The sequence below is a fragment of the Camelus dromedarius genome, chromosome 14, assembly GCF_036321535.1.
Source record: "Camelus dromedarius isolate mCamDro1 chromosome 14, mCamDro1.pat, whole genome shotgun sequence".
Lineage (NCBI taxonomy): Eukaryota > Metazoa > Chordata > Mammalia > Artiodactyla > Camelidae > Camelus > Camelus dromedarius.
Genome location: NC_087449.1, coordinates 32,782,893 through 32,890,155, shown reverse-complemented (window position 1 = coordinate 32,890,155; position 107,263 = coordinate 32,782,893). Strand labels below are relative to the sequence as shown.

General features: G+C 49.1%; 2 protein-coding genes across 8 annotated transcripts; one reads left to right on the top strand and one right to left on the bottom strand.

Annotated features, from left to right (window-relative positions):
• The first annotated feature begins 5,099 nt into the window (after positions 1 to 5,099).
• On the top strand, positions 5,100 to 26,494 carry PODN (podocan). Of its 6 annotated transcripts, XM_064493582.1 has the most exons (12): positions 5,100 to 5,208; positions 5,658 to 5,710; positions 11,552 to 11,868; positions 12,362 to 12,455; positions 13,786 to 13,850; positions 15,497 to 15,606; positions 16,764 to 16,920; positions 17,232 to 17,347; positions 17,899 to 18,556; positions 21,590 to 21,738; positions 22,853 to 23,063; positions 25,600 to 26,159. In XM_064493582.1, the coding sequence occupies exons 3-11, from the start codon at positions 11,557 to 11,559 to the stop codon at positions 23,025 to 23,027; spliced, it is 1,836 nt and encodes a 611-aa protein (XP_064349652.1). In that variant the 5' UTR covers positions 5,100 to 5,208; positions 5,658 to 5,710; positions 11,552 to 11,556; the 3' UTR covers positions 23,028 to 23,063; positions 25,600 to 26,159. The 6 variants fall into 6 exon arrangements, with proteins under 6 accessions (XP_064349652.1, XP_031321017.1, XP_031321012.1 ...); XM_031465157.2 differs by lacking the exons at positions 5,658 to 5,710; positions 25,600 to 26,159 and adding an exon at positions 26,166 to 26,494; XM_031465152.2 differs by lacking the exon at positions 5,658 to 5,710.
• Positions 26,495 to 28,913: 2,419 nt separating this feature from the next.
• SLC1A7 (solute carrier family 1 member 7) lies at positions 28,914 to 72,696 on the bottom strand. Of its 2 annotated transcripts, XM_010982122.3 has the most exons (11): positions 72,547 to 72,696; positions 65,940 to 66,019; positions 47,379 to 47,594; positions 38,777 to 38,819; positions 36,446 to 36,668; positions 33,969 to 34,068; positions 33,043 to 33,276; positions 30,926 to 31,120; positions 30,317 to 30,451; positions 29,767 to 29,869; positions 28,914 to 29,132 (listed from the first exon to the last, which is right to left on the bottom strand). In XM_010982122.3, the coding sequence occupies exons 1-11, from the start codon at positions 72,679 to 72,681 to the stop codon at positions 28,914 to 28,916; spliced, it is 1,683 nt and encodes a 560-aa protein (XP_010980424.3). In that variant the 5' UTR covers positions 72,682 to 72,696. The 2 variants fall into 2 exon arrangements, with proteins under 2 accessions (XP_010980424.3, XP_064349407.1); XM_064493337.1 differs by lacking the exon at positions 47,379 to 47,594.
• Between the last annotated feature and the right edge of the window lie 34,567 nt (positions 72,697 to 107,263).

The following is a 107,263-nucleotide window of genomic DNA, read 5'->3' as shown; positions in this document are numbered from 1 at the left end:
GTTATTGACTTGGAAGAAAAAAGGTAATTAGCCAGATTGTACCTCTGGGTAAACTACTCCATGGAACTGAGTTTGTTTAAAGACCACACTGATACGAAGTAGGACCTTTGGGTCTACTACTGAACAGCTAATGAGGGTCCAGAAAGATTTATGTGCTATCAGGAACCATAGCCACGTCTAGCCAAATTTGAGGGTTTTTCTCAATAGAGAGTTACAAAATCCATTGGAAATTTCCAGTATTAATGTCTATCTGGAGACTGCTGCAAACAAACAGCTCTTTAGTTCTTGGTAAGAACAGAGAATATTGGGCCAGATTTCTGGCCCTTAAGAAATGTGGTGTCTGATTTCATTTGGCAGGAAGTTTAATCTGGTATAGAACTTTAGCCAAACTTCTTGGAGAAATATTTTTTTTTAATGTAACATATCCAAAACTTACTGCAAAAAGTGATGTCCATTTAGTCTATCTATTCTATTAACAGTCACTTAAATATTTCGTAGCAAAATGCTTGACCTTTTAGTTCCCGAATTTGTGGCCGTAAACTTTTATGTAAAACTGGGGGAAATTCATTGTAGTCTGCTGTTTATTTAAATTGCAGGCAGAGAAGCAGTAAGTGCAACAGTTTTCTAACCAGGTATCAAACAGTTGTAAGTTTTCTTTTTCCTTTGCAAGTTATTGTACAATTCACCTTTTAGAATATGGCACCTTCTGTAGTGTACAGAACACCTGGGTCAAGATTAAGCACCTCATTTAAAACATGAAAATGTGGAAAAGAATTTCAGATGTGAAGGCACAGCAGTATAAGAGAAAGGTTGACTCAGGCAGGCTGAAAGGAGCCTTGCACTTGGCAAAATGATACCCAAGGGCAGGTTGTGATAACGGTTCACAAATATTTGAGAGATGGAAAGACCAAACCAAGGGTGAGGAGTGTTACTTTGCTTAGTTATTAGAAGTAATGGGAAGAAATATACAAAGGGAAATTTCAGACTGAAAATCAGCTTAATTTCTGACAAAAAATTGGTCAGGAGTGGACTAAAAGCTCCTACCACGGAGATGTTCCTAAACCGAGCTGGCAAAGAAGGGCATTCTTTTGAGAAAGATGTACCTTAAAGGGGCTGGAAGAGCACCTGAGTGGGAGAAAATATTTTTCACGGATAGCCACTCTTTGGAGGATTTCTCCTTTTGCCATTTATCAAAACCTTTTTTTTTTTCTTCTGTGTGTCAGAAAGAAGACTTGATGTTTTTATATTTACTTGTTTATACTCTGACCTGTGCCCTGATGTACTGAGATATCTTCAGGAGAAACAGAAAGAAGTGAGTATTTAGAAGCGTTTAAGTTTTCATAGTGTGAAAGCAGCCGGAGTTTTTGTCCTTTTTTTTAGTTCGTTGTTTAGCTTAAGGTAGTACAATCTGAAAGCCACCAAATGGTAGCTGCAGTGTCAGAGACAATTCTCACTGGAGTTAGAACCCGAAGGCCTGAGTTTGAATTCTGGCTCAAATATATACTGGTTAGCCAGTCACCTGAGCAAGTCACTTATCTTCCCTGAGCATCAGTTTCCTAAAATAAGGTGGCAATAACACCATCATGCTTGTGAAGATTAAGTGAAATGATGTGTGTGGGTAAATGTACCATGCTCCAGTTTTAGTTATTAATGTTTGTGTTAGTTTTTTATTGCTACTGTAACACATTACCACAAACTTAGTGGCTTAATGCGACTCAAATTTATCATCTCATTTCTGTAGCTCAGAAATCTGGGTGGGTTCAGCTGGTTCCTCTGTTCCAGGTCTCAGAAGGCCAAAGTCAAGGTGTTGGCGGCCCTGGGCTCTTATCTGGAGGTTCTGGGAGAGAACCTGCTTCCGTGCTCATTCAGGATGCTGGCAGAATTCAGTTCCATGCTGCTGTTGGGCTGTAGTCCCATATCCTTGCTGGCAACCTGGGCTTGTTCTCAGCATCTAGAGGCGGCCTGCGTTCCCTTCATCTTTAAGGCTAGTCAAGTCCTCACATGTCAGATCTCTCTGATCTGCCCTTCTGCCTCATCTCTCCTACCTCCAGCCAGAGAAAGTTCTCTGTTTTTAAGAGCCCCTGTGATTGGGTTAGAACCACCTGGTTAATCCAGGATAGTCTCCCTATTTGAAGGTCCATAACCTTAATTACACCTGCAAAGTCCCTTTTGTCATATCATGTGACTATCCACAGGCTCTAGGGATTAGGCTCTGGACATCTTTGGGGGTCTGTTCTGCCTACAACAGTGATGGTATTTTAGAGTTAGAAAGAGACCTTACGGTACATGAGATGAGGTTCCTACCCTGAACGGTTTACAATCCAGTAGGGGAGAGAGCTGAGAAACATAATATACAGCAAGAAAAGTCCAATAATAAAGGGTCTGTATGGCATGTTATAGGAGCCCAGAAGACTTTTTCTGTACCTGACTTGGCCTGTGGTTTTTCCATCATGCCCTGCCTGTTCTTCAATGTCTCATCTTTGATAAAGATCCTTCAGGTGGAATCCATAGGCACAAAACACCACCATGCGATTTAATTTCTCAATGTCCAGAAAATTAAGCTGCTGCCATAGCTCAGTATTGGGGGCCCTGTAACTTAATAAGGAAAGGTCTTGGGCCCTCAGCTCAAAGTAAGAGGAATTATTTTCTTCTCTGATGATGAAGTATAACACCACCTTATCTCGCCTCATCTTGTTCCTTATCTCCTCTTTCTCCTCATCAAACCCCAGCTGAGAGCCTTCTTGGCCTATACGCCTAGCTCTCTCTGTCCATGTATCTGTCTTTACTTCTCTTTTTTGAGTTTTCTTGTTTCTTATTGTTTTGAATTAGAAGGCACTTACCCAGGGGCAATGCAGAGGTTTCTGTTTAATTCTTGCCACTGGTCATTTCTTCTTTAATAATGCTTCCTGGATGTTTAGTCAGATCTTGGCTATAGTTTTGTAATAATAGCAGCTGTCATTTACTGAGCACTTGCCACATGCTGGGTGCTTTGCAGAGTCCTGTACCTCCATTTGCTCATTTAATTTAGACATTCTGTGAGGTATACGTCCCATTTCTCTTCATTTGAATTCAGCTGGGACTCGAACCCAAATCTAACTCCATAGCCTGTTCTAGACACCATGCACTACAGTAATTAAACAGGAGCTGAAACCTAGGGGCAGCATGAGGGAGCCAAAGCAGCACAAGCAGATTTAGGAAACCTAAATGTCCAACTCCACTGTCTCTACAGCCCATGTGAGAGTTAGATTATCTGCTTCTAGAGTACCAGGATTGCCTCCATTTTCCACCAGAGACACTCAGAGTGATTCCTGCACATTAGACTTCAGACAGGTGCCTTTAGTTTGTACCTACAGCCCTGGACAGCCACAGAGCATGTGTGGGCACTGGCTTGGCATTCCACAGAAGACCCTATTGCTCTGAGGGGTGGGCAGGGGTAGGGGGATGTGGTGTGGCTGGAGAATACCTTCCCCACAGGGTTGGGATGATTAATATCTTCAAGGATTGAACATGGTGCCTGGCACTTAGTGGGCCTTCAGTATATGCTGGTTCTCATTGTCCTTCTAGAAGAGTTTCTTTAGTTCATGGGTATTCAAGCCAGTAGAATCTTACTCTTTTAGCTGCACTTGAATCTAGGTTCAATGTTGAGAAGACACGAGACACATCTTTGTGTTGGCTCCTGTCCAGTCCTGTGAATCATACCAACTCTCATAAGTTCAAGCTCAGAGAGAACTGGAATCTGAGGCCAAAGAAGGCAAAATATTTCCCCTTTTCCATTCTTGAGTTCTTGAGTTCTTGATGTAATGGAAATAGACAGTCTTGGGTTCAAATCCAGACTCTGCACTTGGCTGCTCAGGTTACTTTCCTGTCTCCATCATGGAAAAAACTTGGGCTGTGGGAAGAGTAAACCTGGCCATTTTACTCACTCAGTCATTTATCCTTTTCAAGGCTGTCTCCTTACTTATAATGGAGGCAACAGCAATTCTTCTCTTGCAGGGTTGTGATGCTTAGGGAGAGTAATGCATGTGGTACAAGCAGGATGCGGCAGCAGAAGCGAGTGAAAAAGTCTGGAGCCTTTACATAAGCCTTTCATTCATTCATTCGTTCCTTTGTTCATTGATTCATTCGTTCCTTTGTTCATTCATTCATTCCTGGCCTTGGCAATTAAGTTGAGCAAGTAGTGCCAAGTTTGAATTATTTATCCTTTTCCTCTCCAGCAGGAGGGCAGCCAGGTAAGGTAGCTGTGGGTGCTCTGCCCACAGGCCAGAGCAGGTATAGGGGAGAGCCTTGTTTGGCAGTGGAGGTGCCAAGTACCACCTAAACTCAGCCGAACCGCGTTCTACCGCCAAAGACGTTGGCGCCAAACGGTGTTGCTTCAGCTGCTAGTAGTTAATGCTCCTTTACTTGGAAACGTTTCCCGCTCCCGGGAGCAATATGGTGCCATGAGGGCTCATGGCTCACCCTCCCCCTGTCTCCCTTAGACTGGGATCCGCATGCACCTACTCCCAGCCCAATTTATCGTCCTTCAAGGCTCACCAGGGCCAACGTTGGGGTGGGGCGGAGAACTTTTCCGGGAAGGGGCCCAGTAGGGTCTCTTGGCTGGCTGCCCCTATTAGCCACGGCTCAGGACCCCAGGGTGGGAGAGTGAACGGAAAGGTACTCATGATTGGAGCCGTGGCAAAATCCTCTGCCGTGAGGAAGAAACTGAGCTCAGAGGCCATTGGTAGAAGGGGCCTCGCTCACCGGCCCTCCTTTCAGGTGCTGGGGCCTAGAAGGGGTCCAGTTCCACTTCGGAAGGCTACGAACTAGGAAGCGTTGCGGGCTAGACACCCCGCCTCCCGAGTCTCCTGCGGAGGGGGGGCGTGGTACGGCGGCCCCGCCGGGGCGGAGAGGGGGTGAGGGGTCGTGCGGCGGCTCTGCCTTCCCGGAAAGTGGAACTCGGCCCAGTCCGACGCGGGGAGAGGCAGGCCCTCCCCGGCCCGCGCCTGCCGGGACCCTACGCCTGTGTCCGGAGGAGGCCGGCGTCCAGCAGATGCACGCGGGGGGGCAGGGGCGGGGGAGAGGCGGGGAGGAGAAAACCCACAACAAAACTTGCGTCGCCGAGCGCACGGCTCGACTTGAATGGAAGGAGCCCGCGCCCGCGGAGTGCAGCCGAGACTCGGGAGAGCGCGGTCGGCCGGCAGGGCGCGGCGCGGCGCCGGGGCGCAGCAGGTACCGGGCGCGGGCGACCGGGTGAGCCGAGGACCGGGGCCGAGCTGGGCAGCCGACTCGAACTTTCCGCCCTGCCCGGACGGCTCCAGCAGCTGGCCCGGGCGGGGTCGCGCATCTCGCCCCCCGTCTGAGCCTTACACGGAGAGTACGGCCGGAGAGCTCTCCCTCGTGGGGCGCGACCTTCTGCGATCCAGACCCGGCAGGGGCCTGTTCTCTCTGGCCAGAGGCTGGTCCCAGCCCCGGGCCCCTCCCGCTGCGCACATCTGGAAAGAATCTGAGGGCGGATGGGAGAGGGGAGTGGAAGGACGCGGGCGGGCAGCTGGGAATGTGGGGGGCAGGTGGAATTGGGGAGGGCGAAGCCCCCTGTATTTAGAGCCTGGGCGTAAACTATCCCGGTGTCTTAACACGTTAGCTCATCCCAGCTAGCCCACCCTTCGACCTCTTTACAGAGATACCGAGGCCTAGAGAGGGCCAGAGATCTGCCCCCAGGACGCGCGGACAGGTGAGGCGGAGCCCGCGCTGTGTCCATCTCCGACCCGCTCGGGGCTCGGCTCCCCAGCCCCGCGCCGCGCACTGGCTGAGCCAGAGCTTTCAACCGGTGGCCTGGTGTCTGTCTGTCTATACGGCTGCCCTCCCTGCTGGGACAGCAAGACTGAGGAGGAGGCAGACAGGTGGCCGCGGAGCGCGAGCAGCGAGGCCGGCGCGCTCCAGCGAATGCGGCCGAAGCCCCCAGGCTGTAGGTCCCTGAAGCCCCAGGCTGGCCTGGACGGGGGACGAGATCGTGGCGTTAGAATACCTGGTGCGCCGTCAGGTGGAAGTGGTGGCGGCGGCGAGCCCCTGGCGGCCGCTGGGGCTGGGGGCGGGAAGCTGCTGCAGCCTGAACTTCAGGAGAGGAGTGGGCGCAAGCATGCGTGCGGCGCTGACCATTCGCGTCCGGAGGCGCAGAGGGATGCGCCCCCCGGCGCTTGCAGGGCATCACTGTGGAGGCCCACACAACCTGAGCATCTGCCTTTCGATTCTCGCCGGCCCGGGAAAGTGAAGCTGTGGCTGACCCGGCTGCAGGAGGCACCACAGGAGACCCGGGGCGGTTATGCCCCCTTTTAGGGCCCAAAACCCAGCCTATTCTAAACTAGAGTGCAAGTTAAGAAATGTCAGATTCACATGAATGTTTTCATGAAATCTTGTTGGAGCATACTTTGTCCCTTCTATCTGAATTTGGGAGAGGGTGACTAATGGTGGCACCCGGGCCTGGTAGAGTCCTATATAAGAGCTTGGACAATGATCTGCTTGGAACACTTGATAGTTCCCTGTCATCAACCCCTTAGCATAGTGGCTGATGCCGTAGGAGACTTGGACCGCCATTCTCTGTTGACCCTTCCTTAAACACACCTCCCTCTTTCGCCCTCCGCACACTTTGGCTCACCTTTTTTCGTGCCCTGCCCTCTGCCCTGAGTGCCTTTCCTCCCCTTTGTCTACCTGAAGAACTCTTATTCAGTCTTCAAGACCAACTCGAGGCTCTCGGCAGGAGTCAGAAATCACAAATTCTAATTCTGGCCTTGCCTTTAGAATATTTATCTATAAACTGAGAGAGCCAGACCAGATAATAGTGTTGCAGATCTTTTCCAACTCTGCTTTTCATAAGTACATACCTTCATTCAGCAAACACTGCCTGAGCACCTGCTACTTGCTGAGAATCAGGGAAGACTCAGCTGAGCCTTGAAGGATGCAGAGGGCCAGGGGTGCTTTGGGAGCATCAAGGAACTGCCTAAACCAGCCAAGTAGGCAGGAGCAGCTTCCCAGGGCAGATTCTGAGTAGGAGCTTACTGGGGATGGGCAGCAATGTGAGCCTCTTTGTGCTTGAGTTTCCTCATCTGCAAAATAAGAACACTAACTCTTAGTCTTGGGAATTCTGTTGGAGTCAGTAAGATGCAGCTGTTCGGGGCCCAGCACAGAACAGGTGATCAGCGAATCTTCACTGAATTTGAGTGGAAGAGGAAGGTGGTTCTGGAGGCTGAGAATCTGCCTCCTGATTTGGATTTCCTTTTCCCTAGTCCCGCCTTAATCACCCCCTTAAACCGTTCAGGACCATGAGGTTTGGTTCCCTGGGGTGGGAGACAGGAGGTCCCAGGTACTTCCTCAGTGTCCCTGGCAGTGTTGCACTTGCTGGGTGCCAGCATCAGCTGGGCATGTCATTTCATTTAATCCTTATGAGGAGCTCCCATCTCCATTGCCTAGACTAGTAAAGAGGCTCAGAGCAGTGAAGTGACTCGTCCAAGCCCACGCAGCATTCAAGATTGGAACAACTCACCGCAGACTGAGCTGCCCCTCTCACCCAGCATTTGCTGTCCCAACAGTGTGAGCTGTTCCTCACCAGGAGGACTCCTCACTCTGGGGACTTCTAGAAACTAGGAAGTCTCTCTGCCCTTAATCCCACACACAGCTCCAACATGGCTAGGCACAAAGAAGGGACCTTGGGGGCTTATCTTGCTCAGCATTCTTAAGGAAACAAAAAAAAATTGAGACTCCGATGGGCAATGATGTTGCAAAGTCACACAGCAAACCAGACGGTGGAGCTGGAGCTGCCCAGGATCCCAAAGTCCTGAGGGTGGCTGGCCAAGCCAGGAGGAGGGGGAGGTGGCACTGGGGTCACCACTCTCTAAGTCCTGTCTGTTCTCCCTTCCCTCTCCCTTGAATCCGCTTTCCTCCTCTCCATCCCTGCAGCCCAGCACCTCCCTTTGCCCAGATCAGGCCTCTTATCTCTTGCCTGCATCACTGCACAGCCTCTGAGAGGTCCCTGCTGGTCCATCCATAAACCTGCCTGTGCCACACTCTGGCTCTCCAATGGCTCCTCAGTTCTTCTAAGATAAGGGTCACTCTTCCTAACCTGGCTTCTGAATCTTTTCTTGGCCTGGACTAAGGCCACTGCCCACTGGCATCACTCCCAGTCCTCAACCACCACCAGGCACTCTAGTGAGGTTTGTAGAGGTCATAGCATGGGCTCTTTTGCCCCCTGGCCTTTGCACATGCTGACACCCCCCCCACCCCCGCTTGTATCACCCTTTCCTTTTTGCTTGATATTCATCCTTCATGGCTAGATAAGGTATCACTTTTTCTGGGATATCTTCTTGACCACAATTAGGCCTCCTCTGGGACCCTACAGTCTCTGATGACACTGGGATTATAATACTCAGTTTACACATAATGTCTAGACCAGCGTTGTCCAATAGAAATACAGTGTGAGTCACAACTGCAAGCCACTCATGTAATGTAAAATTTTTAGAAGCCTTGTTAAACAAAACAAAACAGGTAAAGTTTTAATAATTTATTTAACTCAATATAGCCAAAATATTATCATGTGATCACTACAAAAATAAAAGGTATTTTAAGAGATATCATTAATATTAATGAGATAGCTAATTTATATTCTTTTTTTGTACTAAATATTTGAAATCCAGTGGACACTACATTTTATACTTACAGCACCTCTCAGTTTACAGTAGCCACATTTAGTGCTCAGTAGCCACATGTGGCCACCACATTGGACAGTGCAGGTGTGAGCTTTTTAAGGGCAGCAACTGTACCTGAGTCATCTGGGTCCTCAGTGCCCAACTGTGCTTGGCCCAGGGAAGGGCCCAGTAGCTTTGTGGTTAAGACTTAGGCTGGGAGCTGGGCATTGCCACTTAACTGCTGGGTTACACTGGCCAATCCCATTGGACCTCAGCTCCTTAACATATAAAAGTGGTGGTGATAACATTTTCAATATGGTTCATAATATAAATATTTTTACAGGTGCAGTTTACAGATCTTTACAGATACAGAACTGAAGGTGAGGGAGGGAAAATAAGCTGATCCAGTGAGTGCACAGGATATGTGGGGAGGATCTTTCTCCTTTGCCTCCTGCCCTGATTGAATTTGGGGCCTGGGCCTATGCCCGCACTCCACCTCCCAGAGTCTGGATCTGCAGTGGGTCAGACAGATGGCAGGCAGGCAGGCAAAGCAGGGAGACTCTGGTCTAATGCTGGTTGGTGTCTTCAAGGGCTGAAGGCTGTTGAGCTAGGTGGGGGGTTATAACTTGCCGTGGGAATAATGGTTTGTAGACTGGCCAAGGATTTATTGCCTTTTTGATCAGGAAATGGAGCAACAGGGACATGGTAGGGTGGGCATAGGGCCAGGCTGCAGAATGCATCACTCACTGCTGCCGATGGAGCCTGGGAGCCTGGGAGCTGTGTGTGCTGGGCTCCCTGGTTCTCTGCTGGGCAATGGCTGGGGCCCAGGTCAGTTAGGCCTTGTGGACCTTCCTATAAGGTCAAGTAAGCCCGGCTGCCGGCCCTCTTCTCTCTCCTCCCAGCTTTCTTTCTGGGGCCTTGTGCATCTTGGGACCCCTTTTACAGGGCCCACCCAGTCTGGTACTGGGGTCTACTGCCTCTTGCAGACTGAGGGCAGGGTCCTTACCTACTTTACCTGTATCCCCCATGCTCAACACATGGCTGGGGGCAGATAGAGCCTTACCTTAGAGAGCTGGCCAAGCCAAGAGTAAGGCAAAGCAGTATCTGAAATATCAAAGCAGCCACAGGCCAGCAGGGTTCATGGGTGGCTAGAATCTGCACGTCTTCTGGGAGGAGGTGGGCCTAGGACTGGAGGGAAAGCACAATCAAGAGTGACAAGGGACAGGGAAAAAGTAGGGGGTTCTAAGGTGGGTGTGGTGTGGTGTGGCTGGCATGTGAACAGTGCCCATGGATCAGAGTAGATAACATTATTGGTCACTTACTGTGTGCAGAACGTGCATCGCACACACTCTCACAGTCTCCCCAGTAGGACAGTTCTGTGACCACCCAGTGGATAGGTGAGAAGCTGAGGTTCAGAGGGTGACAAAATTGCCCAAAGTCACACAGCTGATAAGAGCCAGAGCCCAGCTCGCCACCCCCGCTCTCTGGCTCTACCCTTCTACCCACTCTGGGTTCTGATCCTTGATCTAATAATGATGGAGAGAGAGGCTTGGACGCTTGTCATGCACCTGTGCTCATAATTGCTGCAGCAGTAACAGGTGCTTTGCATCTGCTATCTTGCTGGGTCCTCACAGAAGCTCTGAGTTTAGACGTATTATCTACATTGTAAGACGAAGAAACTGAGGCTCAGCAGTCAGAGCCACTAAGTCATAGAGGGAGGCTTGAACGGGGTCTGTATGACTCCAGAGTCAGTGCAGCTGAGCTACCACCTGTCACAACTTACCACACCGCAGAGGTGTTCTCTGAGTCCCTACAAAGAGAACTCCAGGGATCAGCCCAGGCCCTTGCCTGCTGGGACGATGGAACCCCAGCATCTTCCTCAATGGCCTGAAGTCGATCCTGTATCCTCCCCTGCTGCCCCAGGGGACCATGCTGGGGAGTGGTCTCCTGCAGATGGCAGTGGTCGTGCGAGCATTGCAGGCCCTGGTAAGGGCAGCTGAGGGCAGGAACAGGACTTGGGAGGTCCTGGGGGCAGCAGCAGCTCCATTGCTAATGACTTTTCTGTGCAAACAGAGATAAAGGGTGGCACACAGAGGCAGAGGGTGGCTCACAGCCCTGTGTGGGAGAAAGACACCATCACACAGTCATAACCCAACTCATGCCAAGCCCTGGCTGAACAAAGTGATGGAGAGCCCTAGGACATCTCAGAGTTAGTTATCCCAGGGGATGTGATGCTGGAGTTGGTTCTTGGAGAAGTTGCTGATTATACAAGAGAGGAGGAGGGCATTCCAAGCAGATGGAACAGCATGTGCAAAGGCCTGGAGGGAGGAACTACTCAATTGACCTGTATAACTGGGGCAGGTGAATGGGGGAGTTGGAAGAGAGGCAGAGCTACATCCTCAAGAGCCCTAGAATGGCAAGCTGAAGAGCTGGGACACACACTGCTGGTGCTGGCCCACACAGGCCTGTGGCTGCTGGAGGAGGGACAGGGCCTCCCAGTACTGTCTGTACCAGGGCAGTGAGAGCTCAGCAAGGTCCAGGGCAAGCCCTGCAAGTCACAGTTCTTTCTGAGCCTTAGCTTTCCCCTCTGTAAAATGGGGGTACAGATTCCTCAGGACCAGTCCTGGTGAGGATTATGGGAGGCTTTGCAGACCTGCCTAAGGAAAGGGCTTCACCGCCCCTCCACCAGTCCAGAGGGCAGCCCTGATGGGGCAGGTGGGGAGAGGAGGGCGGCAGCTAGCAGATCAGATGTACGCTGAGGACAGGGACAGATAGGCTCTGCCCTGTGCGTGGGAGGGCCCCATTACAGCTTTCGTGGGCCGCAGCCCTCTGCCTGCTGTGCCTAGCAGGTTTGACACCCCGAGGACCCAGGTGGTCTGACCGGACCCCTCCCGCAGGCACCATGGCCCGAAGCAGGGTGCTGCTGCTCCTGCTGCTCTTGCCCCCGCAGCTGCAGCTAGGACTGGTGCTTGCGGTGAGAGCCCCGGTGTTTGGCCGAAGTGGTGCCCACAGCCTGAGCCCTGAAGAGAATGAATTCGTGGAGGAGGAGCCGGTACTGGTCCTGAGCCCCGAGGAGCCAGGGCGCGGCCCGGCCACCATCGACTGCCCCCGAGACTGTGCCTGCTCCCAGGAGGGTGTCGTGGACTGTGGTGGCATCGACCTGCGCGAGTTCCCAGGGGACCTGCCCGAGCACACCAACCACCTGTCTCTGCAGGTGAGGCCGGTGCCGCGCCAGCGGTCACCAGAGGCTGCTTCCCACAATGTGTTTCCTATCCCAGAACCGCCAGCCATAGCTCCCTGCTTGCCCATGGCTGCCCACCTCCTGACACAGGGTGCGAGGCAGACAGAGTGGGCTGGCTGCACCTCGGGGCGTCCCCGCTCTGATGTCCTGGGGACAGAGCACCATGATGTAACCAGCCTTCTCTCATGGGGAGGAGTCTGGGCTGAGGCCTGCCAGTAGAGTCAGGCCCTGTGTGTGTGTGTGTGTGTGTGTACGCCCCCTCATAGAGTGGGGGACCTACACTTCTGTTGTGGTCACTGCTGTGCCTCCAATGCCCACATGTGGGGCTGTCCACTACGGGGGAGAATCCCAGGGGACACAGAAGAACTGGCTCCTGGGACTCGGGCTGAGGGTGGATGCAGGCCTCCCGTCGGACAGCAGTTCTGGAGATGCTGCCTCCTCACCGCCTCCACCTCCCATCCCCCAGAACAACCAGCTGGAGAAGATCTACCCCAGGGAGCTCTCCCGGCTGCATCGGCTGGAGACTCTGAACCTCCAGAACAACCGCCTGACTTCCCGAGGTGAGGGATCACCCCAAGATGGGGACAAGCCCCCAGGCAGGGAACTGGATGCCGCTGGGGAGAGCCCCGCCCTGCAGACCCTGGCATGTGGGAAAGAGCAGGCCTGGCTGGGCTGGTGTCAGGCCCCACGGCAGGGGGCTGGCTCCTTGTGGGTGTCTGACAGGCACCCCCGGAGCTCTCTGAGACTTGGGAGTGGCGTGAGGAGGCTTCAGAGCAGCTTAGACTGTAGGGCCTGACAAGTCCCAGACCCTTCAGTTCACAGAAGGCTGTTAGAATCAAAAAGTGTGGAGGCCTCAGATTCTAAAAAGTTATTTTCTCTGATGTTGAGAAGTTTCTGATTGTAGAAAATTTGGAAATGTAGGGAATAAAATGGAATAGAAAAAAAAGCCACTCATAACTCTGCCACTTGGAGTTAATCACTATGGCTATTTTAGTATATTTCTTTCCATTTTTTAAACAAGCACAATTTATAAACAATGAGGTTTACCCAATTTAAAGGTACAATTGATGAGTTTTAGTAAGTTTATGTTATACAACCATCACCACAATCCAATCCAGTCCTTCTTCTTTGCGTTTTTAAAATTCATAGCTGGACTTACAGCATTGATGTCATTAACTATTAAAGCTGCTTTGTTTCACTTAGCAATTAGTTCAGGAGCATTTCTCACGTTGCTGAAAACTCTCGCACATTGGCAACAGGGTATTCCATGGAGGGATGCTGAACAGTTTATGTAACTGTTCCCTCTTGTTAGATACTTGGGTGAGTCCCAGCATCTGAGGGTCTGGGAACCCGGAACCAAGAGTCAGAGGCCGGCCTTAGGACTGGAGAAGAGCCAGCCTGGCTGGGCTCCAAGTGACAGCCCAGTTCTAACACTATATCTGCCAGATGGGGCAGGGGTGGGCCAGGTGGCGGGGAAGTTCAGAGGTCACCCCACCCTGCCCTGCCCTGGGGCAGGTATGAAGAGGGTCTCTGACCCTCTGGGGCTGCCCCCAGGGGAGCACTCCTTCCTGGCAGGTCTGCTGCCCCATGCCTGACCTTACAGGGACCCATTTCCATCCAGGCTGCCCTGAGTTGGTCAAGGATCAGTCATCTATCAGTGGATGCTTTCCACCTGCTCCTCTGAACTTGGGCCCCTGCAAGCCAGGGGGAAAGGAGGATGTGCTGGACAGGCATTTTGGGACTGGCTGGGAAGGGATCAGAGCCTCACCTGCCCCGGGGAGTGCCCTCCCTGTCCTGACAGGTGGGGTGGGTGGGGGGCCGTAAGTACTCACGTGCTGCCCTGTAGCGTCTCCTTCATCCAGGGCTCTGACCGATGCCTGTCCTTTGAAGGGCTCCCGGAAGAGGCATTTGAGCATCTGACCAACCTCAATTACCTGTACCTGGCCAATAATAAGGTGAGGGGCCTGTAGCAGGGTTGGGTGTCGGGGGCTGAGCTCAGGGAACTTTGAACAGGGCCTCTTCTGGGCTGGTTGCTGGGTCCCCATTGCTGTTCAGACACAGCCCAGACCCCACACCTTAACCCAGGGCATCAGAGTGGTCAGATGATGAGAACAGAGGCCAAGGCCTACAAGGGTGTAGTGGGGGTGAGAGCTCATTCCTATGGGGAGGGGGCACTTGGAGGGCTTCCTGGAGGGAAGGGCATTTGAAGGGCCATGAAGGGTAACAGGATTTCAGCCAGAGGCCTCAAGGGGGAGGGACCGCATAAGTGAAGGCACAAAGGCACTCAACCTCAAAATGATATCTGGCCTGCCCCAGGACTCTGTCCTGGCCCATTCTCTCTGAACTCTCAAGGTGACTGGTCTCCTCCCCGGTCTTTAATGCCCATCTACCATCTTCATCATGGCCACGTCCAGGGGCAGTCTCCAGCCTTTCCCCACACCCACTTGAGACGCAAAGATCCACCTGCCTTCTTAACCACTCCCCTCGATGTCTAATGGAAGTAGAACCCCTACTTCCTACCACAGGCCCCAAACCCCAATCCTCCTGTCATCACCCCATGTCTGTAAAGAGCATCTCCGACCACCTACAGCACCACCAGTCAGAGCCACAGATCTGGGAGTGCTTCGCTCATGCACATCTGGTCCCACTGCAGGCCCTCAGCTCCCCCCACCCATCGGCACAGGACCACCACTCCTCAGGGGACCCCCCTGCCTCCTCATTTGCTGCCCCTTTGCCTCAGAGGAGCCAGAGCGGCTATTCAAAATCATGTCCGCTTCTACCTCTGCATCTCCTCTCCCCACTTGAAACCCTCCCATGGCTTCACCCTCCGCCCAGGGAGAAACCCACATTCTCCCTGAGGCCTGCCTGCCTCTCTTAACTCATCTCCCCACTGGCTCCCTCTCACTCCACTCCACCCTAAGCCAAGAAGACCCCAAACACAGGGCCTCCACCTGCTGCCCCTGCTGCGTGGTGCTCTCCCCGCAAATGGCATCCAGGGTGCTGTCATGCCTGAAGTGTCACCTGTTCCCTGAGCACCCACGCCAGTCACTCTGTCATCAGGCTGTTTGAATTCCCTGCAGAGCTGTGGTCACTCTCAGATACTTTTATTCCTTGTTTATTGTCCTCTCCACTAGGATGAAAGCTTTTGGTGGTGGGGGAGGAGGGGACAGATACCTCTGTGTCTTGTTCCCCAGGACATGTCCAGTGCCTGGAACCGTGTCTGGAATGTTGCAGACTCAGGGACTACTGTTGAATGAATGAAGGAAGGGGGGACACCACGGGCTGGGTCTGGGGATGTGTGTGTGCTCACTGTAGCTGCACAGAGGGCTGGTGTCTGGGGCAATGAGGGGAGAGGCCAGGGGATCAGGCAGGGCAGGGGACAGGCCCAGAGGGCCTTGAATGCCAAGCTCGGGACTGTGGGAAGCTGGAGAGGTTCTGATCTTGTGTAATCGGGGGTGGGACAGGTTTCCATTCTAGAAAGATGTCTCTGGTTGCAGGGAGGAGACCAACTGAAAGGGCTCAGATGAGCAGCAGGCAGTGTGACTCAGAGCTGGCCTCTGACCCTCCACTGCTTTTTCTACCCCAACTCTTCCCTTTCCAGCTGACCTTGGCACCCCGGTTCCTGCCAAATGCCCTGATCAGTGTGGACTTCGCTGCCAACTATCTCACCAAGATCTATGGGCTCACCTTTGGCCAGAAGCCAAACTTGAGGTCAGAGGTCGGGGAGGGGACCCTTGACTTAGGCTGGAGAAAAGGGAGGAGCTGAGGCAGAAGCTGCAGGCCCTGAGTGGGGCACAGGGGACCCAGATAGGCCCTGGAGGAGGGGCTGTGCAGTGCAGGCATGACTCCCCATGCTCAAGGCTGTGGTCACGGTCACCCAGGGCTGCAGGGGCACAGGATCTGGAAGGCTGACACGTAAAGGATGAGGAGGAATCAGTCCAGGAGGCAAGAACAGAGGGTGATTTCCAGAGAATTGTGGGGAGCTGGGTGAGGGTGTTTTCCTCCTTCCCCAGCCCCTGGGAGAAGGAAGCATCTTCCAACAGGCAGAGTCATCCTCTATGAGAGCTGCTTTGGGACAAGAGAGGCCCCACAGCACAGGTGTGTGAGCAGAACAGGGTGGGGCTGGGGAGGGGAAAGTACTGACAACCTCTGGTGCCACTTCTGTCCCTGAGTCTGTCATCCTGATTCTCTCCAACCCCTGGAAGAGCCAGAGTTGCTGTGCATGGCCCCATCCCACAGATGGAAAGGCTGAGGCCCAGGAGAGACCAGACAGCAAGAATGAACAATATCTCCTGTGAATTTCTCTTGCTCCTTGTCTTCTCTCCTTCTAGTGTGTTAGCCATGAGGGAAAGGTCTTTTTGATTGTGTCTACTGCTATATCTCCAGGGCCTAGAACAGTCCTGGTATGTATGAGCACTCACTGTATATTTGCTGAATGGATGAAGGGTCGCCTCCTCTGAGCCAGGATCCTGTGCTGGGCACTGGGGACAAAGAGGTGATAGGGACAGGCCCTGTCTTCAGGAAATCCTACAGAACTCAGAGCCAGCTGTGTGGAGTTGACAGGTAGGGACTTCAGGGTTGCAACAGTCAGGGAACAATTGAGAACCTTGAAGGATATGCAGGAGCAGGGACTCGGGGTGGAGAAATCCTGTTTCTTCCACTAACTTGTGTGGCATGTCCTTAGTCCCCTAGGCTATGTAGTCTGGACTGGATTTGGTGGGGTCAGAGGTTCTTCAGGTCCTTCAGAGGGAGGAAGGTTTCCTGGGCCCCAGGCCCAATCTGAGCAAGGTCTGTCTGGAGGTTCACCAGGTGAGCTGGTGCTGGGGCCGGGGGCCCGGGTGGGTGAGTACCTGTGCCTCGTCCCCCAGGTCCGTGTACCTGCACAACAACAAGCTAGCAGACGCCGGGCTGCCGGACAACATGTTCAATGGCTCTAGCAACGTTGAGATCCTCATCTTGTCCAGCAACTTCCTGCGCCACGTGCCTAAGCACCTGCCACCTGCCCTCTACAAGCTGCACCTCAAGGTGGGAGGGAGAGGGCAGGGAGGAGCACAGCTGGAGCAGGGGCCCGCATCAGGGGAGGAGCCCAGGCCCACTTGGGCACAGCAGTCAGGCTGCGGGGCCTCAGGCACGTGATGGTAGGCAAAGAATCCATTGCAGAGAAGCAGGCGGAAGCCTGGGCTGCTGACTCAGCCCCACACCAAGTACTTTAGGCCTAGGCCCCCTCCCTATGGCTCCCCCAGACCCCTCTCCACACTTGATCCCAAGGCCCTGTCTGTCCTTGCCTTTTGGCTGACCCCCATGCTCCCCTCCCAACCGTCCCCACGCCCCCATAGAATAACAAGCTGGAGAAGATCCCGCCAGGCGCCTTCAGCGAGCTGAGCAACCTGCGTGAGCTGTACCTGCAGAACAACTACCTGACTGATGAGGGCCTGGACAATGAGACCTTCTGGTGAGTCCCCACCTGGGCCCTTGGTGTGAGTACAGCACCTGGGAAGCCCCTCCCAGGGCTCACCGGCCAGGCCCTTGCTCACCTGCCCCTGCAGTTTCCCCAGAGAAGGAACTTTGAGGCTTGTGCCTTTGATGACATTTCTGTCCCCATGAATAGTGATAGGTGTAGGTAAGGCCTGACAAAATTCCCGTGTGGCAAGGAAGTGTTTGCACAGGCTGGATTCTTGGTACAAAATAGAAACTCAAGCATTCTTGTTGAAGGTGAATCTATTTTCAGTTTTTAGGGCCCAGGGTAACCACAAAAGGCATTAAACAGTCAGTCTTCAAATAACTCCTATGTGTCAGAAACCAATGCTAGATCCTTCCTACACCAATATATCATTGAATCAATCCAATGAGAGGTTTGCAGAGGACTGACACCCCCAGTCAGCTAATGGCAGAAGCTGGGATGAATTAGAGACAGATCCCCTGCCACCTCCCTTGGGAATAATATTGGAAACACGTGCGCCACTTGCTCCTGCCAACCAGCCTAATCCCCTCCACTGCCCCCAGGAAGCTCTCCAGCCTGGAGTACCTGGATCTGTCCAGCAACAACCTGTCGCGGGTCCCAGCGGGGCTACCCCGCAGCCTGGTGCTGCTGCACCTGGAAAAGAACGTCATTCGGAGCGTGGACGCGGACGTGCTGACCCCCATCCGCAGCCTCGAGTACCTGCTACTGCACAGCAACCAGCTGCGCGCGCAGGGCATCCACCCGCGGGCCTTCCAGGGCCTCAAGCGGCTGCACACAGTGCACCTGTACAACAACGCGCTGGAGCGCGTGCCCAGCGGCCTGCCCCGCCGCGTGCGCACCCTCATGATCCTGCACAACCAGATCACGGGCATCGGCCGCGATGACTTCGCCACCACCTACTTCCTGGAGGAGCTCAACCTCAGCTACAACCGCATCACCAGCCCGCAGGTGCACCGCGACGCCTTCCGCAAGCTGCGCCTGCTGCGCTCGCTGGACCTGTCGGGCAACCGGCTGCACACGCTGCCGCCCGGGCTGCCGCGCAACGTGCACGTGCTGAAGATTAAGCGCAACGAGCTGGTCGCCCTGGCTCGCGGGGCGCTGGCCGGCATGGCCCAGCTGCGGGAGCTCTACCTCACCGGCAACCGGCTGCGCAGCCGGGCCCTGGGCCCTCGCGCCTGGGCCGACCTGGCTCATCTGCAGGTGAGGGGGTGGGGGGTCCATGCAGTCCTACTGGTCTGGCTGCCCTGAGCCCACCCATTGCGGTGGCCGGCGAGCAGTGGGCGGGAGGGCTGGGCGGGAGGGAAGAACCCACCTGTCAGGCAGGCTAGGCCTTGGGGTAGGGGGCTGGACCATGCCCGAGGGTGCAGGAGTGCAGGGCAGAGTTCAGGGGAATGGCTAGGCCCCTTTCACACCTGCAGGGACAGGCTTGAGGAGCGCCGTGGGGATAAGAGGAAGTCATGGCTGCAGGTGGGGGAAATGGGGGACAAGGACAGTTCAGGTGGCATGGGAGAGTGGACTCACCCACCTGTGGGCACAGGAATAGTTGCCTGGAGCAGGCTGGGCTTGGGAGTGGGGAGAACGGCACGTTGGTGACGGGGCTGACCTCACCAGTCTTCAGAGTCTAGGGGCATCTACTTGAGGCTTCTGGGCTGGGCAGTGGGTATGGCTCTTGCGGCCACAGAGACAGGAGGGATATCAGGCCAAGTGAACTGAGCCTCTTTGGTTACAAGCAAAACCTCCTGACTCAATGAGGGGCCAAAAAGGAACTTCATTAGAGAAATCTGGGAGGCAGGGCTGGGTTCTCCGCTCTGCTACCTTACCAGGCCCTTCTCTCCCAGGGGTCCTGAGGCCTTACCCTTCCTTTTTTCTCAGGGCTCTGCTCAAATGTCACCTCCTAGGGAGGTCTTCCTTCGCTGCTTGTCCTCCGCTTTGTTTTTCTTCATAGCCCTCATCCTTTCCGACAGTAGGTCATCTGTTGCTTGTTTGTTGCCCGCTCTTCCTGCTAGAATAAGGGGCAGGCATTTTAGTCTGTGGTGTTCCCTGCTGGATGCAGGGCCCTCGTCATATAGGCGCACAGTACATGATTGTGCAGGGAGCTGTCAGGACGGAGGTGTCTGAGCGGAGTGCAGGGGAGAGGCCCTGGGGTGGGGGCAGGGAGGTGGAGCAGAGCTCTGACAGTGGAGCAGGGTGGGAGCTGGCGGGGAGGCAACTGGCCCTGCAGGAGCAACAGGGTCTCTCCTCACCCAGATAGCCCTGCTGAGTGCCAGACCCCAGGATCCAACCCCTGTGCCAGCTCTCTTTGGTATTCTTAAGGGGCCCAAACCCCATTATCCTGTCCTCCACACCTGCTCCTTCTGCTGCATTTTCTAACTCGTTGGAGGAGGCGACACCCACCAGGTGTCCACAGGAAACCTGAAAGCTGCCCATGACATCCTCTTCTCACGGCATCTGCCCCCCAGTACCCATTGTTACCAAACCCTGCCAACTCCACCATCGCATCTCCCAGTCTCTCCAGTTCTCTCCATCCCTACTGCTCATACCACCAACTCAAGCCACCCCCATTTCTTGCCTGGACTCGACCTTCCTAGGAGCTTTCCAGTCCTGTATTCCACATGCAGAGGGTATCTTGAAAAACACATGCTCACCTTACACCCCGTCCCAGAACTCTTCTGTGGCTTCCCATTGCTTTTAGAACCCAGATCAGAATACCTGCCACAGCCTTCAAGGCCTGGTCTGCTCCTGTTCCTAGACAAGCTTCTTAGTTTCCCAGGCACACTGGGCTTTGCTTATACTGGCCTCTCTGCTGGAAGCTCCTTTTCCACCCTAGTGACACCTACTCACTCGTTCATTCCTTAAGTCTGTACTGAGCACTCACCATGTGCAGACACAGCTCTAGAACTGAGGACTCAGAGGGGAATAAGATAGATCAGGGTCAACCTCCTAGAGCTTATAATATACATGAGACTCAGCTCAAGTGTCACCTCCTGCAGAAAGTCTCCAGTGATGTGCAGTTTAGATGCCTGCCTGGGCCTGGGTGAGATCAGTCAGGGATGGGGTGTCTGGTGTGGGGGATTCTTCCTCACCCTGTTGGATCTTTCTATAAGCAGCTGCTCTTGCTGCTTCAGAGCCCCTGGCTGCACTGGCTCCATCAACCCACCCCATCTGAGGCTGGATCAGGCCCCTTCCCTGGGCTCCCTGATCACAGCCCAGTTCTGCTGCTGTCATTGTCAGACTGCAGCGTCGATATCCCCTGCCAGCCTGGCTTTCTGAGAGCGGAGGCAGATCTCAGTGGATTCCATGTCCCCAACACCCAGGGGCAGTGAGGATGTTTGGGATGAATGAGGAAGTGCTGGAATCATGTGGAAGGAACACAGTGGAGAGCAGGGGTCCCTGCTGGGTAGGGGCAGTGACTGGGAGGCTCCCTAAGGTACCTGAAGTGTGTGCGCCCCTTGAATCTTGAATCTGGATTCATGGCCTCCAGTTACCTGTCCCTGAGCCCCAGCCTGTTAGGTGAGGAGGGAGATTAGACATGACGAAAGCCCACCCGTGGCTGCACAGATGTGTGTCCGGGCAAGGGCGTGCTGACAGCCCGAGGGCCAGGCCGTGATCTGCACCCGGTTGCGTCTGAGTCTGCTGTCTGCTGCAGGTGCATCTTGCCCCCTGGGAAAGCTACCCCATTTCCCTGGCCACCTGCTTCCTGGGCTCTAGGCTTGTGATGACTCTGAGACTGACCAGCCTAGGACCTGGCTGCCATACCAGGGTCACTGTGGGCCTCAAACCTTTACCCCTGCCCTGTCCACATGGCCTGAGGTCCACAAATGAGTAGCCACCCCCTACCCTTCATCTGACACCAGTGGGGTGAGATTTAAAGACTTGAGTACCCCTAGCCCCTGCCCTTTTGAGGTCTTTAGTGTGATGAGGTGACAGATGTGTTAAGGAGGGAGGACTCTGATACCAGACGCCTTGGCCGTGAATTCACGTGGGAAGGCAGGGACTGGGGAGGCTATACATCAATTAGATAAGGGTTCAGAGTCAGGTGCACCAGCTTCCAGCCTGTACAGGCTGTGTGTGTGGTCTTGAATAGATCTTTTAACCTCTCTGTTTCCCCATCTGGAAAGTGAGGGTAGTCTGTAACACACCTCACAGGGTTATGAGATTTAGATAGGCAGGGGGTGGGGAACTGGTAGGAGCTTTGCAAGCTAAGTGCTTTGGCTCCCCTGGTCACCCCTGCAGCTGCTAGACATTGCCGGGAATCAGCTCACAGACATCCCCGAGGGGCTCCCCAAGTCGCTCGAGTACCTGTACCTGCAGAACAACAAGATTAGCACCGTGCCTGCCAATGCCTTCGACTCCACACCCAACCTCAAAGGGATCTTTCTCAGGTAGGCCTGAGCCCCTCTGGGGTCTGCTCCGGCTCTAGTGTGATAGTCCAGGCAGATGGGAACAGCTTGCAGGGAGAGGTCAGTGTTTGAAGCCTGGCTTTACTGCTGACCAGCTGTGTGACTCTGGGTACGTCACAGAACCCCACTGAGCCCCTGTTTCCTCATCTCTCAATGGTGGGGACAGTGCTGGCCATGCCTGGGGACATTCATAGGTTTGTGAAAGGATTTCAGAAACTTTAAAAAGCGGTGCATGTGGGCATTATTGATGTTCCTATGATAGGAAGGGACCACAGAGAACATCTTCCCAATTTACAGCTGGGAAAGCTGAGGCCCAGAGAGCACAGGTGGCTGCTGTTTCCACAGCCACCCAGGCTAGGCCTGGGCCTCAGACCCAGGACAGCAGATGTTCAAGTCCTCGCTGGGTTCTGGGGGTTTAGAATGACTCAGGGGACCCAGCTCCCCAAGGAGATGAGGAGCTTCTGAACAGCAGAGCCTGTTTCTTCCGAACATCCCTCCCCTACCCCTTGAGCCAGAGAGAAGGAGACAGATCAGAGAAAGGCAGTATGTGCCCTCCCAGCGGCTTGGTGGCCAAAAAGGCCCAGGTTGGGTGTCGCTGGAGTGGAGTATGACCTGTCCCAGCTCCTGCAGAGGAATGAGGCACAGAGAGTTGAGGGAGCCTGAGATCAGAGCTCAGCCTCTGCCTTCCCAAATCTGAGTATGTTCCTGGTGCAGCTTGGCCCTGTCCTGGCCTGCATGTCCCTCCACACTAGGTACCTTGGTGACCCCAGGCTGGCAGCCCAGGAGCCTCAAGCCTCAGGGTCAATGCCAGAGGGAAGACAGAGAGGAGGTGCCCATGTCTGCCACCCCCAAATCATAGCGAGAGCATAGATGGGAGGAGGCCTTCCCCTCCCTGTATAGACCAGTGGCCCAGGGCCGGCCCTGCCCCCAGCAGTAGCCACACCAATCAGCCTGAGCTCCCTGTGACACACTGTACTTCTAAGCCCCTTCTGTGCTTGCTGCGCATCTTCCTGGAGGGCTCATTCCCTCCCCTTCCCTTCTGAGAGTGGGGACAAGGTCCCGCCCATGGCGCTGACCCCGTGGGTGGCCCGCACAGGTTTAACAAGCTGGCTGTGGGCTCCGTGGTGGAGAGTGCCTTCCGGAGGCTGAAGCACCTGCAGGTCTTGGACATAGAAGGCAACTTTGAGTTTGGTGACGTTTCCAAGGACCGGAGCCGGTTGGAGGAGGAAGAGGAGGAGGAGGAGGAAGAGGAGGAAGAGGAAAAGCGATAGTGACAGAGTGAACGGATCTGACCAAGCTGATCTGACGTAGGTAGGGGGTCTGTGTGGGGGCGCACTCACCTGCTCACCAGTTTCCTGCCCCTGACCCCAGTCTAGGGTCTCTCTGTTCACTTTTCACCCTCTGTCCCCTGCTTCGTCGTTCATTATGCAAGCCTGTTAGAGTACTTCGTGTGCGCCAGGCCCTGGGTGAGAGGTTGAGAATGGTGGTGAGCCTGAGGGAGGCCGGCGGCACGTGCTGGGAGACTGTGTCGAGGGTGATGTGTGCCCTGATGGGACATGCGCAGGGGCTGCTATGATGGAAGCAGGGAATGGATGTGGGGACCCAGGGGTAGGCCACTGCTGTAATCCAAGCCAGAGATGATGGTGACAGGCAGTGAGGATGCAGATGGGCCTGAAAGGAGTCTAGGGGTGCAGGCTTAAAGGGCTCAAGCAGTCCTGCTGGGTGGAGAAGACCAGATCCTGGTTCTAGCCTGGAATTCTGGGTGGATGATAGTACTAGGAGGAGCAGGTTTGATGTCTGGGATATTGAGTTTGGAGGGTACTGGGGGAACTGCCCAGGATGGGCTGGCTATGTGGGTCTGAGGCTCAGGAAAGAGGTCTGAGCTGGAGATGGGGATCCAGGCATCAAATGCTTAGAAATGGTCATGGAGGCCACAGGAAGCTGGAGGAGCTGGCCTGGGGAGAGTGAGTGGGAGGGCATGGCGAGCCAGAGGGGAGTGACAGAAGGAGCTGGGACAAAGCACCTAGGGAACGAGGCAGGTAAACTGCAGACAGCTAAGGACAGAGGGGGATTATACATACATGCAGCACAAGCACCCCCACATGCACAGGGGGCACCAACACACATGTCCATGCATGTGAGTATATGCACCCATGCCTCCCCAGGAACACATGCCCTTGTGCACATGCCCAAAGCACACACTTGAACACACATGCATATACTCCATTGCATGTTTACAAATGCAGGACGGGTGCACCATTGCACACATGTGTGCATGCATGTGAGTACATGCACACATGCCTCCCCAGGAACACGTGCCCTTGTGTGCACATGTGCACACACACAAAAATGAGCATGCCCGTTACACATCCATGCACAGGCTTCTCTGGAAGTGGGGGGAATCAGCCGTGTCAGTGCTGCTGAGTAATTGATGGAGCTGAGCACTGCCGAGGACCCACCAGATTTATCCACAAGAAGGTCACCGTGACCTGGGGTCACTTCTCTATCAAGAAGTTTGCTATGAAGAGATGAGAGAAGGCGGTAGTCAGAAAGGGGGCATGAAACTCAGGCAGGGCTCTGTTCACGTTATGCCTTTTTTAAGGAATAGAGCAGGTTTGAATGCTGGTGGGGAGTGGCCAGTGTGGAGGGAGGAGTTAAAGATTTAAGGGAGGAGAGCTGGGTATAGTGATCCCTGTGTAAACTGGAGGAAGGACCAGCTTGGGCAGCAGGGTCAGTGCTCCCTCCACGGTGGCAGGAAGATGGAGGACTGAGTGGCTGCAGTCACATGCAGGCTAGTGGCTTGGTGGCTGGACATGAAGTCACATCTGCTTGATGCCTTCAGCCTTCTGTTTTCTCAGTGCAGCAGGAGGTGCTCAGCAGACTCCGGCAGGTGTTGGAGACCATAGACAGTTGGATCTATCCATGGCTTTTGGCCGGATGTGTGGGACAGGAGGGCAAGTAACAAACAAATTGAGAGTATTGACTATAGAACGGCTGCATCATGAATCCCAGGGTTCAGGCTGGGAAGGGAAGTGGGTGCAGACAGAAGGGCTGGTGGGCGAGGAGAATGTTGGAGAGTCGGCAGGTGGTGTTGAGTAGCCAGGGGGAGAGGTGTGGTCAGGAAGGAGTATCAGAGTGAGCTAAATGGGGGGTCCCAGGGCCAGGGTGTGGCCATGGGAGGGAGCCACTGGGCCACTGTTAGGATATTGGATTGAAGTAGGACCTGGGTCAGAGAGAAGCCTGAGGAGGGTTGAGGACCCCATGGGTGGATGAAAGAGGGAGATGGGGAAAGGGGTCCAGCTGATGACAGAGAGAGGAGTGTGCTGGGCGGGGGTTCTTGGAGCGTAGAGGCCAGGCCCAGAGGCAGTGCTTGGAAATCACCTTCTTCGACTCCTGGGGCCCTGGGGCGTGAAGGTGGGGCCCCTTCTCTTCAAGCACTGTCCTCAGGCAGAGCCAGGGGTCAGCGACAGGTGTGACTGACCATTCAGTGAGGATGCTGTGACCCTCAGGAAGGGTGCTGGGGGTCCTGGGGTGGAGAGAATCTGCCCCCTCTGGAGGACATTGGCCAAAGTCAGGTCTGCTGAGTAGGGCCCTGGGAGATGCCCCAGGGAGAGTCCAGAGGCACCCAAAGGCCCTCCAGCCCATACCAGACCCTCCACGAGCACCTCCCAGTGGGTGGCCTGCTGGCTTTGGGCTCCCAGGGGCAACTCCCCCTCATGCCTGCAGTTGTCTGGCTCTCCCAGAGCCCCTCTGGTGGGCCCCCAGGTCTAATCTACTTCCCCCAGGCTGGTTGTGGTTGGAGGGTTCGCCTTGGCCTCCCCTGACTCTCCACGTGTTCTGCAGGACCATGGACCGCTGGAGACTTTCTGCAGTACGTGCCTGAGCCCCAGGAGCCCCACTCTGCCATCCTCACAGACACACTCAGTGCAGCACCTGCCGGGCCCCCCTCCACACACAGGCTGGACCCAGTCTCCCATCCCTGCCCTTCCTGCAGTGCATCCATAACCGAACACGCTTAGACACCACACCACACGCTCACACAGCCAGCTGCACATTGTCCTCTAAATGTCCCACTCTCCACCCCAGACCCACCACGAGTCCTGCAGACTCGGGAAGGGTCTGACCAGCCCTGGCACTCACGGGTGCCTGCTCTCTGCCCTGTGGACTCATATGTGTACACACACACACACACACACACACAAGTCACATGCAAACAGCCTCCCTCAGCCTACGCCACCAACAGCTCTTGTCCCAGCCAGAAACGGTCAGAACGGCTTGCTGTCTGCCCACCCATCTGTCTGTCTGTCCCCTGGAGAAGACACAGAGTTGTCTCTGTACTCTCTGCAGCCAGGTGCCTGAGCCCCCTGGAACTCACAAAAGCTGGCTTTTGTTCCTTTCCCTCCTTTTAGGGACAGGAACTTTTGGGACTGCTGCCCTGGCCCGCCTGCCCCGCTCCCACTACACCCTGACCGGCCCCAGGCATGTCTGATGGGCAGGCCCCCCTGAGGCCAGAGGGAAGGTCTCCTGGGGCTGCTGGGGGCCTTGGGCCCGAGCAAGAGTGAAGGGCACAGCTGCACCAATGAGAGACCTTTTTTTATTCTTTGGGCCTGCAGGAGTTCTGGATGCCTTTGGTTTTTTATTCTTTTTTTTTTAAAGAAAAAAAATGTTAAAAACTTCAAAGCCGATTTTTCCTGTTACAGAAAAACTAATATAAAAGCATTACCCCTGTCTGGCTGCCCATGGCCGTGTCTGTGTGTGCTTCCTGCCAGGTGCTGGCTGCTGCCTGGCTGGGGTGGGCAGGATCCAAGCACCTCAGCGCCTTCTGGACCAGCAGCAGTCAGGGCCAAGTTCAGTTCTCGGGGCCCACAAAGTAATCACTCAGGCAGACATCCAGGGATGCAGGGTTTAGTTGAAGGTAAGGTGGCCTGGAGGCATGTGCAGCCCCTCAGCTTGGTAGGGGTCAGCAGGTTGGGATGGGAGCACCACACTGGGCCTGTGAGCTCCCTCTGCACCCCCAGAAGCTGGGCATCCAAGCAAAGGACCTGCCAGCTTTGGGCTACTCAGGGCTCCTGTGCACTGAGTGGGCATTACTGATGGGAACTGTCCCATAGGGACACTGGAATGGGAAGGGGGCCGGAGGCAGGCCTGGGAGCTGGGGCAGAGCCCACCTGGGGGCCCCCGTCTCTGCAGGTCTGCCCAAGAAAAGGTGGCAAACGTGTTCAGTGTGCCCACCACCCCCAACTGGGCCAGAGCTGGACCAGAAGGCAGCACCTGGCTTAGAGCAAAGAAGAACCTATGATGGGCACAGCTGCCCCACAGTGGACGAGGTGCCCAGGAAGCAGTGGTGCTTTGCTACTGGAGGTGTGTGAGCATGCTCTGTCGAGCCTAGTAAAGAGCAGGTTCCTGCCTTGTGTGGGGCAGACTCCATTGCTCAAAGGGCCTCAGAGATGTGACACAGGGAAGGGGCCACTCAGCCAGGCCACACAATGATGGGAGCTACAATGGCTTGCAATCTGACCCTCCTAGTGATTAGGCCTTAAGGAATGAAGGCTGCTCCCATGGTGGAGTCTATAGCCCCCAGCCCTGCAGTGTGAGGGGGAGCCTGGGGCCCTTCGTGGACTCCTTAGACTATGGCCCTGGGAGGAGGATGGAGGTGGTTCAGGACTGGGGGCTGGGAGGCAGGTACCCTCCTGATGCTCTGAGAGACCCTGGGAGCTTCAGTGTCTTCATGGACTCCACAGCACAAGACTCCAAAGCACATCCAGAGCAGGCTGCGTGGCCAAGGATCTTGTGTGTCCCCTGCAAGCCTCCTCAAGGCACCTTAGGGCTGAGGAGATCGAGGGATGAAACAGCTTCAAATGTCCATGGGCGTATCCCCTCCTTAAAGCAGAGCATTCACTAATGGGAGCCAGGCTGGCTTTTGTGGGGACTGACCTCAGGGCCCTGCCTGCAGAGCAGAGCCCAGGCAGAGTGGCCTGTCCACACTGTGGCTGTACACAGGCCCTGGGCAGTCCAGTCTGCACTCGGCCCCTTGCACATGACAGCTCAGACAGGCCTGTCCTCACTCTGGCCACCTGGACAGGCTCATTTGCTCTCTGGCTGCCCAGGCCGGCCTCTCCACACACTGACGGCTTAGGCTGATCTGTCTACACTCTAGCTACACGGACAAGGCTGTTTACATTCTGGTTTCCTGGACAGGCCTGTCTGAACTCTGGCTGCTCAGACAGACCAGTCTGCACTTTGACAGCCTCTATTAGTCCAATAAAGAGATGCTGGCTGGAGTATGGTTGCTGAGCCCACAAGACTTGAAAAAAAAAAAAACCTTTATTTAGCTATCACTGAATTTGCAAACACAGAAAGGAATAGAAAATCTACCTCCACTCTATCACGCAGGCTTTTGGGGAGTGCTGACCTCAGGGCCACGTGGGCAGCTTGACTATAGCACCCCAGTGAGCCTGCCTCCCCAGTCCCAGCTGGCCCACCTGTCCAGGGACAGGCTAGCCCAGACTGACGACATCCCTGTCTCCATGTTGGAGGTGATCTGTGAGAGGTAACAGGACAGGCGATGGGACGGGCTGTGGCATGTGGAAGGCAGCAGGTCTTGGCCTTGGACTGGGCCCATCCTTGGGGAGAGCTGTTTGTCTGAGGCCACGTGTTATGGGGCAGGGTGGGGGCTGGCCTGGGCTGGGACACAGCTGGGGCAGAACCAGGACATTGTTACATCTTCATAAATTGAAAACAGCGGGGCTCCTGGAGAGGGGCAGAGCCTCTCTATCTGGGCATCTGGCCCTGTAGGCATCCCTGTCCTCCAAGTGAAAGCCTTGAACTAGAGCTTGAACTTGAACTAGCTTTGTCCTGGCCCTGACATTACTTGTTCTGAGACCTGGGGCAGGTGTTTTCAGCCCTCAGAGCCTCAACTCTGTATCTGGAAAGTAAGGACCATAATCTCTGTCTGCTGAAATGTCACAGCCAGGCTTGGGTGATGTCTGCCCGTCACTGTCTGGCTGGGTTTCCCACATACACTCTTGCCCCTCTCTGAGACTCCATGTTCTGTTGAGTGGAGCCCGTCTCTCAATTGTGTGCGCCTGGCCTCCATGCTCAGGAAAGTAGCGAGTTGAGATCCTGTCCCTGGCCCCTAACCCTGGATCTCTGCAGGCTCAGACATTGGTCTCAAGCTCACTGATCTCAATGGTACAGTGGTCCAGACTGGAGGTGGTTGGTTCCTCATCCTGTTCCACCTGGACAGGGACATGGTGGGGACAGGTGGGGCCCAGGGTCAGCTCTGAGGCCTCAGCCACACTCTTCACACAGCCATTCTGCTGGGTCGCCACAATCTCCTGGAGGCTCACAGGCTTGGTCTCGCAGGGTGGCAGTTTCTGGGGAAGGGAAACAGTCTTGGCAGCAGCAGGAGAGACTGAGGTTAGATACTAGGGAGGACTGAACCAGCATAGGGCTGGGAACAACATGATTGGTTTTCCTACAGACATGCTGTGGAAACTTGATAGGTCACAGGGCCTCTCTGGGCTCTAGTTCCAAGCTGTCCTGCCACCTCCTGGGACTGTCCTTGTAGAGGAGGACCCCTGACCCACGGGGTCCAGTGAGGGAACGGGTGGCTCCCTGGCCTGGGCCTCAGCATCCTCCCCATGGAGTGGGGCAGCTTGGCCCACCTGGTTACTGAAGGAGCCCTGAGGACCACGAAGCCCTGAGCAGACGTACAAATGCTGGCATTGTGGTTGGCAGGACACTAGGGCACAGGCTCCCTGAAGGAGTGGACTCTGTTCACCACTGCTCTTCCTGTGTCTGGATCAGCACTGTGGGTGCTCAACTACTAGGTGTTAGGGAAATCTGTCACCCCTGGTGCCCATGAGGAGACCAAAGCCTGGAGGCATGGAGGGATCGGCTGAGGGCTGCCCAGCTGGTGGGTGGCTGATGTGGTGCCCTGCCTACCCAACCCCGGCTCCACCCCCAGGCCCTTGGGCAGCTGCGCTGGGAGGGAGGCACTGTTCTCACCTCGGTGCCCATGTCCTGAGCAAAGTCCTTCCGGCAGATATGGGCCATGATCCCGGCAGCCAGTGCATCACCCAGCACGTTAATCATGGTGCGGAAACGGTCCCTAGTGGGACAGGGTGGGCGGTGAGCGGCGAGCAGGAGGCACTTTGCTGTAAGGGGAGCTGGAAGAGGGCAGTGCTCACCCCGGCAGCACCCACGGGATGGCTGCCAGGGCGAGCCGCAGCCAGGCGCTTTCCTGGTCCTCCCCGCCCACCACCCCTTTGGTGGTGCTGAAGCGGGGGATGTGGGGCGGGCTTCTCGGGCACATGACTGTGCAGTGGCTCAGGGCCTGTGCTAAGAAGGCCTGGGCTCGGTCTGATGCTCAGCTCCCACTCTTGAAATTCTTTAAAATTTTTGAACAAAGGATCCTGCTTTTTCATTTTTGAAAGCTGGGCCCCACAAATTATATAGCTGGGCCTGTGTCAATAGTACTGTACCTGCACTGTGCCAAAGCACGGTAGTTCCTCAGCCCACCCCGCGGGCCTGCTGCCCAAGAAGCACCCCCACTCACAGAGCCCAGTCGACAGCGATGATGAGGGTGATGTCGTCTGTGGGAAGTCCCACAGAGGTAAGCACGATGACCATGGTGACGAGCCCGGCCTGGGGGATGCCAGCTGCCCCGATGCTGGCCGCGGTGGCAGTGATGCTGTAGGGGGGGCAGGGAGCGTTTTTGGGCCCTGGCCCCAAGGAAGGAGCCAGAATGCCAGGGCCTCTGGGGATGGCATCGTGGGGCAGGAGTTGTTAGGACTGTCACATCAAGAAGTTGTTAGGGCAGGGGGCATGTGTCCCCTCAAGGACCTATGGTCCCAGAGGCCCCATCCTTGGCCTCAGCAGAACCTCCTGAGCAGTTAGTGGAAATCCCTGTGTCTGGAGCCACTGCCTCTGTAAGTTTCTGGGAAGCTTCACAGAGACTTTGACTGTCCATTGGCAGAGATCTGCCCAGCCTCCCTTGGGGGCCTGGTCCCCAGGGTCAGACTTGTACCTCACGCTGGCATGTGAGGCCTTCCCCTTGGCCTGCTCCCCTCACTCCAGCCCCCTTCCCTCAGCTCAAGAATCCTGAAGGCATTTCCAGTGCACCCTACCCCCAATACACACTGGGTGTGAGGTGTCAGGAGTGTACCTGATGGTGATGATCTGGCCGAAATCCAGTTCATAGTTGTTGACCTGGGCAATGAAGATGGCGGCCACAGCCTCGTAGAGCGCGGTGCCATCCATGTTGATGGTGGCGCCCACGGGCAGCACAAAGCGGGCAATGCGCCGGTCAATGTGGTTGTTCTCCAGCAGGCACTTGAAGGTGATGGGCAGAGTGGCTGAGCTGTGGGCAGAGGGGCCAGTTTCTGCCGACCACCCTCCTTAGGATGGTCAGGGCCTCCAGGGTGCCCGCCAGCCAGGGATGGACGCTCTCCCCACCCCCCAACCCCAGGCAGCTGGCCCATCTGGGGTAGGGGGAGAACAGGCTGAAGGGGCTTTGAAAATGGTCACATGGCCAGACTCGCCCAGGCCCAGGGCCTCAGAGACACCCCCCCACCTCACCGATACAAACACAGGCCAGGAAGGCCGTTACCACTAGCAGAGCACCTACTATGTGCCAGGCACCACACTTTACAAACTCTCATCTGATCCTCACAGCTTCCTGCGAGGGCAGGGCTTTGATCCATTTACAAATGTAGATACTGAGGGAAGGAGGGGCTGACCCAGCATCTCAGGACCGTGCTGAGCTAGCAAGCAAGTGGAGGTGGAGAGGTCAACACAGGGCTCTGGGCCAGACGCCTTGGGGCCAGATTCCAGCCTCCCACTAGCCGAGTGGCCCTGGCACCTCCTTAGTATCCTTGTCCCAAACAGCATGTCCATTGCAGAGCCAGTAGGAGGAGTCAACGGGCGACACTTAGAACAGCGTCTGGCACGTCACAGGCGCTTGTCAGTGGTGCTCTTACTGTTACTGTGTTTGTCACCAGAGCTCCCAGTGGCAGTGTCGGGACTGAAACCCAGGTTAGTGTGGCCCCAGAGCCCTTCCTCTCCCACAGGCCCTTGCCTGGGAAGCCCACTTCCACTTGCCAGAGGCCCTCCTGGGCCCCGGGCGTGCTGCGCCCAGGGCTGTGGTTCTGCCAAGCGGGGAATGGTGAGGGCGGGCGGCTCCAGCAGGGCTTGGCCAGCAGCACGGGGCCTGGCAGGTGCCTGGGGCTTTGTCTTTCCCTCTCTCCACCTCCCTCTGCCCTGGGTGGGGGTTCCCAGACAAGGCTTCTAGAGCTCTTCCTCGCTGGGGTTCTGCTCCTCCTGAGTCCTGCACGAAGGGCTTCTGCTGCCAAGGGTGGGTCATGTGGCTGCTGGGGAAGGGGGTCTGTGGTGGCCCTCATCCCATTTTACAGATTAGTGAGCCGAGGCCCAGGGAAGAGAGGGCAGTAAGGGATGGAGAGAAGAGCCAGGCCTTTGGTGCTAAAGTCTTGGGCTCAAGTTTGGGCCACTTCCCCCACGTGGCACTTGGACACTCTCTGTGGGGAGAACCACTCTTTCTTCACAGGGTTAGATGCCCAGTAAGTGACCACCTCCTTCCTCCCCCTTGCTCAACAGCTGGGTTTGCATGACTCTGGGTCTTCTGCATTCAGCTGCAGTCTGGGATCCTTGGGCAGGTGTTCCTTCATTGAGCCCAGACTGGCCTTAGTGGGTTATCTCAGTTCATCCCCACAGCGACCCTTTGTGGCGGAGGCTACATTGATCCCCAATCCGTATATGAGGAAACTGATGCCCAGGGAGGTCAAGTGACTTGCCCACAGTCACACAGCTAGTGGGTAACAGAACCGTGATTCAAATTCCCACTGTCTGGAGACACTGCCATGGTTGTGATGGGGAAACCTGCCAGTGTCCCAGTGACAGAAGACAGGCAAGGTCCCTAAACAGTACAGGGCCTGACTCCAGCAGAAGCACTGCATGGCAGCGACAGGTGACAGTGATTGCAGACTCATCACTCTTCAGCTCTCTCTGCCACTGGTGCCTGGAAGCTGACCCCATGCAGATTGAGTGAACCCTGGGGAGGTGGGCAAGTTGGGGAGGGCTTTCTGCCATTCGGGCAGGTGGGGGCTCAAGCATTGCATTTGCAAGAATAGGTCTTGTTACCATAGCTACCCCCAAGTTTGTGAAGCAGGTCACGCTGACACATTTTGTGGTTCTGTGGGTATGGGCAAATGATGGCTGGACAGAAGGACGGCCTCCTCCCCCATCCTGCCTGCTGCCCAGGGCTACCTGGAGGAGGTGGCCAGCGCAATGAGCAGCGCCTGGAGGATGCCTCGGATGAAGACAATGGGGTTCTTTTTGGTGATGAAGAAGTAGAGCAGGGGCAGGATAAAGAGGCCATGGACCACCAGTCCGCACACCACCGTGACTGCGTAGAAGCCCAGCTTCTTTCCAACCGTTGTGGGATTGTCCATCTCCAGGATCTTGCCAGCGATGAGGAACACGATGCCAAAGGGGAAGTACCTGGAATTGGCCGGGCAGCCAACTCAGTGCTGGGCAGCCAAAGATTCCAGGCGATCCTGGCACCACATCACTGCCTGGCCTGACCCCCCCGAGCCTCCTAGGGCTCCTATGAGGACAGAATAAGACTGTGTATCAAGGTGCCCAGCACATGGTGTGACTAACACCACCTCAGCCAGCCCAGCCCAGCACAACCTCTCACGCCTCTGCCTTCTCCACTTTCAGGCCCGCATTTCAGCCCAGCAATGCCACAGGCCCATGGGTGACCTTGGCAGGCCTCTGCATTTCCCCTTCTGACTGTGCAAGGTTGGACTAGAAGATTCCTAAGGTCTGAAATCTGAACCCAGGAGCAGCAGCTGGTTGTCACTTCCAGTGTTTCCTTTCTCCGAAAGCTGAGCTGATGAAGCCCCATGTGATGGGGAAACTGAGGATGGGAGAGCAGGCCCAGGCTTATTAGCTCTTAGCTCTCCTCCAGTGGGCCTGATGGGGCCAGAAGTGGCCGGCCCAGAGCTGGAACCGGGGCTGGTCAGGGCTGGGACATCCAGGGGCATGCAGCCTCCCATGCAGGTTTCTGCTCACTCCTGTGAGAGCAGAGGATGGGCCCATGGTGTCCCTCTGACTGCCCAGGGCAGATCTGGCAGGGGGTGGGGTGGGTAGACGAGGACCCTGCCCCGGCCCCCCATGACCAGACTTACCACACAGCCACCGCCACGATCTTCATGACAGACTCATTGAGGCACTGGCAGAAGCTAACCAGGGGGGCCCCGCTATCACCCATGCGGCCCAGCATGATGCCTGCAGGTGGGGGGAGAGGGACACAGCACATCACAGACGCCGCAGACCAGGATGCAGACATGCCCACGCTCATGCACGCTGGTGGCCCAGCAGGGACGAGCTGCGGCATGCACAGATCTCAGCGCTTGGTGGGCTTCCCAGCAGCTTTTGATGCACCGGCACCTCCCCTCCACTTCTCCTCTCCTCCTCAGCCTCCAGGCTGGAGCGAGGGCAGTGACGTCCCCACAGGGCTCTCATCTAACCTGCTCTAACCCTGCTCCAACCAGAGCAAGTGCCATCTTCTTAAGATAAAAATGCTCCCTGCAGACACCCTACACTGGCTTCCCTGAGCTTGTAGACCATAACCAAGCTCCCTGCGCTTCAGGTCCCACTGATCTGACCCCATCTATGACTCCCACCTCCATCCTTCTTTCCCTTCCGCACTAGGCTCAGGCAGCGCTGGCCTTTTTACATTTCTAGAGTTGGGCACACATGGGTGCGACACGTGCTGACTCGGACACACGAACATACACACACACACACACACAAATATACAACTAACATGTGGACAGTTACACGTGCTCAGTAGACAGTGAACTGAGTCAAAGGGTCTCAAAGGTTTCTTTCACTCTGCCAATTGCTAAGAGAGGGCAATGGCTGGGGAGGAGGAAGAAAGTCCAGGATTGGGAACAGATTTACAGATGGGCTGAAGGCGCTTCCAAACACCTCCCTCTCACACACTGAAGTCTCTGAGGTCCTGGCCCCTCTGTGTGCCTGGCCTTTTGACCAAGATGATAAGAAATTCAGTATCCATCACCGTCCATCCATTCATCCATGAGTCTACCCATCTCTCCTGCAGACTTTACTGAGCACCTGTACAAGCCAGTCACGTGGTGGCTGTGGGGATAAATGGAGAACAAGGTCTGTCTGCCTGCAGGGAGTGGACACAGCTTCCGTGCAGGCATTAAACAGCCACACAATTGCGTAACTGCCTCAGGCCAGACGTTTAAGGAGTGACACAGAGGACTTGACCAGTCTAGGGGGTCAGGGAGACTTTCCCGAGGACGTGCTGCTCATCTAGAGCCCCTCAAGGATGAGGAAGGTGCAGGGGAGAGGAAGGGGCAGGAGCAGCCCAGCTGGGGGAGGTGGGGAGGGACCTGACAGGCCGCGTGAGCGGCGGAGGCGGGAAGTGAGCGGGACCAGAGAAGCAGGACGAGCTGGCCCAGCGCGGGGCTCTGCAGGCTGTTTGGACCCATCTCTGAGTGCAGTGGAGCCAGGGGAGGCTTTATGTGGGACTTTGTGACCTCATGGGGAGGACACACCAGGACAGGGGACTCTTCAGGCAGCTTCTGCGGAAACCAGGTGAGAGATGACGACGGCCTTGGACCAGGCTCGGGCGGCGGGCAGAAGGAAGCGCACAGATTGGAGAGAGATTTCAGAGGTGGGCGTGCTGGGATTTGGAAGTGGGCTGAGGCAGAGGGCGAGGTAGAAACTGACCCCGGGTTCTGTGCCTGAGCAACCAGGAGGATGGGGAGGCTTTGCACTTGAGAAGAAAACCCTGCAAGCAGCCAGGGAAGCCAGAGAGGCCCCCTGAGGCCCAGGCTGGTGCGGTGGGGAAGCTGATGCCAATTTTATACTAAGAGTCATGATGACCCCTGGCCCGGCCCAGAAGGACAAGGTGGGGACTGACAAGCTAGATTGTCGTGGAGAGGTTAGGAATTCCTAGACTCCAAAGAATAAAAAAATATGTGTGGATGTCGGTGGTGGTGGTGGCAGGCAGTGAAGGCAGGGGCATATCCACAGGTTTTGTGGATTTTCTGAAGCTCACACAGTTTGGGGCCCTCTTGAAGAAAAAGGATACAAAATTTAAAAAAGGAAAAATGATACAGGCTTCCGCAGGGGCTGGTACAAGTTAAGCTTCACCAGTTTCTTGGTATGTAGCCTGTGGTGGGACTTGGGGACCCAGAGAAGAGTAGCAAAGGGAAAGGTGTGGTCAGGGGGCCCCGAGAAGTGGTCTGCGGAGAGAGGTGGCCAGTGAGAAGGCCTGCAGTTGAGGCTGGAGGGGAGGAGTGAGGGCTTTAAATTAACAGCAGCTGGGAGGGGGCCAGAGGCGTGGTCTTCTTTGAGGGAGGGCTGACGCCCCTGGAGGCAAACAGAACACAAGGATGGGGAATTCTGATTAAGAAACATTACCTCCAACGAGGAAGAGGGCAGGAGGCACCCCCTCCCCCAATCGAATGGAGGCTTGAGCCATTGGAAAGGAAAGGGAGGAACCATCTGGAAGATGGGGAGACTCCAGGCTATTCAGGTTACTGGACACGGGGATGTGGGGAGGGGTAAACGCAAGGAGGCCAGGCTCCAGGGCACTGCCGGAGGGTGGGTGGCAGGTGGCACGTACCCATGGTGGCAGAGAAGATGACGATTCCCAGCACATTCATGCCGTCGCTGGTGCCAGGCTCTGACTTGTAAACGACCTCGGGTGGTGGGGTCAGGTCCAGGGCGAAGTTCTGCACACGAGAGCCATTCTCCTCCTGGACCCCGTAGATGAGGATCCGCCGGGGAGGGGCTTCCTCTGATGCCAGTTTGGGGGACTTGACGATGGGGGTGGTCTTGGTGCGGTACTGGTGGGTGACACCACAATTAGGAATGAGTCAGAGCCAAGTGTTGTTATTAATATCAACAACAACAACAGTAATAACATCCTGGAAGCACATTTGCATCTGCTCATGAACTATTTGACAATAACTCTGTGAAGCAGGCAGGACAGGGATTATTATCACTATTTCAGAAAAACAAAACTGCAATTGCTTCATCTATCTACACACTACCCAGCTACACCTCCCTCCATCCCTCCTTCCCTCTTCTTCTGTCTGTGTACCATTATACTCACCGAGGCCGCTCTCTAACCATCCATCCATTTCCTACCTGTATAATCTACCTAGATAACCCTTCATTCACCTGTTCATCCCCTTCCAACCATCCATTATCCATCCACCTAGCAGCCAGCCAGGCCTGCCTTCCTCTGATGGAAATTTGGACTTTCAGTTTGAAAAGCTCAGCTCGCCCTGAGCTCTCTTGATGAGATGAGGCCCCAGCTGGGAAGAACTGACTAGCTGAGTTGCCTACCTTTCCTCCCCAGCTCCTTGGGTCTTTTCCTGTCATTCCTCAGGTACTAGGAGCCCAAGCAAGGGGGTCTCCTATCCTCCCTACACCATAGCATCAATAAGGCAAGGCTTCTGTGCAATGGAAAAACCCAGAAAACTCATGGGACCTAAAGTTTCCCTGCTCAGTTCCCTTGTCTGTAAAATGGGGTCATAATGGTTATCTACCTTGTCAGGTTAAATAAGACAGTGCATGTAAAGTGCTGACAACAGTGCCCAGCACATGATAAGCTTTATGTAACCACTACTGCTAGTATTGCCATCACCACCATCATTGTCATCAGCATCAGCATCATTCCTGTATTGAACACTCTGTGCTAGGTGCTGGGTCTTGAAGGATGGGTAGGAGTTTGCCAAAAGATAAAGGGTATTCCAGGCAAGGATGAAGTAAAGCAGTGTTCTCTCTTTCTCTCTCACATCTTCAATAATTCCCCATCACTGTTGGAATAACATCCAAACTCCCTAGCCTAGTATTCAGGGCCCTTCATGACTTGGACGTTTCATAGATGAAGACCTAGGAGGTTAGGAAAGATTCAGTGATTAGCTCAAGTTTTCACAGCTCCTTACTTCAGAGACTCTTCAACCCTCAGCCACCTCCTCTGTGTCTCCAGGCCCAATACAGGGCCCAGCACAGGGAAGAGGATCGGGAAATGCCTGTTGGATGGAGTCAGCAAACTGGCTGACATTTTAGAAGAAGAAAAGAATCGGAAATTTTTAAAAGTGCAGACAAAGATTGGTGTACATGGTTGTTTACCATAATTTCTAAAAGGGGAAAACTTGGAAACCAACCAAAAGTGGAAATGGGGAAATAAATTGCAGCCCAGCCTTATAACATGCTATTACACCATCAGAAAATACTGTATTCTTAAGAAACATTTAATAACCATGGAAAGTGCTCATGATATAATGGGAGTGGGGAAAAAAGCAAGATGCACACTGTATATATACTATGATCCCAATTTTATTTTTTAAAAACATTTCGCAGAGGGGAAAAGAAAGAGACTAGAAACATACCTTCTACCACTACTATCAGCAGGTGCAGGAACTAGAGGTGATTTTTATTCTCTGCGTTATGTTTCTTAGTATTTTCCTAACATTTTACAGTGAGCATTATTACTATTTTTATTAGAGGGAAAGGATTACTTTAAAAAGATGGAGAAAGCAGGCTTAGAAGCAGACAGGTCTGGGATCCCTTGTTCCCTCCAGCTACTAGGCAAATCCTTTAATCCTTGTGAGCCTCAGTTTCCTCCTCCAGGACAGGGGCTGGCCCTACCTCGGGGCAGGGTGAATGTGAGGACTGAGAGAGATGGAGTTTGTGTGAGCACAGGTGTAAACAGAGCAGAGCGGGTACCCAGCTGGGGCTTCTCATAATTCTTCACAAAAAGTTGGAACCCAGGGCAGGGGTGTGGCCACAAGAGGCATTCAGGATCTAGGTCTTCCCACCTCCCCTCCCCTGGAGCATCCTGCTCCCCAGGAGGCTGGGAGACTGGTTGGGCAAACCTGCTATTTCCTGGCAAGGCCCGCTGGCTGAGCCTGCCCACCCCTCCACTGCCCAGGGACCCACTCACCTGTTTGAATGTGGCTTCCACCAGGTTGGCTGGGAACATGTTCCTGGAAAGAGAGTCAGCAACTGAAGAATTCCAGGGAACCAAAGCGGGAGCGCCCTTGGGGTTATCTGAACACCTCCCTGGCAGTGGCAGCTTTCCATGACCCAGCCCCACCTCCCTCTGCAGTCAGACCTCTTTCCACCACCCCCACCCCGACCCCCAGCCCTTAAAGCTCCAACACTAACTGCATACAATTCCCATGATGTGCTGCATACTTTTTCAGCTCCAGGCCTTTGTCCACATTGTTCCTTCAGCCTGAAATGCCCTTCCCACTTCTCTGACTAACTCCTGCTCCAATCAAGCAGAGGCCAAGCTTTTCTGACTGCTCCAGGTCGACCCTGTGGCCTTTCCCCTGTGGGGCGCCTGCACTCCAACGCGATGCCCGGTGGCACTGGCTCACGTGTCTGCCTCCCCCACAGACCAGCTTTCCTGAAGGCGGGACTTGGTCATCCATATCTTATTTGTGGCTCTCAACACAGAACCTGGCACATAAATGGGATCATTATTCTTATTCATATTGTTTTCATGAAGCTAAAGGAGGAGGAGGTCTTGTCCTATCAGAAATGAAAATACACTATAAAGATGTAACTGTCAAAACAGTGAGCTACTGACACAGCCGTCAACAGAAGGATCAATGCAATGGAGCCTGTAGCGTGGAGACAGAACCTGGGACATCTAAGTATTTCGTATTTGATAGACGTTGCTGCACAAATCGGTAAATAAAGAAAGACTCATTCTAGAGAACTGCACAGCTGACCAACTATTCAGAATGCTAAAAGCTAGAGCCTTATGTACACTTTGTTCCAAAATAAATCCCAGATGGGTTAAAGGAACAAATAATTTTTAAAATGAAGCCTTAAAAAGCTAGAAGAAAATATAGGTTAATATTTCATCAGCTCTTAGAATATGGAAGGACTCTCTAAGAACAAAATGAGTGATTTTAAAAAATCAATAGATTTTACTTCATTAAAAATAAGAATTTCCTAAGTGCAACTTGGTATCCTGGAATTAGATTCTGGGACAGAAAAGGATACTAGTGGAAAACCTGGTGAAATCCAATGAAGCAATTTAGTTATTAGCCTTGTACTGATTTAATATCTTAAATTTGACAAATGTGCTTGATATAAGTTACTAACATCAGGCGAAGCTGGGGACTCTATGCAACTTTTCTGTAAACCTAAAATTACACCAAAATAAAAAGGTAAAAAAAATTAAGATACTCGCTAAGACAGATTATAATACAAATAAAATAATAAAGCAAACAACGACGTATATGACCAAATGTCATCGTTGTAAACGTTCAAAGAATTTTTACAAATCTTGGCCTCGTGGTGTTCACTGTTTTCCTCGCTGGGACATTAGCTGTCTGGAGGACAGCGATCTCTGTTTTGTTCTCCGCTGTGTCCCCAGCACCTGGAAGAGTGCCCGGCACCTAACAGGCACTTACTATTTGCTGCATAAATAAATGGACTGTAAAAACATTAACACCTCAATAGAAAAATGATGGAACATTATGACCGGGTAATTCACTTCTCAGAAGGAAAAACATAAGTAGCCAAAAAAACTTTTTGAAAATATTCGGCTTCACTGATAAATTTTCACCTATCATACTAGTAAAGAATTTTTCAAATGACGATACACACCGCCCGGGAGGCTTGGTGATGTGGGCACCCTCACGTGGTTCTGGCAGCAAACTCTGTGTAAAGCAATTTGCAGTTCCTATTGAGGTCTTTGCCTTTACACTCTGCTTTAGGAATCCATCCTGCATCTGAGATGCTAACAAGAATTTTTGTTCCCATGTTTGAACAGGCCACGTGCCTCGTGCTCACACTGCCTCCTCTGCCTGCATCCTCCTTTCCACTCAACTTGCCGCTTGTTCTTGGCAAGTCTCTCTTTCAAGACTCAGCCCGCACATACGCTGAGTTATATCCATGAATATGAGTGTGCATTCTTTCTCAGCTTTACACCCCAGCAGCCACTGTTGGAAAGTTTTCACTGCTGCTAAAATGCAGGTTCAGTGTAAGCATAAGGCAGGAGGACGAGGGCTTAGAATGAGCTACCAAGGCAGAAAACTGGTAGAGAATGCTCACAGCTTCTACCCCGATTTCAGCTTCGTCCAAGGGGAGAGAAGAAGCAGGGTCAGGAGCTGAGATTGCAGAAGCTCACATGAGGCTCTTTTTCAGTGAGTTACGAGCAGATTTCTGCCACCAGAATAATAGCTGCCTGCAAGGGCTTTGGACATCAACGAGCAGACCCGAGGCTCATGCCAGGCCCACAGCCTGCCAGAGTGCGTGGCCCCCGGCCCGGGGCGCTCGTGGCTGGAGTGGAGGAGGCCCACACTGCACCAAGTGGCAACGGTTTGAAGATGTCTCCTGGTTACAGTTTAGGCAGGTTCGAGTGACAAAGTGGTTTTTCTAATGAAACTTAGAGGGAAGGCTGCTTTAGCCTGAGCAGAAACCGAGAGCCATCAAAAGGTCAAATGTAAGAAACTGAATGAAACTTATACCTGGTATGTACATCTCTTTACAACATCCTTTAAAATGAGAATAATTTAAAATATGTGCTATGGCTGGGATGGTTAGCTCTCTATCCAGTCTCCATTCTCTCTCCTTCCTCACTAACAGAAACCCAGGGATGTTATGGGGACCAAGAGGGCCTTGTTGTCAAGCTGTTTGCCAACTTCTCTTGCCAAAGGGTGGCCAATGTGAAGTAAGTGGGAGTCACTGGGTTGTGTTTCCTGGAAAAATCTTGAAAAGATGCACATGCAGTCAGGTCCCTTTGGTCCTTTCCTCCAGCTCTTTTCTTCCTGCCTGGAACCTGGACATAATAGCTGGAGCTTCAGCAACCTTATTGAACCATGTGACACACTGATGATAAAAGCCAAGTGCTAAATAAGTACAGCGAAGCAGGGAGGGGGAGGGAACATGGGATCCTGAAGACCATGAGCTGCTCACCTCTGGGCTGCTTCTTTGGGAGAAAATGCAGGCCTTTGCCTTAACTTATGCCTGTGCCACTTCAAGTTTCTCTTAATTAGTAGCTGAAAGCAATTCCTGACTAATACATGTGCTTGGCTAATTATCAATGAACTTATCCTCAGATTTTAGTAAGGAATTATATTTTTGATTATGAAATGGGAAAATATACGACATTTTCTTTTGGCTTTGAAGACCCATGGGAAGCCTTCTTGTTTGCCCTATGAGGCCTGTGCTCCTGGTGGCAGTTACACAAAATGCAGACCAAATGTGCCTAGGAGATAGGAATAGCCCAGCCCATCGGGTACACACACACTCTGCCCTGGGCCTCCCCGCACATCTCTTGGGACAAGGCCACAGTCCACCTCACTATTTGTCAGTTCCCACTGTGATGGTTCCAAACTCACCCCAATCCTGTGTCCCCAACCCAAGCTCCAAAGGTGGGAATTGTTCCTTCCCACACACAGCTCCCGAGAGCGTCGTCCAATCCCTGAGGGGGTAACTGGGAGCTACAAGTAGAGCCAAGTCATTACTTCATCTCTCTGGTGTTTTCGAAAGATTGGGAAAAAATGAAGGGGCCCAGCTCTTGTTAGTGTTCCGCTTGGGATTTTTCCTGGGAGGCTGCGCTGTGAGCAGACGTCAGCTTTCTGGAGCCCCTGCTCAGAGCCCTGGGAAATGAACTCATGTCTTGGAGAGTCATCCAGGGACAGGGCCCATTGTGTTCCTCTGGAATCATCTTTGAGAGTTGGATGTAAATCTTCCCGCCCTGAGGGGTGCTGTGGGCCTTATTTCCCTGCTCAGTGGGACCCCTCATCTTTCTGACTTTTCATTAGTCACACCTGCCTCCAGTCGCCAGTTTCCAGTGTTCCTCTTCCGTGTTCTTGTTCAGTTTTCAACATTTGGTAGGCAGCTGCTCTGGGCCAGAGCAAGGGTGAGGGGGCTGCTCGTACTCTCACTGCTGGGGTCCTCATTTTCTGCACAGCCTCTCAGAACGTCAGAGCTAGAAAAGGTCTCAGAGAGTGGCTGTCCAGGGCACCTGTCTCGTCTGTCTGTCCTAAGTTGGTGGACAGTAAGATGCAGGGAACTGTATGTTTCCCCTATCCCTCCACCACCCCCGACCCCACCCCCAGCTCTTGGCACAGTATCTTTGCTCAGAGCAGTTACTGAATAAAGGTGGGCTGAGTGGAACAGAAGTGACTGTGCCTCCTCCCAGGGCATCCCCTTGCCTCTGGGCACATCCTGTCCACTCCACTCTACCCTGCTCCAATCCATCCTTCCCCAGTTCACTGGCCTCCCCTTTCTCAAGTGTAACAGCCTGTAATCAAGGTCTTCAAGGTTGAGCTCTGCACTGTCCTCACAACCTCATCTCCCAGAACCCGCCTCCAGAACCCTCTGCTCCTGCCCAGCGGCCTCCTCACTGGCCTCTAGGACTTTGTATTTCAGAACTACAGAGCTAGAAGGGATCTTGAAAACCTCAAGGGAAACAGGCCCAGAGAGGCAGCTGCCTGCCCGGAGCCACACAGCAGCCTATGGGCAGAGCTGAGCCCAACTCGCTCATCTCCAAGGTCTGGGTTCCCTGCAGGAGCACGTGATCTCCCCTGCAGCCCCACTCTCTGACTAAGAAACGGTGACAGTGATGTCCAATCACCCAGCTTTGCAAAACAACTTGCCTTGGGGTTGAGAACAACTGAGGGGAAAAACTTCAAACCAGAAGGATCAATTTTCACCACGTGAAAAGCAGCTGAGAGCAGGAACTCCTCCTGGAACATTTGACTCTGACACGTGTGTCAGATCCAGAGCCCTCAGCCCCCGAGCAGGGGAGGCCATGTGCGGAGGGCGGGAGCTCCCCAGCACCAACCCTCCTTCCACCACAACGAAAGGCTGTTTCAAATCATAGGCTCCAAGAAATGATGAGTCAGAGTCACCAAATCTTAGACATAGTGGATCTTAAAAATGAAAGCTTTTCGAAATTCCTCTCCCCTTGACTTCCAGGACGTCTGTTTTCCTGGTTCTGCTCCTGCTCCATCAGCTCTGCCCAGAGCTCCAGGGTGGCTGTGGGCCGAGGTTTACCCCCAGCCTCCGCACCGCACGCTCAGCTGTGCCAGTGTCTCTTCTCTGGGGGCTTCAAGCCCCAGCACCGCCAATGGCCTGCACCCCACTGGTGTACTCAGCAAACACTCCACACCTCCTCTGTGTCAGGGGCTGTTCTAGGCTCTGGGATATGGTGGGGTGATTTCTAAAGCTCTGGCCTGGAGCATATTTTATTCCAGTCGGGGAGACAGAAAAAGAAACAGAGAAATACACAGACAGGATGTCAGGTAGCCATACAAGCATGAGGAGAGAGAGTGATGGAGGCTGGGAGGCCCCTCGGGAGAGAGGAGGAGCCACACATGCTCCACAGGATGGGCTCTCCCTGCAGAGGCAGCCATGAGGATAAGACACCGAGGTGGGACCCTCTGATGACATTTGGGGAGATGCATGGAGGCCCGCGTGGCTGGAGCCAGGGGAGGAAGAGGTAGAGCAGAGGTCAGAGACAGATACGTGTGTGGCTGGGGCATCAGGAAGAGTCTGTAGGTCATGGTGAACACTGCGGATGGGTTGTGCAGGTTTTTTTTTTAAAGGATCCCTCTGGCTGTTGTGCTGAGACCAGTCTGAAGGGAAGCAGAGAGATAACAGGTGAACATGTTGGACCCTCGAGTGAGAGGTGATTGTGGTCTGAGCAATGGTTGAAGTGAGGGGGAAAGAAGGGGCAAGGTTTGGAATACAGTTTTGAAGGTAGAGCTGACAAATTGGATGCAGGATATGAGAGAATGAGAAACATCAGACTAAGATGGGCAGGACTGAAGAAAGGGCAGATTTATGGAGAAAATCAAAAGTTTACCTTTGGATGAGTTAATTTTGAGATGCCTTTGGACAAGTGTATGTAACAATCTGGAGCGCATGGAGGAGGTTTCCACCGGAAACAAAATTCGGAAGTGTCAGTGTACAGAAAGTATTCAATGCCATGGTGTGGATGAAATCACCAGCAGGTAACTGTAGCTACAACAGAGTCTGCCTGGGTCTCTCAGGCTCTATAACCCACGGGCAAGAACCGTACAATAGGAATAAAACTGCAAGTATTTTTGTGATCCTTATTTTATCACACATCTTAAAGGATAAAAAGAACTGGGAGAATGGAGAAAATGGAGGGAGTGGTAGCTTGTTTGCCTTGATTGTGGACTAATGTGTGCATTTGCTTTGTAACATTGCAGTCCCCTCCCACCCTGAGTCTGGGCATGGCCACATGACTTGCTTTGGCCAATAGGATGTTAGCGGACTTGACAAAAGCAGGAACTTGGTAAAACACTAGCAGGCTTCTATTTCCTCTCTTGTTCCTCTACCGTCATCGTAAGAATATGCCCAGGCTAGCTGTCTCTTGGAATCCTGTCACCATCATAAAATAAATCCAGGCTGGCCTGCTGAAAGATGAGAGACCGCAAGAACAGCTGGGTTATCTCTGCTAAGATCATCCTAGATCGGCTGTTCCCTACCTGCCTGCAGACACATGAGCTGAGCCCAGTCCAAATCAGCAGAACCTTCCAGCTGACCTGTAGATTTACGGTTGTTGTTGTAAGTCACTAGAGATTTGGCTGGTTTGTTACACAGCAACAGCTAATAGCTACAGAGGGTGAGAGTTTCTTGAGAGAGAGACAGAGAGAAACAGAAAGAGAGAGAGATTGTATGCTGAGCATCTATCCCCATAAAGGAGTAAAGGAGTTCTTCTCCCTGACTTTATGCCAAGAGGACCACTCAAAGACTGGCTGTGTCCCCTAAGATTTGAGGCATGTAGGGGCTAGTGCCTGACTCATGTCCAAAGGCCCTGGGAAAGGCCTGCACTGTGTGCTTCCCATGGGCCAATGTGGCCCTTGCAGGAGGGACCCTGCCTAAGAGGATCACCTGTGGGGTGGGAGTGGGGTGAGGTGACCCCAGCAGAGGAGTTGACCAGAGGTCAGGCCTAAGGAGGGCATTGCAAGCAGCCAGCTGCAGCAGGGAGTGCCTGATCAAGGTGAGAGACACCAGCAATAGGGTGAGCTCCAAAGAACCCACAAAAGCACCCCTGAAGAAATACAGCCAGGCAGCACCTACCCCAGTGCACTCCACTACCAGCAAAGGAAGATCTTTTGAGCTCACTCCCGCTCCTCTTTCTGCTGCGCCAACCCCAGGGCTAGCAATAGGGGATTAGGTGGAGTAAGAAAGAGAGAAATCTGTGACCTTCTTCCTGCTCCAAGTTTCCAAGTTTGCATCAGATGCAAAAGGCTAGGATAGGATTCATTTGGGGTGGGGGGCAGGTAATTAGGTTTTTTTATGTATGCTTTAATTAATTTTTTACTTTATTTTATTTTTTAGTGGAGGCACTGGAGATTGAGCCCAGGACCTTGTGCATGCTAAGCACACACTCTACCGCTGAGTTATACCCTCCCCCAGGACTCATTTTAAGTTGGAAGAGTCTGGAGTTTTAATGTTAGACTGGACTGGATTACTTACAGCTGAAATTGGTGAGGAAATGAAAGGGACTAAAAGGAGTCTAGGGAGCAAGTTTAATGGGGGCTGTTGAGCCCAATAAACCGTTTCCAGTGTGGTGCTTCCCGGGACTCTGTCCCAGCCCTGCTCTCCTCACCCACACGGTGCTGGGAGACCCCTCCGTCATCAGCTAGCTATTTGCTGATCTCTCTACCTCTGTCTTCAGCTCAGACTCCCCCACAGGACTCAAATCCACTAGCCAACCATCAGCTGACATCTCCCCAGGGATGTCTGCACCTGCTCCAGCACTGTCTTCTGGATTGGTGACCACACTGCTGTACACTCTGGTGCTCAGGCCAGAGACCTTCATGTCCTTGCAATCAGCACCACCACCTCCTCCACCCCTCCCTCATCTCACCATCTCCTGCTGATTTTTACCTCCTGAGCAGCCTTCAGTCTTTCTACTTCCCCCAGGTCCCTGGCCAGCACCCTGGCCCAGTCCTTGCCTCTGTCTTCTCCTCGGACCATGCATCGCACTCTGATCCACCAGCACTCTGGCAGACAGAGTGAGCCTCCTGAGTTGGACCTTGCCACTCCTGTGTTTAAAACCCATTTCCTGTAGCCTTTAGGATAAAACACAATTTGGGGCCTGGTTCCCAAGGCTCCTCGTGGTCTGGACACAACCAACTTCTCCAGCAATGACTGTCCACTCCCCTCCTTACACTTCTTGCCCCAGTCACACTGAATGGGCCATGACTTTCCTCCACAATATTCCCTCCCAGCTAAGGGTCTTTGCACAGCTGTCAGCTTCTTGGGGGTGCCCTTCCTGCCTCCCCGGTGCCCTCCCACTCACCCTGATGGGGGCGGATGGTGCAGAGTGAGCCCAGCAGGAAGCATGGGGGCTGAGGGCTCAGAGAATGACCTCTGTGGCCAACCCCCTCATTACCATGAGTGATCAAGAGCAGACCCTGAGCACCCTGTCCCCACACCTTCTCCTGCGCCCTGGTTGCCATGTGGGGCTGGGCTTGTGGAGCCAGCAGCCCCAGCCCAGGCGTGGCATCTCCAGGCAGGGTGTCAGCAGGGAGGGTTACCGGATGAGGTCCAGCAGGGGGTCAGCTGAGCTCATAATGGGCTTCCCGCTCTGCTCCGTAGTCTCTTTCTGGGCCGCACCGCCTGGGTGGATGATGGAGACCATGATGATGCCCACGATAACTGCCACGAAGGTGGTCCACAGGTAATATGCCACAGTCAGGATGCCCAGGCGGCTGGAGGTCTTGGCATCCAGGGAGGCGAGGCCAGACATCAAGCTGGGAGAGTGACGCGGGTCAGGTCCATGGGCGGCCGGCCGGCCAGGCGCTCAGGCGTACCCGCTCTCGCCCCCACCCCCCAGCCTGCCCCCGCACCCTCACAGCACTCCGGGGCAAGTGCAGGCCTGCGAATCCGCCCAGCAGTCCAGTCCCCACGGCTCCGTCTAGCCTCGCTCTGCTCTGCTCCCCCCACCCTGCCCACCGTCACCAGCCAAGCCCGTTCACACCTGGAGGCTTCCGGGAGCTCTCTCCTTTGTCTGGGGCGCTCTGAGCAGCTCCCTTCACTTACCCCCCAGGTAAAACCAAGCTCAGCATCACCTCTTTGGTGACATTGTCTTGGACTACCTGCCTCTTCACCAGAGTTAGGAGCCCCTTCTGGGTCTCACACAGCCCCTGGCTGCCTCTGTCACAACCCTGGTTGTCACTGTCACCTGTTTCTCACATCAGACTGAGGACCTGTGAGAAGAGAGGCAGATCTGACTTCTCTGTGGGTCCCTAGTGCCTCATGAGCGCTGGGTGCTGCCACCAAGCAGGTGACTACTGCAAGCTTTAGAACGAACTGAGTGAGAGTGAGTGAGTGAGTGAGTGAGTTAGAGCCCTGGGCTGGGAGTTGGTGACCTGGGTCCTAGTCCTAGCTCTGCCCAATGGCCATGTGACCTCAGGCAAGCAGATCACTCCTTCGTCTTTGGGTCTCAGGATCCCCATCTATAAAATGGGGCCATGGTTAGATTTTCCCTGAGAGGTGCCACCCTGTGGCCATCTTGGGTTAGTGCCCGACCCAGGCTCCCCTCATGGGAGGCTGTGTGGAGGGGGCTTGGGGATCTCTCTCCCCAACCCCTGTTGCCCTGACCCGGGCCCTCTGCCCACCAGAGCAGGTCAGCCCCAGAGCTACTCATTACATGACTATTTGGGCAGGAGTGCTGTGGGGCAGGTGGGGAGTGAGAGATTAGTTACGGAGATGCTTGCACTTTGCTTTGCTGCCAAAAGGATTTTTCCCCAAAGCCCTTTCATTCTTTCAGATAAGGGAAATATTTGCCTGGTTTTAATCATGTAAACAAGAGCAGATAATCCCTCCCCATCCACACTCCTCTTATCATGAGGTCACATACAGGCAGCCTCCAGCTTCAGGGCTGAGCACAGAAACCTCTCCCCCACTCCAGGCTGTAACCACTGCCTGTGAACACCCTGCTCTTCCCTGCTCACTGTAGCAAAGGCTCACTCCTCTTTTAAGACATAATTTAAGGGTCCCCTTCTCCAGGAAGCCTTCCCTGACCACCAGGCAAGGGTAAAGCCCCTGTGCGGCCCTCTGCCCAGCCCCACCTCACTGAGCTGATATTTACTGGAAGTGCCTCCAGGGCTGGGCCTGGGTCTGACTTAATGCTGGGTCCACTGAGCCAGGCAGGGGCCCAGTTGGAGTGTGGTTTGCTGAATGAAGATGTGAATAAATGAATGAATGAGTCAATGTTTACAATCTCTATTCATCTCTGTCTGCCAGGACGCCATATGTTAGTGATGGGCTTAGGGTGGGTCTTAGACATAAATCCTGAAGGGCTCATAACGAGATTGTGTGGCCTGGGGAAATGGGGGGCCACCCTACAACATTATCCATGAGAGAGATTATCCCCAGAAGGGGGCCAGCACATCCACTCAGGGTCCGGCAGGCCTCTGACCACAACAAAATCTCCCATAACCAAGTTCAACTACTTCAAGCCACAGGAAAGCCATGGCCCTGAGAGGATGCCTTGCTAGAAGTCACACAGGACACTAGAGGCCAGCTGGACCAGAACTCAGTCCCCAACTCCAGACCTGTTCCCTTTTATCCATGTAGTTGTTCAGTTCTTCAGCACAAGCCCACTTGGTGCCATGCCCTGTGCCCACAGAAAAAAATCAGAGTCAGTCCTCAACCTCAGGTAGCTCCTGGTCCAGCAGAGGGGTGGAGGAGGACATGGACTTGGACACTAGGACAGAAGTGGACTCAAGTAAACAGTGAACAGGTGGATGCATCAGTAACATAAGGGAAGGGACAAGAATGTGCTATCTGTATTCAGAGGAGGGAGGAGTCACTTCTAGCTAGGAGAATCAGGAAGGGCTACCTGGAGGAGGGGGCATTTGAGTTGGTTCTTAGGATGTGAGGTTCTTTGGAGATGGGGCAGATGTGCCAGGCAGTGGGACACCAGAAGCCAACAGGGAGGGCGAGAGGCTGGAAAGTTTGAGGACGTTTTGCTATTTACTGTGGCCAGTGCTTAGGTTATATTTGAGGTACAGTGATGTGTGGGGCAGAAAAGATAGACTGAACTCAGGAGTGTCAGCGGCCTTGAGTGCCAGGCCAAGGGGGACACAGGGGAGAGTGGGGTCCAACACAACTCATCTTGCAGAATTTGCTGGATGTCTGAGAAGGGAGAACTAAGAATTCCTTAAATCTGAGAATATCAAAGTAAAGAAAATATATAGGGAGGGTCACTGAAGTGGTTTGTAAGAGCAAAAACCTGGGACCAACTTAAATCATCAGTGAAGACTAGAGTAAAAGTTATAGCATATCCATACAGTGGAGTTCTAAGCAGCCGTTAGAAGTGATGGTGTCGTTGGGAAGATGTTCCTATTTAGAGTTAAGTGGGGAAAACAAGATACAGGATAGTTTGTAGCTCTGTGGAGGCCCCCTGGTACTCCTGTGACCCCTCTCTAGGTCTGCGGTCCAGTTAAACACAGTCCTGCTTGAGGGACTGTGCAGATGAGGAGTGCTGATGAAAATCAGATTTCAGAAAGGGGCAAAGGGCCCCTCGGAGGGCCTCTCTGAGGAAGAAGAGGTCTCACACGGGGGTGGTGCCCACTCAGGGACAGATGGGATGTGGTAAGGGAGGGAATGCAGGTTCTGGACATAGCTCTGGAAAGGAGAAGGCTGATGGGTAAAATGGAAAGAATTCCATCACCTGAGACCCAAGCAGTTCTACTCTGGAACCTCGCTCCCAGCCCCCAAAATGGAAAGGGTTTTCCTACTGGCTGAAGTCAGAGGTGAGCAGCGGAGATGGGGCAGTTGGGGAGGAGTTGCTGAAAAGAGCTGACAGAGCAGAACCTCCCCTCTCTGGGCTGGTGCCTGCAGCGTCAGGGTGACTGCAGGTGATGGCGGAGGCCAAGGAGAATGGGAGCCAAGTGTGGCGAGGGCGTGGATTCCACGTGAGACAGCAGCCACTCCTGGAACTCACAGTAACAAGAAAGGAGGCTCGAGCTCCTGCCATTTGGCTGGTGAGGGCTCCTAGAGGTCTCAGACTTCTGGGCCAAGCTGTCAGAGTGGACTTTCTGAGAACCTACAAGCCGGGGTAGGGGGTCTGCAGGGAATGCTAGGTCATATGGACATTCACAAGAAAAAAGCTAGAACATTGAACAGTAGCTGTCTTTGGGTGGTATGAAATTTTCATTTTGTTTTTAATTTTTTTCCACATTCTCTATTATTTCTAGAATAAGCATGTCTTGCTTGTATGATAAAAAAAAAACACCACTCCCAAGTGCCCAGCAGCCATAGGAGTCACAATCTGTCTGGAGTTTAATTGTCCCTAAGCACTTGAACACCCACCTCTTTTGATTCTTAACGTTCTAAGTCAGTGCTGTCTTGCGGAATGCTAATGGGAGCCTTTTCTAGTAGTCACAGAAGGAAAGTCAAAAGAAGCCAGTGAAGTTCATTTTTGGTGAAATTAATTTTAATGATAATTTAACCCAGTATATCCAAAATATTACCATTTCAAATGTGCAATCAATATAAAAATGCTTAGAAAAACTGCTTCTGGTTTTAACATTTTAATTTAAATGAATTAAAAATAAGAAGTTCAGTTCCTCTGTTGCATTAGCCACATTTCAAGGGGTCACTAGTCACTTATGACTAGTGACAACCCTACTGGGCTGAGCGGTTTGAGTTACAGGCGGGGAAAACAAAGCCCAGTGGGTGGAGATAACTGGCCAAGCCACCAGGCTGGTGAGTAGAGTTAAGACTGGAACAGGGGTTTGGGAGTCGGCCTTGTGGGGTTTCCCCTCTCCCACAGTGGCTCTCCGTGGTACAGACCTGGTTTAACTCCTGTGGAAGAAAAATGTTCTCTGGTTTTGGCTGGCCACGAATGTGATTCAGTCCATGTAACGGCTCTGTGATTCAACATGACCCGCCCCATGGCTACAGCCCTCAGATTTGTGCTGCTGAGTCCCCCATCTCTGGAGGTATCCAAGTGGAACCTGGCTGGCCACCTGCTGGGGTGCTAGATCAAGGCTTCCAGAATGACTGGGAGATTCCATGAGGATGACTTCAAATGTTCCTACTGGCTCTGTGACTTATGGGGAGAGAAGATTAGGAAACCTTGCCTCCCTTACTCCCACAATGGCTGGGTGCTCCTGGGAGGCCCCCACATCCTCGAGGGCCCTGGGGAGGAGCTGCTGGAAGGCCAGGGGTCTGGGACTCCCTCCCAAGCCCTCTGGCCACCCCTAGGGCCCAGGGATTGTTGGTCAGGAGATTGCGGGAGCCGGCTGCACTCCAGGGCAAGCCTGTTTCAGTCTGGTAATTGCTCCGCTTGCAGGGGTGGGGGAAGGGAGGCAGCAGCTGCCCGGGCTCCTCAGGGAAGGAGGAAAAGGCTGCTTCCTGACCCTCTCCTGGTTCTCACACCAACCCCTGAGGTGAGTATTGTGACCCCTTATGACACTGAGAGGCACCCACCGCTGCCTCCATCCCTCACCGTGGCAGGCAGTCAGGCTGCTGAGACTGCTGGGGGTCCCTCCCTATTTGCAGTCCTCAGTGGCTCCCCAGTTCTGTTCACACTCCTTCATGGCTTTGGGTCACTCCCCTCCTCCTCACTAGCACTGCTCCGGCCACCCTGTTCTCCCTGCTGCTCCTTCAGCCACCTTTGCATTAGTTGTTCTTTCAGCCTGGAACTCTCTATTCCCCCACCCCCACCTCTCATACCTCCCTAACCCAACAAATTTCCAGTTGCCCTTCCCTAGGTCAGCTTAGACATCACCTCCTCCGGGAAGACTTCCCTGATGTGTCCACCTCACCCATCTCCCTAAGGCACCTGGTGCTTCCCAGTTTGTTACAGGGCACTCTGTTGGCATGCTCACCCCTAAATCGTTGGGGCCCACCCAGCTCTGGCACATGGGGGGCTGGCAGGAAGGCGTGCTAAGTGTAGCAGTGGACACTGAAGGCCCCCAGTCCCCTTGCCTCATCCTCCTGCTGCTTTGGTCCTCTCCTGCTGCTCTCCAGTCTCCAGTCAGGCACCACCTCCCTTGGAATGCCTCCCTGAGCCAGCCAGGCCAGGCAGCTCCCGTGGGCTCCTTCATGCATCCCTCACTAGCTGGGAGCCCTGGGCAAGTTCCTGAGCCTCTGTGTGCCTCAGTTTCCACTGGAGGGCAAAATGAGGATAATGGTGGTTTATTGTGAGTGCTAATCTAGGTTTAGATGAGTGCCGGCCTCATAGCAAGTATTCAACACATTCCAATTATGAGCATCCACTCGGGGGTGTCATTGTCTGTTCTGTGACCACCGGCCCCAGCAGACTGTGAGCTCCTCCAGGGAAGGGCTGAATCTGGCTCAGCTCTACGTCCTCAGAGCCCAGGGCCTGGCCTCGCCTGGGTGCAGGTTTGTTGGTGTGTGTGTGATGTGAAGCCAAGGGGGAGTTCTAGACCAGACTGTGAAAAGGGTTGAACTGTGAGCTCTGGTGACCAAGTGCACCTCCTGTGCATTCCCAGAGAACAAGTCACCTGGACCAGCCAGGTTTAGGGGAATGCCCCTGGCACTGTGTGTCTGTGTGACATCGGGGCAGTTGGCACTGGAACTTTTGGGAATTTGGGGGAATGATTATTGTGAGCAGTGCCCTCTTCTGAGTGATGGGAACCTGACAGGGTCTCTGGAGTTGTACTCTGGGGCTCGGCCTTCAGCTCTCTCCTTCCTGGCCATTTTTGGCTTGGCCAAGGCTGCTGACAGCATGTGGATCAGATTTGTAGATGACAGGAAACTGGGAGGAATAGCTCATGTGCTGGACGAGGAGTTGGGAATAAGCAGACCCCAGCAGGCCGGGACCGCAGGCCAGTTCTGACTGACACGATGAAAGTGAACACGGACACATGCGGAGCCACACTTGGCTCCAACAGCTCAGAGAGCACAAGCTCTGGGGTGAAGAGGGGCCTGAGCTGCAGCGGCAGCTCATGGGAGGGGAAGTTTGGGGGTTTGCAGCCAGCTTGATGAGTCACTGGGGAACGAGGCTGCCAAAGGGCTGGGGGGCCCTCAGCCTGTGGGGCTAGAAGCCTGGAGGGCTGGTTGAGGAGCCCACAGACCTGCCCTGATGTTGAGATTCACTGGGAAAGGGACAGGGGAGAGGTGTGTGTCCCAAGAGTGTAGCTGGGGTAGGTGGCAGGTGACAGTGATGCCAGCCTGTGGGGCAGGGGCTGTGGAGTAGAGCAGAGCAGACCTGGGGAACACTGGGGCTGATGGGGAAAGTCATAGGGAAGCAGATCTCAGCTCAGGACCAGGAATAACTTTCTAGCAAACAGAGCTGTCCTGCCCTGGAGGGGACCACCTTGAGAAGTAGTGAACTCCCAGTCACTGGAGGTGTGCAAGCAACTTGCTGGAGTCACACAGTGAGTAAGCAGGTTTGAATCCTGGTCTACTTAGCATGACAACATCCATAGTCACAACAGCCTGGCCCTGGGATGTTAGAGACAGGAAGGAGTCCTTGGGCTCTGGCCTCGGCTGACCTCAGCTGAGACTCTCCCAAGCTGACCCCCGGGATGTAGCTGCAGGGAGTCCACCCAACAGGCAACCAGATGGCAGTATCTGGGGATCTGTGAGAGTCCTGTCAGCCCCTCCAAGTATCCTGGCCTACTTCCTTCCCCTGAGCAGATGACAGGCCCAGCAGCTGATAGCAAGTACCATGTTAGTACCAAATTATGCTCCCCACATGTCTCTGCTGCACCCCCACCCTCAAGCCAATGCCTTCTTCTTTTTTTTTTTTAATGGAGGTACTGGGGATTGAACCCAGGACTCATGCATGCTAAGCACACGCTCTACCACTGAGCTTTACCCCCACCCCCTCAAGCCAGCTCCTGCTAAGACCTGAGGCAGGATGCCCAGACTCCCACTTGGCTAAAGTCTGGGTCATCTGGTCCCAGTACCCACCTCCCAAAGGCAGAAATTTGTCTACCACCTCTGTTTACATAGCTCAGAAGACAGAGAACTCACTACCTCTACTGTGGGCTAGTGAAGCTTATTAGAATGAAATCTGTCTCCAGGGAAGAGAGTTCCCACACTGGGCCCAGCCCTGCTCTCTTTGGTTCCACTTAAGAGACCATGAGGGGAGGGAGCACAGGGCTCGGAGAGTGGGAGGTGGGGTGGGGGGAGAGGGAGGAGTAGGGGCGGCACAGAGACAAGCATGGGCCCAGGGGGCTGCCGCTGCCCTGGCAACCCCAACTGCCCTCTGCAGGCCCCTCCCTCCCAGGCCCCTGGGCATGGGATGGAGATCGACTGGGAATGTGCAAATAACAAGCTTGAACTCAGTCAAAAGCAAAAGCTGGAGGAGCTGCAGCCCTCAGAGAGCTCACCGTCTGACCATCAACCAGTCTCAACCACTTTCTACCAGGAAAGTGTAATAAGGGTCAGTCTAGTTCCCAGTCCACATGAGAAGAACCTCTACCCCTTTCTTTCCCACAAGACAAAGAATGTCAGGTGAGAGGGAGCCAGCATCCCCTCGGATGACTGTTACTGTGCTCTGCCTTTGCAGATTGTCATCTCCACCATTAGGAATGACTTCCCTGGGATGCCCATCATGGTCATGGCTGGTTATGACCAGAGCCATCGTGCTGTGGTTAGGAGCCCTCCTCCAGAAGGAGGGAAAGACCCCACCCAGAGTATATGAGAACACAGGTCTCCTCGTCCCCACCCTCCACCAGGGGGGCTGCTGGTGTCTACTCCCCCTAGGCTCTGCTGGGTGTGCCCGCCCGAGGCTCTTGAATGAGACCCTCTCTGTGAGGTGGTCCTCCACAGAGAAGAGCAGAAGGAGCTTTTTCCAGACCTCACCCACCTCCCCAGATTCAGATAGGTCCCCGATGTGCCCCATGTTGAACACTTGCTCTGTGTGTGTGAGTCCCAGAAATGAAGGAGGTGGGTTTGTGGTCCTCAAGTGGGTGGAGACCAGCAGGCTGGACAACACAAAACCCTGGGTCACGGCTGGGATTGAGAGAGGCCAGAAGCAGGCTAGGCTTCCCAGAGGTGACTGCTGACTAGATCCTGAAGGAGGGGTAGGGATCCTCTAACTGGAAGGGGGAAAGAGCATGGGAATCTGTGATGGGTGATCAAATCTAGGAGGTTTTCGGAGTCACCAGGCTAACATTCTGACCCCACCCACAGCCCACAGCTGGGCCTTATTCCCCTCCTGATGAGTAAGGAGGTCAGCTGACTCGGCAAGAGGGCCAAAGAGAGATCCCAGGGCTCCCATCAGAGAGGTCAGCAGAGCTCTGCTAAGAACAGTTGCCCCCTGGCTTGCGGGGCAGAGCCCAGAAGCCCAGGCTGCCCCTTCCTCCTGCCTCCTCCCGCTCACTGTCTATCCTCGGATGCCTGGGGCAGCTGCCCCCTGCACACTGGCTCCCAAACCAGACTTCGATGGCTGCTTGGCCCTGGACCATCTCCAGTAAGTTAGAATGTGGGTGTTTGGAAGTTTTCTGCCAAACTAGAGTTCCTTGGGAAGGGGGAGAAGGGAGTATTGAGTTTCTTTGGCCAAATATGACTTCCTGATTCTAAGAAAAATCACTTCAAAATTCTTACAAGAAATAGAAAGGAAAGCAATACCTACACATGTACACACACACACACACACACACACACACACACACACACACACACACACCATACGTGCATGTAGAGACCCACGCACATTCACATCCTCACCCACACACGCACTTGATTTCTTTGCTGTGATGTGGAGCTTACAAAACACGCTGCCATGTTCAGCATCAGTGAATCACAAACACATGGATCCAGTTTTCCTTCAATGATGCCTGATTTAAGAAATTGACGAACAAGGGGAGAGGAGGGTTTGGCAAAAAGCAAGTGGAGACTTGGAGGCCCTAGCTGGATTCAGATGCTAGGGGTGACCCACCCTGGGTTCCTCATGTAGCTTTTGTCTGGGGACGTGTGAAAATAAGGCTCAGAACTTTGTAAGTTTGCAAATGGCGCTGTGTCTATCTTATGGCTGAGGCCAAGAGTGTGCTCAATAACAGAAGGTGAGGTAAATCTAGAGTCCCAGGGCGGAGTGATGTCCCAGCAGGGTATCCAACAGCAGCCTAAGTGTCTAGTGAAAAGAAAAGGGCTCTGCAAACTCTGCTCCAGCCCCTGAGTGGAAGAGTGAAACAGGAGTACAAAGATAAGGGTGTGGGATGGACAATTTTTATGACATTATGTTGAGTGAAAAAAAAAGAAGCAGATAGACTTACTTTTGCAGAAGTAACAGTAAGGTATCCTCTAAGAATTTAAAGGAACAGAAATTTGCCAATACTCTTTGGTTTAAACTATAAATTAAAAGCAAAAGGGATCAGAGTAGCAACAAGTATTACTGGGAGAAAATGGGAAAGGAAGGCTCCCAGGTCCCCAAAGCTTGACTTTTCTAATGAAAAAAGATGTAATGAGCATGGACTCAGTCAGCAGTGGGGCACAGAGAAGCGAGGTGAGAGTGGCAAAACACTCAGCACCCATCCGAACACCACCTATGGGAGGGGGGCCCTAGTTCAAGGACATGATAACTCCGTGGCAGGTCCTAACCATCATACTACTTGTTCCCATGCCAATGTAACGTGAGGCAGAGTTTTCTAAATTTCACCTGAGGTTTCTATGTTCAAAGGTAGAGACAGCAAGTCTCCTTGCAGTCAATTTTTTTTTTTTTTAAGAATTTTTCAGATGGCATAGTTAAGGCAGTAAGGCACACACTGTCCAGGGGAAGGGCGAGGGGACTGGTGGTCTGATAGACGTGTCCTCCTTGAGACCTTAAGTTCCGCAGAGTTATGGAAAGGGGCACCAATTTGCATGAGAAGCTCAGGGGCCTTCCGAGAGAAAAAAGACTAAGGCTCAAAAACCGACAACATAATGCCATTTGCAGAAACATGGATGCTCCTGGAGAATGTCATTCTAAGTGAAGGAAGCCAGAAAGAGAAAGAAAAATACCATATGAGATCGCTCATATGTGGAATCTAAAAAACAAAAACAAACAAACAAAAACAAAGCATAAATAAGGACAGAAATAGACTCACAGACAGAGAATACAGACTTGTGGTTACCGGGGGGTGGAGGGTGGGAAGGGATAGCCTGGGATTTCAAAATTGTAGAATAGATAAACAAGATTACACTGTATAGCACAGGGAAATATACACAAAATGTTATGATAACTCACAGAGAAAAAAATGTGACAATGAGTGTGTATATGCCCATGAATGACTGAAAAATTGTGCTGAACACTGGAATTTGACACATTGTAAAATGATTATAAATCAATAAAAAATGTTAAAAAAAAAAAAAAAAAGACTAAGGCTCCAACCCCTGTTCCCTGCAGTTTTGAAGTTAGGATCAGGGTGTCCATAAACAAGGCCTGTCAGCACTAAAAGGCTAACCTGCCAGGAGGGAAAATGGACTCAGGGCTCTACCCCAGGGAGCTAAGCTCAGGGTATAACTGAAGCTGCTTTGAGGAATGACGATTGAGCTCTTTGGTGCAATCTAGGAGCCAGCGCAGAGCATCCCTGTGGCTTGAACGGGAACATGCGCCTGCAAGGGGCTGTGTGCAGGCTTTAACCAAACCATGCAGGACCTGTGTTCAACAGCGACACCATGTGGAAGGAAGCAGAGCAACAGGGCTAGTCCAAGGAGATCAGATGTTCCTGTTCTCGCTTTATCTACTTCCACTGAATGAAATAAGCCGACCTTAGCCCATGAGGTGCAGAGGAAGACACTGGGCTTCCTGTCTGTGTGGAGGAGTAGGACCATATTCAGCATATTAAGTTCTCATGTCAGTGCACAGAGCAAAAACCAAGCGTAATTAAATTTGCCCTTGAAGATCCCTTACGTTGTCCATAAAGTTCAGGAGGTTTTGTTTCATATACTTTCATTCCAGACAGTTTTCTCTCCCAGTTTTGGAATGAGTTACTGATTCTTTAGGTGAACACCAACTGAAGCAGTCAGCATACACGTAGAGGCCATGATATAAGAGAGAAACCGAACAACCCACTCTTCGTGGCTCAGAACCACGGCTGCCCAAGGGAGCTGCTCTGAAGGGCACGTGGGAGCTCAGGCTGCCTCAGGGTGAGGCACGCTCACCCCGGGCTAGCTCTTTGAACAGGGGAAGCTGCCTGCCCCCTTTAAATTATTTTTCTTTTTCATAGCACATGTAATTGAATTCACTTAAGTTAAATGCACATAGAATGGGACTCCATCATGTGGGGCCCCAGAAATTAACTGAAAATGGCAAACCTGGACCCAGACCTGTTATAACATTAAATAATTAAGTTATCCTGCCAGCAGATAGATTTAACCAGTGGATTCCCCAAGTGATAAGCCTGCAGGGAGAAATGCTCTAGCCAGAGGCTGTGTGCATCTGTCCTTCTTAGCAATTGTATTTATCTCTGTGAATGAATAAATTGGCATTTGGTTTATTGGTAACCTCTTGCCAGCATCAGAGGACAGGCCTGACCAGCTCAGAGGCTCAGGCAAGGTTGAGCTTCTAAACCAGACAGCCAAGGGCCACACCCTGGGCCTAGCAAACTCACAAGTAAGAATAAGAACATGTTTAAGAAAAAAGAGAACAGTGGCAGAATTAGGGTTGTGGGATGATAGGATTATTATTATTATTGGTTATCCACAATGTTTGTGTTTGCTTATATAACTTAAAAAGTATAAAATATTTTAAAAAGACAATTCCTAACCATCTTCCAAGATTCAATTTAAATGTCGGTCATGAAACATCCCTGAATTCTGCCTCAACTTCCCTTCCACTGCTCTTTATTCATTTAATAAACATTTCTTAGGCACCTACTATGTACCAGACCCTCTGATGTCCCTGGGAAAGAGATAAATTCATATTCTTCAGAATTCTTTTTATGGTAAGGGAGTTGTCCTTGTTCAGAAGAAATTCCTTGATGAACCACTTGGACCAGAAGCTGAACAGAACCTCCACCCCACCCCACTCCAGGAACAGGGCATGAGTGGAGGTGACTTTTAAGGACAATGAGGGCAGGATTTCTGGCTGGTCTTGGAAGAGGGATAGAGAGAAGGAAGGTGTGGAGAGAAAGAGAGGGAGAGAGGTGGACATACCCTAAGGCAACCCCCAGTGATCCATGCCCTTGTGTAATCCTCCCTGAGTGTGGGTGAGATCTGTGACCTGCTTTTAGCAGAATATGGCAAAGGCGATGGGATGTCATGCCTAAGATTATGTTACATAAGACTTTGTCTTAGAATACTGGCGAGTGAGGGAGCCTCCTCCTGGCCTTGACAAAGCAATGAGCCACAGGGGAACTGCCTTTGGAAAAGCCGAGAAGGCTGGGTACTGCAGGTGGTTTCTAGGACCTGAGGGTGGTCTCCAACTGATAGCCATTAAGCAGATGGGCCCTCAGACAAACAGCCACAAGGAAATGACTTCTGCCAACAACATGAATAGGCTTGGAAGTGAATTCTTCTCTGGCTGAGCCTTCAGATGAGAACATAGCCCAAGTGACACTTTGATTGCAGCCCTGTGAGACCCTAAGCAGAGGATCCAACTCAGCCATGCTTCTGACCCATGAAAACTGGTAGATGGTAAATGGTATTAAGTCATTAAGTTTGTCGTAATTTGTTAACAGCAATAGATAACTAGCACATAGAAAGAGAGGGGGAGAGAGAGAGAGAGAGGACGAACACCAAGAGATGGCTGAAGGGCTTACACTTCTTAATGTAATCCTTACCTGTTATCTTGCTCCCATCTGTAGGTGAAGCTGCAAAATTTATGAACCGCTGAAAGCAAGGGATTACACTTGAATAGGAAACTGGCAAAGGCTGCGCCTTGTAGCTGGTTGTAGGCATATGAGGGCAGAGAAAAGCAAGAGGCAGAAAGAACTAGGAATTCATGGGAAATGGGGCAGTTTTGACAATCATGGCATGGGGAATGGCTCTGGGCAAAGGACACTGTGTTACAGGGAGATGTGCAGGACCCGGTCCGTGCCCCTGCGAAGGCTGCCGTTAACACCGATGTGCAGGACTCAGGTGGAGGAGTGCTATGTGCACTGTATCCGTATCAGTGCCGAGGGAGCGCCAAGTGTGCCTGAATCAAGGGACTTTCCAGAGGAAGTGACAAGTAAGCCGCAGGTGCTAAGTAAGCCCGAGGAGGGAAGAAGTCACCCCAATGGTCTGCTTGCTGAGAGCAGAAACAGATGGAGGATTTCATGAACTATCTCATCTGGGCCTTGAAGAAGCCTGGTGATGCTTTAATAAGTTGGGAAAAAGATGTGGCATCCATAATGTATCAGGAGCTATGCTGGGTGCTCCAAGTGCATCATCTTATTTTGTTCTCAGAATAACCCTGAGAAGGACATAGATGATCTTCTCATTTTACAGATAAGGTCACTGAGGCTCAGATGCTAAGAGACTTGGTCAAGTTCACATGTCTGTGAGCGACTCCAAAGCCCCGTTCTTCCTCTGGAGCCTGTGCTGCCTGCTCGCCTCCCTCATTGGGAGGGAAGTGGCACTGGCTTGGGTAGGTGGCACTGGCTTGGACCATAGCGTGCCTGTCTGAGGAGGGGCTCAGGCTGGGGGCTGGTTTGGAGTAGATGCTAGAGAAAAGAGGCCTGTGAGCTGGAAGATGCCATATTGTGGGAAGAGTGACTCAGCTGGGCTCTAACCCAGGCCACGAGCCCCACTTTCTTCCCCCTGGGGCTCCGTTCTCTGGAACAAAGTATCTCTGTGCCATTCTCCCTGCCAGACAGACCCTCCAAGGCAGGCACAGGGTCTTCTCGCCCCTCATGCCAACCCCACCATTACTGCCCATACTTCTTTACATCTCATCTTCTCTTTGCTATTAGATTTTCATCTCTTGCAAAAAATCTATTACGCTGACCACCACGTAGAAGTTAGTGTGGATGACCGCCTCCCAGTATCTTACATGAAAACAGCAATGCACCTGGCCCTTCTCCAAGGAGGGGTCATGGTGACTGGTCCTACCTGTTGGCAGGGCCATTTCTTGTTCAGCAACATGAGTGGCTAGTCCAGATAGAATGCTGATTTATATCTACGTCACTACTGTGGAAAAAATGATGTGTGCGCCCCATCATGCGGTATGCCAGCTGAGTCATTTAGCTAACAGTACCGAGTCCATCCAGGTTTACCAGCAGCATCAGGGATGCAGTTGGGTCATCATCAGTAGTTATGCATAAATAAAAGAGCTGGGAGGATTTCACAGAAGACACTTGATATGCATCTTGACACAGAGTGGGGCTTAACTAATTAAGAGGAGAAGGCATTTGAGGAAGGGGAGCAGCAAGAGTGAAGGTTGTATTCAGCTTGTTTAGGGATTAATGAGGTGACCAGCCTGATGCCAGGGCCTTGGCATAGGAAAGGGAGGCAGGTTTTCCTGGAAAAGAGGTGGGAGCATTTAGAGTCATGGGTACCAGGCTTTGGGGACCAGGTTATTGGAACGGAAGCAAACGTGCTGTGATGTGTACCTTCCCACTGCCCTGGAGCAAGTACACTGCAGAAAACCTCTGTCTCCTGGGGTTACGGCTCGGAGCCCCTGGGGACAGAAGAGCAGCAGCACTCGTGCCAGGCTCTCTAGCTGTCCAGCCAGAAGACCTGATCCCAAGACATCAGGGTTTCTTTTTTAAATCATTAGAACACTCGGGGATGTTTTAAAACAGCTCCCTGTTTAGGCCCTTTGGCAGCACTGGTTCAGGAAGCCTGGCCTGAGGCCTGACATCTGAATTTTCAAAGTCGCTTTGATGATTTTGCTCTGTCCTGAGAGACACCCCCCACCAGAGTGGTTGCTCCTTGAGGATAGGAATGCCCAGCCCCCTGGGCTGGCCAGGGGCAGGGGCTCAGGGAACTACAGTGGGTGGCAGGATGGAGGGATGGATGGGTTATAGACCAGTTGAAGTTAAAGGAAGTTCAGGGATGGAGGGGTTAGCGGCACAGAAATGTGTCATTTCCCTGCAAGAAGGTTTAATTCTTGCTTAGTAGAACAGTTTTAAAGCACTTTCATTTTTCAGTGACACAGTTGCTCTGCACCAGCCCAAACTGTGTAATAAACAAACAAAACATATGAAGACACACTGGCTTTTCTCAAGTTAATACCACATTCCGTTTCCAGCCAAGAGAAAGCACTTGAGTCTGATGGAGAGACCAGGTCTTTGAGAGCCAGGACTCGGACCGAAGCCACTGGGTAACCTGGGTAAACTGAGGCCCAGGGTGAGGACGCCTTCCTCAAGATCACAAGGTGATTTGTGCTGGAAGCAGGTGTAGGACCCAGGCCTCTGACCCTCTGACTCCAGGATTTTTTTCGAGTTAATAACTTGCCCAAGGTCACAGAGCTAGGAAACAGCAGGGCCAAGATGGGGGCCTGGGTTTGTCTGACTCCAGGGCCCATGCAAGGGCCTCTGCCTTTGAGGGGCTTCTGTTCTGAGTAACAGGCAACACCCAAGCAGTAAGCAAAGTCCACGGTAAAGGAAGGTCAGGCTGCCTAACAACACTGCACCACACCTGGGGAAAACGGAAACAACAGGAAAGAGTCCTGTGCTTCCTCCAACATGCACACTTGGCTGCCGCGTAATTGTCTATTTTCTCATCGGTCTCCCTCACAGCTTGTGAGCTTCTCAGGGAAGGACCTCATTCATCTGGCGTAACCAGGACACGACCAAGTACCCAGCAAGCACAACACATGACTGTTGAAATCATTAATCCTCTTGACAAGTATGAATGAGCACCTATGATGCGCCAGGCACTGGGCGAGGTCCCGAGTGGAACCTCAAGAGAATATTGTCTCCGCCTTCACAGAGTTCATGGTCCAGTGAAAGATAGAGAAACAAGCTCAATATTAAATATGTACAGAATAACAACATATAATAAGTGCTGTGCTGGAAAAGAGAGAGGGCGTGGTGGGGCAGAGTGCAGGTGGTGGTGAGGGGGCCGGGCAGGGAGGGACGTTCTCAGGAGGGGACATGAAGACATAAAGGAGGAGGAAGGGGAAGACATGTCAAGTGTTGGGGAAGCACATTCCAGGCAGAAGGAACAGCATGGGTGGAGACCTTGAGATGGGGGAGGATTGCATCTGCTTAGTAAACTAAGAGCCCAGGGAACTGGGGTGAGTGAGGTATGAGATGAGGTGGAGTGGAGGATCCTGCAGGGCCTCCCTGATCAGATGAAGAATGTGAGGGTTTATTCTAAGTGCCATGGAGGCCATCGAAGGGTTTTAGATGAATGAATGGCAGGGCCTGATCGACTTTGCACGAGGTATCCTGGGCGCTAGGTGGGGAATGGAGGGGAGGGGAACACAGACCGAAGCAAGAGACCAGTGAGGTTACTGCGGAGCCTGCACCTGTGTGGTGGGGGTGACGCCGGGTTCCATCCAGCTGGGGGAAGTCAGCTGGAGTTGCTCTAAATAGCTCTGCGGGAAAGGGTGAGCAAGGAGGCTTGAATCCCCGGGTAGACGGAGCTGATGCTCACTGACAAGCAGGAAACAGGAGAAGGAACGGGTTTGCTGGTAAAATCTCAAGTAGTTATGCTGAGTTGAAATGCTGGTGAAACATCAAGCGGTGGTGTCAAATGGGGAGTTTGAGCAGTGCTCGGAGGGGAGGTCTGGGAGGGAGAGCTCTGTCTGGAAGTGCTGGGCTTGCAGGCAGTATCTTAACACTGTGAGGACAGATGGGAAAAGGCCTGAGAAATCGCCAACGTTCAGCGGCTGAGCAGAAGGAGAGAAAATGGGATGGAGGAGCAGAGAGCAGACAAAGCCGGAGAGGGTAATGCCATAGGGAGGAGTGTTTCAAGAGGGAAAGGTCAACTGCTGTACCAGGTGTATCCACTCTGTGGACAGATCGTGTCCAGCAAGCACTCAGAGTGTCCTTTGGGGTTCACAGAATGGAGGCTCCTGGTGACCTTGACAGATTCCCTGCCTCAGCGAATGACTCAAAGAACATGTGAAGAGGAGACAAAAACAGGAGAGGGCTGAGGAGGCAGGGAAGGCTTCCAGAGGGAGGTAGCAGTAGGGCCCTGAAGGCTGAGTCCTGAGAGACCCAAATGCTGCCTGCATTAAGCTGAACTGAGCTTGACAAAGCCACCTGTGGGCAGCAGAGAGTAACATTACCTGGCCTCCTGGGCCTGGAGAGCATAATCTCCACCAGCCTAGAGGGAAAGGGGAGAGGAACTGGCTGGCTCCTCAGCAGCAGGGAAGCTGGGAAGGCTGATGACCCTGCCCCAGGGGACAGAGCCCACGACATCTCCCAGGACTCAGAGGTTTGTCCACTTCCCTTCCTGCAGAGAAATCCTGGGAGGTGAGGATTCTGAACACACGGCCTCAGAGCAAAGGGCTCTCAGATACTATCTGGAGTGGCCATCTCATTACACAGCTGGAAAATCTGAGACCTAGATGGGGCAGGGGCTTGCCCAAGGTCACCCAGCACATGAGTGATAGGGCCCAGGTGATCTCCAAGGACTTTCTGTGGCCTTCATCCTAGTGGGTAAAGTCTGAATTCTTTAGCCTGGTATTCAAGGTCTTTCATGACTGAGCAAGAACCCATTCTCCAACTTCATCTCCCGCCCACCGCCCTTACACCCTGTGATCAGCCCCGGAATCAGCTCACGCAAATAGATAGCCTCCTATGATCCTTGCAGCAACCCTTTGGAGTAAGGTGTTATTATTTTCCTTTTACAGATGAGGAGACTGAGGGTCAGAGAGGTTTGATAACCTGCCCAAGGTTGCAAAGCCAGTACACACACAGCTGAGCCAGGACATCATCTCATGAGCATCTCCAAGGTCATCTTTTCTCCACGTCTTGCCGCATTCACCACAGAGTCCCTCCCTGGGAGCAATCCCTGAATTCCCTGGCCCTGAGCTACCCTGGAGTCAGGTCACACCCTGAGACTCCAGATCACTTGTTCAGGTCACTGAAATGTCCCCTGAATGGGACTGAAACAACGGGTACCACTGAACGACCCAGACTCCAGCAGCCCGCACCACAGCCCTCTCCTCCTAAAAGCCCTGCAGTCACAGTATGCAGGGCCTGCAGCCCAGCCACCCCAGCAGGAGCAGGGCACCTGCAAGCTCTGTACAGAATCCTCTCCCCACACCCCTCTCCCCAGACCTCCCAGCCAAACACCCTGCCCCTCACCTGGAGACCACGAGTGGTAGGATCAGCATCTTCAGCATCCTCATCAGGAGCTCTCCAGGAAACTGGAAGTAACTAATTTCCTGAAAACACAGCAGGAGCTGGGGTTATACCAGGCACGCAGACTTCACAGCTGCTTTACAATCTTCAAAGCACCATTTCACCTGCATTCTCCCGTCTAGCATGTGGGCAGCAGAATCCATGGGGAAAGCACTGGCTTGGCAGTCAAATAGACTTGGGTTCTAATCCTGGCCCCCTACAAGTTACTGTGTGGCCTTAAGCAAGTTACTCCACCTCCTTGAGTTTTTCTCATCTGTAACATGAGGTAATAGCCACTTCATAGGGCTGCCGGGAGGCTTAAATGAGAGGATGTGTGTAAAGCACTTGGCAGAACGCCTGGATGAGAGTAGATGGTCAGTAATCACAGTAACTAACAGCTCTCCCCCACCTCTGCACCATTCACCCACCTAGCTGTGGTATAAATCTGTCTCATGTAACTGGCAAGAGGGCACAGCTGCATAGTGTTCATACCTCCATTCAACCCATACTGTGCAAGGCATCATACTGGGTACCCAAGAATGGGTTAGGCCCAGTTCCTGCACTGGAAAAGTTGTCAGTCTGCTTTAAGAGGAGATGGCCTCATAAATAGACCATGGCATTCTTTTTTTTTTTTTTTTTGTATATATATATATATATATATATATATATATATATATATATATATATATATTTTTTTTTTATTGAAGTATAGTCAGTTTACAATTTTGTGTCAATTTCTGGTGTACAGCATAATGCTTCAGTCATACATGCACATATATATATTCATTTTCATATTCTTTTTCACCATTAGTTACTACAAGATACTGAATATAGTTCCCTTTGCTATACAGTATGAACTTGTCATTATGTATTACATATATATGTTAGTATCTGCAAATCTCCAACTCCCAATTTATCCTTTCTCACCCGCTTCACTGACCATGGCTTTCTTGAGTCAGTTTCTCCTTCTGTCCTAGGTCTCCTGTCTAGCACCCCTCACCCTACACTTTCACAGTTTCTTACCAGCCCCTTGAAACATTGCTCACTTTTAAAATGCTGAAAAAGAGAGACTTGGATTAGGCTGGTGAGACACCACTCTGTATTAAAGAGCCCCTACTGAGCAGAGTTCTTGCCTCCGGCTTCCTCATAGGCTGCTGGTTCCAGCCTATCAACCAGGCCTTGGTTGAGGGCGTCAAGTCCTTGCCCAGTCAGCTGTCTCTGGAGTAACTGGTCACATGACCAGAACCTGATAGCTGAAGAAGAAGGAACCCCTACGCCCAGTTAAGTTTGAATTTCAGATAAGCCACAAATATTTGTTCTTTACTTATACATATCATATATTGTTACTTTACTTATAAAAATTATTTGTTGTTTGTCTGGAGTTCAAATTTAACTGAGTGCGCTGTTTTTGAACTTTTTAAATTTAATTTAATTCAATGTTGCTATTTCTGGCAATGCTTGCTGGAGTCTGCTTTCCTCAGAGGGTAAGCTCGTGGGTAAGGCCAGTACATGGATTTTCAAACACCATCTGACTTAAATTTTTGTACTTGTTAACTGCCTTCTTTTTTTTTTTTTTAAACCAAAGCCAAATACAACCCAAGGTTAATAGCCTGATGCTTTGAAAAGCCCCAAATTATAGAATTTTGGTGCTGAGAAGGGGTTTTAAAGATCTCTGGTTCAGTTGACTCATTTTATAGATGAAGAAGTGGAGCCAGGAGAGGGACGTGACTTGCCCACAGAGTGAGTTAGCCACAGTGCAGGCCTCCTGGTCCCGTTCCACTACCATTTCCAACGCACCAGAAAATCTACTTTTAAAAATATAACCATCATGCCTATGTCTTTTTTATTAATTTTAATCCTTGTGTATGTTCTTTAATTTAGATAGTACTATAATGATTATAAGGCAGCCGTTCCTCACCCATCTCTATCCTCGACCCCAGGAGTGACCATCCTCAACAACTCTAGCTGTTCCCCTAGGTATTGTTATCTGTAAAGAATATGGCTATAATGCTATTTCTAGATATATCTTTTTTTGACATCTGTTAACTTCCCTGCCATGACAGATGAGGATTAATTCCTACTCCCTTTTTCCTCCTATCATTTCACTATTATATCGATTTTTGGTTAAATTAATTGCCAAGGTTTAAAATGTTTTGATCACAAAATATTGTTCACATGCCTCCTTTCTGTGCAACCTTCACTTTTTTCCTGAAGTTAATAATTGACTGATTTTTCATTTTCCTTGTTTTCTGTGACCCACTCATCGATTTCCTCCAAATGCTTTAACATCTCTTGTAAAATGCCTAACAATAGTATTTTCTACCTACTCAAACACACTGGTCCCTTTTTAGGCCCCTAGGACCTCAGTCCAGGATCTCTCCATGCTCCTGTTTCAGGCTGCACAGGTTGCTCTCTAGCCCCAATGGTTTTCATGGGTCCCCTCTTTGCTTTTTTTTTCTGGGGCTTTCTCCTGTGCAGGATCCCTTCTGTCCAGGATTCCTTGTCTCTTTGGTTTACTCCTTGTTTTGCTGGAACATCTCCTTTGGTAGCTTCCTCAGTAAGGGTGAATGAGAGAGAAACTTCTGAATCCTTACATAGTAAAAATGCCTTTATTCTACTTTTACCTCTGATAATAGATTGGTTATATATAAGATTCTTAGTTTAAAATAATTTCCCCTCCAAATTTCAAAGGCATTTTCTCTTTGGCTTCTAGATTCCAGTATTACTTAAGATCTTCGGAGCCATTCTTATTTCCTATTCTGTACATTAGACCTGTTTTATTCCCTCAGAACCGTTTAAGGATCATCTGTTTATCTCCAGTTTTTCTGTAATTTTCATAGTGATGGACCATGGTATGAGATTTTCTTCTTTTTTCCTTTTTTCTACAATTCATAGTGCTTACACACCTTTCACTTCTAAGAAATATTCTTGTGTTCTCTGTGACATTTTTCTCTCCATTTTTTTTCTGTTAGCTCTCTTTAAAACTCTTATTAGTGAGTTGAATGTTGGACAGTCTCATTTTTTTCTATTTTCATCTCTTTTTGTTTTACTTTCTGGGAGATTTCTGCAGCTTTATCCCAGTGATTGCATTTTTATCTTGGCTCACCTATTTTCAATTTCAAAAATCTCCTTCTTGCTCTTGGATTGTTTCTTCTTTTTACCTCCTGTTCTGTTTTATGGTCACTATATTTTCTCTCCTATCTCTGAAGAACTTAAGAAAATATTTAAAAAGCTCCCTTCTATTCCCTTCATTGCTTCTGCTTCACTGGAGACCCCCTCTTCCGTTCGTTTGGTCTCTGTCTCCACATCAGAAGCTTTGACGTCAGCTTCTGCTTGTATGTAAGTGTGAAGCACCAAGCTTCTGTGTGTGTGAGTAGAACTTATCAACTGATGTTCCTCAAAGAAGGGTGATGGGTGGGGGTCTGGCTTTTTCACTGCAGGAAGGGTGGGATAGAGGAGGATTCTCCTTCACATCAGAATTTGGAGGTCTTGTCTCTGAAGCTTCAGTGAGAGAAGTCCCTTCCTACCTCTGGCTGGGGGGTGGGGCTGTGCCTAAGCCCAGCTGACAGCTATCGTATGGGCACCCCACACTCAGGATGCAGACGTCCACTGTCCACTAATTCATCTGAAGCATGTGCCTCACCACCTCCCCTCCCCAGTACACACAGATGGGCCTAATATCCCAAGTCAAGCGTCTCTGGTTCCTTGGGACAGGCAGGGGGATAGAGAGTGGATAAGGAGTCCTCCAATTACATGAACTGGAAGGGACCTAGGGGTCTAACTGCTCCAGTTACAAAAATTCTAACCAGTGTCCCCAGTTTCAACTCCATGCTTGACCCTTGCCTCCTGCAGCACTTGCACGTTCAAGTTCAGAGTCCAAGACAAACTCAAATGGCATCTACTTCTACAGACACATGATTTCAGCTTTCTGTGCTCTACCAAATGAGATCTTTCTACTCTATCCACGTCCCATCTTGTCTAATTTATTGTAATCCCTCAACTTCTTTCCTCAGTTGTCTCCTTATATATCATCTTTGCTCTTGGGAGTTTGTATCTTTTAAAAATTCCATTACTATAATTTTGATGGAAATCCAGGAAAGGAAGGAAAATGGATGCAATTCTAAGTTCATCATGGTTTAACTGGAACTCTCAAAAGGATCTATGTTTTTAAATGAGAGACTCATCTTTAAAGACAAATCTTGGTAATTTTTGTCAGTTCTTTTCACAAATAGGACATTCTACCATTTTGCATATTGTTTATGAATTTTGCCTTGTTGCATAAGCTTACAAAATAAGAAGGGTTTGGTTTCTGAGTCATAAGCAGAGATCAAACAAACAACTCCTGGATTTCAAAGGAAGATGCTGAGAAAGCCAATTCCTGCCAAATAACTGTTCTAAGACTCCACATCCTTCCTTCAATTTATCAGCAAGTTAATCCACGTTTGTGTTTCCAAACAGATGGGGAAGGCAGCTTTGGCGAAGGAGGTCCCAGATGAGTTTGGCTTTTAATAGCAGGCATTCCAATTTGTTTTCACAAAATAATCTTCCTGCAAGAAATATATTTTAGTTGCTGAGGAAAATTAAAGAAAGGGGATTGCAGAATGTTTGTGCCATTGCCAGTTTCATTCAGCAATTAGCTGAGAGTTCTCTCTGTGACACTGAGCTAGGCTCACATTTTGGTTCAAGAAAGTCCATGTGATATTCAGTAAGTCGAAGTCTGATGGGAGAAATAGACACTTAACAAATGGTTCTGAAGCAAGACCGCTAGCAGCTGGGTTCCGGTGGTGGAATGAGCACGGAGTAAATGTGGGAGGAGAGTATTATTTCAGATGTGGGCAGGTCTGGAAGAATTTTTATAAGATAGGGAATATATGAGGTGGTTCTTAATGTAGGTGGGACTTGGACAGGCGGGGAAGGGAGGGAGGAGTGGAGTAACACCCACTAAGCACCCACTGTCTCCAGGCACTGCTGAACACTTGTTTACCTCTCATGACAAGCCTAGCAGACAGAGAGTGCCCTCCATTCCATTTTACGGATAAAGAAACTGAAGCCCAGAAAGGAGATAGGATTTTAGGGCCACACTAGTAGAGTCAAAGTTCAGGGTTCCTTTGCCTCCAGAGTCCATGCTTCTCCCTGAACCATTGATAGCAGCTTAACAGTGTCACTAGAATAATTGGGCTAAATTCCCAGAGATGGGTGTTTTCCTTTTAATGGAAGATGGACTGTGATGCCTTGAGCCCCAGTGGTTGAGATCACATTGGATATCGCTGAGCTGCATGAAGAGGAATTTATGAAATAGGGAGTCTCCCAGGAGCCCATTGACAAGGACTCTCTCCTTGACGAAACTTGAGATAGGCTATTCTGAGCCCTCTTTTCAACTAAGCTTCATCCTTGGGCTGATTCTTTGTCCTGCCTCACCTACATGTAGCAAAAACCCAGGTAAGTCAATTTAATTAGAATCCAGCCCCCAACTTGGCCTTCAACAAGAGTCCTGTTAAAGTGGGTTTAGCAAGAATCCCCCGACTCTACCCTTGAGGTCTCCTCTTAGTCATTTTCTCTCCATTGGCCCCTCACTGTGCTGATTGGCTGTAAATCTCCAGTTGTCTTTGTTTTACTTGGAGTTGAGTCTGATCACCCTCCTGTATGGCTGGAGCCTTGACGCCTATAGTGAATCCTGAATAGTCTTCCTTACCGATAGAAAGTGTCAATAATTTTCCCTTCATGCCAGATGAGTGGCCCTCCCTCTCCTGTAGGAGATGGTGCTAAGTGAGAAAAGGGCCCTTTCCCAGGCAAAGCATCTTCACTGTTGCAGTCACACCAGCCAGAGCCCTGGGGGCCTGCCTTGCCTCCCCATCCCCCAACTCCACATCCAATAAGCCGCTACATCCTGAAGCTTCCTCTTTGGAAACACTTCTCATATCTGCCCCATTCAGCCCCACTGTCATGTCTCACCCCTCACTTTGCCCCCTCCCCGTCCCACCGCTCCCCCCTCCTCCACTCAGCACCAGAGGGATGTCTCCCAGTTCAGGTCTGACCTATCACTGCCCTGCTCCAAGCTTCTCATGGTTGCCCCGAGTACGTGCTTGGTGATGGGATCTAGAGGCCTGATGGCCCCTGTGTGCAGCCCCTGCCTCACAGCCTACATTCTAGCTGCAATGAGCATCCTGCTCCAATGCCCCTGGAAGTCTTTCATGCCCCTCTGCCTAGAATGCCCTTTTCTGAGTCTGTCCATGAGCTGCTTTGGGAGGTGTTATCCGATGCCTGCTTTGCATGCTTAGGGACCCAAGTCTCCCCTCCCCGCCAGCTCTTAGCCTGTGGTTATTCTAATGAGGCATCCTTGCCTCTTATTCACCTGGAGATGCTGATTTATAGCTACTTGCCCTGTCACTCTAGTCTTGCAATGTATTTGTCACATCCACATTACAGATGAGAAAACTGGTAACCAGAGAGGTGAAGTGACTCTCCCACTGTCATGTCATCAGGGAGCCAAAGAGTGGGAATGTGACCTCCAGATCCCTAAGGCCCACCCAGCCCTCCAAGATGGGGACCTGTGATGCCCCGGGTGGCTGACCTGTGGTGAGAGGCGCCGGGTCCTTAGGAAGAAGCCGAGGAGGCAGCCCACGGTGACGGACAGCACAGACAGGATGAGCAGTCCATTCCGCCTGCACACGTCCCGCCCTCGGGCCAGGATGGCACCCAGTGCCATGGTGAGCCCAGCCTGCTGGCCTGGGGCACAGCACCATTCCATACACGGGAGGCCAGCCCAGGCACAGGGTCCTGACTGGGGGCTCTGGCTTCTCAGCGGGCAGGTGGTCAGGGTTGCTAAGCACCTGTCGCCAGCCCCATAGCCATGGCCTGCGTGGCTGCCCTAGAGGGAAGCCACAATCCTATTACCAGCTGCATCATTAGGAGCCGGGAGCAGATTAGAGCCTGGGAAATTAGAGCAGGCCACGTGGTTGGGGGTTCAGACCTCAAAGCCAAGTGCTCCTCTTAAACAGGGGAGGGGCCCAGGGACTGGTGGGAGGAGCAAGAGGAACATTTGTTTGGTTGGCTTGATTTTTACCTCCATGTCTTTTCAGAAAGAATTGAAGGCAAGGCAATAACTAGCAATAATAAGTAACAACCAACTAGCAACAATCAATAGATAACAAGGCTGCAGTCGCCAGCACTGAGCACTTATTGTGCACCATGTACTGTGTTCTAGGAGCACATTACTTGTATTAGCACATTTAATCCTGATACAAATCCCAAGAAGTAAGTACTACACATATCATTTTTTACACTTGGGGAAACTGAGGCAAAGAGAGGCTGAGGAAAGAGTATGTGCTGTGTGGCAGGCCTGCTCTAGTTGCTTCCCCTATGCGAACCCTCGGGAATCTTCCCAACAACTCTAGAGTTCCAACCTTCATTTTACAGAAAGGGAGATTGAGACCCAGGAGCCAGGGTCCCTTGGCCATGGTCACAGAGCTAGAAAGAGGCAGAGTGGAATTCAGGCCTGCATTGCTTTGGTTTCTACCACATGAATAGGTGGATGGGTTCAAAGATGCTTCCCAGTACCATGGGGGATGTAGGCTTTGAGTCCAGTGGACCTGAGCTCCAGTTTGGGCTCTGCCACCCCCTGTGATGTGTATATTTCAGGGCTGCTTTAGTTAAGCCTAAAGCTGGGAACCCTGTAGGTTCTCAGGGCTTGCTATTTTTAAAGATGACAGAGCCTTAAGGACCTACATTCAAGTCCCAGCTCTGCCACTTACTAGCTGTGTGATCCTGGACAAGCCATCTAAGCACACAGTGTGCCTCAGGGTCCCCCACCAACCAGACATAAAAATAGCATTTCTTTCCTTAGGGCTGGTGCGGCGTTCCATCCAGAGAATGCTTGTGAAAGCAGTGCTGAACTGCAGTGTGCCAAGGAGGGGAAGGGCTGTTAGGATCATCTTCTACATTTAGCTGTTTTAGAGAAAGGGGTTTTGTTTGTTTGTTTTTGTTTTTGCTGTTTCTTGTGGCCTGGCCTGCCCTTTAAAGCCAGAGGGAATTAATTCTCGTCCATTTCACCGGGAGTCTGTAATCTCATTAGGGGCAGTCAGGTGGCAGCAGGGAGCGCAGTGGGTCTGTGGTAGGGCGGGGTGTGCACAAGTTGGCCTCTCCTGACAGAGGGGACAGAGCCAACAAACAGCAAGGTGAGGATGGGGGCTCCGGGTGGAGGGGATCAGGGTGCAGGCCCTGAAGCCATGGGCAGAGCCCCTGACTGGGAGGGTACCCTAGGGTTCCGGTCTCAATTTAACCAGCTCTGTGAACTTGACCTCTCTGGACCTCAGTCTTGCCTTCCTTAGAATGACAGAAACAGCCTAGGTGTTTTCTAAGGATCCCTCGGTTCAACAAGCCAGTCTTCTAAATCCCCTGCTCACTGCCAGTAGCTTTCTGGGTGAAGGGGTTCTACAAGTCTGAGTTTTTCTTCCTTCAGCTCCAACAAGTGCCTCATTTTCCAATTAACCAGGTGGTTTAATTACTGTCTAGAGGGGAAACCATTCTGAGTAGATATTTGGATTTGCATTTCAATCAATGTCCAGGCCTGGCCTTTAGTCATGCCATGAAGTAGGTGAATCTTGCTTTCCACTTCAGCTCCAAGACTCTGATTCCCGTGGGGCCCCCACAACCATTCCTGCCTCCTGTCCCTCACACTCCAACACGACCACCACCTGCCTTCCAGACTCCAGGCCTTTCTATCCATCATTCCCACTGTCTTCAACAGGGAAAGTTACAACTTATTCAGGCAAATATTCTTATAGCACCATCCCTAGTCACCCCTCCTGGGTACTAGGGACACAGCAATGAGTTGACACAGTACTTGCCTTCAGGGAGCTTATAAGAAAATTGAGGGGCTCTAAGCGAGGGCTAATTCACACTAAAGTGTAAGGGACTGATAATGAGTTTACTAAGGATATTTGCAAATCAAAAAGAAAGGCTCCTGGATAAGAACTCTTTAATAGTGCCCATTGCCCACAGAATCAATGGCCTTACAATGTTACTAGATATGCAAAACATTTTTTCCATAATTAAAAAAAGCTGGATGAAACAAAGTTAAGCCTGTTCTTTGCTCCAGGAAAGTCAGACTGTTCAAGTTCATATCTTAGCTCTATCACTTACTAGCTATGTGACCATAACCACTCTATAAAATTTCTTAAACTCTCTATAAAATAGGAATAATACAATAGTACCTAGTTCATAGGGTTGTGATGTGGGTCAAAAACAGTGATGTGTGCTACACGCTTAGAGCATTGCCTGGTGCCTTGCAGACACTCACAGGCAGTTATTATTCATTTTAGCAGAGCCTTTACAAAACTAACATTTTGGAGGAAGTCTTCCAGTAGTGGGTACAGAAGCAAAGTTCTCTTCTGGAGCAGAGAATTCCATGTGTCTGGGGTTTGGGGAACACACTCTGGAACATTCTAGCCTCCAGAATGAAGTCCCTGCTCCTTAGGGACGTGTGTGAGGTCCTCAGGGGCTTGTATTTGCTCACCTCGCCCCTTCAGCACGCAACTTCCTCCCACTCATCATACCTCCAGCTTCTATAATCCAAACAACTTGGAGTTCCTTGAGTCTGGCATCCTCTCGCAGGTCTCCGCACCCATGCCCGTGCTACCTCCTCTGCCTGGAATGTCTCTAAAGGCCCGGGTCAAATGCCCCATCTTCCCTGAAGCCTTCCCTGATCACCCCAGATACAACAACCCCTCCTCCTCCCACTAACTCAGGCCCCTCCTCAGTCACCACCTGGGATTAACCCCAGTTCCCTTGTGAATGGCTCTGACAAGGAAGTAAAAATCTGTGAGAATAAAATGTCTCCATTTGTTACCATGTCATTTGAAACAACTTGATGGATCATTCTTAAAGTTAGATGGTATACTGGGGGGAACTGGGGGCCCCAAAGAGCAAGGAGTTGCCCTCCAGAGCAGCTGAAACTGCTGGGCAGCAGGACGCCCGGAAGATGCTTCCTGGGAGACTTGAGCTGCACCGATTAAGATGTTATTGGTAGAGAAGATACAGAGTGTCATCAAAAATGAGCCCCAAATCACAAGGGCAGCTGCCCCACTCTGCAGAAGTGAGTTTGCAGTTGGGCTGTGCCGGGTATGCCACGGTGGAAACTAGCAAGGTCGATGTATTTGCTAATTATTAATGATTCCCCAGGGTCAACAGAGGGGCCGACTCAGCACAGGAGGCATAGGAGGGGTGGGTGTAGAAGGGGTCATATAGTCAGAGACCTGAATAAGCCAGGAGTTAACTCAGGGAAGGGGGTGTTGGTCAATGGGGTGGCAAGAGGAGAGCTGGTTTCAAAGAGGGGCCCAGGCTGGAGGTCCGAGAGCTGCTTCTGGAAACCAGCAGGCCTGGGGCCTCACCCCCTCCACCGTGTATCAAAGTGAGTTTAGGTTGAGCTGTCTGAGCTCCCAGCTGGGTTTATGGTGATGACAGCTCTGGGTTTGTTGGCTGCTTTCCAGAGACATACCAGAGGCGCCTTAATCTCCTCCCTGACACGTCTCCCCAGTTCACTGTAGGCTAGGCCCTTCCCGGAAGGTTTCTGTGGACAACCAACCCAGCTGGGTGTGGATTCCTGTGAGCGTTAGTCACTGAGGGGCTGTCCGACCTCCGCTGAGGCTGGTCCTCTCCGTTGTTTGCATTGGGGGTCGGGGTAAAGTGATGCTTCGGTGATAGGCACACTCACACCCCCTTCTTCTTCCCTTTCCAGCCCCCTACCCACATCTAGATTCCTCATCTGTAGAAATCAGGCCGGAGCACCTACAAAACCACTCAGCTGCTGTTGTTGAGCACCTACTATGTGCCAGACTCTGCCAAAGAGCCTCGAAACAGAGGGCGCCAGTGACCTGTTCAGCCCCTCCATAGGCAGCAACTGAATCCAATCAAGTGTTGGGGTGCAGGGGAAGGACACCAGTTCTGGATCTGTGCACACCAATACAGCAGCACTATTTAAAGTGAAAGTAGTGAAAAAGAAATAAAGTGTAAAATTCAGTTCTCTAAGATGAGATGAGCTGTCCCAGCTCAAGCAATGAGGCAGGAAAAAAAGGGACAAATTCCTCCTTTCTCTGCCCTTTTGTTCTGTTCAAGCCCACAAAAGATTGAAGGATGCCCCTCCCCACACTGGGGAGGGCAATCTACTTTACTCTGCTGATTCAACTGTTAATCTCAGCCAGAAACACACAGACACACTCAAAAATAATGCTTGATCAGATAGCTGGGCATCCTCTGATCCAGTCAAGTTGCCACATAAAATTAACTATCGCAGTCTCCGAAAAAAGTTTCTGGTCACTGGATGTATATAGGACTTTGACAAGGACAACTGGTATCAAACCAATGTTGTCATCACTTGAGCCACTGAATCAAATAAGTGGACTGCTAGCCACACCCGTGTGAATTTGGGACTAGATTTGTTCAAGCACACACACTTAAACTTACTTCAGTAGAGTCTTCTTCACTGGAAACAACACTAATCAATTTGCAATGAGATGAAAATATTAAGATAACGAGGAGAATAAATGTCCTGCTTTACACAGAAAAAAATCAATTATCTGGTTGCACTAGCCACATTCCAAGGGCTCAATAGCCTTATGTGGCTAGTGGCTACCATATTGAACAGTGCAGATACAGAATATTTCCATGATCATAGAAACTTCTACTGAACTTTCTAGAGTCACACTGAGCTGAATTCAAATCTTAGATCTGGGGGGAGGATATAGCTCAAGTGGTAGAATGCATGCTTAGCATACACAAGGTCCTGGGTTCAATCCCCAGTACTTCCTGTGAAAATAAACAAGTAAGTAAACAAATCTTAAAACTTTACCCTAGAAGCTAAGCTAATTAGTGGGCCTCTCTGAGCCTCTTTTCTACATCTATAAAAGCCTGCGTTCTCTACATTGCATCACATTCCCAGTTATTTGAATATAATGGTTAGAACAAAGTATAAAGTTAAAACCCCCGGCAAGTTCAGCTAAAGTTTCCAAATCAATTAAGACTCTTGTTAGCAAATAACAGGAAATCAAATCAAGCTGGCTTAAGTAAAAAGAAAATTATAAGCAAGACTGACTAGATAATTTGTGGGGCCCACTTCAAAATGAACACATGGGGCTTTTTGTTCAAAAAGCACAGGGGAAAGTGCATGAAATGTACTAAAACATGAAGCTTTTTTCTTTTCTCCACAGTCACTTTCTCAACTTATCAGAAGTGTTTTTTTATTTGCTATTTAATAGCCTTCTTAAGCAAATAAAAATTTTAAATTATGAGCATGAGTTTTCCCATTCATATTTATATTTGCAACCTCAGTTTTTTTTAAACATTTTTATTGAGTTATAGTCATTTTACAATGTTGTGTCAATTCCAGTGTAGAGCATAATTTTTCAATTATACAGGAACATACATATGTTCATTGTCACATTTTTTTTCACTGTGAGCTACCATAAGATCTTGTATGTATTTCCCTGTGCTATACAGTATAATCTTGTTTATCTATTCTACATCTTGAAATCCCAATCTGTCCCTTCCCACCCCCCGCCCCCTTGGCAACCACAAGTTTGTATTCTGTGTCTATGAGTCTGTTTCTGTTTTGTATTTATTTATTTATTTATTAGATTCCACATATGAGCGATCTCATATGGTATTTTTCTTTCTCTTTCTGGCTTACTTCACTTAGAATGACATTCTCCAGGAGCATCCACGTTGCTTCAAATGGCGTTATGTTGTTGGTTTTTATGGCTGAATAGTATTCCATTGTATAAATATACCACCTCTTCTTTATCCAGTCATCTGTTGATTGACATTTAGGCTGTTTCCATGTCTTGGCTATTGTAAATAGTGCTGCTATGAACATTGGGGTGCAGGTGTCATTTTGAAGTAGGGTTCCTTCTGGATATATGCCCAGGAGCGGGATTCCTGGGTCATATGGTAAGTCTATTCCTAGTCTTTTGAGGAATCTCCATACTGTTTTCCACAGTGGCTTCACCAATCTGCATTCCCACCAGCAGCGTAGGAAGGTTCCCCTTTTCTCCACAGCCTCTCCAGCATTTGTCATTTATGGACTTTTGAATGATGGCCATTCTGACAGGTGTGAGGTGACACCTCATTGTAGTTTTGATTTGCATTTCTCTGATAGTTAGTGATATTGAGCATTTTTTCATGTGCCTATTGATCATTTGTATGTCTTCCTTGGAGAATTGCTTGTTTAGGTCTTTTGCCCATTTTTGGATTGGGTTGTTTGTTTTTTTCTTATTAAGTTGTATGAGCTGCTTATATATTCTGGAGACCAAGCCTTTGTCAGTTTCATTTGCAAAAATTTTCTCCCATTCTGTAGGTTGTCATTTTGTTTTACTTATGGTTTCCTTTGCTGTGCAGAAGCTTGTAAGTTTAATTACGTCACATTTGTTTATTCTTATTTTTATTTCTATTGCTTGGGTGGACTCCCCTAAGGAGAACATTTTTGGGATGTATGTGAGGTAATGTTTGCCTATATTTTCTTCTAGGAGGTTTATTGTATCTTGTCTTATGTTTAAGCCTTTAAGCCATTTTGAATTTATTTTTGTGTATAGTGTAAGGGAGTGTTCTAGCTTCATTGATTTACATGCTGCTGTCCAGTTTTTCCAACACCATTTGCTGAAGAGACTGCCTTTATTCCATTGTATATTCTTGCCTCCTTTGTCGAAGATTAGTTGACCAAAAGCTTGTGGGTTTATTTCTGGGCTCTCTATTCTGTTCCATTGGTCCATATGTCTGTTTTTGTACCAATACCATGCTGTTTTGATTACTGAAGCTCTGTAGTAATGTCTGAAGTCTGGGAGAGTTATTCCTCCAGCCTCTTTCTTTTTCTTCAGTAATCTTGGCAATTCTAGGTCTTTTGTGCTTCCATATAAATTTTACTATGATTTGTTCTAGTTCTGTGAAATATGTCCTGGGTAATTTGATAGGGATTGCATTAAATCTGTAGATTGCCTTGGGCAGTACAACCATTTTAACAATATTGATTCTTCCAATCCAGGAGCATCGGATATCTTTCCATTTTTTAAAGTCTTCTTTAATTTCCTTTGCAGCCCCAATTTTAAATGCAAATAAAAGAGATTCTGAGCTCATGGGGCATCACGTACACTGTCCGTGGATGGAGAGGCTGGGAACAGCAGTGGACAGTGATACCACACTGACTGTGTCTGCTCTTGTGCATGCTCCGTTGTCCTGCCAGACTTTGCCTGTAAAACACAGATTCAAAGACAAAATTATTATGAATTTAGAGGTGGTGATAGCAGAGCATTAAACCAAGCATGGGACCCTTCTGATGCCCATGAAACCAGTCCTGTTTATAAGACTGGATGGCAAGGCTTTCACAGAACCAAAGGGCAAAGGGTAGAACTGAGTTGCAAAGACCATCTGCACTAGGTGCTCAGTTGTTCATAAAATTCTCTCTCTTACTTGCTCTCCTTTCTGCATGCCTGATCCATTCATTCATTCTACATTCAGCACAGGTTCACTGAGATGTGGTGTAGGCTGGTGATTAAGAGCACAGACTGTGGAACTGGAGGACCTGTGTTTGAATCCCAGCTCCTAGACCAGCTGTCTGTGTGACTTTTGGTAAGTTACCCTGTGTCTCAGTTTTCTCATATGGAATAGGAGGATACTAATGTTCTATCTTACAGGGTTGTTATGTGGATTGAATGAATTGCATATGTCTGATCATTATAAGCACTACATACATGTTCCTATTATTATCACTGTTACTACGTGCCAGGCATATTCTAGGGATACAGCAATAAATGGAAATGGACAACAGTCTCTGCTCTCACAGAGCTTACATTTTGGTGGCGACATTTGTGCTACATTATTCTTTCTCTAATGGAGAAAATGGAGCATTTCTACCACTGCTCTGGTCCAGGTGGAGGAAATGTGGCTACCAGTAGCTCCTTCTCACTCCAAGTCCAAAATTCCCAGGGGAGGTTCTGACTGGCCCAGCCTGGACCCATCATCTGCGGCCAATGGCAGCAAGGGGGAGGGTCACATTGTTTAAAATCACTGCTTGCAAGGTAACCCTGTAGATGTGTGCGGGAACAGTTAGAAAAGTGGACTGAATAGACACAGCAAAATATCTAGTACATTATTCTTGTCATTCAGCTCTTGGCAAGGTGTGCTTACACTTTGGCTTTGTTTTCCTTCTTGTATAAAACATGTGACATCTTCTCTCCTATAAGGCAGCGCCAGAACTTAGGAGCGGCTGCTGAAGGCTCCTTGTTGCTCTGCCTTCTCTGCTGTCTGCCTCTCCCCTTTAGGGCAGCAGGCACCTGGGGCCCCACCCACAGTGGGCTCAGAACAGACTGCAGGCTACTGTCTGGTCCAGGTTATTTCTTTGTCCTTCTCAGCCCACTGCTTCTCGCTTGTTTGGGCCCACAAAGCCACCAATTCAGGGAGCCAGCATTCAGAACCCAGGCTTAAAGCCCACAGGGAGCCTTAGGAACATTCTAGTCCATTCTCTGGGGCCTGGAGAAAGAAAGGAACCTGGGCAAAGCCACCTGGAAACTAGGTGCCAGGTCAGGAACAGAACTTCCCCTCCTTTCTCTTCAGTCCTCACTAAACCTGAAAACATTCCTCAAAGAATCATTCTGCTGTTGGCTGTGATTTTGCAGCCTCTGTCTCCTTTATGGTCTAGAATTTGCCTCCACCCCCTAACCTGCACAGCAGTAATTGTGTGGCCCCTCTTCTGGAATAACCTTTCTCTTCCTGCCCGCCCCCTCCCCCGCCCACCTCAGCTTCCTGTACAACCTGTGTCCATGCTCTTGCTACTTGCTGCCTCTGGCTGCCAGATGTTCATTTCCTTTGGGAAGGTGCTGAGGCCAGTGGTTGCTGAATGGGGGAGGCAGGGCGGGAGACACAGGACAGCTGTCTGCAGAGCCACAGTGGTCAGTGACTGGGGAAAGACGAATCTTGGGCAGTTGGGGCCACAGATTAGCTCGAGAATCAGGTTAAGAAACTGAACAGGGAATGGATTCAGCCTTGGTTTCTGATGAAAGTTGGGGTGAGAGTGGGCCAACAGATAAAGGCTCTTGGCAGAGGGTGCACGAGTCAGGGGAAGGACAAAGGTTTAAGGTCTTTTTTGACTCTGAGGAATACTCTTGGGGAAAACAGCAATCCAACTCCTGGGCATATATTCAGAGGGACTTTAATTTAAAAAGATACATGTACCCCAGTGCTCACAGCAGCACTACTTGCAATAGCCAAGACATGGAAACAACCAAAATGTCCGCAGATGACTGGATAAAGAAGTTGTGGTATATTTGTACAGTGGAATACTACTCAGTCATAAAAAGGAACAAAATAATGCCATTGGCAGCAACATGAATGGACCTGGAGATTGTCATCCTAAGTGAAGTAAGCCAGAAAGAGAAAGAAAAATACCATATGATATCACTTATATGTGAAATCTATAAAAAGACACAAATGAACTTATAAAACAGAAACAGACTCATAGACATAGAAAACAAACTCATAGTTACCAGGGGGGAAAAGGGGTGGGAAGGGATAAATTGAGATTTCGAGATTTGCAGATACTAACTACTATATATAGAAAATAGATAAATAACAACTTTCTTCTGTATAGCACAGGGAACTATATTCAATATCTTTCAGTAACCTATAATGAAAAAGAAAATGAAAAGGAATATATGGATGTACACGTATGATGGAAACATTATGCTGTACACCAGAAATTGACACAACATTGTAAACTGACTGTACTTCAGTTAAAATTTTTTTTAAAAGATGAGCCTATGGTGATTAGTGAGAATCTCCAGACCAGAGATGAGCTTTCATGGGAGCAGGAATGGGGAGCTTGGGGGAGCAGCTCACTAACCTCCCCTCCTGGGCCTTCTCAGACCACCAGACCGGACACCAGAGCTGGGCACAACCACAGACTGATCATCTGATTGAGAGACTCTCTGCTCTGGGAGAAAGGGGAGCAGCACAGAACCTTGAGGGGCATGGCGCTACCTCTGAGGAAGGTTTTGCTTTAAAAAGTATCCACAATACCATAATTTCATTTTTGGAAAATAAACACAAATCCCCTTTTCTTTTACTCCACAGAATTAAACTCAACAAGAACTTCTTGGCTGGCAGAACTCTTTCTACATAACCCCATCAGCCAAGAAAATTCCCAGTGCTGGGGGAGAGAGAATGTTCCCTGGGAAGGTCCACATCATAATCTCTGGGGACTGTGAAACTTTTCTGTCCCTCCAAAGACAGTTTGTGTTTGGAAGGATCAAGTAACTGTGACCTAGACCGAGTAGTGTTTTTCAGAGGAGCGAAGGGAGGCCAGCAAAGGAAAGGGACTTACCCTAGATCAGAAGTGAGCTGGCTCTGAGTTGTAATTCAGTCTCATCTTTTCTCATCAAGTCCAGGACTCATTAGTGATTGACTGATTGAATGATTGATTGGTTGTGATTAAGTGGCACTTGAGGAAGACAACATGGGCAATGGTGCGTAGCATCTTTAGCCATTAGCTCAAGCATCAAGAGGTCAACGTCAGAGGTTGGCTCCTGCTGGGGTCAGTAAGGCTGGCTCAGTTGCTTGGCCCCTGACAGCAGCCGAACTCTTAAGAAGGGGCAATTTCACTACAGCAGAGGGCTGTTTTGCTTCCCTTGGCCCCAGGCTATGACCAATGAAATCTAAGGATGCCATAATTGAGAACATGAGTCTTAACTATCTCACATGCTGGTTATTTAAAAGAGGAGGTTTTACGGTTTTATTTTATGTCTTTTCATCTCTTTCCAAAGTAACCTCTCTCCCAATTTTGTGTTTAATCATTGCATTGCCTTTTAAGAATAGATTTGAATATATATTTAGTTTTGCCTATTTTGAACTTATGTAAATGATGCCATTGAATTTTTTTCCCACTTAACATCATGTTGTAGAGATTCAGTGTCACTGAAAATAGCTATAATTTATTTTTTTTGTTATGTAATATTTTGTCGTATGAATGGAGTATTATTTATCATATGTTGTAGATTGACATTTGTGTTTTTACAATTTTTGACTATTGTAAATGTTGCCACTAGAAACATTCTTAACTACGAGTGCACATGTGTAAGTCTCCCTCTAGGTTATACACATAGCATTGGAATTACTAGGTCATAGGTTATGCAGATATTCAGCTTTACTAGGTAATGCCACCTGTTTTCCAAGTTACTTTTACCAAGTGATACATTCATCCACATTATATTGAAAGTTCCCTTGCTCCACATGCACACCAGCATTTGATTTTGATTAATTTTTAACTCCTGCTGATCTGGTAGGTATGAAGTAGTATTACATTATGGTGTATATTTGCATTCCTGAATACTGAATTTACATCTTTTTTAATATGTTTGTGAGACACTTTTCAGTTTCCTTTTCAGTGAAATTCCTGTTCATTTCTTTTGCCTATTTTCAATTGAGTTGTTTATCTTTCCTTCTTGATTTATAGATCTTCTTTACATAATCTGGATATTAACTCTATCATTTATATGTGTTTCCCTGTTTATGGCTTATCTATGATATCTTTCGATAAACAGAAGTTATAACTTAATATAATTGAATGCATCAATCTTTTTCTTTATGATTCGTTTGTATCTTGTTTTAAAAAAATTTTCTCCTCTAATTAAATTATTCTTCTATGAAAATTTCTGAGAATTGTGTGCTTTTACTCTTCTCATATGAGTCTAACCAACCTGGTTAAAGACCTGGTTAAAGAGTCTAATATCATGTTCTCCATAAGTTAGCTAATTGTCCCAGTACCACATGTTGAAAAATCGATCTTTTTACCTTGAACTAAAATGCCTTCTCTGCAGTAAAATTAAGTTCTGTTTGTGTTTGGGTCTGCAATACCACTTTGTTTAATTACTATAAGTTTATGATAATTCTTTTTTTTATGTTTTTTTTAACATTTTTTATTGAGTTATAGTCATTTTACAATATTGTGTCAAATTCCAGCGTAGAGCACAATTTTCAGTTATACATGAACATACATATACTCATTGTCACATTTTTTTTTGCTGTGAGCTAAGTTTGTGATAATTCTTGATACTTTGCCAGGCAAGCCTCTTTATCATTTTCTTCCTTTTCAGAAATGTAATAGTTTTCAATAAAGGCACAAACAAATTTAGGAAAAAGTTTAAGTTTCAGGAAAAAAAATTGTGATTTTTATTCTAATTACATGGAAATTATTTTTATCAATCTGATAGATTTGGCATCTTTATGATATTGAATCTTCCAATTCATGAACATGATTTATTTATTTAGGTCTTATTTCAATAGTTTTATCATTTTTCTCCATGTGTTGAACATCTATTTTCAGATCTACTCCTACATACTTTGTATTTGTTGACGATATTGCAAATAGTATCCTGTTTGCTTGCATTTTCTGTTTCTGGTATATAGAAATAAAATTTTTTGTGCCTGGAGTTTGTATCCTGTTGACTACTAAATTCTCTTATGCTTTGAGAAGTTCTATATAGACAACCATATTATCAGCAAATAATGATAGCTTTGCTCCTTCCATTTCAATCCTTACACATTTTATACTCCCCCCCCCCCCTTTTACTGCCATGGTTAAGACCTCCAGGACAAAGCTGGATGAAAACATCATGATTTGGGGCATCCATGTCTTATTCCTGAACTTAAGGAGAAAAGCTTTCAACATTTTATCACTAAGTATTCCTATTGTGATAGTTTTCTTTCTTTCTTTTTTTTTTTGGTAGATACTCTTAATCAGGTTAAGGAAGTTCTTTTTTATTCCTAACTTGCTAAAAGGGTTTTTGCTTTTTTTATAAGGATGTTTCTTAACTTCCCAGCATAAGGTTTTCCCACTTATCTTTTTGTTACGTCTTTTAAAAGCTTTATTTAGGTATAATTTACATACCATATGACTCACCCATTTTTAAGCATACAATTCAATGTTCTTAGTAAATTGACTGAATGTGCAATCATGACCACAATCCAATTTTAGAACATTTCCACCATCCCAAAAGACCCCTTATGCCCATTTTTAGTCAATCCCCATTCCCTGGGCAAACGTCAATCTGCTTCCTCTTTCTGTAGATTTGCCTTTTCTGGATATTTTATATAAATGGAACCATACAATATGTGCTCTTTTTTTCATTTGACTTCTTTCACTTAGCATAAGTTCATCCATCTTTATAGCATGTATCAGTAGTTCATTCCTCTTACTGATGAACAGTATTATATTGAATGGATGTAACACATTTTTTCTCCACTTACAAGTGAATGTATTGTTTCCACTTTTTGGCTTTTATGGATAATGATGCTATGAACTTTCCTGTGCAAGAGTTTCTGTGGGCATATATTTTTATCTTGAATGGATATCTATGAGTTGAATTACTAGGTTTTTAAACATAATTAAATTGTTTCACTTTTTAAGAAACTGCCAAGCTATTTTCCAAAGCGAATATGCTATTTTGCATTTCCATCAGCAATCTATGAGGATTCCATTTCTTTCACATCCTTTCCAACAGTTATAATTGTCTGTCTTTCTTGGTTATAGCCATCCTAGTAGCATCTCCTTGTGGTTTTAATTTGCATTTTCCTGATGACTAATGATGCTGAGCATCTTTTAATGTACTTATTAGCTATTCACATATCCTCTTTGGTGAAATATCTATTCAAAATCTTTTGTCTATTTAAAAAATTGTGTTGCTTGTCTTCTTGAGTTGTAAAAATTCTCTAGATTCTGACTACACAATCTATCAGAATTATGACTTGCAAATATTTTTTTCCCATCTGTGGCTTATCTTTTCATTTTCTTAATAGTGACTTCTAAAGTCCAAATTTTTATTAAGTCAACTTTATCAATTTTTTTCTTTCATGGATCATGCCTTTCATGTCACATCTAAGAACTCTGCCTAATCCAAAGTCAAGAAAATTTTTTCCTATTTTTTTCTAAAAGTTTTATAGTTTTAGCTCTTAAATTTTGGGCTATGATCCATTCAGGATTAATTTTTGTGTAAAGTATGAGTTAAGGGTTTAAATTAATCTTTTTGCATATGAATATTCAATTGTTCCAGCAATTTTTTTGTTGAAAAAAACTTGTTATTGGTTTCTAATAACCCTATTTTGGACAGAGAATGAGGATATATAAGAGTGATCATTTGAGTTTTGTAAATATTTGCTTTATGACCCAGTGAATGTTTGATTTTCATAAATGTTCATCATGTGCCCATAAAGAATGCATATTCTGCAGATGATGGCGTAGTGTTGTTTGTAGATCCATTAAATCAAACTTGAGAATACATTAGTTGAAATCTTCCATATCTGGACTCATTTCTTGTGTCTTTTTGATCCATCAATTACTGACTTAGGCATGTTAGAATCTACTGATATGATTTGTCTTTTTCTCCTTGTCGTCCTTTTGATTTGTAATTTATATACTTCAAGGCTGTGTTATTTATGTTTTCCTTGCGATCTGATCATTTTACCATTTACTCTTTATCTGTAACAGTATTTTTTCTTTTTTAAGTCTGTTGTGTCAGGCAGTGATATCTTTCAGGGAGGAAGTCCAGGGACTGTATACTTGGAAGATTTGATCTGGTGAGGTGATAAATGCCACCAAAAACAGTTAGTGTCTTTGTATAGCATCTTTCCCTCCCTTTCTCTCCCAGCCAGGCTCACATCCTTATATTAATCTCAGGACATCTTCTTTGGCTTGGCAGTGTCTTTTCCTTGGGGTGCCAGAGAATACTAACAAGTTCTTAACAGGTTATTCAAATCATGCATTGTTTGTATAAGGAGGCAGAAACATGACAGAGAAAGAAGCTTTTGCCTTTCGAAGTCAGACAGACCTAGGAAACTTCAGTACATAAATAGATGTACGTAGTAGAGGAATGTGAAATGCTTTTGGTTCTGAATTTCTTTTCTGAGGTACAAAGTCTCCACGTATGTGGAGTGTGAAGCACAGCCAGCTTCTCCTGCGTCAGTCCTGGATTCAACAGGAAGGCGTGGACAGCCGTCTTTTAACTGATTCTGAAGCAGCCAGACCGGTCAGGCACATGGGGGTGAGGCTTTCTCCACACCCAGATGTCATCCCCACACATCCAAGGAGAGGCCACCTCCCCTTCCTCACTGGTTGATGCTGAATAACTTTCTTGGGCTAAGAGAGCAGACACCTGTACCCTGAGAGAAATAGCCTTCCCCAGCATGGATGAAGGCGTTGGTCTCAACAACACAGCAGAAGAAAACCCATGTATTCATCCAGCACTTATTCTTGTCATACCTGATTTCATTTAATCTATACAAGGAAGATGTTATCATTATTTTATGAATGAGACCACTTAGGCCTAAATAAGTTGACTTTCCAGTGGAAACTCAGCTAGTAAGTAGCAGAGCCAGGATTTGGAACCCGCACTTCTTACCTTCTTGTTTGAAGGAGAAACCAGAGAACCAGGCTTTTGTAGAGAAGAGTTTTCAATTGACATGGAGCAGCCAGGAAAGCAGGGGGTGGGAGGGGATGCAGGTGTGGCCACGTTCCCTCCCATTCCCTTCTGAGCCCTGGTACTTAGTACAGGGGGACATCAAGGGGGCACAGAGGGCCCAGGAGTGACGGGAACCTAGGTGTCAGTCCCGCTCCACCACCCACCAGCTGGAGGACGCTGGGCAGTCACTTAACCTCTCAGGAGCCCAGTTCCCTTATCAGTGACTTGTGGAGCGATATAGTTTCTTGTTTCGAGGGCCATTGTGAGCATTAAGTAGCATTACACATGAAAAACACGTTCCAACAGTGTTTTCTTCTTTTTCGTTGAAGTATAGTTAATTTACAATATTGTGTTAGTTTCTGGTATACAATGTAGTGATTCAGTTATACATATATATTCCTTTTTATAATAGGCTGTTATAAGGTATTGAATACAGTTCCCTGTGCTATACAGTAGGACCTTGTTGTTTATATATATATATATTTTTAAATACATGTAGTAGTTAGTATCTACAAATCTCGAACTCCCAGTTTATCCCTTCTCAACTTCTCTTCCCCCTGGTAACCATAAGTTTGTTTTCTATGTTTGTGACTCTGTTTCTGTTTTGTAAATAAGTTTTTTTTTTCTTAGATTCCACACATGAGTGATAGCATACGGTATTTTTCTTTCTCTTTCTGGCTTACTTCACTTAGAATGATGATCTCAAGGTCCATCCATGTTACTACAAATGGCATTATCTATTTTATATATAGTAGTTAGTATCTGCAAATGCCGAACTCCCAGTTTATTCCTCCACCCCCACCTTTCCCCCCTGGTAACCATAAGTTTGTTTTCTTAGATTCTGTATTGGTCTATCTGGCATCCATTCATCACAGGTCCAATTATATTAACTATAGCTTCTTGTTTTCCTGATGCTCCGGCATCTGGGGGCTTTACAGACCCAGGAAGAGACTGCCCCTCCCAGGGCTAGCTGATTCCGAAAAATAATAACCTACCCATGAGCACGTCTTTCCTGCGCAAACCAGCTAGTCCCGCATCTCTACTCCCTTACCACCTCCTTATCTAACTCTCATACTAGAAGCCAGTATCTTCCCGGCCTTCAATCATCCTAGGGTAGGTTCCAGGCAACTAGAGACCAAAGCTCACCAGAATTATCCTGTTTACCTTGGCCTGGCTCGTCTTTACCGCAGAAACTCCCAGAAAGGCTCTGGCCTAGACTTTTCCTTCGCTCCTTTCTGGTTCCTGACGGACATCGATGTTTTCCCCTGCGGCCACACTGAGCCCTCTCTGGGATCTGTGAGCAACATAAGCATCTTCCTTTCGAGCCTTGTTCTTGTTTCTTCCTGTGGCCATGGTGACTTCACCACTTCATATCTGGTGTGGACATTCTTAGAACAGCCTGGCCATTTCTGGCCCATAGTAAACATGCAATAATCGTTGGCTGTTACTGTTACTACTGTTGCTAGTGCTCTAGACCAGCTTGCTATTAATTATGTGACCATAAGCAAGTCCCTCTCCTTTCTGGGCCTCTGATTCCTCAGGCTACCCGTGGGGATTCATGATAACCCCAACCTCAGTGGGGTTTCTCTTTTCTTCCTCTGTCACCTTTTAGAAGCTTCAGAGAGAGAAAGATTATCTTGAGCTCATAGGGGGTTTTGTATTCATAGGGGGCTTCTGAGCCAAAGGGGCGGAGCTGGCTCAGAGTGTGAAGCACTCAATTCTGAGACCAGTTCTCAGGCTCTGGCCAAAGCTGGTAAGCATCTACTTTTCATCTGCTGGGTGTGGTCCCTCCCGGGCACAGGGGTTGGGTGTGGTCCCTCCCAGGCACAGGGGCTGTGATCCAAAAGTGACAAGCCCCCAGCCTGGGGCCCTGGCCCAGAAAGCTGGCTAAGGCCTCATCTTAGAAGAGGTGCATAGAAGGACCCCAGACTAGGGGAACAGCCTGGGCACAGGTGTGGACACTTAAAGACATGATGCCCTCAAGGAGGCCACCTTCTCCATGACTGAGCAGTTAGTAAATTGTTCTCAGAAGTATTTAGTGAGCACTGTGGGGGACCTGGGCTCTGCCTTCAGAGCTTAGAGCTGAGCTGCAGACATAAAATGTACCAACCCACTTGTGAACCTATAAGCATTCCAGAATTTCACTTGTAAACCAATGCTTGGCTCTCACAATAAGTTGTTCTTTGAGGGAATAAAAAGTTACACACTGTACTCTATATTGTATTCCTGGCCCCATCCATGGAAAAATGTTTAATATATTATATATAACTATATATAGTGACATATATTTGCAGTGAAAAATTGTAGGAAAAAATATACAGCTCAGAATAAAAAACCCACTTGTTTGTTTCTGACACATGGTAGATACATAAATGATTGTAGACAAAATATTTGTCAACAAAATATTGTAGACAAAAACCTAATTTTTTTTGGTCTCAGTTGCCATCCTCAGGACTTGGTCACTTGCTTCTGATAGGCTCTGGTGAGCCTTGTAGTTGATCTTAGATGAGTAACCAAATTCAGATTTTTTTTTTTATTTAAATGATCATGTTTTATTAAGAATTTAATTATTAAACTAAGAATTTAAAGTCTTAAAAAATTAAAAACTGAATTCAGAGATAAGATTCTTCTCAAAGTTCAGCATGCATCACAATCACCTGGACGTTTCTTAAAAATAGAACATCCTGCCCAGATTTTTTGGAGTCATTGATACTTACTATAAGATCAAGCTTTTTTAATTCTCCGTGTTATGCTAAAAATAACTGTGATGTATACTTGGACAATACTCCAACAATAAAAATAATACTTGTATTAAATTTTGTAATTAAAATACTGAGGGTTTTTTTTCCCCAAATTCAGATTTTTAAGAACTAAATTTTAAGTAGAAAACAATTATTAAAACTAAAAATGAAAGTTAAGCAACAAAAAAACTCCATAAAATCCAAAAGGTGACTGATGAACTGGGAAAAATTATTCGATTATTTTTATTTATTGATTATTTAATCAAAACTATTATTTGATTAACTCATATCACAAAGGATTAATCCCCCTAATATATAAAAAGCCTCTAGAAATAGAAGAGAAAAAGAGCATCAATTAATAGAAAAAGTTCAGCAAAAGACAGGAATGAGAAGTTCACAGTAAAATACAGATGGCCCTTAAACACATGCAAAAATGGTCAACTTCATTCAGAATAAGAGAAATACAGATTAAAATGACATGAGGCTACAATTTTTTTTTACCTAACGATTAGCAAAAATCCAACACTTTTTTTTGGTGAATTTGTGGTGAAACAGACATTCTTGTCATTGCAGACAAGAAAGCAAAATCCTCTGTGAGCAGCAAACACCATCCATGAAAATTCCAAATTCATTTGCCCTTTGATCCCACTTTTAGGAATTCAGCCTCTGACTTGTGTAACTGTGAAATGACACATGCACAAGGTCATTAAGTTGGGTAATAACAATGGTGTAAATAACCTACAATCATCACGTGAGAGATGGTTAAATGCTCGATGGTACATCCATGCAAGGAAAGGAGAGGAATGTAGAGAAAAGAATGAACTTTGTGCTCAAATGGAAAGATCTCTAGCATATACTAAGTAATAAAACTAAGGTGCAGAATAGTAATTGTGTAAGAAGGGAGGGAAAAGAGTGAATATTCATGTTACTGGTATTTACAAAAGAGACACTGGAAGGATATATCAGAAATGAAGAAAATGTTTATGTATCAATCTAGAGCAATGGTTCTCAAACACCAGTGCATGTCAGCATCACCTGGAGGGCTTGTTACAAAACAGATTACTAGCTCCCACCCCCAGAGCTTCTGCTTCGGTGGGTCTGGGATGGAGCCCAAACTGTGCGTGTCTAACAAGTTCCCAGGTTGCCCGTCAGGGGATCATACTTTGAGACCTACTGGGCCAGAAAATGGAATAGACAGACTCAGAGGCTGGAGAAGTCTTCTCAGGGTTTATCTTTTTCTTATCATTTTGATTTTTTTAAACATGTGAACATATTACCTACTCAAAAAATTCTCAGTTTAAAAAAACCCTATGTGCCATTAAAATAACCTACCCTTCCATCACTCTCTATCCCCTTGAACTGTTTTGTTTTTCTTTATAACAATTATTATTATTATGCCTAGAATGATGTTATTTTGTTTACTTGCTTTTCATCCCCCTCCCCTGCCATCCCCGCTAGACTAAAGTAAGGGCATTGCCTTTCTACTTCTGACTCGATTTCCAACACAACTATTTTGCCTGGCACATAGTAGGTGCTCAAAAAATAGCTGTTGAATGAATACAGTGTCTGCTGAATTCTCCTAGTGTACATTCAGTCAGTGATTCTTGGTGGATCACCTGAGGAGCTTTTAAAACTTACCAGTGCCCCCATCAGATGCTCAAGGTTTTTTTTAATTGAAGTATAATTGATTTACAGTGTTGTATTCGTTTCAGGTGTACAGCAAAGTGATTCCATTATATGTATGTATATATATTTATAAATCATTGTATATATATATATATATATATATATATATATATATATATATATATATATATATATGAATCTTTTCTTTTTCAGATTCTTTTCCATTATAGGTTATTACAAGATGTTGAATATAGTTCCCTGTGCAAAACAGTAAGCCCTTGTTGGTTATCTATTTTATATATGTTAATCCCCAAATCCTAGTTTATCCTTCCCTACTCTTTCTTCTATGATAACCAAATGTTTGCAAATGCCCAAATTTTGATGTAATTTGGGGGTGGACTCAGCAATGGGTTGAGGGTGATGGAAGCCACTGGTCTAAGCCACAGCAATGTAGAGACTTACGGTTTGGATTATAAACATAAAATATATTAATCTAGAGAGCTTGCTGGATTTTTGTACATTGCTTTTGGGACTGGTTCTGAGACCATTTTTGATCTGGAGACTCTGATGCCCTCTCTCTCCTTACTCTTTAGGCTGCCTATTGCAGGTCCAGAAGCCTCACTGAAAAAACACCTTCAAGCCCAAAAAACCCTTTTCTGGGCAAGGACTAGTTCAGGTGTTGATTGACATTCATGGCCTTCATGTAGGTTTCCCCCATTGTGAAGCAGGGCAGGGCAATGAGTCTGAATGCTGGGCCCACTGACTATGGCCGTTGCCATGACATTTTACTTCTGTAGTGAAGTCTAGGAGCTGGTGGGCTCAGGTGACCGTGTTGCAATCTTGAAACACCATAGGAGTGAAAAGAGATTGGGTTTAGAGTCACAGAGAGGTAGCAACCAACCCTATTGGCCTCTCACCAGTTGTGTGACCTTAGATGTCTCTGGGCCTCAGTTTCCTTATCTGTAGAATGCGGGTGCCTATCTCTTGGGGCTGCCGGGAGAATCGAATGCTATAATGTGCATGACACATAGCACCCAATTAATGTTTGTTGTTTCTTGGCTTTTCAGTTTAGTTATTGCATCAGCTGTTTTGATAGATTCCCTGTCCCCCCTGCCTTGGTTTATTAAGTAATAGCTGTGAAAGTTTACAACAGGTCACAAGTTGGCAGCCTGTATCCTTGTTTTGATTGGCTTTCAAAGTGTTTTACAAAAATCCAACTTAATTGCCAACATTTAAAAAGGAGAGATCTTACATAAAAATCTGGATTTGTGGCTTCATTAGAAACATCTGTATGACCACAGTCTCTGGAACTAAGTGCTGGCTTCTCGCTCTGCTCGTAGTCCTCATGACTGCATCTCCTTCCACCTCATCACTCATCTCCCTGGGTTCCCTGAACAGCTACCCGCTAAAGGCTTTGAGTCCCAGTTTAAGCTCCCCCTAGTTTATAAAGTACTTTCTCTTACTTCTTCTCACTTGGGCTTTACCCATGAGGGAGATGTTATAATTAACCCCCATTTTACATGGGAAGAAACTGAAGCTGAAATGTTATGTGACCTACTCAGGGTTGTTCATAACAGTGATGACAATAAATTACTAACATTTATTGGGTATTCAACATGTGTCAGGCATTATTCTAAGCACTTACCATGCCTTAATTAATTTAATCTTCACAACGATTTTATTAGATGTTTTCATTATCCCTATTTTTCAGATGGGGAAATTGAGGCAGAGAGGTCAAGTAACTTCCCCAAGGTCACACAGCTAGAAAGCACAAGATAAACCTAAGCCTTCTGAGTCCTAATCTGCACTTATTCTCCTCTAGTCTTGCCTTAAATTCCTCCTCTTCTTTTTTTTAAAATAGGCAAATCTATAGGCCCCAGCTTCTAGTAAGATTTTGTAAGGTTTTTTTTTGGTGGGGAGCAGGTGGGATTACATTTTGTCATCTCACTCCTGGAAACATAGTCTGAGGATATGACACAAATTAAACATGTTAGTTATACTAACTTTTGGGAAGCAGTATGGCTTCATGACAAAGCGTGGTTTTAGAGTCGGACGGACCAAATTCCAACCCAGGCTCCCCTGATTCCTGACTTGATGGGCCTTTGGGGACATGTTGATTTACTTCTTAGAGCCTCATTTTCTTATCTGTATACCCATAACCTCCTTCAAACAAATACTTTCTTGCTTCAAAAAATTATTGATCGAGAGTCTCAGATAAAAACCAGATGGAGGGACGTGTCTGAGTAGGTGGCGTCATAGGCGCAGCACAAATGGTGGTTACTATTGTTATTTTTCATTGCAACATTATCTGTAACAAAAAGTTTGGAAGTAGCCCAGATACCTAACAATAGGGGCATGGTTAAGTCATGAACGCTTACAGTGTCACTCTATGAAATACAATCATGACACAATGGTGACCACAATGAGGCCACATGGGACAATCTCTGCTTTCTAAAGCTGAATGAAAATGGAGAATTACAGGGGGGTAGGAAGGGACAGACTGGGATTTCAAAATGTAGGATAGATAAACAAGATTGTACTGTGTAGCACAAGGAAATATATACAGGATCTTGTGGTGACTCACAGAGAAAGAGAATGTGACAATGTATGTATGTTCATGTATAACTGAAAAAATGTGCTGTATACTGGAATTTGACACAACATTGTAAAATGACTATAACTCAATAAAAAAAAGAAAAATAAAGAAAATGGAGAATTACAAATACTAGTTTTACAATACACATAAGCCTAATAAATGGAAAAGACTATGAAGAAATGGAAATGGTCAACATGTCTGGTGAGGATCATGGGTAATTTTTTGTTCCTTTTGAAAAAAACTGTTAGATGGTTTTAACAATGTTTGTATAAACATAGTATTCAAAAATCACACAATGATTTGACCTAAACAAAAGTAATTTTTTCCTGTGGGTGACTATATTTTTCTCCTGTGGCTGCTGTAAAAAATTACCACTTGAAACAACAGAAATTTATTCCCTCAGAGGTCTGGAGGCCAAACGTCCTAAATCAAGGTGTCAGCAGGGCCATCCCACTCCCATGGGCTCTGGGGGAGAATCTGTTTCATCCTTTAGTCCAAGCTTCTGGTGGCTGCCAGCAATCCTTGGCATTTCTTGTTTTGTGGCCGTATCACTCCAGTCACATTGCTTCTCCTCTGTGTCTGTGTGGTCTCCCTCTGAAGCATGCTTACAAGGACATTTGTCCTTGGATTTAGGGCCCACCCAGATAATGGAGAAGAATTTCCTCATGTCAAAATCCTTCATTTAATTACATCTGCAAAGACCCTTTTACCAAATATGGTCACATTCACAGATTCCAGGGATTAGGATGTGGACATATCTTTTTGGAGAGCCTGTATTCAACTCACTGCAAGCCACTTAGAAGAATTCATAAACTGGGGGGAGGTAGATTCAGAAACTTGGAGGAGGGAAACCAAGCTGAAACATCAGAACAGATGGCTTATTGGGGGAAGGAACTAATGGACAAACAGAAGACAACTTTAACATACCAATAACAAATAGAAATATTTGTTGAATGAATGGAATGAGTTGAAGAGATGAAGATGGGCTTCAATAGAAGCCTGATGTCCTAGACTTATCTCCCAGCCTCAGTAACAAACCATGGACTTACTGAATGTCAGCTGCCTACTCATCACTGTGCTGAACCCCTCTCTTCACTTCTTAATCCAGTTTTGCCTCTAACTTGTGCCCTATTTGATAAATGTCTCAAAACATCCAAAAATGAAAATCGAGGATGTTGTGTGTGCTGGGAGGTCGAATATATAAACAGATAGTGGGCTGACCAAACATGATGACTGAACTCTGACCCACAGCCTCTGCAGTAATAAGCCCAAAACAGTCAGGGCTGGGTCCGTAGTGGTCAGCTTTCCTAATCTTTGCCTCTACCTCCAACTCAGGACTAGCCAGAGAAAAACCAAATTTGCTCCCCAAACCAATGACATAAAGAAGCCCCACTTCTGGTCGGCTGTTTCCACTCCCCTTTGGCCAGCGACCTCCAATCAGAGTACCTCTGAAGCCTCCCCCACCCTTTTTTTTTTTCTTTTTTTTTTTTTTTGGCTTTGAAAATTTCCTGCTCCCTTTCCTGCCTTTGAGTCTCTGCCAAATACAAGTGGTGGTGGCTGACTCCCTTGCTCCAGCAAGCTCTGAATCAGCCCCTGATTCTTCTCATTTGAGTGGTCTTTATTTCCACAGTGTGGTCTCTCAGTTCTGCTCATTTGAGTGTACTTAGGCCCCTACTCCTTCCTTGATTATGACCATTGCCTAGAAAGTTGAACCACTACAGCCAGTGCAGTGCCTGGCACATAGTAGTTGCTAAATAAATTATTGTTGCGTGAATGAATAGCCCTCTAGGTCAAGGTGAAGTGTGTTGCTGCAGCCCCGAGTTCTTAGATTAAGTTCAGGAGAGTAAGTCCAGAAGACTTACTTTTAGGGAGATCCCAATTGACTCTTAGTTATTCTGAATTCTTTGGAAAATGGAGCTTTCTAGTTAGTTGAACTTTCTGGTTGACTCAGAGGGTCTCTCCTCAAATATGCCCCTCACTTAGTGATTCTTAAAGATGCAGACGGCATGCTATAATTTCACAAATATTGTTGTGAAAAGTCTCAAGTGCCCCACAAAATGAGTAGAAGTTGGATGGTGCTGACAGTGGGGCTATGCCCACCCAGGGGGCTATTTTTGAACTAAGGGCCCCAACAGGAGCTTGTTTTCTTGGTATTTATTGCTCGTGAAATGGAATGTAAACTGCTCTCATAGCCCCCACTGCCCCCTGGGGTTCCTTGATTCTCTTGGTTGTTCTCTAGATTGTGGATAAACAGGCTGTTGGGCGGTTACTGGGGAGAAAGGTTGGAGGCAGCAGAAATGAAGAAAACAGCAGGCCTGTAGGAAGAAGTCTCAGAAGAGGCTCCTAAGAGGCTGCTGTGCCCGTGAGATGCTGGGACCACAGGATCCTCCACTTCTGCTAACTATGCCAGGTGGCAGTCACCATTCCAAAGCCTGGAGAAAACAATTGTCCTGAAAACAGCAAAAGGTTCTTCTGACTCTGCTCTGCACTCCCCGTCTTTAAAAAAAATAAAAATTCAAAACATCCTTTTCAAGCTCTGCTTAGCTCTTTTTATAGCTGTGTTTAGACAAGTTGATAAAATTTACTTAATGTTTCAAGTGCAAGGTCCTTGGTGGATCCCTGCATATTCTATGTTTGAATAAAAACTTGAGTTTGTACATCAGCAAGAACTATGGCCTGAGACTTTAAGACCACAAAGGCTGAAGGCTTTCTCCTTGTCCCCATCTCTGCACTTTCCCTCTCGTTCTCCCTCTCCCTTTGCCCCACCCACACTGGAATTCCTGCCATTTCCCCAGCACTCCAATACCCTTTCTTGTCTGAGTCTCACAGACTTTATTCCTACCGTCTGGAATGCTCTCTCCTCTCAGTCTATCTAGTGAACCAAATAATCCTTTAAGACTAAACACAAGAGGGAGTTCTGGGAACACGGTGCACTAAGAAACACCAGGAATCTGTCTTCCCACCTAGACAACAACTGCTCTGGCGGAACCTGTCTGATGCACCTATTCTGGTGCCCTGGAGTCCGCTCAAGGCTTAGATGATAAATGTTAGTTAACTTTGGTCAATTTCAGCTCTTTGCACAGTAGCAGCTGCCCACCCTCCATTCTCAGCCACATGGTAGGCAGCTATGCATGTGTTCCTGGAGCAGCTTGCTGGAGCTGGGGTTGGCAAAAGGGATCCTGTCGGCTAAGTATTAGGGATCTGTGCTCTGATGGCTGATTGCTGCTTCTGATCATGGAGGCACAAAGACACGGGCCACCATTGTTGTTGTACCTCCCCTATTGTTGAAAGCCTCTACCCATCCAGCTGAAGCGACTTCCAGGGGATTTAAAGGGCTGGTGCCCTTCCCCCCTTCACTTTTTTTTTCTTTTTTACCTTTTGGGAGACAGACATTAAACACCAGGAAATTCAAAAACAACTGCATATGCAGGGAAAATTAGAAAGTGTGTGTGTCCAGGGGAAGGCTCGGAAAAGACTGAGGAAGATCTTTAATTTACACCTCAGGCTGATTCTCAGAGCAAAGACAACCTACAATAATCATTTTAGAACTCAAGATAGAACAATGGGAATTTCTTCCTTACAGATATGTCCTGGACATTGGGATGAGAGGACAGCAGAATATGGGATGGCATGGCTCATATGGGCAAAACACGGCTGGAGACAGTCCCCTGGTATTCTTTCCAAAGTGACCCTGTTGGAGTGTGAAAGTAACTGAGAGAGAGAGAGAGAGAGAGGGAGAAGGAGAGAGAGGGAGAGGGAGAAGGAGAGAGAGAGAGGGAGAGGGAGAAGGAGAGAGAGAGACTGTGCTGCAGATGGACTGCCCCATGACAGGAATGTGGTTGAATTCTTAAAATACCAGGATGGTTTAATTAATGCATCAACTTGCCTGGTCCATGGTACCTGATACTTGGTCATACATTATTCTGGATGCTTCTGTGAGGGTGTTTGTGGATGAGATGAACATTTACATTGGTGGAATTTCAGTAAAGCAGATTGCTCTCCATAATGTGAGTGGACTTCATCTAATAAGTTGAAGGACTGAATAAAACAAAGACTGACCTCCCCTGAGCAACAAGGAATTCTACCAGCAGATGGTCTTTGGACTTGACCTGCAGCTCTTGCCTAGTTCTCCAGCTTGCTGGCTAACCTCGCAGATTTTGAACTTGCACCTCCATAATACATGAGTCAATTGTCAATTCCTTAAAAGCTGTCTCTCTCTCTCTCTCTCTCTCTCTCTCTCTCTCTCTCGCACACACACTATTAGTTTGTTTCTCTGAAGAGCCCTAATTCAAGAGACATGAAAGTGTGGGAACCAATTGACCACAAAAGAATGTCAGGGACTCTGTTTGAATGAATAGTTGTCACTTCTTGGCGGACATGGCAAATTATCCAAGAGTCGGAAGCCAGTTCAGGATGCCTCAGAGTACATCCCTGACTTCTTCCACTAATCCCCCATCCCCATGAATTCCTCTAGTGACTGAGCCTTTTCACTTCCTGCATTTTATCTTTCTTACTGCTGCCACCCTAGTCTGAGCCATTCAGAGAAACGCCCAGCCCATCACACAGGGCCCTTGACAGCCTAACTGTTGTGAACTCCCGCTTTGATCCCTGCCACTCCCAGCATTGGCTTAACATGCCAGCTGTGCAGACTCTTTGCCATGACTCGTGTGGTCCATGCTCTCTCACGCCTCTGTGTTTGTCATTCATCTAACACATCTCTAATGAGGACTGACCTTGTGTTTGACCCTATGCTAAGGGCTGACCACGTAGCTCCAGGCTTCAGGAGCTCAGAGTCTAGGGGAAAGACAGGCTTGGAAACACGTAAGTGTGACCATGGGTTGGCAGTGTCCCGAGAGAAATCTGTACAGGCCACAGAGGGGAGGCAAGAAACACGTGATAAAGACACTTTGCAGAGGGCAGGGACATCATAATTTCACACATGGTCTTCTCGGCTGCCTTGGACCCCTTCCCCAGTGAACTTATCCTGCAGCTCTGTGTCATGTCAGCCCAGGTAAATATCATCTCTCCGCTCAGTAGAGCAACTGTAGCCTCCACTGCTCTCTCCAGAGACCATTCACTGTTCCCTCTCCAGGGCTCCCTAACATTTCATATTCACCACTTTGCTCATTTACCACATTGAGCAATACCACCAAACACTGCTCATTGAGTGCTCACTCCGTGCTGAGCATGTGCGTGTCCTGCAGCCACCCTGTGTGGCAGGTACCACGGAATCTCTGTGGGCTCAGAGGGGTTAAGTACCTTGCTCAGCAACTCATGGCTCATAAACTTAGTCATTTAAAACCTCAGTGCTGAGCACACCGCCTGGCACAGAGTAGATAGTAAATGTCAAATGGAACGATATTCTTCAAAGTTGCCCAGATTTACAAGCTGAATGGAATCGAATAAAATAAACTAGAGGTCTTTGTCAGGAAAGGCTTCAGAACCAGAGAGCTTTTGTTCTCTTTCACCACGACTGGCAATTCTCGCTGTCTGGGGAGAGGGCTGGAGGAAAGCCAGCTTGTTCCCTTGTTGGTATAGGTCGCAGCACCTTGCTGCCACCAGCCGACCCAGCAAGGAACTCTGCACCAGGGAAGCTCTCCCTGGTGCCATGTCCCTCTTTTTCTGTGTACCAGCTGGGGTTTCTCCTGGCTGGAGCCGGCCCTGATGAAAGCCAAACATTTGCAGACAGGATTGGCAAAGTTTTGAGCTTTTGTGACCTCATCCAAATGTCTGGTTGTGGGGAGTGGGCTGGATTTCCTAGGCTACCAGCTCTGGGGTGGTGGAAATGACACCAGACTTGGGCTCAGAGGCCCGAGTCTGGTTCACAGCCCTGCCACTTGACAGCTAAATGATGCCGAAACTCAGTTTCCTTTGCTGTAAAATGGAAATGATGATTGTTCCTACCTCACGGGGTTATTAACAAGAAGAAAGATGATACACGTGGGACACGCTTTTAACTGCTTTTTGCTGTAACATGGGAGAGATTGTTAGTAATCAAAGAAGCAAAAGTTCCTCAAGCCACAGTCTCAGGGCGATGTACCCAGCCTGGTGAGTACGCCTTTACTAGCAAATGCCAAGATGTCTAGACAACCCAGTCGGTTTATCTGAGTTCATTACTGAGAGCCACACAACAGGAAGACTACTTGTTGAGCTGATTGGACCAGATTTGGTTATTTATAGAGGCCTTTTGGAACTAACCCAGGATCTGGAGGCAGAAAATCTGGAAACGAATCCTAGATCCCCCAATTTCTGTTTGTGTGAGCTAAGCGTTGTTTTCTTGGCTCTAAAATTGGGACTATAATCTCTGCTTTGCATGTGTCCTGTGATCCAGCAATCCTGCTCTTGGATTATAGCCTAGAGAAGTTCTCTTCCAGGTGTATAAGGGGACATGTTGGAGGGTAGTCACCGTGGTGGTGTCTGTGGTAGCAGGAGGCAGAGGGGGCGAAGGTTTTCACCACCAAAGGAAAGAATAAGTAAACTGTGGTGGACGCAGCTACCGGATCCTGAGAGCATGCGGAAGAAATGGACTTGACGCATATATAGCAACATGGGTGATTCTTCAAAGCAATGCTGAGTAAAAACATAAGCCGAAGAGCACATGTATCACAATACCATGAACAGGAATGCAAAACACAAGCACAGGCGAAACAAGAGAGTGCATTTTACAAGGATACATGCATGTTTACAATCCTCTATCAAATGCACTAGAATGGATGCCTATGAGTGGAGGTGGGTGATAAGGGGGAAAAATGAAGCCAGAAAAGAGGATTGCACAGACCAAGGACAATAACGGGCTATTAACCAAGAGTATGATCAACTTGATCTCTTGTATCAAAAGTTTAAAAAAATCCTTCCCTGAAGGTGCTGTCAGAATTACATACAAGGTCCATAAGCATCCCTGGCACAGTGTTTGGCACACAGTAGATGCTCTGGAAATAGCAGCCCTTTTGGTCTTTCACTCATTGAACACATAATGGACCAAGTGTCTACTTTGTGCTGGACACGGTGCAAGGGGCTACGGAAGAGACACAGACTGTGTGTCCTGCAGGGACCTGAAATGGCAGAGGGGACGTGACAGCATCAGGAGGAGGGAACCCTCATCCAGGATCAAAGATGTCATGTGTCAGACCCCTTCACTTTCCACAATGAGGCTGAAAGAAGTGACAGATTCAAGGTCACATAGCAAATTAGTGACAGAGGTTAGTGCAGCTATCCCGGTCTCCAGGCCCCTTTCCAGAGCATTCCAAGTCAGCACCTCTGAAACCTAGACCGCTAGAAGGCTTGTATCTCCTGTCATATGTTTTACCCTAACAGTCGTCCCTGCGGCCCCTTCCTTGTTTATGCACTCAGCTCTGTGTGTGTGTGTGTTTAATGGAGATAGGAACTCATACATTGTTTTAAAAATGCAGTTTGGTAGCTAAAACCTTTCAGGAGGCAGAGATGAAGCTCTAAGGCATCACCCTCTTGGTCTTCCCCTTCTGCACCGGTCAGCTGCCTGCGTGATCCCAGGTCAAAGTCTCCCAATCAGAAACAACCTCACCCCCAGCCCTCAAGCTGGCCCTCAAATCTCACCACCTAAATGCCCCTCCAAGGAGAGGGAGAACTGTCCCTGTAGTCCCCTTTAGCCTTTATCATCCTTTTACTCATCCCTAAGATATCCTGTTCCCCCCAATGACAAGAGGTCCCCTGGAAAAGGAGGAGTAAGGGAGTCTCTGAAGAGCCTAGCTTGGTGGGATGTGATGGAGGGGGTGGGGGGAACTCTGGGCAGCTCATAGGGCACTGTGTCTGGGGTAGCAGGTCCTTGTGACGGCCCCAGGGAAGTGAGGAGGTGGTCAGAGAAGCCCAGAGAAGGAGAGCTGGACAGGGCAAAGGGGAGGGACAGGTCCCTGAAGACTCTGCCAATGTCTTGCCAGCCTTGCTTCACGGGGCTAGAATAGCCTTTCCTATGATTTCAGGAAAGCTCAAAAGTTTTCCCACGGATTTCAAAAGAAGGTTGGCCAAGAACCGAGTAAACATACTATTTTCCAGGACAAGCATGATCAGTTATAAAGAGGGACAAAGGGGAAAGAATTATCTCAGCAATGGGAACTCTCCGTCTCCTGGGGGTTCAGCACAGGCAGAGCTGACAAGATGGATGGCTAACATTTAAGAGCACATACCATGTCCCAGGCACCGTGCTGAGCTCCTTCTGGGTTATCTCCATTTAGTTCTCACACAGCAACCCTACGAGCTGGGCACTGTCACGTGCCCATTTTACAGGTGAGGAGACAAGATGCAGAAAGTTAACACCTTGCCCAGGATCACACTTCTGGGAAATGGTAGAGCAGGCTTGGAACCCAGATCGTCTCACTCCAGAGTCCATGGCCCTACCAGCTAATCAAAACAGCAGCTAAACCATAGTCTGTTCCTTAGGGATCTCGCAGCATGTGACTGAGAATGCAAGATAAACAAATTCTCTCCACTCAGGGCAGGAATGCAAGTGCCCATCATTCAGTGCTCACTTTCCCTTGGGAATGTTTCTTAGGGAAATGCATTCCAGGAAGGCATCAATCTATAACCACTGTAGCATACTTTTGCTTTCTATACTCTCGGTATTATCGCTGCTATTTTTTGGCCCGCTCTCTGCAAACTGAACAACACAGCCTATCCTGCAGTTTTATCAAATCTAACCTCCCTTCTGCTGGAACTGATTTTCAGCAGTGTTTTCCAGCACTCTCAGCAGCACTACCACTTATGGAATGTTTAGATAACATTATTATAAGATACTTAAAGAGATTTTAGGACACAAAAACTAAATAAAAGTCACTACCGTTACTCAAAGAAATTCTGGAGCGTGTAAACCTACAGTTTGGTATAGACAATGTTGACAGGACTCGACAAGGATTTCTGTCCACCGGCTAAAGTGGCGCCACCGTTTGGTAAGAATGTAGGCAGCGTTAATGATGGACTTGAATAGCCAGTTTTGAAACTGTGGGTACTGATTAAATTTTTTTTAATTCAAGAGAGTTGCATTATTTTAAAGTGGTACGTTAAAGTTAGCCTTTATTAGCATCTCCTATCACACTATTTCAAATTATCATGGAGCCTATAAAGTACAATGTGGGTGACCTATAGGTCACAGTTCAGGGCTCCTTCTCTTGTCACTTTCAGCTGATTAAAGAAGACCTGAGAGGTATATGGGAATTCTGATAACCTAACATTAGGTGCATCACAGAGGGGCCTTGGTTGCACCCTATCTGGCAAGTCCTCAAAAATATGGTAACAGATTGATTTTAAATGACATTCTGAAACTGAACCAACGAACCTAGGGTTCTTTGGGCTGAAAGAAATATGAATGAGAGTATGGTGACCCTTCAGGAAGGTACACGTTAATCGTGTGAATTTAATCACAGTCACAAACTTGTGCTGGCTCGGGAGGGTGTCTTCACATCTCTCTGATCTGAGAACCCATCCTGGACAGATTTCATTGCTTAAACTCTAAGAGTTCTGGGTATTGTGACCCATGCCTATGTCAAAGGATTGTAAGGATGAAACAACATAACACTGGCACAGCAGACAGCAGAGGGTGGCAGTTAATAATATTTCGTTGGTTTTCCTTTTACTGTTTGAAATGTGCTTTGTAAGTTACAAAGTGACAAGTGTACAAATGTCATTGACAGATGTTTGTTGTTTCTATGAGGTAGGTCGTACTGCCCAGTGGAAGAGACCAGTGTTTCTCAAATGCTAGTGTACCTAAGAGTCACCTGACGATCCTGTTAAAATGTAGGTTCTGGTTCAGTAGGTCTGGGGTGGGGCCTGAGATTCTGCATTTCTAACAAGCGCTCAGGTGATTCCAATCCATTGGTTGCACTTTGAATAGCAAAGGTATAGAACAGGGATCTTAACCAGATCGTACATTAGAATTACCTAATGAGATCTTGTGAAGTGTGGGTGCTCAGCCCACACTAGATCTACTGAGTAAGAATTTCCAAGAGTGGGGCTCAGGCATTTCTAGTAAAACAACCCAGGTGATCCTGGTGCTCAGCCAGGGCTGAGAACCACTGGCCTAAGGCCTAGTATTCTTAAATCTGTTCTCCAGAAAATTCTGATTCATCCAGTCAGCTGATACTTATTGAGCTTCTGCTCTGTGCCAGGCATTGAACTTGGTGAGGCAGGCAAACAAGAGAACAGCAGCAACAAAGCACATGACACATGCTGGACCATGGAGAGCTGTCTATGGGGCGGGGGTGTGAGGATCCAGCCCGACCGTTCAGACAAGGGCGAAGAAGGCTTCTCTGTGGGAGGGGAAGTTAGGACCAAGTTTAAAGGATGAGTAGGACCAAGTAAGAACAATAAGAAGAGGTATAAAATAACAATACATGTTAGGAAAGACTTAGGTTCACCTATGGGAGGGGCAAGTAATTAGGTTAGAGAAGAAATTAAGAATAAGATCATGAAGGAGTGCTCGGCTAGGGAGTTTGACCTTCATTACAAAGTCTCAGGTTTTAAGAAGAACCTGGCAAATAGCAAATACACAATAAATGTTAGCCCTCATCATGATCATTATTGTATTATTATTATTACTTAATGCCAAGTTGTGGTTTAGAAAGATCATACTGACAGCACGATGGAGAGGACTGGAGGGGACCTAGACTGGAAACAGGGCAGGTGGTCACAAACTAATACTGTAAAGCAGTCAAGGAATAGGTAAGACAGGTAGGAGGCAGATTTTATAGGACTTAGAAGGCTGGGTTCCTGCAATAATTTAAAAATTCATACCTGCCTGAACAGTTTGCAAGTTCCTTTCACATTCAAACTTGAGAAGAAGTGAGTGTGAAGAGTAGTCCAATTTCACTGATAAAGGAAACTGAGGATCTGAAATAAACAGACTTGTTTAAGGTCACATGACAAGTACGTGGGAGAACCTGGTCTACCTGATTTCCCACAGGTACGCCTGCTGCTGCCCACAGGTGCAGAGGGCTAAAGCCCTCTATGAGCCCTGGGAAAGTTGAGGTCATTCCTCTTAGTTGGTGTGTGGATTGGCATGGCCTCAAAGGGACCCAGAGTCCAGTCCTTCCTGCTGTTAGCTCTATATTCTCAATTACGGAACTTGGGAGGAACTGGAGCCCCCAACACGAGGATTCACAGACAGTTTTGAGAGGTACCCAGATGTGGCTTCCAGCTGTTCCCAACATGGTCTTGGAGCTGATGGGACAACAGAAGCAAAGCAGCAGTAGCAGAAGTGCAGATAGAGGAGCAGATGGCAGAGGTGAGTGGTGAAGTTATCTCAGCCCATCCTTGCCTTCTCTCTTTTAAAGACCTGCCCCTTTCTCCAACCCATTCCTTCTCATTTCCTCCAGGACTTTCTCCATCAATTAGTTTCCACCTCTCTTTAATCTCTGCCTTCCCACTGGCTCCTCCCTCTCAGCCTTCAAATTTGCTCCAGACTTGCCCACCTTTAAAGGGTCACCCCATCTCAGTCCTGCCATATTCTCTAGCAAGGATGTGGATAAAAGAGAACGCTCATGCACTGTTGAAGGGGATGTAAATTGGTGAAGCCACTATGGAAAACAGTATTGAGGGTCCTCAAAATATTAAAAATAGAACAACCCTAGGATCCAGCAATTCCACTTCTGGGTATTTATCCAGAGAAAATGAAAACACTAACTTGAAAAGGTATTACACCCCTATGTTCACTGCAGCCTTATTTGTAATAGCCAAGATATGGAAACAACCTAAATGTCCATTGATGGATGAATGGATAAGGAAGATGTTATATATAAATACACACATATACACACACACACACAATGCAATACTACTAAGCTATAAAAAAAAGAATGAAATCTTGCCATT

What these genes read in the sequence shown, in the direction of transcription:
- PODN (XM_031465157.2), top strand. Translation starts at nt 11,557, where the DNA reads ATGGCCCGAAGCAGGGTGCTGCTGCTCCTGCTGCTCTTGCCCCCGCAG. An exon ending in TGTACCTGGCCAATAATAAG is followed by an intron (nt 13,851 to 15,496) that starts GTGAGGGGCCTG and finishes TTCCCTTTCCAG; the next exon opens with CTGACCTTGGCACCCCGGTT. An exon ending in CTCAAAGGGATCTTTCTCAG is followed by an intron (nt 21,739 to 22,852) that starts GTAGGCCTGAGC and finishes TGGCCCGCACAG; the next exon opens with GTTTAACAAGCTGGCTGTGG.
- SLC1A7 (XM_010982122.3), bottom strand. Translation starts at nt 72,681, where the DNA reads ATGGCACTGGGTGCCATCCTGGCCCGAGGGCGGGACGTGTGCAGGCGG. An exon ending in CTACCACTCGTGGTCTCCAG is followed by an intron (nt 47,595 to 65,939) that starts GTGAGGGGCAGG and finishes TCACTCTCCCAG; the next exon opens with CTTGATGTCTGGCCTCGCCT. An exon ending in GCGCTGGCCACCTCCTCCAG is followed by an intron (nt 31,121 to 33,042) that starts GTAGCCCTGGGC and finishes CTCTGCCCACAG; the next exon opens with CTCAGCCACTCTGCCCATCA.